This window comes from Sciurus carolinensis, chromosome 1 (assembly GCF_902686445.1).
Source record: "Sciurus carolinensis chromosome 1, mSciCar1.2, whole genome shotgun sequence".
In the NCBI taxonomy this organism is placed as follows: Eukaryota; Metazoa; Chordata; class Mammalia; order Rodentia; family Sciuridae; genus Sciurus; species Sciurus carolinensis.
Window position 1 is genome coordinate 198,257,816 of NC_062213.1, and position 110,860 is coordinate 198,368,675.

The 110,860-nt window shown below is 44.9% G+C and overlaps 3 protein-coding genes and 1 non-coding gene across 9 annotated transcripts; 2 read left to right on the forward strand and 2 right to left on the reverse strand.

The window, feature by feature from the left end:
* Positions 1–322: 322 nt before the first annotated feature.
* On the reverse strand, positions 323–40,241 carry LOC124976925 (protein DDI1 homolog 2). Of its 3 annotated transcripts, none has more exons than XM_047540007.1 (9): positions 39,889–40,241; positions 30,900–31,029; positions 27,499–27,735; positions 25,663–25,789; positions 22,930–23,057; positions 19,106–19,234; positions 11,906–12,009; positions 9,629–9,818; positions 323–4,193 (listed from the first exon to the last, which is right to left on the reverse strand). In XM_047540007.1, the coding sequence occupies exons 1-9, from the start codon at positions 40,024–40,026 to the stop codon at positions 2,329–2,331; spliced, it is 3,048 nt and encodes a 1,015-aa protein (XP_047395963.1). In that variant the 5' UTR covers positions 40,027–40,241; the 3' UTR covers positions 323–2,328. The 3 variants fall into 3 exon arrangements, with proteins under 3 accessions (XP_047395963.1, XP_047395970.1, XP_047395978.1); XM_047540022.1 differs by lacking the exon at positions 323–4,193 and adding an exon at positions 7,143–7,202; XM_047540014.1 differs by lacking the exons at positions 11,906–12,009; positions 19,106–19,234; positions 22,930–23,057; ... (2 more) ...; positions 30,900–31,029; positions 39,889–40,241 and adding an exon at positions 7,143–7,202 and having other exon boundaries at positions 9,629–9,767.
* LOC124969024 (U6 spliceosomal RNA) lies at positions 15,481–15,588 on the forward strand. The gene has a single exon (XR_007105912.1). It is a non-coding gene; the product is annotated as a U6 spliceosomal RNA (small nuclear RNA).
* Positions 40,242–60,841: 20,600 nt separating the features above from the next.
* Positions 60,842–80,004, forward strand: Agmat (agmatinase). Of its 3 annotated transcripts, none has more exons than XM_047540057.1 (7): positions 60,842–61,225; positions 62,721–62,923; positions 65,030–65,078; positions 66,319–66,514; positions 67,092–67,271; positions 68,769–68,853; positions 79,705–80,004. In XM_047540057.1, the coding sequence occupies exons 1-7, from the start codon at positions 60,921–60,923 to the stop codon at positions 79,863–79,865; spliced, it is 1,179 nt and encodes a 392-aa protein (XP_047396013.1). In that variant the 5' UTR covers positions 60,842–60,920; the 3' UTR covers positions 79,866–80,004. The 3 variants fall into 3 exon arrangements, with proteins under 3 accessions (XP_047396013.1, XP_047396032.1, XP_047396022.1); XM_047540076.1 differs by lacking the exon at positions 79,705–80,004 and adding an exon at positions 71,314–71,872 and having other exon boundaries at positions 60,843–61,225; XM_047540066.1 differs by lacking the exon at positions 79,705–80,004 and adding an exon at positions 70,599–71,282 and having other exon boundaries at positions 60,847–61,225.
* Positions 71,503–108,274, reverse strand: Dnajc16 (DnaJ heat shock protein family (Hsp40) member C16). 2 transcript variants are annotated; one of them, XM_047540035.1, is made up of 15 exons: positions 108,181–108,274; positions 106,236–106,420; positions 102,041–102,107; positions 99,921–100,257; positions 89,847–90,031; positions 87,706–87,810; positions 86,612–86,770; positions 82,638–82,768; positions 80,523–80,706; positions 79,446–79,628; positions 79,229–79,305; positions 77,942–78,022; positions 77,577–77,675; positions 75,791–75,961; positions 71,503–75,054 (listed from the first exon to the last, which is right to left on the reverse strand). In XM_047540035.1, exons 2-15 carry the CDS (start codon positions 106,400–106,402, stop codon positions 74,655–74,657), a joined length of 2,346 nt encoding a protein of 781 aa, XP_047395991.1. In that variant the 5' UTR covers positions 106,403–106,420; positions 108,181–108,274; the 3' UTR covers positions 71,503–74,654. The 2 variants fall into 2 exon arrangements, with proteins under 2 accessions (XP_047395991.1, XP_047396002.1); XM_047540046.1 differs by lacking the exon at positions 106,236–106,420.
* Positions 108,275–110,860: the final 2,586 nt, after the last annotated feature.

Sequence of the window (110,860 nt, forward strand, 5' to 3'; positions counted from 1 at the left end):
TTGAAAGAAAATGACAAAAGGGACTAGGGTATTTGGCAAGTGGGTTAAGCTCATTCATAGTATTCCTAACAAGAATAACTGTACAACCATAGGTCTATTTGATTTTCTCCTAAAAATAAATATACATACATAAAAAACTACTGTGGTGAAATCTTTCCCAGACTGATATTACATACCCCACTTGGGACTAATTCCTGAATATCCGTGTTGTAAAAACCCAGGGACCATGGCTCACAAAGAGAGCTGTGAGCCCACGTTCCCAGAGGCCTTTGGAGGAGGCTACTATCATCGATAAACTCCCCACCCTCCCACCCTGTGGCCCCAAGATCGGTAAGCCTGAAACACTCCCAGACCACTCCCCATAAAGCAGAAAGGGGCCCGTGGCATGCTGCCAGAGTCCACCTCGCTCGTAGCACCAACTTCTTCACCACACTCCCAGCTCCAAGAGCCGGCAGACAGAGCCTCTCTGCAGTTCCCAGTGCATCTCACGTCTTTGGTGTGGGGCAGGCAAAGGGTCGACAACATGCGACTGTCTACAGGAACACCTTACAGCTGGCTGACCTGCTGTTCAGAGTGCCCTCTGCAGAGCAGTAAACCATGGCTCCTTCAGCCAACCTTCCCTAACTTCAGAAAGGATCGTGACTGTGACTTGCTGTCCCCTTGCTGAAGTCTCTAAGCACACATACGAACATAGAAAAAAGAAACTGGGATGGGGAGACGGAAATGCTTCTAAGCACCCCTAAATTAAAGTTCCAATCAAAAGCTCCTGAGATATGAGCCTCCATTTTGGTTGTGCTCAATGACTTGAATCCTAATGGAAAGAACGAGCTTCGGAGAGTTAGATTTTAGACAAAATCATTTAACACGAAGATCAAAAATCACTCCTTTGAAAGTTTCTGGTTCAAACAAGTTGCAAACTATAACCTGGGTCAGAATTATCATTCTCCAAATTATTTCCAAGAAAACCAAGATTTCAGATTCCTGCTAGGTCCTAGGAGAACAGTTTATTTTCCAGGAAAGTTACCTAAAACCTATCCAGTAGGATTATTGCACAGTGGGGCCCACAGGACAATGACTTCCAAGGGCGAGTCTTTACATTAAAAAAGGCCACAATAAATACATCTATATATTATGCCCCACTCTAACTTGACATGGTAAACACAAATATAAGTCTTGCTTAAAAAGAAACTCCTGAGGAAAGAAAGGGATGGAAAACTCTACCAAGGCCACTTGGGTCAGAAACTACAATTACTATTTTCACTGCCACAAAGGACACTCAAACAGACCGACCGTTCTAAGCACCAAGATGAACCGAGACAAGGTGTCTATCACACTTCAGTGTCATGCTCAGATCACAGCCCAAAGTGAGCTTTTAACTTCCCAGAATTTAGAAATGAAGCAAGTTGCTGGCAACCAACTTGTTGGCAGATTCTGCCTTCTTCATCAGTCATTAAGGGCTGAGATGCCGGGTGTGTGGGGGGGCGGGGCTCGCAAACCCAATCTCTATTAAGTTCCAGTGTTTATCTATTCACTCAGTCCTTGACATTTACAAAGGGAGCTATGACTGGGTCCCTCTTCCTTCCCTTTTTGAATCTGGGTAGCACCATGTTTCACACTAATGTTGATCCCCCACCACAACCCATCCCACGTCATAAGGATACCTGGCAAGCGACTCACGCCGCAGCCTGTGATGTGCAAAGCAGTCCAAGCTGCAAACCCTCCTGCTCACCCTATTAAAATGTCAAAGCCTGAGTAACAATGAAAACAGAGTGCCCTAAAGATGTCACTGAATTATCTTTCAGCTTCCTATTATCATTGGTTAATCATGACACACAGAAACTGGGTGTAATTCCCAACACCAAACTGTGTGGTCAAGTTTCTACACTGACGACTGAGTCAACAAGCCAGACCCTGCCTACAGCCCAGCCTCGGCATGAAGCCTGGCTGTCTCCAGCTGCTAGGGTGGTAGGAGTTCTCATGGCTTCTGCTTTTCAAAGCATTCACTCTCATTCTAAAATGGTATGCTATACACAAAACCTCCATTTTATTCCAGAATACATCATCTTAATGAGAATAAAAAGCTTTTGTATGCACATTCTGCCAATACATTTAAAAAGGCCCAAATTTTAACAAGTAATAGACAAATTCATCAGACAAGAGATCATAAATTACTTTGGCCGAAAAAAATCTTTAAAAAAAAAAAAAAAAAAAAAAAAAATCTGGCTCAACATTCTGCTTGCAGGTTCTGCATGTACGGTATACAAGGTGAGTGTGGGTGTAGGAGCTGCTGTTAGGGGAATGGAGTACGGTCTAGCCCACCTTCCAGAGTTATGTAGGAACTACAATGTTCTTTGCTAGCAAAACAAGAAGTGCAAGGTCTGCATTTCCACCAACTCGATGCAGAGCCCCGAGTGCCTCCTGCAGAGTAAAGCCGGCACGTAGAATCCGGTCAATATCTGTGGCAGGAAAGACTAATGGTGGAAGAATGGAGGGACTTGATGGATGGCTGGTAAGTGGTTCCAACTCGAGAAATGGCCTTGTAGCTTCTGGGCAGACATTTTCTCTGGTTTCAGGTCTGGCTGTTATTGGATTCCGTACACCCTGATCCAAGTCTTTAACCAATATGAAACTGAATGGCAAAGACTTAGTTTGCTCAGAAGTCTGACTGAGTGCATCCTCCTCACCTGCTACAAGTTTGGATGAAATTTCTACACCTGAGGTGCAGTGTAACTGATTAGATGATTCAGCTGAGGTTATAGTGACACAGCTGCTCTTGCTTCCTGACTCCTTAGATTTGGGGACACGTTCCTTGTCAGCCAACAGGCCATCATCTGGACCCCCGGAGTTAGTATTTCCTACACCTTCTATTCCAGTTTCAGGGGCAGTGCCCACATTTTCTGTCTCCACGGATACAGACCTGGCCTGATAAAGGGAGGCTTGTCCACACTCTTCACTGTGGCTCAGATGCTCAATTTGGGTCCATCTTTCAGAAAAGCCCTTAATACCTGTTTGGCCCTTGGCTCCTTTTTCTGATTGACAGCTAACTTCTTCAGATGTACTTTCTGAAGCTGGCTTATTACTAATGACTAAAAGTTCATGAAGCTCTTTCAAGGCTGCTGTTATAGATGAACAAGACTCTTCTGCTGACTCCACAGAGGGTTCGCAACTGCCACAGAGACTCAGAGAGGGGGAGAAGTTGCCATATTCATTATTTGTCCCAGACCTTTCACCACTGCTTTCAGGGGGCTGAGAATCTTGAGTGGAAACAGAATCATTCAAGCTTTCGGGTGAGGGGTCGCGCTCTGAGGTCCCCACCTGCACCAGGGGGCAACCTGAGGGGAGGGCGCAGGCACCAATGCTCTTGGTGCTGGCCTTCTGCCTGCCTGCTGAACTGAGCACAGCCACTAGGGACGGCTCCCCTACATCTATGTCCATCATGGTTTCTGAATCTGAGCAGCCAAAGCATCCTGAAGGTAGAAAACTTTCTTTTGCACTAGTAAGATCAACACTCTGCTGTAGCCCATCTCCTTTCATTGTAGCTTCCAAATTGGTTTGTTGGTCCTGTTGCCTCTCTTTGGGGTGTTCAAGAAGGTCCCCCATGTCACAAAGATGTACTTGGTCACGTGGAGCATCCTGCTGTACAACTTCATGCGGTTCATCCTCTGGATCTTCATGAGGCTGAATGCTACTAAGTTGACTCAGGTTCTGATTTTCTGGAGGCCAACACATTTCACCTACAGCCACCTGTGGTTCATGCATCCTCGTAGCTGTGACAGATAAACTAGATTCCTGTCTTGTGTGGAGAGAAAATTTGAGGACCTGGGTGCTTCTTTCAGCAGATTTCTCCAGACTACCTGCAACAATTGCTTCTTCAGATGAATTATGCAAAGGCATGGCTGGACACTGGTCTGCAGAGGAAGCAGGACCAGAAAGATCCTGCAGAGGAAGATATTCTTTTTTTTGGGAGTTTATCTGGAATTCAGCTGAAGCTTTCAAAGCCTTCACAGCTTTAGGTTTGATGCTATCTGGGTCACTGGGCTTGGTAGGGCAGACCAAAGCAGAGACAGAGCGAGCAAGACTCGTAGGATTGCCAATATCAGGACTCCGTCCTGAAGAAGGGGCTGGATGGTTCCATCCATCTGAAGTTGATAAGGATGACATTCCCAGTGAGGTAGATTCTTTACCACTTTTATCTGTAACAAAGGGGAAAGCAATAAGATTAATTAGCAGATAAGAAAGGTTACTAAATTATCAGAGGATACAAATCTAAACAGGAAAATAAAATTGGGACCCTAAACTTGGAATTCTCTTATACTCTTAAGACATGATTTAAAAAATACAAGGATCTCTCTCACCACAGTAGACAATTAAACATTACAGTAATCAGAGCAAAAAGTATGCATGCTCTTAACAAAATATACATATTTCAGTATGATAGTTTATGTACTATTGATTCTCATTCACATAATGGCCAGGTCAATGCTTAGGTTTAAAGGACACTTACTTTACTTTATTCCAGTTAGTCTGGAATTCTAGAATCATCAAGAATGTTCTCTCCACCACTTGCCCTAAAATTGCCTGGATACTTGTTAAGCATGCAAACTCTGAGGTACCATCCTTGAAGCAGACCCAAGAATCTATGTTTTCAATAAGCTCCCCAGGTGATTCCTTTTTTGTTTTGTTTCGTTTTGGGGGGGAGGTGGGGAATGGGTGTACTGGGAATTGAACTCAGGGGCATTTGACCACTGAGTCACAACCCTAGCCCTCTTTTGTATTTTACTTAGAGACAGGGTTTCACTGAGTTGCTTTTTGCTAAGGCTGGCTTTGAACTCGCAATCCTCCTGCCTCAGCCTCCTGAACCACTGGGATTATAGGCATGTACCACCATACCTGGACCCCCCACCCCCAAGTGATTCTTAAGTATATCACGGATCTCATGGATCCTTACACTAGAATGATTCTCAGATTGACACAGTTTTTGATTCAAATGCGAACACTAAAGTTACAAACCAGAAGTCTAAACCAGGTATACTTGAAACGGATCAGGAATTATAGATAGGAAGCAGAATTTATGTAATGCTTGGAGGCCTCCAGAAGACAAAAAGCAAATGTTCTATTTTATTTCCAGCCACACTCCCCCAAATCATGGTAAAACTGTGGAGCATCTGAGACCAAAAGTAAAGACCAGACATTAAATCCCAATTATTATCCTAAGAAATATTGCAACTTTAAAAGGATCATCAGTTATCACATTAACAGAGTACAACTCAATTAAGAACACCGAAGTACATTAAGGACAGAAAATTATGCACGGAGAGCAGTATAGGGAGAGCATAACAATTTTTCTATAGGCAATGACTATCTAGATTCACTGTAATTTACTCAAGTAAGACATGGGCTTAAACGCTCAAGACAGATATCCTAACACTATTAAACATTAGTTCAAACTCCATTGATGTGGATCCAGTTAAAAGCTGACCTCTGTGCACACACTGTAGGATCTGTAGTTAAATGTCTAAGAGCTGCTAATAAGGCTGGTCACAATATATTCTATCTGGTTAGATGCAATTCAAATGATTTGGGCTGAATGTTAGCATGTAACGTGGGAGCTAAACAAGGCAGCCACGATTCAAACAGCTTTGAGTCATTCCAAACACTGGTTAACAAGAGACCATAAAGCACTGTGTCAGGAAGGTATTTACTTTTTATAAAACAATCTTACCTTATTTACAGTAGTAAGCAGGAAAATATGTCTCAGTGTAAACTATATCATTACAATCTAGGAAGTTATTACTTTTATGAATCTAACCCCAAGGCTGACTCTGGAAGAAGTTCCATTTTGTACTAATGCTAACAGGAAAAAGTGTATTGTATGGGGGCTGGGGAGGTGGCAGAGCATTTGCCTAGCATGAGCGAGTCCCTGGATTTGACCCCCTGCACCACACATACACACAAATGCACTGTAATGAAATACCCGTATCAGCAACAGAGAAAGGGATTATAAAGGCCTGGTATGCCAGTTTTATAACCATGTGAGGTGAAGGTGAAAACAGCCTCAAGGAATTTTATACTGACCATGAGAGTAGCATACAATCCCCTCCTGTAGCTGAATTGTCAGTTTCACTGGCCTAAGTGCTAACTGTAGCAGAGGGATGGGTCAGTACTGCAGGATGATTAGGAGAAGAGGACAAGGAAAACGGATATTAAGAACAATTAAATTATGATGATTTTTATCCTGTTCTTAAAAGGGGGGGGGAAAGAGAAGGAAATAAAATGCTACAAATCTAATTACAACCAGCCTGTAAATCCTCAGAAAAGAAAATCCTCAGGAATTGTTTATTCTATCACAAGGAAATAGAAATGGCCTGTTATTATCTCTGTGACCCTGGACAAGTCACCTGGCTTAAGGGTCCATTTCTTTTTCAAGAGAATGAAAATATCTGCATTCTATAACTCCAGGTGATTCATGTGCAGTATTATGAAAAAAAGAACTTTCAGTTTCTCAGGGGAAAGAGACTCATGAGCTCCATAAAAACGGACATTTACAAAGAAAAAGTCCTTTTGTTAATATTGTCAAATCAATATGTATATGTATATGTGTACCTGTGTGTGTGTGAGTGTGTGTATATATATATATAGATTGATTGATTGATTTTTTGGTGGTACTGGGGATTGAACCCAGGGTCACTCTACCACTAAGCCACATTCCCAGCCCTTTTTAATTTTGAGACAGGGTCTTGCTAAGTTGCTGAGGCTGGCCTCAAACCTGTGATCCTCCTGTCTCAGCCTCCTCAGTAGATGGAATCTTAGATGTGTGCCAATGACTGGTCGTCAAATCAATATTCTTGATTTGATTTTCACAGTAGTCACATGTGCTAGGTACAATGGACATGTTTTCCTGAGACTTTTCCCCCCTGCCCTTGGATTGGTCTAGCAGTTGATGAAATTTTAAATAAGAATATACACTTACATATGTATGTATGCCACATACATACAAATGTGCATACAGACCAGTTGTAAACAGATCAAACAGGGTGAAATGGTGAATAGCAGAAGCTAACTTGCCAAACTGTCATAGTACAGAGACTTTCAGATCATAGATGTCAACTGGATGGAAGGCTTAGCATGGCGTCTATAAATACCTGGTCTGGGCCCACTCCAGCTGCAGCACACACACCACATGCATCATGGCTTCTGACGCTCTGTTTGGATTAGGAAACAGACAAGCAAACTTGGGTTAGCAACACAAGCTACACAGCATGCAGGGTTATAGTCTCCACTCCTTGGCCATCTTGAGATCAGGAACAAGCACAGTCAAAGTTGGGGAACATTTCCAAAGTGTGGGCATCCAAAGATTCGCTGGCTGCTTCAATTCTCTCGCAACATGTAAAGCCAATGTGTCGACTTCAAGATACTTTAATTGAACTTGTAAAGAAATCAATTTTACACATCTACATATAGAGAACCTCAGCAAATGTGAGATAGGAGAAAAAAGTAGATCAATTAGATGGAACCACATGATAAGAAAATCATCTCAGGGAATAAAGGTCAGTGTACATGTGTAAAAATCACTTTCCAAATTTCTTAGCTGAGATTCATTTCTAGAAGAAAACAAACCAAACCTGATTAAATTCTATCCTGACTTATCTTCTTTACTTTTAATCGGTTTTTAGAAAACATCAGATATAGCTCCCATTCTACATTATTTTTCAATTCCTGGAAAAGACAAGCGGACTTTGAGGTAAAGCATCCGTCAAAGAAACGGCTCTACCAAAATATTCCCACCAAGAATTTTGATTTTTTTTTCCCCCGATTCAGGGGATCAAACCCAGGGGTGTTTAACCACTGAGCCACATACCCAGATCTTTTTTGTGTTTCATTTAGAGACATGGTCTTACTAAATTGATTAGGGCTTTGCTAAATTGCTGAGGCTGTCTTTGAACTTGCAAACCCCCTATCAACCTCCTGAGCTACTGGGATGATAGGCATGTGCCATCAGGCCTGGCCAGAATTTTGATTTTGATGATACTGGAAACTCAGATGTCTAAACAAATAGAACCTGATGCTGCAGAGTTATTTCACTAATTAAACATTAGAAAAATCAGCACAAAAAGTGATATGCATAAAAAGCCACTTCCCTTTAATCTTTTAAAACTGGTATATCCCCTTTACTGAGTCTAAAAATATCTGTAATATCTACTTTAATCCTCTAAACTTTTTTTTTATTAGAATAAGGTAATTACCAGAGACAATAACTATTATTTGAAGGTTAGAAAACACATGGTACTATCACTAAGTTGACAAATTACCAGCCAAAATGGTTAAGTATGTATGTCAAATTCACTCAAGCTTACAATGCTGAATGGAAGAATAAAATGATGGCTGACTGTTGAAAATTCTCCCCTTCCTTCCAAATATTTACATTGCAACGACACTACTTTATAGGTAAAACTGGGCCAGACTCAGAACAAGGCCAGCTTGGACAATTCTATCAGCTACCCATGTTCATTCTAGAGGATAAAGCCTGGACACTGGAATGTTCTGCAGTAAAATGTGGCACAACCTACTTAAAGTTCATTATCTCATCCATGGGAGAAAGCTATCCCCTGAACCGGTAACTCGAGTGGATTTTCCTGTACTAGAAAAAGCGATGTGTGAGATTAGTCAAACTGACAAATAATTCTGGCTCAAGACTTTAAAATAGGGGTTGGGGCTATAGCTCAGTGGTAGAGCGCTTGCCTAGCATGTGCAAGGCACTGAGTTCGATCCTCAGCACTACATAAAAATAAATAAATAAAATATAGGACAATCAACAACTACAAAAACAAAAACAAAAACAAACCCCAAAACTTTTGAAATAACTCAAATTTGAAAGATACCTCTTCAGCTTCTAGAAAATGTGTCCCAGAGACATTGCTCTGTAATAGATGGGGATTTCAGCAAACTTGTATTGCTCCATTTTATCCAGCAGAATTGGCTCTGTCTTTAGGGTTAAACAGACTAAAATACTAGACACTGAGAAAAAAGTACAGGTAACCTGACTACAATAGTTAATATACTATTCTGTGGCCTAAAGACACAGTTGTGATCTCAGTAAGAGCACAAAATGCTACTTTTTTTTTTTTTTTTTTTTTTTTTTTTGGGTGCTGGGGATCGAACCCAGGGCCTTGTGCTTACAAGGCAAGCACTCTACCGACTGAGCTATCTCCCCAGTCCCAAAATGCTACATTTTGATGGCTGGTCAACTGTGATTCTCATTGTTGGTTCTTTTCTCTTTGGTGGCAGCATTTTCAGACTGCTTAGTCATAATGACAATGCTACTGTCCAAAATAAATGGAGCAAGGAAAGAAAATTTTTAGGGAAATACTGCTGAACTTCCAAGTGTCTGCTTACTGCTATAACTTCCTTTAGGAAAAAAAGGATGTTTTAAGAGGCCTACCAAAATGTGAGGCTGCTGTTTCTTGATCTGCTAATGTGGAGTTTCTCTTTATTGGATAAAGGGATGGGAGGGGCAGTAAGACGACAGACAAGAGCACACCTGAAACTGATGGGGAGACTGAATACAAACAGGAAAGATCTTTACCCCCACTGATAACAAGCAATTCAAGAGCTTGGCCATTCCAAATACCTGCATCCTCTGCTGATTTCTGAATGGCTTCTGCTAATTCCTGGTCTGCAATCTCTTCTGGCCGCACATCCTCTCGCCCGGCCCCATATGCCAACCGGGCACACTCTGGTAGCTCCCCCTCAGGAAGGAAGGTGGTCTGTGAGCCTGTGGTGCCGATCACCAGTACATTTTTCTTGAGGTCAATGGAACACTTAAGAGGAAGAAATGACATGACCACAATGGATAAAGCACCATGCAGAAAAAGTAATGATCCTGAATTTAAAACTCCATTCACAAAGAGCAACAATGACAGGGAGAGAGATTGCTGCAAAAAACCCCGACTTTGTCTGAAAACCATTTAAATTTTAACTTTGGTGACACTGTTAATTTAGATTTTTTTCTGTGCATTTTGAGACGGGTCTTGCTAGATTGCTCAGGCAGGCCCTGAACTCCTGGGCTCATGCAATCCTCCTGCCTTGGACTTCTCTCCATGCCTGGTTTAGAACTCTCTTTTAATATTCAGAGTTTATAGTAGGATGATTGTTACAGGATACACTTTTATATTTATTTGCCTTTAAAACAGTATCTGATCATTTCTGATTATAAATGTAACACATGCTCATGGTACAAAATTTGGAAAGATGCCAGGCACGACTAGCAGTCCCACATTTTAGAAACATACAAATGACTTTTTCTTATTGAGACCATACTATTCATAGTTTTGTACACTGCTTCTTTTACTTATTATATAAATTACAGCTTACATTCTATACCAATGGTCTCAAAAGTGATAGATGTGCAAGGTCCACTTTATAAAATATTTCTAATACACATGCCATCCTTGTCTCTGTTTTAGTTAATGTCCTGGGGATCAATACAGGGGTGCTTTATCACCGAGCCACACTCCCAGTTCTTTCAAATTTTGAAACAGGGTCTTGCTAAGTTGCCGAGGCTCACCTTGAACTTGTGATCCTCCCATCTCAGCCTCCTGAGTCAATGGGATTATAGGCATGCACCACAGTGCCTGGCCATTTCTGTTATTTTTATATCCACTTAATAGGATAGCTGCACACACATATATATATCTATAAAGTTGAAGAGTTTTAGTTTGTACTATGACTAACATAAGGGAAAGATAGTAAAAAGTTAATGAATTAGGCTTTATGTATACATATATATGTAATGTTAATTCAATGTAAATTGTTTTCTGGAGCTTTGATATGTATGATATCAAACTTGGGGCCTCACACATACTAGGTGAACACCATACCACTTAGCTGCACACCCAGCTGGAATTAAACAATTAAACATTCAAAAATAACACATGAGGTACAGCCTATAACCCCAGCAACTTGGGAAGCTAAGGCAGGAGGAACACAAGTTCAAGGCCTAGGTTGTCTTAAAAAAATAATCAAATAAAAAGGCTGGGTATGTAGCTCAGTGGTAGAAGTGGTAGAGTGCCCCTGGGTGGTTCAATCCCCATTGGGGGCGGGGTAGGGGGGAGAGATAAAAATACTGACTACTGACTACATATACAAGCCCACTATGAAAGTTTTATTACCCAGTGGACACTACGTCTTTAATCAGGGTGACATATCTTACGTTATTATGCTTTAGGCAGAAATAAAAATATGACTGTGAGTTAATATATATTAAAAAAAAAAAAAAAAAAGCTGCAAACAGGGCTGGGAGATAGCTCAGTTGGTAGAGTGCTTGCCTTGTAAGCACAAGGCCCTGGGTTCAATCCCCAGCACCACAAAAAAAAAAAAAAAAAAAAAAAAAAGCTGCAAACATTTTAATGATTATCGTTGAGCATACATTTTGGAAATTTTTTTACTTCAAACTGCAACAAGTTAAAATAAATGTATATTATATACAAAGAAAACACAACCAAACATAAAACTTGCTTTAAGTGTGCCTTGCACCTAAGACCATTGTTTCCCCCCACCTTAATATATCTTTATTTTTGAGCTGTACATATACACTTAAGAATTTGATCTTTATAGTATGACATATACTATATGTTAGGAAACAGCCAGAATCTTAAAACTCCACTAGGAAACCAAACTGCACATTATAATGTGAACACAAAAAAAGACTTAAGATTCCCAGAGATTTCACAGAGTCAAGTAATTTCTAGTGACACATCACTTCAACCTTGATACAACACAATCAACTAAGGACATTACTGAGTATGAAAATCATGCTTCTTGGTTTCTCCGTAAATAAAAACCACCAGAAACTATGTGACAACAGCCACAGAACATACAAGAAGTAGATGCAAGCAAGTTTCATTACCTGATGCCGTTTAAGCATGTCCAGTCCCAGAAGCATGTCCATGGGCTGCTCCTCAAGTATAGAGAAGGAACACGCCAGGAAATCTCCTTCGATCTGAACCTGAGCTAAAGCACAATAGAACAGGTTACTGATGTTTGCTTCATAGATCCAGGAGAACTCTGGAAATGAAATGATCATTATGTGTCTCACTTCCTGCAATCAGTCAAAGCCAAGGCACAGCAACAGTTAATTCAATAGTTGAATTAACTATGAAAATCACCTGGGTCATTTATGAAGTTGGGTGTGGTGGTGCATACCTGTAATCCCAGCAACTCAGGGTCAAGGCAGGAGGACTGTAAGTTCTAAGTCAGCATCAGCAACTTAGTGAGACCCCAAACAACTTAGCAAGACCCAGTCTCAAAATAAAAAATAAAAAGGGATAGGGATGTGGATCAGCAATCAAGCATCTGTGGATTCAATCCCCAGTACTAACAGAAAACAACAAAAAGATATTCCTCAGATCAAAAGAAAAAAAAGTTACTTTGCTATTATCAAACAGTAAGGAGAAGAGTGTATAAAATTCATGTACAGTAGAAAGCATAATAAACACCCAAGTCAGGTGTAGGGCACAACTTGGGAGGCTAAGGCAGGAGGATTGCCAAGTTTGAGGCCAGTCTCAATAATTCGGTGAGACCTTGTCTCAAATAAAATAAAATGGTCAAGGGTGCAGCTCAGTGGTACAGTGTTCACCCAGCATGTGCAAGGCCCTGGGCTCAAGTCACAGTACTGCAAAAAACTTAAAACCGAAAGTAGGAGCCCACCAATGTTTGAGATACATTCCAATCCACACACGACTCCCTTTCTCTGACTAAGTCCCCTAGAGCACTGCAGCAGCTACCAGTCACCACTTACTCATTCATCCAGCGGTTACTGGGCTTCTCCGGTGGCTCCCAGTCTCTGCTGACAAAAGCAATGGGACCACGTGTGTGTGTGTCCCCTTGTCCACCTGAGCCTCTCTCTAAGGTACATTTTTGGAAGTAAAACTCCTGGGTTCTGGGGGTGTTGTGTCAACCACACTAGGTGGGGGTGAATTATCTTCAAAAATGTTTCCAACAGAATGAAGTTTCTGCTGCTCCACATTCTCACCAATGTTTGATATTAGACTTTAAATCTTTGCTAATCTGGCAAGTGAATTTGTATTTCCTGTATTAATAATGAAGTTAAGCAAATTTTCATATAATCATTAACCACTTGGATTTCCTCTTCAAGTGGAAAGAGGGTTGATTTCCTGTTCAATTACTACCATACATTTTTTAAAAATATTTTTTTAGTTGTAAATAAATACCTTTATGATACTTATTTTTATGTGGTCCTGAGGATCAAACCCAGTGCCTCACATGTGCTAGGCAAGTGCTTTGCCTCTAAACCACAACTCCAGCCCCTACTGCCATAAATTTTTATCTCATCTTTCCTACCAAGTTGGAGAACACAGATACACAAACATCTGTATACTTGAGCACAGCCCTGGATTAGTTATGTTACTGAAGTTCTTCCTCAGGCTGTTCATTTTACTTACAGTATCCCATGCTCCTCCATACTGGGGACCGAATCCAGGGGTGCTCTACCACTGAGCCACACCGTCCAGTACTTTCATTTTTTAATTTGAAACACAGTCTAGCTAAATTGCTATGGCTGGCCTCAACCTCTGGAGTTGTTGGAATCAAATGTGTGTGCCACTGTGCCCAGCTGAAGTTCTTAATCTTTTTTTTTGTAAATACTTTACTTATTTTTATATGTGAGGATTGAACCCAGTGCCTCAAATGTGCTAGGCAAGCACTCTACTGCTGAGTCACAACCCCAGTCCTGAAGTTTGTAATCTTAACATGGCTGATTGAACATATTAAATAACTTCTTTCCTATCTTTTAAAGAACTCCTGCCCTACCAAGATAGCCTTTGTTCTCTTCCCAAACTTTGACTGCCTTTCCCATCTATGTCTTTACTCCACCTGGGCTGACGTGTGTGTGGTGTGAAGCAGGGTCCAATTTCCAATCCAGTTTTCTACATGGATGCCCAGCAGCATTTTCTGAAAAACCTTCCCTGCTCTGTAAGGACTTCGCCTAGATAGTCCTTTGACTTGATATCTAGAACAAAGAGTTATTCTAGAGTGTCTTGCCTTTCTTGCTAAGTAACAGGCCCACACAAAATTTAAAATTAGCATATACAATCTTATAAAAAAAAAAAAAAAACCCTAGGACTTTGATGGTGTTATTGTGACTCTGCAGATGACACAGACTGTGTCCTAATCCATGGGAAAGCTCTTCTATTTAGATTGTTATAAAGGTTTTCTTCATGTCTGTCATGTCAACCTGTTCATTCACAAAGACACAAGGGACTGGTACTTATTTTGTCTCCTGGGGTACCTACCAGGGGTTGAACGTAGAGGTGCTTTACCCACTGAGTCATATCCCAGCCTTTTTTTTTTTTTTTTTTTGAGGCAGGGTCTTGCTAAGTTGCTGAGGCTGGCCTTGAATGTGCGATCCTCCTGCCTCAGTCCCCAGAGTCTCTGGGATTCACTCTGTCTGGCATCTCCTATTATCATCTCACTGAAAACCATGAAACCTGAGAATTCAGCCTCTAAAGCAACCAGTCTATACCATTCCTACCCAACTCTTCAGGTCTACTGTGCTTAAAAGTGTGAGAATACAGCATTTAAGCTCTATGCTACACAAATCAATAAAGAAATATAAAGACCCTAACACACAGACCGATATAGTTCAAAAGACAGGAAGAAAGGAAAAGATGAATAGGTAGACAAGCTCTCATTTGTAATAAAAGAAAAGTAACCCCTATAAAAACTGGAACAAGCCAGGGATGCCCTCTTTCATCACTTCTATTCAACATCATCCTTGAAACCCTAGCCAGAGCAATTAGACAGACCAAAGAAATTAAAGTGATATGAATAGGAAAAGAACGCAAGCTGTCACTATTTGCCAATGACAGGATTCTATATTTAGAGGATCCAAAAAACTCCACTAGAAAACTTCTAGAATAAATGAATTCAGCAAAGTAGCAGGATATAAAATCAATATGCATAAATCTAATGCATTTCTATTCATAAGAGATGAATCCTCTGAAAGAGAAATTAGGAAAACCACTCTATTCACAATAGCCTCAAAACAAAACAAAACAAAACAAAACAAAACCAAACCTTGGGAATCAATCTAACAAAAGAGGTAAAAGACCTCTACTATGAAAACTACAGAACACTAAAAAAGAAACTGAAGAAAACCTTAGAAGATGGAAAGATATCCCATGTTCTTGGATAGGCAGAATTAATATTGTCAAAATGGCCATACTACCAAAGGTGCTATACAGATTCAATGCAATTCCAATTAAAATCTCAATGACATTTCTCATAGAAATAGAGAAAGCAATCATAAACTTCATCTGGAAGAATAAGAGTCCTCGAATAGCCAAAACAATCCTGAGCAGGAAAAGTGAAGCAGGAGGTATCATAATACCAGACCTTAAACTATACCACAGAGCAATAGTAACAAAAAAAGCATGGTATTGGCACCAAAAAGACAGGCAGACCGTGCTCGCTTCGGCAGCACATATACTAAAATTGGAACGATACAGAGAAGATTAGCATGGCCCCTGCGCAAGGATGACACGCAAAATTCGTGAAGCGTTCCATATTTAAAAAAAAAAAAAAAAAAGACAGGCAGACCAATGGTACAGAATAGAAGACACAGAGACGAACCCACATAAATACAGTTACCTCATATAAGACAAAGGAGGCAAAAACATACAATGGAGAAAAAAGATAGCCTGTTCAACAAATGGTGCTGGCAAAACTGGAAATCCATATGCAGTAAAATGAAAATAAACCTCTCTCTCTCTCCCTCCCTGCACAAAACTCAACCCAAAATGGATTAAGGACTTAGGAATTAGACCACAGACCCTGCACCAAATAGAAGACAAAGTAGGCCTGAATCTTCATCATGTTGGCTTAGGACCCAACTTCCTTCTCCAGACTCCCAAGGCACAAGAAATCAAAGCAAGACTCAATAAATGGGACGGACTCAAACTAAAAAGCTTTTTCTCAGCAAAGGATACAACCAATAACGTGAAAAGAGAACCTACAGAGAGGGAGAAAATCTTTTCCACATGCATTTCAGATAGAGCACTTCTCTCCAAAATTTATAAAGAACTTATAAAACTTTACACCAAAAATACAAAGAACCCAATCAATAAATGGGCCAAAGAACTGGACAGACACTTCACAGAAGACATATAGGCGATTAATAAATATATGAAAAAGTGTTCAACATCTCTAGTAATTAAAGAAATGCAAATTAAAACAACCCTAAGATTTCATCTTACTCTAATTAGAATGGCTATTATCAAGAACAAAAACAATAATAGATGTTGGTGTTGATGTGGGGAAAAAGGCACAATACTTTTACATTGCTGGTGGAGTTGCAAATTGGCACAGCCACTCTGGAAAGCAATATGGAAAATCCTCAGAAAACTTGGAATGGACCCACCTTTTTGACCCAGGTATCCTACTCCTGGGTTTATACCCAAAGGACTTAAAAATTAGCATACTATAGTAATGCAGGAACATCAATGTTCATAGCAGCTCAATTCACAATAGCTAGATTCTGGAACCAACCTAGATGCCCTTCAACAGAGGAATGGATAAAGAAACTATGATATAAATACTCAGTGGAATATTATTCAGACCTAAAGAATAATAATATTATGGCATTTGCAGATAAATGGATGGAATTGGAGAATAACATGCTCAGTGAAATAAGCCAATCCCAAAAAACCGAAGGCTGAGTGTTTTCCCTGGTAATGGGGATGGGGGTGGTGAGAGAAGAATGGAGGAACTTTAGATTATGTAGAGGGAAATGGGGGTGTGTGAGTGTAAAAAAAGTGGAATGAGACAGACATCATTACCCTATGTACATGTATGATTACACGAATGGTATGAATCTACATCATGTACAACCATGGAAATGAAATGATGTACTCCATTTGTGTACAATGAATCAAAATGCAGTCTGTAAAAAATAAAAAGAAAAAAAGAAAAGTAACAACAATAAGAAACCATCCCCCTCTGGCTCCCCCCCCGCCACCTCAAAAAATTTAAGGGAGAAAATGAGTCACATTTAGTAGTATAGGACATTAAGATGAATGTATGATCAGTGTCAGGTGAACTAAACTAGTACAAGTTAGTGATATAAAGAGCCTTAAGGCATTCATAACTTTTTTTTTTGGTACCAGGGATTGAACCCAGGGGCACTTAGCCACAACTCCATCACTTTTTGGTTTTTAGAGACAAGGTCTTGCTAAGTTGCGTACGGCCCCACTAAGTTGCTGAGGCTGGCTTTGAACTCACTATCCTCAGCCTCCTGAGTCGCTGGGATTACAGGCATGCACCAACATGCCCCACTTCACATTCATAACTTTTTTTTTTTTTTTTGCGGAGCTGGGGATTGAACCCAGGCCCTTGTGCTTGCAATCTACCAACTGAGCTACATCCCCAGCCCACACTCATAACTTCTGACTTGGTAGTTTCACTTACAGGAATTTAGACTAAGGAAAAAAAAAAAAAAAACTCAAAATGTGCATGAAAGTCTACTGTCATGTCATACTGACAAAATATTGGGGCAGGGGTATATCCTAAAAACTGATCATTTAGCCCATAATGGAAAGCTATGCACTTATTTGAATGATGCCCATGAAATTTACAGTGACACTGGCAAAACGTTAGGTTACTTTTTCTTAAAGCTGAGCATAGCTGGATGTGATGGCACACACTTGTGTTCTCAGCAACTTGGGAGGCTGAGGCAGGAGGATGGCAAGTTCAAAGCCAGCCTCAGCAACTTAGTGAGACCCTGTCTCAAAATAAAACAAAAAGAGCTGGGGATGAGGCTTAATGGTTAGGCTCCCCTGGATTCAATCCCTGGTACCACCCTCCCTACCCAAAAAAGTTAAGCATAAAACTGTATGCGTTATATAACCACCTTTTCCAGGAGCAGAGGGGAGGAAGATAGGGCTGGAAAAAGAGTACCAGCATGTACAAGCCCCCTAGCTCAGCTCAGTCCCCAGCACCTCATAAACCAAAACAACTTTGAAACTGGAAAGCAGATGACAGTGAAGAAAAGTGACCCAGTTTATATATCAGATCGATAAGGTTTAGGAACCGTCAAAGGCAGCTCTGCTAACAGGAGTAGAGGTGGCAGAAGGAGAAGATGGACCAAGTATGGACAGCTACAGTCAGCTCTTGGGGTCCCTCCTGTACTCTGCCAGGCTGGGACCTTTCATTCTACTAGCTGACTCGGGTGTATCTCCTGAAGAGGCCAAACAGACTCTCTTGGCCGAGGCAGGCACAGAGGAGAGTCAAAACTAAACACCTGACTGAAAACCAGGAGGGTGAGAGAAAGCCACACTGACTTTCTGATTCACTTTCAGACCTCCCTTCAGTTAAGATCACAAGTCCCGTGGCTGCCCACCCAAGCAACCCTTCACATGGCCTGGAATGTCCCCAGAACTGAAGGACTCAAGTTTCCAGATTAAAAAGTTCATCAAGTACCCAGTACAGGAGATGGACAGCCATACGCAAGCATATCAAAAGACTCAGGTCAAGAGAAGGTCTACAAGCTGCAAAAAGAAAGATGTACCAAGAGCATCCAGCTCCCTTCAACCACACCGACGACGTCTCCAAACTGTGAAGGAAGGACTGCAGTGGGGCTCTGAGGTTCAGCATCTCTGAGCTCCATCCCCAGTACAAAAAAGAAAGGAAAGACGGAAGTGGTTGTGCATGGTGCCACATGGTGGCACATGTCTGGCACAGCTACTTGGGAAGCTGAGGCAGGAGGATCTCAAGCTCAAGACCAGGTTCAGCAACTTGTTGAGACCCTGTCTCCAAAAAGAAAAAAAGAAAAAGTAAAAAAGAGAGAAATCAGCCAAAGTAAAGGGGGAAATACCTCTGAGGAGCATGAAAGCAGGAAACACGAGTGTGTAGACCAGTTTTCTTTTTGAAACCAAGGAAAACATGTACATGTATATCTTGGTAGAACACAGGATTTAGAGGAATTAAAGCTTGCTGAACCCAATGTACCCACAAGAAAGACAATCCGTCCAAAACTTTAAAATCCACCATTCCACATCTACAAAAGACAAACTCCCAGGCAGCTTTCGCTCACCTAGATGTACCCTTCCAATAATCTTCTGGGTGCCCACTCCTTTGGCAATCCCTGCCCACCGGCGGTCCACCAGTCTCATTATATTACACCTCTCTGCACAAGCCTGGCTCATTATGGTCATCTGGGCACCTGGAAGGAGAGAACAACGTCAAATAATAAAAACAAAATCCACGTTGTGGCAAGACTCACAATACAGCATTATGAACAAGGCAGAAGAAGAATTAGGTCATTTGCAGGAAAAATGAATAAGATTTGAAAGCATGAATTTAGGCAAAATAAGCCCAAGTCAGAAAGTCAAGGGTCATGTTTTTCTCATATATGGAAGCTAGAAAGGAAAAAGGAAAAGAAACAATCTTATGAAAATCAAAGACAGACCAGTAGAGGAAAGGAACCAGAGGGAGAGAGGGAGGAGGAGAAGGGGAAGCACTGGAGAACAATACTGACCCAATTATACTGTCACAGCACGTGTATGCACAAGCGTGTAACACTGAATCCCACTATTAGGTCGGACTGTAGTGCACCAGTTAAAAAATAGGGGCGGGCAGGGGCGGGGGGGGCAGAAAACAAGCATATGCCAAGGCTCTTGTCTCTGTAATATCCCTCCATCTAGCAGGTGCCCTGCCTGTTAAATTCAGTTCCACAGTGGAATCTGAAACACGCGGTGTGGAAGCGCGACTTTGGCACAATGAGTAGTTAGTGGCAATAAGTAATTAAATGATATTTTAAAACTTTATCAATAGAGGGCTGGGGTTGTGGCTCAGTGGTAGAGTGTTTGCCTACTAGTACGTGTGAAACACTGGGTTCGAATTTCAGCACTGCATGTAAATAAATAAATGAAATAAAGGTCCATCAACAATAAAAATACTTTAAAAACAAACAAAACTTTATCAAGAGAAAGCTAAAATTACCTGGAAAGGACCTCCTAAAAGTTCAAACTATGACTACTATGCCTACAGACAGCAATGATAAACAACACTGAGAACAGTTTTCATGGAGTCTCTCTTTTTATTCTGGTGGCACTGGGGATTGAACCCAGGGGCACTCAAACACTGAGCCACATCTACAGCCCTTTTAATTTTTTATTTTGAGACAGGGTCTTGCTAAATTGTTGAAGCTGGCCTTGCACTTGAGATCCTCCTGTATCAGCCTTGCAAGTTTCTGGGATTACAGTGTGCACCAGCATGCCTGCTTCATGTAGTATTTCTAAGCATTTTGTCACATTATTTTTACTTCAAATGTTGGCACACTAAAGCTCATCAATTAAAAAACACATCCTAAAGTTGAGGATACAGTTCAGGGATACAGTGCCTGCCTAGCATGCAAGGTCCTAGGTTTGATCTCTACTACCACAACCAAACCAAACCAAACCAAACCAAACCAAACCACAACAACAAAACACTAACCCCCAAAACTATAGTATCCCAAGAAATTAGAAGTGAACTCCTCACACTTTGGGCCAATAATCAGGCCTTCTTCCCATTAAAAGCCGAGGCCATTTAGGGTATCTTCTTCCACACGTACAGGTATTCAGCTGAAGTCACATAAAGGACAGAACTTTCCTAATTTTCACCGACAGTCCTAACATCTTCCAGTTCCACATTCCTACGTGTTGGACATTTCTATCTCAGAGCCAAAAGGTATAAAACTTTTTTCTCCTCAAATAATTTTTACTTTGGATTTCTTTCTCTTTGCAATGAAATCATTTCCTTGCAATCCTAAAACCTGGGCAGAACTCACTGTTGATTCCTCCCATGATACCTCTGCTCTCAAATTGTCCCAAATCTATAAATAAGTTTTATTTCTGACTTCCCCTTTCTAACCACGGCTATTAACCAGCTCACACCCTCTCCTCTAGCAAGTGGACAACCTCTCTGGACCCACTCTGTGGATGTGTAGTGCAAGCAAGGCAACAGTTATGACCCTTAGGGGCACAGATTCTCCAGATCTGTCTCTGCCTTCTGCTTTCCTGAACTATCACCTCCTTCAAATCCCTCATTCCTTCTCCACCAGTTTAACAGTCCTCAAGGGTTTTTGCTCTGTGTGGGACTGTCAAAGCACACCCCAGCGCTGCTGTCCAAGCCCTGCGTTGCTACTCCCAGGCTGTCAGGAGCAGGAACGTGCTCCCTTTGCCTCCTGCTCCTTTGGGCCCCTCCAAGGTCCAGCTCAAGACCCACCTTCCCTAAGAAACTCTGCCTCTCATTCAATTCCAGCACATCCTGTTCATCTCACTCATATTGAATCCAACACCTTGCAAGCACTGAAAGCTCTTGGCATCTGAGGAAGGAAATATTCAACAAACAAGACCTAGAAATAGTCAAGGAAAAGGGATTTTGAGAAGGCGCTCCTGTTTCTCCTTCCCTCCTCACCTTACTTCCAATTGTTACTGATAAAATGAATCTAAGCATGCCAAGGTGAAGGAGCCCTGTTCCTTGCTCTCCTGCCTCTTCCCAAGACTCAGCTTAAATATCCTCTCTTGGGGAATATGCTCTGCACACTCCAGTCAGATGAGAATGTGATCTTTATGCCCACCCAACACTCAGCTGGCTTGGCACAGTGGTGAAGAGTTCTGGCAATGAGCAGACCTGGGCATGAATCACACTCTACCACGCAAAACTCTGCATGCCTTCACCTCTCCCAGTTTCCTTTCTGAAAATCAGGAACACAACTCAACTCTTGGGATGGTCTGAAGATGAAAGAAAATGGACTACGATGGTATTCATGGAACAGCTGGTATGGTGCTTGGCAGAGCACGGGCTGAGTGGCAGAACAGGTTCCCACGTTTGTCTCTCGCACTCACACCGGAGCCCTCCAAATTCCAGTTAGTAAGTCTCATCACTGAGCACTCTGCACAAGGCGCTTCATCTCTAAAACTGAAGCATTAGATTTACTTAGGTCTGTAATCCCAGTGGCTTGGGAAGCTGAGGGAGGAGGATTTCAAGTTCAAAGTCAGCAACTTAGCAAGACTAAGCAATTCAACAGGACCCTGTCTCTAAACAAACTTTGAAAAAGGGCTGGGGATGTGGCTCAGTGGTTAAGTACTCCAGGGTTCAATCCCTAGTACCAAAAAAACAAAAACAAAACAAACCTTTTCCCAGCAATGTTTGTATCTCATGACACAAACTCATGACAACAGCTAGAGCAAAGTATGTGCTCAGGGTCTGTGGTGAACAAGGAGGATGCTCATCTGAGCAGGGGTTTCTCTGTTCCAGGACACACCCTGTCCTACAGCTAGAGTCAAACACGGGAACCAATACCCCCAGGCCCTCGGTCACAGCCCCTGGGCAGTCACAGTGGGCTCATATTGAAAAGCAGAGCCACCACTGAGAGAAGAGGCGCCAGTTACCACATAAACTACCTGCAGCCTGAAGTGGCAAGCTCCCCCTCCCGCCTGGCTGCTAAGTTCCGCGAGGACAGTAACCGTGTCCCATTTGGCCTGGTAATCCTCACAGCTCCTGGCCTAGTGCTGGCACATATCCAGGTTGAAATATTTTTGACCTATACCCTACATAGCTCCTCCTTGCAGCTCCTCATCCTAAATCTATTACTCCCAATTTCTTATAAAAGTGCCAGAGAAAATTTGGGATGCTAAGAAAGAGGAGGCAGGAAGACAAAGGAGACATTACAAAATAGAAAACTGGTTAAGAAGCAATTTAAGAAATAAATAAAACCACTACCAACAAAAAGACTGGCAAGGGAAATAACCCTCAAGCTTGTTAATTAGCAGTCCAAAGGACTACGGATGTCTGGGTAAACACTAGAGTGTCCCTTCTCCCAGGTCAGATCAGGACGTGGGGGCACCGAGATACGAAAGATGGAGACATCACCTGAGTCGACAAAGGCTTTCACAGGATGTCCATTCACTTTGCAGTTAATATAGAGCATCACTACTTGGCCAAAGCTTTCCGGAGCCTCTTCCATAGCTATCGTCATGTTTTCCTCAATGTTCTGTTGCCTGTAACAAACCAAAACCAGGCGCACTAAAGCACTATTTCCGGGAAGAGAAATCTGTTTCACAGTCACAATATCAACAACAGATTTGTACATATCTTCTGCACTAGCCGGAGCAGCTGAGTCATGGGATAGAAACTGGTGCTCTATCCTACAAAAGGTGGTTTAGTAGGAGGTGATGAGATCTGCAGCGGGCAGAAAATCTAAAGGCAGAAAAATTACCCTCATGTAAAACAATCATGCTTAAAAGTAGGAGGGTATGCCCTTTTTTATCCTGTACAACGTTAGTATTTCATAAAGGCTCCAATTTCCACAGAGGACTTACTGGGTAGTGAATATACTCCCCGGGTCCAGCCCATTAACATATCTGCACTGAACACACAGGCACTTCAACTGCCTGGGCTGCACTGACCGTGTTACCTTCAAGAACGGGTTTTCTATCTGTAAAATGAAGATAATGATAATTTCCTCCCGTTACAGGTGGCTGAGAAGTGTGAAGCACCTAGTGGTGGAAAAGTAGAGGCTCAAAAATACATCTACCTACTGCTTAAAACTACACCTATCACAGGTTCACTGGGTTCATCAAATCATTTCTTTAAAAATTCAGCGTATCTAATTCTTACACAAGAAAAGCTTGTAAAAGGGAGTCGCAGTGTCATCATTCCCAACTTCCTCCTACAAGTACTACCAAATGTCACCAGGTCAGCAGCTGCACAACTTACCTGAAGGAACAACAGGGTCCAAGATGGGGGTAAACTATACTGTCAACCACGGGCGCCACACGGCAGCCTAGTATCAGTTGGTTAACATATTTCTATGGGAACACAGCAGCACCATGCATTCCACATGCTGTCCCACCAGCTATGACTGCTTTTGTACGGCAGGAGCAGAGCTAAGTCTGAGCAACAGAGATCATATGGCCTACAAAACCTAAAATATTTATAATCTGGAAAAGTCTGCAGACCCTTGCTCTAATCTTCAGTGCCTGTTCGTTCATTCTGTAATAATACTCTAGCTCACGCCAGCTGACTACTTAATCAGTCATTCTGTAATAAAATATTAAACTTCCCAGAAAGTCAAAGGTACCCTTGTTTAATTTAGTTAGGCAAATATGAAGGCTCAGTGTACACACGCCCTATGTGACATGCCAGATAATACTTTAATAAGCATTTTATATAATTACATAGATTTTTATCCTATTGTACATCATTCAGTTTAGAAATAACCTAAAATTAATTATGTACCCTGATCCTGCCTTGACTCCAAGTCAATCAAGTTTCAATGAAATATCCTCTGAAATAACTCCAGTTACTTTGGCTATTCTGGGTTCTGTATGTGAAGAGTTCTTCAGAGGCACAAGATTTTCTCTTTTAAAGAATGGATGCATTACTCAGTTTCCTCTACCCCACCCCGGGAAGGAAACATGAGCCATATGGACATGCTCCATTTCACTTCTGTTCTTCAACAGCTCGGTATTATAACTTGCTTATGACGCCTTCCTCTTGCTTCCTGGGCTAAACACAACTATTCTTGACAAGTCAGGACTCCCTTATAGCTTCAGTGCAGTATCTTCTACACTGCTCTCTCTCTGGGTAGATTTGCTAGTGATATATTTCTCAAAGATGTTCACCGTATCTCATACAATTAACAGGAATCAACAAGAACATGAGTGACTAGCTCAGGGTTGTCAATTGATTTTGGCACACAATTCACATTTCTTTGATTTCAAGTGTAAAGAACAAATGAAAAAAGCATTATTTGATTTCCAATGAAACCAATTTAGACCTCATTTAAGTGATCAGAGATAATAAACTAGCCCATAAAAGCCCCTATCCTACACAGTCTAACTGGAGTATTGGCTCAGTTATGTTGTTCCTACTAACACTAAAACATCTATAATTAGTAACAAAAACTACACTGGTGGGGAGGATCTGCTGTTCTTCTATCCAAATAGCACCTTACTTGTGCCTAGTGATGTGGCCAAGGCTTGCACTAGCAGACTGTACTTGCTTAGGCTCCACTCCTGAGGATTCTGATTCATCAGAAGGGCCCATGCATCTGCATTTTTAAAAGCTACTTGCATGCTTCAATGCAGCCCTAGGCAAGGACCACTGCATCACAGAAACTGGAGCTGGAAGTGAGTCTGGCCATCAGCTTATTTGGCCAGCAGCAGAACAGCAAAAGGAAGACAGACAGGACTACAAGGCCCTACTTGTGCAGAGCTGTCTCTCCAATCCAATCATCTTTAAGCCCTGAATTTAATCAGGACACACACAACACGTCTAAGGAAAGGAATCAAATCAGCCTCTGTAATCAGCCTAGCTGTCTCGCCAGATGGGGTTTCTGCTCAGTCCTGGGGTCACCTACCTGGAGCTGAATCTACCTGTGTCTGCTACTCAGGGTGTCTTTGTAACATTTCTTGGGAGAAATGAAAAGTCATTAAGTTAAGACACCTGGACCTTTGTAACGCTGGATCAAAATGGGAGGAAAACAGGAGAATAACCTGAATGACTGAGGTTATTATCTTGAAGCTACCTCCAAGCAAATGTCCTGCAGTGTGGGAAACTCAGATGCTCTGAGGCTTGCTCTTAAGGTGAACAGACCATTACCTTATATCTTCTTCTATCTTTGCCTGAGCTTCAAGATCAAAGGGGTCAGCAGAAAAGAGACGAATTCTTTCTTGTTCTCTCCGGGCTCGGTCCTGCTGCTGCTCTACTAGAACCCTGGAAAATTTCTCTTAAAAAATAAGGGAGAAAAATCTTAAGCTCCACTTTGTTCACATTATTTACCAGTAATTTTCCATACCAATTTTTTTCTTTGAGTGGTACTGGGAATCAGACTGAGGCAGGGTTGATCTACCACTTAGCTATATCCCCAGTCATGTAAGACAGAGACTTGCTGAATTGCCCATGGGGGTCCTGAACTTATGATCCTTCTGTCTCAGCCTCTGATGCAGCTGGAATTACAGGTGTGCATCACCACATCTGGCTCACAATTACTCAAAATTTGACTGTAAAAGAGATGTGGATAAGATGCCCAAAATTATTCGAAATGAGCATTTGCCTTCTAGTTTCTAAGGCAGCACTGTTCCTTCATTTAAATTTGGTACAAAGAAACAGTACTTTCAGATGTGTGATTGCAGTCACCTGCAACCCAGTGACTCAGGAAGCTGAAGCAGAAGAATCTCAAGTCATAGTCAACTTCAACAACTTAGACGCTATCTCAAAATAGAAATAAAAAAATAAAGAACTGGGAACATGGCTCAGTGGTAGAGTACCTAGGGTTCGATCCCTAGTACTGTTTAAAAAAAAAAAAAAAAAAAAAAAGGACAGAAACAGTATTATCAAAAATCTTTCATGCTTGTAAGAAGTTACCCATTGTGTGTTGTTTCTATTCAGATAAAAACTTTGCCATTAGTAAGGAATGACTATCTGAATGGCGCATAAGTGTCTCCAAGCCTCCCCTGCCCACTGTCCTCATTATCCTATTACATAGGAAAAAACCAGAGCACCCAATAATCCCCTTTCTCCTATTCTATCTTCATTTCCTTTGTAACTCTGTGCCTTAAACCAGATAAATGAAGTGCAAACCAATGTTAGTCCACCAGTATTTTGTGTGTCCTGATGGGAAAAAGGAAAATTAGCAAAGAGAAAACACTGCTTGCTACTACAAGATGTAAGTATTTTGCTATTTCTTAAATGGTGGTGCATGAAATGTGTAAATTTAAATGTGCAATCACCATAGTCTCCGGCAATTAGATATGATGGCAAAAGAAATTAAAGAGACCAAGGTCATGGTCATCTGAACTACTGGTACACACAATATGGACAGATCAAAGAATTCAGAGAAGTAAAAGGCTAACACAAAGGACCATACACACTATGATTACATATACAGAAAGTTCAAAAATATGCAAAACCAACCTATAATGAGTATCTATCCATTGCAGCCTCTGGGGGAGGAAACTGACTATAAAAGAAACAATGGAGCTTTCAGGGGTGAAAGACATGTTCTGTATCACTGGGGTTGCATGAGCTTGTCAAAATACAATGAGTTAAATACTTAAAATCTGTGTATTTCTCTGTAGGTAAATACCACCTCAACTGAAAAATAATCAATTAAGGAAGGAGTTATTAACTGTCTGTTATGGTGTCCTGAACTAGAAGTATTCCAGCTGGGATCAGCTGACTTGCTGGAGATCTTGAAGATCTAATCAAGCACGTCAAAATATTAGAACCTGACTAACCTGCTGTTAAAAACAAGAAAGAAAAGTAGAGACCAGTTCAGATAGATTTCAGTTCTAGAATCCTGTCACTATTACCAATTCACCCAACCCTAACACCAGCACTAATCTACTTCTCACACACAAATCACCAATATGTTCAACCAATCACGGGCTGCGACACAACCACTTCACCTCAAACCCTCCACACAGTTAAGCTTACCAAGATCTCCACTGAGCAGAGCTTCCGCCAGGGGCGGATTGCGCTCCTTCAGCAAGGACAGCTCGTGTGGGTTGGCCAGCAGCATGTCTCGGAGCAGGGCTGGGTTGTCCAAGCCCTGAGGAGACGATGCTATTTCTCCAGGAGATGAGTGGGGCTGCTGTGCTCCTTGAGGCAGGCGCTGCCGGGGGCTCGATGTGCCAGGCACGGCTATACTACTAAAGTCTATCCGGGGTAGGTCTGTTCGGAGAAGGAGAGGAGGGGGAAAAAAAAAAAAAAAAAAAAAAATCAATCAATCATGTTTACTCAAATGACTCCATAAAAACAAGTGCTGAAAGGAAACAGCAGAACACACACTCCAACATGGGATGCAATGGCCAATGGCAATGGTACACACTAATAGCTTCCCCTTGTTCTTTCTAACGTGGAATTTCACTAAGAATGAATCAACAGGAAATTAACAGAAAGGAGAGCAGGGAACAGCAGTAAACAGAAATTTAGGGTTTATAAATATCCCAGATTAGATTATCCAATTTTTACTATGTTTCTAGAAAATGAAAGCTAGTCTCAAAAAAATATAATTTCATAATTCTGGATGTGGGTCTTAAGAAAAATCCTAGTCTGGTGTAACATATGCTTCAAAGAGTTCTGCCACTTGAGGTGGAACACTACACATTTCAAGTAAACAGTATAAATACTAGATGCTAAATTCTGCAAGTCTGTGCTAAACCCATTGATTTGGAAAAGTCCCTTCACCCCATGCTGGAAATTGAACCCAAGAACACTCTACCACTGAGCAACATACCAACCCCCCCACCTTTTTTTTTGGTGCTAAGTCTCCCTAGGTTTCAAGGCTGGCCTTGAACTTGCAATCCTCCTGCCTTAAGCCTCCTGAGTCACTGGGATTACAGGCCTGAGCCACTATGCCCAGTGGAAAAGTTCTCAATGGTTCTTTAATTTATAATTTCATCTGTACACCACCATTAACTCTACTCATACCCCTGATGCTGGTGGAAATAATTACTGTATAGGAAAGAAAAACTGAAGAAAAAGGACTGCACAGGCTCTTGTTGCTGGGTCCACAAAAAGTTACAGGTTTAGAGGCTACAATTCCCAGGTGCTACGCTCTGGGCTGAGCTGACTATAAATTATTATCAAAAAGAAAGTACAGGAGCCCTACTCCTTACACAAAAGACGTACACACTGCACAAATGTCCAGAGTAAATAAGTACATAGAGATAAAAAGAAAGCAGACTTGTGGAGTGTCAGGGAATACAGAAGACTGCACATAGGCACAGGTGATAAAAACGAACTGCAAATAGTTGTGGTGATAGTTGCACAACTCTGCGAATATACTACAAACCACTGAACTGTATCCTTCACATGGGTGGATAATGTGGTATATGAATTCTATCTTAATAAAGCCATCATTAAAAAAAAAAAGAAAAAGGAAAAAGCAGAGCTAGAATGAGGCAACAAGTCTGAGTGAATCTACACTGTTCAACATGATTATCTTTCTTTCTTTTAAATTCTCAGAAAATTGCTGAAGCTGGCCTGGAACTTGCAATCTTCCTGCCTTGGCCTCCTAAGTCACTGAGATGACAAGTAATTGTCACTACATCTGGCTGCCCCCAAAATATATTTAATGGTCAAACTCGTCCAAAGTCTAGGACTATTCCCAAGACTTTTGGACCTCAAGTCCAAAACAGGACAGCTTAAACTCAGGACTAAGATTTTGTTCTCATGGTGTGGGTTTTACAAGCTACTGTGTTCAAACAGAGTTCAAGTGGTGCACAAGGGGCAGGGGTGGGGGGAGGGAGAGGGAGGGAGGGAGGGAGGGAGGAAGCAGGTGAGGGAAAGGGGGGGAGAAGGAGAGAGAGGGAGGAGAGAGAGAGAAGAGAGAAGAGAGAAGAGAGAAGAGAGGAGAGAGGAGAGAGGAGGAGAGAGGAGAGAGAGAGAAACAACCAGCCAGTAAAACAAACAGCATGATCTCTGTGAGGTCACTAATCTACACCAACTACAAAACATATGGACAGGACTTCTTGGCAGATCAAGAAATTTTATCTCGACCCTGTTACACATTATCTTGAGAGTTCACTCCAAAAATTATTCTAAAAAAACCTGTTTACTCATTTTATAAACCAGATCCCTCCCATTAACATCCTACTGATGGTCTTATCCAAGGGGAACAGCATGGGGGTGGGGGAGATTAAAAGAAAAAAAAAAAAAAAAAAAAAAAACAGTGACTCTCCAGTACTAACACCTCACCAAATTACCAAAAGAAGATTTGGTTTTATTGACTGGCATATTTGAACCACTACTCTTTGTAAAGTTTAGCAGTTGCCCCAAGGGACTAATGCAATCCAGATCTGAAGAAGTCAGTGCTTAATTGTCTTATACAGCTCCTGTTTCAGGCTGAATGGAAGCACTGTGTTCCAAGCTGAGTCTCATCACCCAAGACACCTATCATCTGTTACCAGACTTTAAAGCCAGGTGACCTGCAGGTTGACACTGTTTAGAAAACTGTGTCAGAATATGGCAGAGTGGAAAAAAACAGTACATCACAAGTAGTTCGACATCAGGACCTAATAAACATTTTGTGGATTATGAACCCCTTTGAGTATCTAAGGAAAGCTATGGGATCTTCTCAAGATCCAATGAATGTACAGGCCGACACCCATGTAATTCTGCATATTATTTCAGGGACACAGAAATCTCCTAAATCTAAATGCAGACAGCCAAGACAGGAAACAATTTCTTTTTACATGATTAACATCGTTGGTAGGGAAAACCAGAACTTGGTGGTTCAACTGCTTAAAGTTTACCAGTCTGATATAATGGAAAAAGCACCAAGTTTTAATTCCTGTGCCTTTTGCTTACTAGCTAGATAAAATCTGAGCTTCATCTGTCAATGACAATTGTAAAGAGAGATCTCTTCCCTCACAACCAAGTTTTAAGACAGCACATGAACTATGGACGCAAGCGCTAGCTGTAAGAAGCCTCACAAAGGTGGCACACTGCTAGCCAGACGCAAAGCAGCAAGAGAGCCAGAATGACAGGCTTATATAGTCCCAAGTCTTTCCCCAGGATAAAGGTTATGTTATGGGGTCATCGTCACTGATAACAGAAGCTAACATTTACCGAAGGTTTGCTATCTTCCCAAAGGCTTCCCACGTGTTAATTTCACTTCAGTTCTAGGAGCTGAAGTTAATTATGGCACCTTTCTCAGAGAACAGGAAGCCAATTTAGAGAAGTCAAATAACGTCCAAGGTTATACAGAGGCAAAGTCAGGATCTGTACCCTAGCAGTGTGACTCCACAGTGAAGCCCAAACTCAGAACTACTACACTCTGCTATCTGCTGATGCTCACGCGAGGGGATGCTAGACATGAGGTGGCGTCTTACTTGGGAATTGCACTGAAGGCCGAGGGTCTGCATTCTCCTTCTGTCGCAAAATCACAACGTCCCCATCTTTCAAGCCATAAGACGCCAATGATCTGTGGTTGTCTGTGAGAGGCCTTTCAGCATAGACAATCTACAACAAGAAAAGATGTAACAGCATAAAGCACTGAGAAGCAGCACGGTGCCAGGCAGGGGCCACACTTCCCACTCAGCCCTCTGACGGACTGATTCCCACCGACCCAGGAGGAAATCCAAAGTCCCTCCTGCCCCTAGCACACCCTGGGCAGTCTGGCCCCGGCTTCCCCGTGACCTCACTTCACCTCACACCTCCACTACTGTTCCTCAACAGGGTCCACTGCCCCTTGGGGCCGTGACACTTACTCCTCTCTACCTGAAGAATGATTTTTCTCACGTCACTTTTTTCGGTCTTGAATAAAATATGACATCTACAGAGCTCTTCCCTAGGACCTTATTTAAAATGGACCCTGACACAGGCTGGGGGTCTAGTTAAGTAGTAGATGCTTGCCTAGCATGTGTAAGCACCACAATAAATGAATTAAAAAAAATAAAATATTACTGTCACTGAATGTACTATTAAAGTGCTTTTTTATTGTCTTTCTGCTCCACTAAAATGCAAGCTACTTGAGGATAAAGACTTTGTTTCATTTACCATGTCAAAAATGCTTAGAACAGGTCTGTTATATAACTGATGTTCAAATATTTGTTGAATTAAAAGATGAATTTATGAAAATAGTGGACATAATTTTAAATTTAATTCTGAGCAGGGAGAAAATTGGAATGATGTATTCTTGGTATGCTAACCACAGTACTATTAAATAATAAGCACATTTTTTAAGTGAGTTTGTACACTGCCAGGTGTAAAAAGTTCCCAAATGCTGTTTTCTTGCATTCTTTCTTCTCTTACCAGACCCAAAGTTTTATTATCATTCTTCAGTTTATAAGGGGAAAATAAAAGTGAAAAGAAATTCAAAAAGAGAACAATTCAGCATAGGTGGAAAAAAAGGTAGAAGATGTACTACTAATAAAAATATTTTTTTATGATGTATAAATCAACATTCAAACATTGAGGCAAAGGCAACAGGGTGTAGCGGTACAGGCCAGGAGGTTGAAGCCGAGGGATTTTAAGTTCTAGGCCAACCTGAGCAACATAGCAGGACTCGTGTCAAAATAAAGTTAAAAAGGGCTGGGGATGTAGCTCAGTAGTAAAGCACTTGTCTAGCACACACAAGGCTCTGGGTTCAGTCCTCAACACTACAAACAAAACAAAATCTTGAAAGCACAAAACATGTTGTGAAAGGAAAAAAATGGACACAAAAGTGTTCAATAATTTTACCATAAGGGAAAATAAAACCTGTCCTACATTATGATATACTCTGAAGAGGCATTCAGAATAAACCGGGACTTTTTGAAAGACTTTCTCCTTAAATATCCACTTTACATTGGCCCACATGCAAACTGAGAAATTTAAGTTCTTCCCTGGCTCTGCCAATAATTGAGGGGCCTGCCACTCAAGCTGGTACAGGCCTCACATTTCCCCATTTGTCAAGCACACAGCTGAGGCTAGATAATCATTACAGCTGTCTGTTCACGTCTTTCTGCTACACTATCATTCTACAATGCTCCCTCACCTGTTCCCAAAGCTCTCCTCATAAAGTTACCTGGCACAGAAACTAAAGATACAGCATTTACGCCATGTACAAGGTACACCCCTGTAAATTCCAGAGGCTCAGGAGGCTGAGGCAGGAGGATTGTGAGTTCAAAGTTAGCCTCAGCAAAAGGAAGGTACTAAGCAACTCAGTGAGACCCGGTCTCTAGGGATGTGGCTCAGTGATTGAGTGCCCCTGAGTTCAATGTCCAGTACCCAAAAAAAGTATATGAGGAGATATGTGATCAATCTCCCGAGCAGACACATTCTCACTCTACTGGTAACAGAAAATTGATTTCTTTAAAAGAGAAACCAAACTCAGGAAGGTTGGAAAGACTGCAGGGCTGAGGGTATAGCTCAGTGGGCTTGCCTAGCAAGCATGTGACCCTTGTTTCCATTCCCAACACTGGGGAAAAAAAAAAAAGACATTGGAATTACAAAAATATTCCTTCATCACAGGCTGTGTGGCATGGTAATGGGACACAAGTCGAAAGCTGTCCCATGGACGTCTCCTTCACTCCTGCCTGGGAATATCAGCCACAGTATATAAGATCTGGTGCCCACCCCACTGGGCCGTCCATGCAATCCTGTTGGACATATTACATGAACAGCCAAATTAAAACAGGAACCAGCTGTTACTGAGTGAACCTTTACCAAGCTAGCAGCAAGCCAGGTCCTCAGTCTCCCACTTTATCTTCATATCCTCTCATATGGGTCTCACAATCATCTTATGAAGTAGGCATTATTTATCCCATTTTATGGACCAGGACACAGATAGAGGCCATATGGCTATTAGAAGTGAACTGAAAGAAGTGTGTATGGAGGCTCACACCTGTAATGCCAGCAACTCAAGAGGCTGGCAGGAGGATTCCAAGTTTGAAGCTAACCTCAGTAAGTAACTTAGGCACTAAGATTCTACCTTTAAAAAAAAAAAATGGTGTGTGAGTCTGGAAACGTAGCTCAGGAGTGAAGAACCCCTACCAAAAGAAAAAAGAACAGTGAACTAAGACTGGAATCACATCAGCTTGACATTAAAGCCCATTCTCTTCTCTAGTACCATGCAACTTCCCCAAACAACCCCAAAGTGAGCTGGAGAATTACCTGGGAGGCTTTAGCAAGGTCTACTAAGCCATCCATCACCACTAAGGATCTATACCCTCCAGAGGATTGAAACACTGCCCTTGCCCAGAATACTAGGGCCAAGTGTGGTGGAGCACGCCTGTGATCCCAGCAACTCAGGAGGCTGAGGCAGGAGGATCCCAAGTTTGAGGCCAGTCTGTGCAACTTGGCCAGACCCTCTATCAAAATAAAAAGGATGGTGGATGTAGTTCAGTGGTAAAGTGCCCTTGGGTTCAGTCCCCAGTATCAAAATAAACTCACATGCACACACTAGGGTTGGGGATGCAGCTCCGTGGCAGAGCACTTGCTAGCATACCAAGGAGATGGTTTTGATACCCTGCACCTGGCAGGGAAGGGGGCAGACACCGCCACTCTGGACTCCCATTTTACAGAGGTCAACATGGTTCCATTGCTGCTTAGTTGCCACAATACTTCCTCAGCAGATGGCACCATTTTTTTTTTTTTTTAAGGAAAGCAGCATGATCTAACAATGAAAATGTAAGGTCCAGACAGATGCTAATATGGAGTGTGTAATGATCCATGGAGTGTTTCTAACTCCCCCAATTTCCTAGAAATAGGAGATGAGAACCCAGGGGAAGGACAAACATCCCTTACAGACAAAGCAGCAGGTGTGCTTCATTTAGACTAAATACAAGAATAAGACAAACAAGTTTAGTTGATATTATAATTGCAACAATGAACCTATTTGTTTTTGTTAAAATAGGCTTAGAAGGTCCAGGGATGAGGATCAGTGGTAGAGTGCTTGCTTCCACTGTATGAGGCCCTAGGTTCAATACCCAGTCCTGCCAAAATAAAATAAGCTTGAGTACAAGAAAACCAATTATTTTGTAGTGTGAGTACTAAAGCAAACCTGTGATTCTCTAATTTAACAAGTATATCTATTAGATCAATGGTTTAAAATCTCTACCAGCCAAACAAAAGGAGCACCAATGATGACAGGCTTCCCATCATGCATTTCACCCAACTCAAAAAGCTGCACTGCTGAAGACTCCAGTTGTGCCAGTTGTAAGAACATACCACAGGGGCTGGGGAGATAGCTCAGTTGGTAGAGTACCTGCCTCACAAGCACAAGGCTCTGGGTTCAATCCCCAGCACCGCAAAAAAAAAAAAAAAAAAAAAAAAAAAAAAGAACCACAGTCACTTTATTAGGTCTAAATCTGCAGAAATGGCACAACTGCTAGTACTTACTCTAGAGAAGGCACCCTAGAGACTGAATTCTAATCTTAACATTTAACAACAGGTTAATTAATACAACTCCAAACTTTTAATCATGAGGCCAATGTTTTCTGGTCTTTTTTTTTTTTTTTTTTTTTTTGGCAGGACTGGTATTGAACCCAGGAGTACTTTATTTTTTTTTATTTTTTTTATTTTTTTTTGTGGTGCTGGGGATTTGAACACAGGGCCTTGTGCTTGCAAGGCAAGCACTCTACCAACTGAGCTATATCTCCAGCCCCCCAGGAGTACTTTATGACTGAGCTATATCCCAATCATTTTTATTTTGAGACAGGGTCTTGCTAACATGTTGAAGCTGGCCACCGACTTGGATAGCCTCAACTGACTGCGTAGATAGCATTAGAGGCGTATGCCACCACAACTATTTTCTGGTCTCTGAACTAAAGCCTTCAATTAATAGAAATCTTAACAATACTTTTCCTGAGCCATGAACTGGCTACAAAATCCTTAGAATTATATCTGGTGGCACCATACTACTCCTACTACCACATGCCCACTATATGCCATATTCTACCTCATGTAACTAACAGCTTGATTTTTTTCAACCCTTCTTAGGAGGCAATTTGGCAAGTTACTAAAAGTCTTTCAAAAAGTTTTATGACTAGCCCGAAGCAATGGTGCACACCTGTGGCTTGGGAGACTGAGGCAGGAGGATTGCGAGTTCAAAGCCAGCCTTGGCAAAAGTGAGGCACTAAGCAACTCAGTGAGACCCCGTCTCTAAATAAAATACAAAACAGGGCTGGGGATGTGGCTCAGTGGTCAAGTGCCCGAGTTCAATCCCCGGTGCCCCCCACCCAAAACTTTTATGCCTTTGATCTGGCCACTTGAGTATCTAACAATTTATTCTGAGAAAATAATCAGAAATGGGGGACAAAGCCTTAAGCATATGGACGTTATTCATAACTGCTTCCAATTTTTCCCAATTCAAGAATAAATTACACTACACTTATATAATGGTGTATTATGCAGCTATTAAGAATTAAATTTGGCCCAGCATAGTGGTACATGCCTGTTATCCCAGTAACTCTGGAGGCTTAGGCAGGAGGAGCACCAAGTCTGAGATCAGCCTCAGCAACTGAGCAAGACCCTGCCTTAAAAAAAAAAAAAGTGGGGCTGGGGTTGTGGCTCAGAGGTAGAGAGCGCGCTTGCCTGGCATGTGTGAGGTACTGGGTTCAATCTTCAGCACCACATAAAAATAAATAAGTAAAGGTCCATTGACAACTAAAAACCAAATAAATAAAATAAAAGGGCTGGGGATATAGCTTAGTGACAGAAGGTTCAATCCCCAGTACAGAAAAATTGTAATGATAAATCTGAAGAATTTGAAATATTACGGGAAAATGCTGACAATGTGGTGCTGATTGAAGAAAGTAATATAAGAAATTATTTTACAGCTTAGGATCCATCATGTTTAAAAGACCCATTAACTACAAAAGTAAAAAAGCTAAGGAAGAAAATACATTGAAAAGTAAACTGTATTCTCTTGGGTTATGATGTAATAAGTGACCATGTTCTTCTTTATCTTTTTCTATGTGTCATAAGTTTCCTAAACTGTATTTATCAGAAAAAAAAAAAAAAATGAAAATTACCTGAGAAAATAAACATGCTCAAACCAGCTACAATAGAAATTTTCAGTTCCACTGATTTAAAACAGTGTTTCATAAACTAAGAATCATGCTGGATAGAGCAGGGCTTCCAGGATCATAGCTACTGCTATTACCTGGCATTTAAGTAAGCCTGAGGGTCCTTCCATTCTGTACATGCCACCTACAGAGGCAAATTATAATAATGTTTCAAAAATACCAAGACACTAATTTAAAGTGAAGCTAAATTCTGATAATTGTTTGAAGTTCACCCAGCCAAGTCTGCATCAAAGCATCAAACGGAGCCCTGACTGGTTTCCAAGCCCACACTTGTACTGAGAGGGAACATGCCCAGCTTTAATCACATGCACAAGTGGAGATGGTTTCTATTCTAAATTTGTTATTGCATTGTAACTACTATAATCAGACTAGAGCTGTTAAAAATTAACATCATATATGCATATGTTTATGCACAACTGATACTGATATCAAAGACTGAATTGTAAACCAAGGATGTCCAATGTGGGGCAGGCATGCACAATTCTTCAAGGATATGGAAAGAAAATAAAAATACCAGAATTTTCATTTCCATTTTAGGTCATCCTTCCTTGAGTTCTATTCTGTGACTGTTCAATGTACATAAGACTATTTCGTGTATATTATGCAACCGATGTGCAAAGAATACCACATATGCATACATAATAAGGCATATGATATAGAATATTGTTGTACAATATAGAATATTATACACAGTGCATAAAATGTTAGTTTACATATTATATACATAACAAGGAATATGTTCTGAAACATTTTACTGATAGGGATATTTGGACAAAAATGGCTGGAGACTAGTGGTCTGAACACATAGTGGCAGGTAAGAATGGCCAGAAACATCAAAAAGAGAAGGGGGGGGGGGGGGAGTCCTTAAATAAAACGGAGTCAGGCATGGGAGCAAAGAAAGAAATGAGAACAGGGGCCTGGTCATGACTGCCCACACCTGTAATGCCAGTGACTAAGGAGACTAAGGCAGGAGGATCACAAGTCCACAGCCAGTCTCAGAAACTGAGAAATAAACATAAAAGGGCTGGGGATGTGGCCCAGTGGTTGGTTTAGCACCCCTGGGTTCAATCCCTGGTACAAAGAGAGAGAGGGACTATGAGAATATGGAGACAGGTAAACAGACTAGAAAGGGAGAAGACACCCTGGGAGGTAAATGGCAGAGGTGGGGTGGGTTCAAACCAGTGAAGAGCATTTGTGGGGAAAACTATAACCATGTTTACTTTTATGATTTGACTAAAGGAAATGACTCAAGTGTCTAAGGTGGATCCTGTTCCTGCCTGATGGGCAAGCCAGTGAAAGAAAACCCACCACCAGACATCTTAAAATAGATACTATGTTGTCAGGTTACAATGGAGCCAAGAGCACAAACTTGAAAAACAGGGACTGTTTACAGTTATTTAATACAGGCTTAACACTAGCTGGAGCCCAGGGATTCTATATGCTAATTTGGTTTGGGAAGAAAGTAAATGCAAAAAATCTAAAAATGTGAGGAAGAATTTGAGTTGACTTAATTGTTCAACTAGTAAGGAATTCCTATATTTCCAAATCGGCAGAGAACAGTGTCTGCCTTGATCATACAATTGTCTTTCGACATGACACCTTTTTAAATTTACTTAAAATTTCTGTTACAGCCATCTCAAAAAGTGCAGTGGGCTGGAAATTCACCTTAGTGGTAAAGTTTCCCTACCATGAGTAAGGTCCTGGTTTCATCCCTACCACTAGCCCACTCCTCCCCAAAAAAGTGCAGTGAAAACAATCTTAATCTCTCCTTTCCCAAAACCTAACAAAATAAATTTACACCATACACACACATTTTACTTCCCAATCAGGGTAACATAACAACTAGAGAAAAGAACAACTTAAAAAAACCACCTTCAAAAACTGAAGAGTTGATTTTTCCAATTTGCCCTCTCTTTAAACTGTCTTTGCCTGGTTCTTCACATGAGGGATGCATTGACAGGAACTGGATTCTGAGTTTTTGCAGATTAACTTTTCACAGAAGTTGGGGTGGGGGTGCAAAATGTTTTACTAAAGTCTTTGTAGCACTTGCCAGATTTAAATGACACCTTGGGTGGGCCCTGAAATAAATTTGTTCTGAACAGATTTATGCCAGGTTCTAAAGTTCATATTGTGTAAAGGAAAGGTATCCTACTTCTGAACAAAATATTGACACATTTGTTTACCATAAGACAGGGTACTACTACAAGCTGTAGTTGGGCAACAGTTTTTGGAACTATTTCATAACAGCAGTGGGAAATCAAGATTTACATTCTGGGGCCTTGGAAGACTTCTATTATGTTTCCTAATGTTTAGAATATGCCCTCCAAGTTCCACTTTATCAAGTCGGAATCCCAGTGTTTCCCTTGAAGGCTTCAGGAGTTTGTGTCATCTATTATGTTTGATAGACTAGTGGCAGTCCCAAAGCATTTTGAGCAAAAATTCCTTTGCATATTTTAAAACGTAAAAGGAGCTGAACTCCTTTCCAGAAGCAGGATAGGGAAATGAAACTAAGTCTCACTGGGAGGATCCCAGGACATTTTCAAGCTAATATCCTTATAAAGCACCGAGCTTTGAACTGACCCAAACTCAGCTGTGACCTGGAAGGAGAGATTTTTGGCTTACTACCAAAGAAGAACGCAGAAAACAAACGACCTGAGTTGAACCAAGGATTACCTTTTAAAAAACAATTTAACTGGGAAACGCATGCGGTAGTGGGGGGAAAGCATTTGCAAAGACCTCAAAACGAGGTTGTGCGAGTCTTAAACTTTTTTTTGCCTTCCCTAAGGTGCAAAATCAGTATATTTAAAAGCAAACTGCGTATACTTAAGCAGGAACCCGCACGCCACCCCGCCAAAAAAAAAAAAAAAAAAAAGATGAAAAAGTCTACCAGCCATCTATCCAAACTGGTATTTCTGGTTGGGGAAGCAGGCTGTATGAACCCTGCTTGCAATCCCCAGGAGGGCTGCTGCTTGGGTCCACGGCGACATCCCAAACTCGGGGTTAAAAGGGAGGAAGGGACTAAGGAGCCAGAAGGTGAGGAAGGCTGCCCGGGAGTCCACGTGCCCCTCACGCTGCAGCGGGTGCGTCCGCGGCCGGGACCTCCCTTCCTTCTCCCGGCCCCCACCCCACCCCACGCCCCGGAGCCCAGCGGGCAGCTACAGATTCCGGCACCCTCCCGGCTGCGGGGGCGAACTGGGCACGGCCGTCCCCGCTTCCCCACCCAGTCCTTCCCCAGCAGCGAGGGGAGCGCGCGAGGCCCCGAGGCGGGGAGGGCCAGCCCCGGGGCCGTCCGGCTCGCTGCCCGGTGTACCTGGCTCTCGGCGGCGGGGATGCCGGACTCGAGCTCGCACAGCGCGCGGAAGTTGTGCAGCTCGAAGTCAGCGTCGACCTGGAGGGAAAAGGTCACCTCGGAGAGGTCCCTCCGCACACAGTACACGGTGAGCAGCATGGCCCGGGCCCGACCCAGCTCGGCTCGGCTCGGCCCGGCCTGGGCGCGGGGCGGCGGCGGCGGGGCCTGGCTGGTGCTGCGGACGGACGGTGCGGGCTGCTCGCTCGCTCGCTCCTTCCCTCCCTCACACACGCTCAGTGACTCACTCCCTCCCGCCCTCACTAGCGAGCACGGCCGCCGCCACCCGCCTGCGAGTCCGTCTGCCTGCCGGCCTGCCTCCCACCGCTGCCGCCAAGCGCGCCGGCCGCCCGGCGCCCCGCCCCGCCGCAACCGGCTGCCGTAAAGCCCGCCTCGCCCCCTACGCCTTCGCGACGCAGCGCGGGGCGGGGCCGGGCAGGGGAGGCGCGAGGGCAGGAGAGGATTGGAGAGGGAGGAGTGGGAAGGAGGCGTGGGAGGGAAGGAGCGCGAGAAAAGGGGAGGAATGCGCCGAGGGAAACAGCTGATAGGTTGACGTCGGGAGAACTCTGCCGAGCGCTCCAGTCGGGTTCGTTCCTCCGGCAGGCGTTCCTTGAGCGCCCGCCACGTGCTGGGCGCTGGCGACACTTATGAATAAGGACACAGCCCTCGCCTTTGACTCTCTTACGGGAGGCTGCCAAACACACAGCAGTTCTGAAACACATTTTTCGAGAGAGAAATCGAGGCTCTGAGAGATCAGTTCGCTTCCTGTCGTGGTGACTGAAGGATGAAAACCTAAACCGTGACCCTGCCGGTGTGTGGAGCCCGGTTCGCTCCGGGCCCTGCCTGCCTCCCCAGCGCTGCCCGCAGCCCCGCCAAGTGCCTCCCAGCCACGCTGCTCACCCAGCTCCTCCCAGGCGCCCTCCTCTGCCTTGTGGGTGGTTCTCCCCTTGCACTCCGCCAGGGTCCTCTCTCCGGCAATGCTCAGCGCCTGGCACAGTCCCTTTATTGGGCACAGCCTAGAAGCTACTCCAATACTGGTATCTTAGTGACCTGTGTTAAGGCCGCATAGCTAATGAGTGGTAGAGGCCCAGGCGTGAGGATGAGTAAGAAAACCCAGACCGCAAGAGGAAGACAGAAGGAGTGAGATTAGCCCCTCCCTCATTCACTCCCATTCCCCGCTCCAGGTAGGGACCCCTCTTCTAGCACAGCAGGAGGGAAGGAGGACACAGGACGACTGTGGATGCAGTACGGAGTAGGTTTGGTAGCAGGACGGAGGGAATTTCCCGCTGAAGATATTGATAAAGGCAAAGTGGAGAAGCGGGGCATTGAGGAGAGTGGTCCGATCAAGCTACCATAACAGAAAGCCTGATTGTGGCGCAAATGAAAGAAAAGTGATAAAAACGACAGGGCAGGAGCTTTTCAAAATGGAGTCGGGAAGCCATCAAGGGAGAAGGGGTTAAGAATCCAGCTGCTGCCTAGGGATGTGAACTTTGGCCACCTTCACCCTTTGCAGGCATCTCAAACTGATTACATCGCGTCGTGCCTGGAGACTGCAGATCAAGAGGTTGTGGGAGTCTTGTCTTATCGGGCTCATAGCTGCTATCGTTACAGCACCTGTTCTTTCTCAATTTCAGTAGCATTTTTCTCTATAATATAGAATTTTTATCACTTTGTAGCGCTTGCCCATTTAAGGCTCCACTTTCTTTGCCTTCCTGATTTGGAACTTGTGTCTCCTGAATTGGAATTCCTAAGACTCTAAATAAACTCCTTCCTTTTACCTTTGCAACTTCTGACTTTGGGTTGACCAATACTATCACTGGCTTAAACAAATAAGGGCTTGTTTTCTCATTGGGTAGTAGACCTGACGTCAGATAGCTGCATTGGTTCGGTGGCTTAGTATATCAGGGCGAATACTCCTGCAATGCTTTTGGCTTCTCCTTGAGGGTTACAGTATGACTGGCAGCCTCTATTTTGCTTGTTCAAGACAGGGGCTTTCCCGGAAGTAACTCTACACACTTTTGCTTGCATCTTACTGGACAGAACTCTCATTACTCTTATAGGTGCAAGAGGCTAGGAAAGCGAGTGCTTTGCCTTTTCAACCTGTTTCCCCCTTTTGTAGTACAGGGGATTTAACCCAAGGCCTTTCACACGCTAGGCAAGTACTTTACCACTGAGCTCTATCCCTAACCTCTTTAGTGGACATTGTCCTGGGGAAAAGGGTTTGTGTGTACAGAGAAGATTTGAAATAACCATTGCAAGTTGAAGTAAATTGAGCAGAGAAATTACACAGGATTTCCAGGTGGTGTCAGCTGAAGTTAGAATAATGAATGATTGATTTCTCTGTTGTGTTTTTTCTAGTAGTGCCCAGGTTCCTAGCCCTGGCAGAAGTAATTTTTCCAGACAGCCACAACAATATCTCCCATCCTGGGTGTTCTTCCTGCAACATGGTGACATTCTTCCCATTCAGAGGCAAGACATGTCCCTTCATTTGGGTCATTGCAGAGTGACCCTGGCATAAGTGACAATGTGTGTGATTTCTGAGACTAATACAATTTCTCCCTAGTTCTCTTGGAACACTTGCTCTTGGAACTAGTAGTTATACTGTGAGGGAACCCAAATTACTCCATGCAGTGAGACCACCATGGAACACGTGTAGATAATCCAGGCAACAGCTCAGCTGAAGACAAAGCTGAGGAAAACCCACCAAGTCAAGTACAGGAGTTAAGACACTTTCAGATGAATCAATCCCAGCTGGTGAGTTGTCTCCAGTCTTTGAGTCTTTCTGATTGAGATTTCAAACATCATGGAGCTATCTGCTGTCTGCTCCTTCAATTTCTGACCCACAGAATTTGTGAGCATAAGAAAATGGAAATGCAAATTAAATCCACAGTGAGATGCATTAAATGCACCCTCCCATTAGGGTGACTATAATAAAGAAGGTGGATAATACAAGTGGTGGTGAGGACAGGAGGACTGGAACCCTAATACACTGCAGCTGGGAATGTGAAGTGGTGCAGCCACCTTGAGATATAGTTTGGCAGTTCCTCAAAACATTAGGTGGTGGGCGTAGGCTGGGGTGTAGCTCAGTGACGGAGCACTTGCTAGCATTCTGGAGGCCCCTCAGTTCAGTCCCAAGCACCGTAAACAAGTCAATCTGGTTCGGTGGTGCATACCTGTCATCCCAGCAACCCAGGAAGCTAAGGCAGGAAGATCACAAGTTCCAGGTCAGCCTGAAACTCAGAAAACAATACCCAGTCGTCATGTCTCAGAAACCAAGGTGGACTCTGTGTTAAAGCAGGATCCAGACCCAGGTCCTAGTCTGTGGAAGCAGGGGTATATTCTACAAGCCCTCCTACCGAGATCCACCAAGCTCCTGTGGCAGGGCCCTCTGCCAGTAGCTCTGCTCACTGGTTTAATGGCCCTGAACTCCCTCTTACCCCTTAAGAGAACCACTCTGGAGCAGAGTTCCCTCTACTCCTTACCAGTCAGCTCCTTTCCTCTTTGGACTCTGATCAATTGCCTCCTGGGATCTGACTCAGAGTGCGAACTTTCCTCTTATCACCCCATGAGATAGACTTCACACCTCTATTACCTGCAATCACTAATGGCTTGAGAAGTTTCCTGGTACTTAATTCTAAGTCAGGATGGGGTGGAGTGGGGGAGAGGTTAAGAGAAAGGAGTCTCAGAGTCTGAACTCCTGCTTTAGACCACCAAGGCTACTAAGAATGAATCCTATTAATTGCTCACTGCTGCCAGATGCAGTGATGCACACCTATAATCCCAGTGACTGGGACAGAAGGATCACAAGTTCAAGGCCAGCCTCGGTAGTTTAGGGAGACCTTCAGCATCTTAATAAAAAATAAAAATAAAAAGGGATGGCTCAGTGGTAGAGTGTCCCGGGTTCAATCCCCAGTACCTGCCCCCCAAATAAAAGAAAAATGTCTGTGGGCTCAGGTCAGATTGCCTGAAGCTGACCTTTATTACCTTTGTGTCCTTGGGCAAGAGACTATCCCCTCTCTATGTCTTGGTTTCTTAATCTGTAAAATGGAAATACTACCATACTACCTCATAGGATTCTTGTGAGGATTAAATAACTCAACACAAAGTGCTTAGAAGAGTGCTTGGAAAGAAGTCAGCATTCAGTAAATGTCAGCAATCATTTGCAAGGTGCCTGACACACAACAGTAAGGGGTTTTGTTTTGTTTTGTTTTGTTTTTTACTGGAGATTGAACTCAGGGATGCTTTACCAATGAGCCACATCCCCAGCCCTTTTGGTATTTTATTTAGAGACAGGGTCTCACTGAGTTGCTTAGCACCTCACTTTTGCTGAGGCTGGCTCTGAACTTGCAATCCTCCTGCCTCAGCCTCCAGAGCCACTGGGATTACAGGTGTGCACCATGGCACCTGACCTGTTTTTTATTTTTGAGACAGAGTCTTGCTAAGTTGCCTAGGGTGGCTCAGCCTCCTGAGTAGTTGGAACTGCAGGTGTGAGCCACTACACCCAGAAATCCCACAGCGTGTAAGCACTATGTTACACTGCTACCACTTAGGACCTCGTTTTATTCTTTTAAATACCCTCAGAGGACATTGGGTCAATCAGTTTTTGATCACTGTGACCAAACTGCTGGACATACACAACTTAAAGGTGGAAAGATTCATGTTGGCTCACAGATTCAGTCCCTTGTTGGTCAATTCATTGCTTTGGGCCTGAGATGAAGCAGAATGTTATGGCAGAAGGGTGTGGTGGAGAAAAGCTGCTCACCTCCAGACAGCAGGGAAACAGAGAGAAGGGCCTCAAGGGCATGCTCCCAAGGACTCACTCCCTCCAATGAGACTCCACTTCTGCAGTTTTTACTGCCTTCCATTAATATCATCAGATTACTAATCTGTCAATGGATTAATCCACCAGTGAGACCACTGGTGATCCAATGAAGTCCCCAAAAGTCTTGCCTCTGAACATTGCTGTGTCAGTGACCAAGCGTTCAATACAAGAGGCTTTGAGGGACATTCCAGATCCAAACTGAAATGGGCACCATCCCCATTTCATGGGTAAGGCAGCTGAGGCCTGGGCACTTGAATTAACCTACCCAAATTCCCAGAGTCAGTGAGTGGCAGACTCCTCACTCTGGAAAACACCTGTACAGGTGTAAACATCTATTCCAACCTTTTATCTAGAATACAAATGCTCTGCCTATACCTTGTGTTTGTAGCCACCTTGTTCTGCTCCCAAACCCTTTCTCACCATGGTTACCACCCAAAGCTTCTATCTTCTTCTAGGTTCTTGCCTAATTCTTTTCTAGGTGAAAGAACAAGTCAAAAAAAAAAAAAAAAAAAAAAAAAGGTATCTACACTGGTTGATTTTTAAAATGCCAATAGCAGGAACTAAATCTCAGGAACTAAGTCTTTGTGAACTTCTGTTTTTTGTTGTTGTTGCTGTTTTCTTTAGGCTAGTATATATTGTTTAAAATTTGCCCCTCACTGTCATTTCCTGGTTATGTTGCTCAAAGAAGCCTCTCTCAACACCTTATTATTTCTAGCATATTAATCGATAGCAAATAGAGATTCATTTTACTGGTTTTACCCTAATGCAGACATTTTTGTTTCTTTGGCCAGAATCACATGCATGTGTGAGGCAACACCTCCTCCCTTTCCTGCTTACCTTTCTGAAGATCTGACAGTGGTTCAGTCAGTTGTCAGGAAGTTCCTCCTTTCCAGTGTTCCTGGGCTCATTTCTTATCAAAGTATTCTGGGTAATGATGAACTTTTCTCACCTCTTGAGTTCAAGTCCCATGACTTGCTGACTCACAAGTTTGGGACTAGAAATCAATATGTAGGATTACCAGAAATCAGCCCGAGGCAAACTAGAAAATAGGCCAGAGTTTGTCCTTGCAAGCTCAACTTTGTGTCCCTTGCCTGCTCCTGAACTTTCTCACCTATTTCAGTTCTCCTGGGCTGCTCTTTCTTCACTTTCCTTTTCAAAACCTTCTCTCAAGAAAGGATCTGAACTAACACTGGGGTAGTAATGATTGCTGAAATCATGATCGCTCTTAGGTTATTTGTATTTTAATCAGGGATAAAGGTGTCAATCATAGGTTGCAAATTTCCAGGTTTCAGGGAACTTGGGGAAGGTAAATTTTCCCAAGAACCCTCTGGATTGAACAAGCCTATTTCACTTAGTGTTCCCGAGAAGGGCTTTGTTGATGTATTCTTGACACACCAAGTTCAGTACCCGCCGTGGTATTCAACTGTTCTTTTCTTCTTTCTCTTCAAGAAACATTTGATTCTTCACACACATAAAAAATCTTGGGTGCCCTTCTTGGAACAACACATCATAGTTATGGAGGAATATCAAGGTCAGGATTATAAAGAATTGGGTTTATAGGTACAAAGTGGATACAGAACATTCTGAGGGGACAACGCCAGCATTGTTGGAAGTTTTTTACACATTTGGAACACTTGTCCACTCAGTATTTGGTCCATTGAACAAGTAACAGAACCATGTTGGCATAGAACATTTATGCATATCTCCAACAATAATGAGCACTTACTACATGCTAGACATTGTCCCAGGTACTAGTAGTACAATCAGGAACCACTGTTCATTCATGTGGAACTTACATTCTAGTTGGGGTAATGGACAAAGAACATAAAAATGTGTCAGGTGGTGATTAAGTGTTATGTATCGTGGGAAAGCAATGGAGCACGCAGGTGGGTTGACAGATGGAGACTATGTGGCACAGGGTGGTCAGGGAAGGACTCCCTTACAAAGTGGCATTCAAACCAGGTGCAGTCGTTTATACCTGCAATCCAAGCAGCTCAGGAGGCTGAGGAAGGAGAATGGTAAGACCCTCAGCAATTTGGTGGGACCCTGTCTCAAAAAATAAAAAGGGCTGGGGATGTAGCTCATTGATAGGGTGCCCCTGGGTTCAGTCCCCAGTGCCGTGGATACATAAACAAATGACATTCAAGCAGGTGATTGGAGGAATAAGGCATGTGGACATCCAGGAAGATACTCAACACAGGTAAAAGTGAGCACAGAGACCTAATCCTGTTGGCCTTGTTTGAGAAACAGCGTGAAAGACAGCACTTCTGGGGTGAGTGAATTGAAAGTCGAGTGGAGGGCAAGGGTTGTGGCTCAGGGTTAGAGACTCACCTAGCATGTGAGAGGCACTGAGTTTGATCCTCAGCACCACGTAAAAATAAATTAAAAACATAGAGGTATTGTGTCCATCCACAACTAAAACAATATATTTTTTTAAAAGGCACGTGCATAGGAGTCTGTGGGATGAGACTGTGTAAGTTAACTGTAAGAACCTGACTTTTACTGACTGAACTAGGAAGTCACTGGACAGGGTTTTTTGTTTTATTTTCTGGTGCTGAGGATCAAATCCAGAGCATGCTAAGCAATGCTGTACCACTGAGCTACATCTCTAACCTTTTCTGGAGGGTTCTGAGCAGAGATGTGATATGATGTGGCTAGTGTACTAAAAAAGATCCCTTTGGGCTGGAGTGTAGCTCAGTGGTAGAGCCTGGGCTTTGCATGGGACAGGTCCTTGGTTCAGTAACAAAAAACAAAAAAACAAAAAAACAAAACAACAACAACAAAAAAAGAGAAAGTAAAAGAAACCCATGACTCCTACGTATACATAAAAATATGTACTGAGAATTTTCCGCTGGGCGCAGGAGTGCACACCTATAATCCGAGCGGCTCAGGAGGCTGAGGCAGGAGGATCGGAAGTTCGAGTTCAACCTCTGCAATTTAGCAAGACACTGTTTTTTTTTGTTTTTTTTGTTTTTTTTTTTATTGTAAACAAATGGGATACATGTTTTTTCTCTGTCTGTACATGGCGTAAAGGCATACCATTTGTGTAATCATAAATTTACATAGGGTAATGTTGTTTGATTCATTCTGCCATTTTTTTCCCTTCCCCCCCTCCCCTCCCACCCTTCCCCTCCATCTATACAGTCCTTCCCTCCTCCATTCCTGCCCCCCTCCCTAAACCCAACTCCAACCCCAACACTAACCCTTCCCACCCCCAAGACACTGTTTTAAGATAAACAATAAAAAGGGCTGGAGACGTAGCTCAGTGGAAGAGTACCCCTGGATTCAATCCCCAGTACTGAAACACCAAATACTTCTCTTGCTCCAGGTGCATCTCTCTTCTATTCAGAGCTGAGTAATCACTGTCCAATATCAGTATCGTTAACTTCCATCCCTCCTCTTGAAACGTCATACCGCCTAACATTTGCTGGCGTTGAACTGGTTGGTCAGAACTTCCTCTGTCCTAGAGGAAACTTTCCTCTGACATAATTGTCTTTTTTTGTTGTTGCTGGGGATTGGACCCAGGGGTGCTTAACCATTGAACTACATCCTCAACCCTTTCTATTTTTAAATTTTGAGACGGTGTCTCACTAAGTTACTGAGGCTGTCCTCGAACTGGAGATCCTCCTGCCTCAGCCTCCCCAGTCACCAGGACAGGCGGGCGCCCACGCGCCTGGCAGACGTTAAGGCTTATTCAGAGGAAACGCTCCCCCACGGCCACTTCAGCACAGTTTCGCGTTGCACCACGGTCGGCGCAGAAAGACCTCAATGGCCATTGCTGCTTCCTTGATCACCGCCCGGACTTCGCACTACGACAGAGCGGAAACTCCACCGCGCAGTTTCTTCAAACGGAGCTCCGCGATCTCGGTTGGTGCGAGCGCTGCGGCGCCGCCCCACGTGACCGCGGCGCCCTCTCCCAGTGGCCGCGGAGTCCGCTCACGTGATGCGCGCTGGCCAATGCCTGGCCCCGGCGAGCTTGGCGCCTGGTTGCTAGGCGACCCCGACCCCGCCCATCCTCCGCGACTGGGGAGGCTGCACTGCGAACTTCCTCGGGCTCTCGCGCCGGGAGTTTTTCAGGGGCCGCGAAAGGTTGTCGTGGCTGCCGTGGGAGTCCCGGGAGGCCGCCCCCTTTGAGGCTTGAATCCAGGCCTCCTGCATCCGCGCTCAGGCGGGCTCCGGATCCCGGAGGCTGGCCCGGCGGCCGGGGTCCACCTGGGCCGGATCGGCTCAAGAGAACGGGTCGAGCTCCACGTCCGGCAGGGACACGGCGTGGGCAGTGGCGGGCCCAAGCGCTCGGGCCTGGCAGCAGCGCCAGGCGTGGCTTCCTGCGGCTGCCTTGCTGTGCAGGTCAGGGCTCTCGCCTTGGCCGGAGGAAGTGCGCAATGGAGACTCTGTGCAGTGCTTCGATTTAACGGAATAAAGCAACGCCTGGAACCCAGGGATGCAGCTCAGCGGTAGACTGTCTGCTTAGCACGCAAAAGGCCCTGGATTCCGTCCCCAGCCCCGCAACGATAAATAAAAATGAACATAGAATTTCAGACTTCATCAGATGAGGGCAAATCTTTATTTCTTGTCTTTTAATTTATTCTTTTTAGGTAACAGGAGACTGTATTTTGACATGCATGCATGGAATATCAATTCCCATTCTTTTTTATTTTTTGGTGCTGGGGATTGAACCTAGGGCCTCGTGCTTGCAAGGCAAGCATTCTACCAACTGAGCTATCTCCCCAGCCCTCAATTCCCATTCTTGTGGTTGGACATGATGCAGAGTTTCACTGGTGTGTATCCATAAACGAATTTGGGAAAGTTACGTGAAATTCATTCTACTGTCTTTTTTATTCCCATCTTCCTTCGCTTCCCTTCATTCCCCTTTGTCTGATCCAGTGAACTTCTATTTTTCCCTTCTGCCCACACTTATTGTGTGTTAACATCTACATATCAGAGAGAACATTTGGCCTGTTTTTTTTTAATTGGCATATTTCACCTAGCAATATCCATTTACTGGCAAATGCCATAGTTTCATTCTTCTTTATGGCTGAGTAATATTCCATTGTGCACATATACCACATTTTCTTTATCCATTCAACTGTGAAAGGGCATCCAACTTCCATAGTTCCACAGTTCCATAGCTTAGCTATTGTGACTTGAGCTGCTAAAAGCATTGATATGGCTGCCGTTGCTATAGTTTGCTGATTTTAAGTTCTTTGGATATATGCTGAGAAGTGGGATAACTGGGTCAAATGATGGAAAAACCTGCATTTCTGAATACAAAGACCAAGCAGTGAAGGCTAGCATACTTTTGTTATATTTACAAAAGAAATTTCTCAAATGATATTGGAAAAATTGGATATCCAGGAACCCACACAATGATTTATAGGCTTGATGGGGTTTCATTTTTGTAAAAGTTTATGAAAACCATTATATTGAAATTGTGAAAGATTTGAATGTCCCAAGTAAGCCTTCACTTAGATAAATAACTGCGTTTTTCTTACAGTTTGTTGTGCTTGGGGTTCATTGAGTTGCTTGGATCCCTGGGGCTTTAATTTTCATTAAGTTTGGGGAAATTTTGAGGTCTCCAATTGCACATGCATTAGGCCACTTGATTTGATCCAGAATTCAATGATACTTTCTTCTCTCTGCCCTCTCTTTGTCACCCCCTGACTCTTGGTAGCTTCTATTACTGTGTTTTAGTTGTAGATGGACACAATACCTTTATTTATTTATTTTTACATGGTGCTGAGGATGGAACCCAGTGCCTCACACGTGCTAGGCAAGCTCTCTACCACTGAGCCCCAGCCCCAGCCCCTATTACTGTGTTTTTCAAGCTTACTTTTTTTTTTCCTTGTGTATGCTGGGGTCTGTTCTGGGACCTCACACATGCTAGGCAAGAGCTCTATTTCTGAGCCACATCTTAGTCAATATTACTAATTTTCGTTTGGTTTTCTTCTGTGTTTTTTTTTTTTTTTTTTTTTTTTTTTTTGTCTTGTTTTGTTTTTCCTTTTGGTGGTGGGGTTGAACAGGGACTTGCACATGCGAAGCACAGACTCTACTGATTCCCAGCGCAAATGTACAAATTTTTTTTGGCGGTGTCTTTTTTTTTGTTGTTGTTTGTTTTTTAGTTGTAGATGGACATGATACCTTATTTTATTTGTATGTGGTGCTGAGGATCAAATCCAGTGCCTCACACACACCACTGAGCCACAACCCCAGCTCCACCGGCAGTGTTTAATCTACCTTTACTCCTATCCCTTGTGGTTTTAATTTCAGACATTATAGTTTTCATCTCTAGAAGTTTAAATTTTATCTCCCATGTCTCTAACATTTGGAACTTGTGGAATATAGTTGTGGTAATCTTCAATGTCATTGATGCTAATTCCAACATCTGTGTCACTTCTGGGTCTTTCGTTTTGTTTTGTTTTTGTTTTTTGGTACCAGGAATTGAACTCAGGGATGCAGAACCTATGAACCACATCTCCGGTCCTTTTTTATATTTTATTTTGAGACAGGGCCTTGCTAAATGGCTGAGGCTGGCTTTAAACCTGTGACTCTCCTGCCTCAGCCTCCTGAGCTGCTGGAATTCCAAGCATGTGCCACCAAACCCAGGGAGTTCTGGGTTGGTTTTAATGAATTGCTTTGTCTCTGTACCATGGTTCTTATTTTAGCTCTTTTCTTACCTGGTCATTTTTTTTTTAGCTGCCAGATATTGTGAATTTTGAGTTGTTTGGTTCTGGGTATTTTTGTATTCCCATAGATCTTCTTGAGTCTTGTTCTAGGATGCCATTAAGTTACTAGGAAAATTTTTGGTTCTTTTGAGTCTTTCTTTTAAGGGTTGTTAGGCAGAACCAAAGCAATCCAAATTATTTTCCTGAGGAAGACGTTCATAAGTACTTTTCCCAATGCCCCATAAATGATGGGATTTTTCCAGTCCAGCGGGTAGTAATAGGTGTGATCACCAGACACCCTTCCCTCTAATCCTATTACACGGTTCTCCTCCTCTTCCTCCTCCTCCTCCTCCTCCTCCTCCTTTTTTTACATGGTTTTTCTTCTTCTTTTTTGCAGTGCTGGGATTGATCCCAGGGCTTCGTGCATGCCAAGCTCTCAATTTACCACTGAGCTACATCCACGTAGCTCTTTCCCAAAGCCTCAGGTAGCTTGCTTGCTTGCTTCCTTCCTCTCTTTCTTTTCTTCCTCAGGATCTTGCCATGTTGTCCAGGCAGTCCTTGAACCCCAAGGCCCAAGGGATCCTCCTGCCTCGGACTCCTGAGTAGCTGGGATTGCAGGTGTGCACCACCACGCCTGCCCAGGTAGTCTGCTGAATTCTAGAAGTGTGCCCTCTACTGGCCTGGGTGCTGCTGTCCTGGCCCCCTCCTCTCTGGTGCTCTAGCTGCCTCAGTCCCCAGGACTCTCGGCTCTGCTCAGCTCAGGGATTCCACTGACTGTCTCGGTTTTCCTTCTGTGCACGGTAGCTGGTAACTCTCAAGGCAGTGAACTGGGACAATAATAGCACTCATCTTATATGTTGTCCATTTTTCAAAGATTACTCTCCTTTGGGCCCGATGTGCAGTGGGTCTTAAAAACTTTTTTATTCTTCTTTCCTGTTTTGGTCCATCTTTGGGTTGTTCTAGGTAGAAAAGCAAATAAAGTCTCTTTCTTTGTCTCTATTGCTGGAAGTAGAAGTCCAAATAGCTTGCCCATCTGAAACACTTTGACCACCGCAGATCATTGCATATTAAAATTTCTTTTTTGTTTAGTGTCTCTTTATTTTATTTACTTATTTATGTTTTTGGTTCCGGGGATGGAATCCAGGGCCTCACATGCTAGACAAGTATTCTACCACTAAGCTACATGGCCAGTCTGTTTTTTATTTTGTTTTGAGACAGGATCTTGGTCAGCCACCCAGGCTGACCTCTAACTTGAGATTCTCCTGCCTCAGCCTCCTGAGTAGCTGGGATTGTAGGTGTGCACCACTGCACCAGGCTGAAACTTTAAAAATTAGATTATATACTGTCGAATTTATCACCAGTTCCTTCCAGGGGAAGAAAGCTGTTATCCTGCTTTCTACCCCTGACAGACATAACCAATGCCTGGCACTTGGCTCATGCCCAGTGAAAGCTGGAGTAGATGGATAAACTATTTTGAGCAAACAGCTGTTGATGAGCTTATGGTGTTTTCTTCCAACATTTGCTGATGGGCTTTTGCAATTTTCTTATTGCCTGCCAGCAGAAAAATGGAAGCCAGGCAAAATGGAAATTTCTGAGACTTGTTATTCATGTTTGTAATTATCCACAAAAATGTACCCTTTAAGGGCTGGGGCTGTAGCTCAGGGGTAGAGCATTTGCCCACCATGTGCAAAGTCCTGGATCTGACCCCAGCACCACAAAAAAACCCGATCCAATCAAAAACTGCTTCATTTTATCCTGGTGCTGTGGCGGCTACTCTGGATGCTGAGGCAGGTGGATTGCTTGAGCCCAGAAGTTCAAGGTCAGACAGGGCAACATAGCAAGACAGGTCAACAAAAAGAGCTTCAAAACAATTTTGAGAGTAGCTCTGGGAATGGTGGTCACACAAAGGTTCCTTTTGTCCCCTTCTTAGTTATTCAGCAGGTGATGAGATTCATTTTCTACCAATCGCTCTGACCTAAACCGAACAGGCAAACCATCTCCAGTTGTCCTGGTACAATGACATCATTGGCTTGGCGTTTCAATGTCTTATCAAATATAAATATTTTATAGGGTAATCAGAAGAGAAATGGAAAAGAACCAAAGTAACGCCATTTTGTTCTGACCCAGCTCCATTGTATGCTTGCTAGTAATGTTTTCCTTTCAGTCTCTTGAAGCTGTATCTATGTTGACAGTACAGTAAGACCTTCCCATGTCCCTGACGGTGGCCCTGATGTGTAACAAAAATACTCAGAAATGTATCATCAAAACAATTCTCTCATGTAATCAAAAATCTGTTTCAACAAGGCCTTTTCTGACCTACATGTGCCTCAATTGTCCTTGTGGTTTTTGTGAATTTTCCCTTTATAAACTCTTGTACTTTCAAAATTCAGGTGCTGGGAGTTCTTTGAGGAGTTAGCCTGTTCCCAGTCACTGCTTGCCTGACATGCTCACTAAAGGACCTTTTTCTCCTTTCAATTTGGCTCAAAATGCATGGTGGTTTGTAATTCTCGCACACTCCATAACAGGAAGTACAAATGAAAGTATGTCAAGTGTCAAATTCAGGAAGAAATTGAGATGTAGAAAGCAAGCCATAAAAGAGAACAAGTATTTTATGGTGCCATTGATTTTATTATACCACAGGAAACATTGTATCATACATGCTTTATTTGTGGAAGATCTCTATCTATACTGCAAGCATTCTGAACCTCCAAGCATATACAGTGATGTTTTTCTGGTTTTAATTGCTAGCACACATTGGCTTACAGATGCATTTTTGTCTAAAACACATTTTCCCCTGTGTCCCTAAGCTTTGTGCTACTTTAGAACCTCAGCTTTAAGTCACAGTCCCTTTGGTCATCAATTATTGAGTATTCAGTCTTACTAATAACTTGAGTCAGATCTATTTAGCCAGAATATATAGGTTAAAATGAATAATCATCCCTTGCGTTTGTCTAATGCCTTTCTCTCTAAGGATCAGGTTGATGGTGACCGTATGTCACCACTGGGCAGACAGGAAGGATAAGGTAGCAGTTTTCACCTTGCAGAGAAGAGTCAGTGTGGTGGTGCCTGCCTGTAATCTCAGCCACATGGAAGGCTGAGGCAGGAGGATCCCAAGTTTGAGGCCAGCTTCAGCAACTTATTGAGACCATGTCTTAAAAATAAAAAAATGGAGGGCTGGAGTTGTGGCTGTGATAGGGCACTTGCTTGGCATGTGTGAGACTCTGGGTTCGATACTCAGCACCACATATAAATAAATAAAAGACCCGTTGACAACTAAAAAAAAATTTAAAAATGGCAAGGGTTGGGGTTGCAGTGCAGTGATAGAGCACACCCGGATCTGCTCCCCAGTACTAAGAGGGGGAGTGGTACAAGCAGCAACTGAGGTCCTTACCCTGGCAGAGCGCCATCCAAAACAAACGCATCTGAGGCTGGCTGGAGCTTGTGAAAAATCTCCATGTTTTCTTCAAGAAAACTTTAAGAGTAGGATGCAAGGGCGCACACCTGTAATCCCAGGGGCTTGGGAGGCTGGGGCAGGCAGGTGGCAAGTTCGAGGCAACCTGGGCAATGTAGAGAGACCCTATCTCAGAATAAAAAATAAAAAGTTTGCCAACAAAGCAATAAAACTTCTTTTTCCTTTAAAAAAATAAATAAATAAAAATAAAAGATAAAAAGGTCTGGGGATGTGGCTCAGTGGTTAAGCACCCCTGGGTTCAGTCCCTGGTACCAAAACAACAGCAACAAAATAATTAAGGAAGGAAGGGTAAGCCTAACTCCAGCACAAGCAATAAATAAACAAAATAAAATAAAGTAATAAAAATATTTTAAAAAGAAAACTAAGTGGTGCAAAGATTATATTAAGACAGACTGTTATGTAATAAAACTCTTGCGGTCTTGGGATGAAGTCAGATGACTCAGCTCTTTTTCCGGATGGTTTAGGCGGCGTGCAGCCTTATAGGGTCTCTCCTAAAGTTACTCTGTTAACAGAATCTCAGGTGTCAGTTGAAAGGGAGACACATTAGTTGTGTCACAGCTGTGATATGAACTGGAACTGTCATCTGACTGAGTGAGGGAGAGCTCTGTCCACGGCCTGAATGCTTTCCTCTGTTAGGTGACCAAGCAGCGGTTTCCCGGGCCCTCTCCTGGCCTGACTCTGAAATTGCACGTCAGTGATGCTTTCTCCCCTTCAGGGATGGGTATTTTCTTTAGATAAATCCATGTTCTCCCCTCCCCTTTCTCTTGCCCTTGGAGCTCTTTATTTTTATTTTATTTTTCTGATACTAGGGATAGAACCCAAGGGCACTTAACACAGACCCACATTCCTTAGCCCCTTTTTATTTTATTTTTTATTTTGAGACAGGGTCTTAGTTGCTGAGTCTGGCCTCTAACCTGGATCCTCCTGCCTCAGCCTCCTGAGCCACTGAGTTTACAGACACGCACCTGCAAATGAATGGCAGGAGGCCCATTTTACACTAGAGGAATAGAAAGGGCCAATTACTTAGTGTCTGAACAAAAGTTGTGAGATTAATCAGGTTTCAGATGTTCATGGGACAAACTGATCAGAGACTGAATAACCAATCACATGATCAAATAATACACGCTACTCTCTATATTAAAAATGGTATTGTTGGCGGTAACTCCACATGAGTATGTGAACTATACCATGAAATGTCGTTGAGTGTGTATCCTTATAGGCAAAGTAAACAGATTTGAATCCCAGGCCTCACAAATGCGAGGTAAGCTTCTACCACTGATTTATATCCCCAGTCCTTCTTTGAAATTTTTTTTTTTTAGCCAGGTGTGGTGGCACATACCTGTAATTCCAGTGACTCTGGAAGTTGAAATAGGAAGATCTCAGGTTCAAGGCCAGCCTTGGCAATTTAGCAAGACCCTGTCTCAAAATAAAAAATAAAAAAGGACTGGGGATGTAGTTCAGTGGTAAAGTGCCCTTGGGTCCAATTCCCAGTACCAGCACATGCATAAATAGATAGATAAATAAATAAGTAACTTTGAGACAAGGTCTCACTGAGTTTCCCAGGCCGGCCTCACACTTACGATCCTCCTACCTCAGCCTCTTGAGTCCTGGGGATTACCAGGTATGTGCTGTCGTGCCTGGCTGGATTTGGACTCACTTTGATGTGACAGATTCTTTGCTTGGTCAAACTTTATTCAGGTTTCTGAACCTTCTTTTGGGCCTATTTGTGTGTTTCCTTACAAAATAAAGTTTTAGCAAAGAACCCTACCAAGTCAGTTTAGTAAGAACTCCATACCATGGATATCTGATCATTCTCAGTGTCTGATCAATTCCTGCAGATGAACTCTGATCACCCCGGCCTGTCTTCAGCAACCTCCTTTTAGGTCAGGTGAGCCAGGATACTCTCTACCTTTGATGTTTCCTCTTGGTCATTTTCCATTGACTGGCCCCCACACTCTGCTCTTTGGCTATAGCCACTGGCTATGTTGTATTGATTGGAGCCCAATCTCTTCCCCTCTGGAGAACCCTGTTGCTACAGTCCCCATACCCATTACAGTCTTCCTTCTCTTGCTTTAGCAAATATGGTTGAATTTTTTTCTTTAACATATGAATGTATTCCAAGTGGTATGATGTGGTTCATCCCTTAAAGGTCTCCAGTGTGGCCATGTGAGAGGTGGTAGAAACTTTAAAACGTGAGGGTGTAGTGGGAGGTAATTAGGTCATTAGGGTCACCCTAGGAAGGGAATAATGTAGTTCTGATGGGACCCAGTTAGTTCCCAAGAGAGTAGATTGTTTTAAAAAGAGCAAGACTGGCTTCTGGCTTCTTGTCCTACCACTGTGATAGCATCCCTGGTAAAGCCCTCACAAAGGACCTGACCAATGGGGCTGCCCAAGCTTGGTCTCAATCTCCAAAACTACGAGCTAAGTAGACTTTCTTATAACTAGCCAGACTCAGGCATTTTTATATGGCAAGAAAAAATGGACTAATGCACTAAACTTGATCAAAAATATCTCTTTTTTGGCTAAGGGTGTAGCTCAGTGGTACAGCACTTGCATAGCAAGTTTAAGACCCTGTGTTCAGGGATACGTTGGTTAGTTTACTCCTTTCTGCCCGTGGACGCCGCCGAGAAAGCATCGTTGAAGTCTCTGTTCCTGCTGCCATCATGTCTAAATCAGAGTCCCCTAAAGAGCCCGAACAGCTACGGAAGCTATTCATCGGAGGGCTGAGCTTTGAAACAACTGATGAGAGTCTGAGAAGCCATTTTGAGCAATAGGGAACACTCACGGACTGTGTGGTAATGAGAGACCCAAACACCAAGCGCTCCAGGGGCTTTGGGTTTGTCACTTATGCCACTGTGGAGGAAGTGGATGCAGCCATGAATGCAAGACCTCACAAGGTGGATGGAAGAGTCGTGGAACCAAAGAGAGCTGTCTCAAGAGAAGATTCTCAAAGACCAGGGGCCCACTTAACTGTGAAAAAGATCTTTGTTGGTGGCATTAAAGAAGACACTGGGGCTGGGAAGATAGCTCAGTTGGTAGAGTGCTTGCCTTGCAAACACAAAGCCCTGGGTTCGATCCCCAGCACCGCAAAAAAAAAAAAAAAAAAAAAAAAAAAAGAAGACACTGAAGAACATCATCTACGAGATTATTTTGAACAGTATGGGAAAATTGAAGATATTGAAATCATGACTGACAGAGGCAGCGGAAAGAAGAGGGGCTTTGCTTTTGTAAGACCCTGTGTTCAATACCCCCAGGACCCCAAAAAGCAAAAAAAAAAAAAAAAAAAAATGCTCTTTTTACTTAGGGTCAGGAACAAAGAAGGCAAAGGTGAGTGTTGATATGACAGGGTGAGTGGGTGTTACAGAACGCACGCAGCGGGGCATCTTGCTAGAGATGCTGCGGGGTTATTTCTGACAAGTTCCAAGTGTGGCAGAACCTTGTGTCATTCGCCAGGTCAGAGGGAATCCACAGGGGCAGCCGAAGCCTGTGTAATGTTCCCCCAACTTGTGGCTGTCAGAGTCAAGTCATCGCCTCGGAGCTGTTCTCCACAGTTCTGGAAGATCTGTTCAACGGTGTGCTCGCTCACAATGTATTTACTACTTGATTTTCACGACTTATTGTCCTTGGAGGCTGATCAAAAGGCTGCAGCTGCTGGGTGCAGTTTGCACACCTGTAATCCCAGTGGCTGTGGAGGCCAAGGCCCTAAGCAACTCAGTGAGACCCTGACTCTAAATAAAATGCAAAATAGGCCTGGGGATGTGGCTCAGTAGTCCAGTGCCCCTGAGTCCAATCCCCAGTACCCCCCCTCCCAAAGCAAAAAACCAAAACCGCAGCTGATATAGGAACTAGGGTTTAGGAGAATGGTGCCTCCCCGCCCCACCTTTTTTCTGTCGTGGCACCTAAAGAAAATGATACAGGGCCTGGAGATGCAGCTGGGAGCTAGAGCGCTTGCCCACGATGCCCAGGGCCTTGGATTTGATCACCAGCACAGCTTAAACAAAGGAGAAATTCACAACCGTTGAATTTCACATTTTTCTTTCAACAAATGTACATTTGAAATATCAAGTGATAACATTAGTGGATTTTGAATCCAAACTCTTTCATGCTGAACATCTCAAATGATGACGAAGCGCTGATTTGAAGGCAGGTGCCTTCGAGGTTGATGCTCTCGGTTTTGTACCGATATTCACTGCTCCTAGCCAACTGGCATCTGTTCTGATTGATCAATGTCTGTGCCATCTCAAATGGCACCTGAAGATAGGAGGAGGGAATTCGTGCAGTAGGGAATGACGGAAACAAGTTAGAGTCGTGGTCATCTGATGCCTGGCACATAGTGGGCACTCAACAAATATTTGTGAGACGAATGAAAGAAAAATCAGAAGAAAATGGTACATTCAGGACAAACGATATGAAAGAGACAATAGAATCTGAGTGTTTGACAATAACAGAAATTGTTGAATTTGTTCTGGAAAATGGTCAGGAATGTTCTGGAAAATGCTTAAAGGCCTCTTGCAACAATGAACTCATTATTTACTACTATAGAACTTTGTCCTGGTCCTGCAGAGTGGAGGGTGGGGTGATGTGGGGTTCCATGTGTGACCTTTGCATAAAGGTTATGATTTAATGCAAACTCGGGCCATCCCATGTCAGTTGCTAGAGATTAAAAAAAAAAAAAAAACCACTGAATGGTTCACATAATTCCATTACAAATCACTGTTTTCCTTTCCCAGTGTATCTTTCTTCTCTTTAGAAATAAAGAGGCTAGCAGATTAGTGGCCTGTTGGTTCTGTGCCCTTCCCTACAGCTGGTCCGAAGTCCTTTTCCATTTATTTATTTATTTGTCTGTGTGTGTGTGTGCGCGTGCGTGTGTGTCACTGGGGATCAAACCCAAGACTTTGTGAAAACTAGGCATATCCTCTATTGTTGAGCTATACCCCCAGCCCTCCTTTTAAAAAACAAAGTTAGCCAGGCATGGTGGCACATGCCTGTAATCCCAGCAACTTCCTAGTCTGAGGCAGGAGAATTGCAAACTCAAGGCAGGCCTCAGCAACTTAACAAGACTATGCCTCAAAATAAAAAACTAGGGGCTGGGGATATAGCTCAGTTGGTAAAGTGCTTGCCTTGCAAGCATAAGGCTGTGGGTTCGATTCCCAGCACATACACAAAGAAAACTAAAAAATCAAAAGGGCCTGGGGCTGTAATTTAGTAATAGAGTGCCCTATGTGCAATTCCCGGGAAAAAAAACTTTAAAATTAGACTCTGCTTCCTGGGGGAAATTAAAAATTAGATTCTGCTTCCTGAGAACTCCACTTTTTTTCTTTTTTTCTTGGTACTGGGGATTAAACCCAGGTGTGTTCTACCACTGAGCCACATTCCCAGCTCTTCTTATTTTTTTTACTTTTGAGACAGGGTCTTGCTAAATTGTTGAGGCTGGACTTGAACTTGGATCTTCCTACCTTGACCTCCCTAGTCCCTGGGATTACAGTTCAACATCCCACACTCAGCTCAAACATTCCTTGATACATTATTATTTAAAAAAAATTTTTTTTGTTATTGTAGATGAACAGAATGCCTTTATTTTACTTGTTTATTTTTATGTGGTGGTAAGGATTGAACCCAGTGCCTCACACATGCTACCCAAGTGCTTGCCACTGAGCTACAGTCTCAGCCCTTAATACATTATTTTTTTAAATGCATTCTCATTTCCATTGTTTAAAGAAAGACCTCTTTCCTTGAAATCTTTTGGGCTTTAAAGATGTTACGCTGGACAGGAGAAGAGCTTGCCAGAGGCCAGGTGCAGGGGGAAGCAAGGTGCACCTGGGGCAGGATCAGTGGGCTGGAGCTGGGAGCCCTGCCTGGCTCTGTTTACCAAAGGAGCCAGAGGCTGAAGTTCAGATGGAGTTGGGGGCAGAGATGCTGGTCCCCAAGGCCCCTCCCCCGCCTTTGATCCCCAGGGCGCCCTGCCCTTTGAGCCCGGGCGTCTCCGGGCCTGCCACTCTCGCCTTGTTGGCTAGTGGGACTTCTGGTGCACACCGGTCCCATGGCCTCGCGGGCTCGGGAGCGGGCGAGCGACATGCTGCGTCTGCTGACATCCTGCGGCACCCTGGGCCTGGGGTCCAGCGCGCGCGCGCGACCTGCCACCGGGCTCTGCCTCCCGGGGCGCAGCCCCCGCCGCCCGGCCTCCGATGTCCCCCGGAACCACCCTCCTAGCTCCGAGTTCGTGGCCCGGTCTGTGGGCATCTGCTCCATGATGCGCCTGCCGGTGCAGACCTCACCCGAGGGGCTGGACGCTGCCTTCGTTGGGGTGCCCCTGGACATTGGCACCTCCAACCGGCCCGGTGCGAGGTAAGGCCCCAAGCGTCAGGGCTGGGGACACGTGGCTGGGCTGCTTATGGAACATGGAAGGCGCGTGGACAGACACCTCCGCTCACCCCGGGTAGGTTAGAAGCTGGTGGCCGGCTCCAAAATGGTTTGAGCGACCTTCCATTCCCCTCCTTCCTCTACAAGCAATCCACGGGCTCAGCAGGTGGTTGGAGGGCTGGTCATCTCGGCGTCCTCCATTGGTCAGGAAGGGGTCCTGGCGCCCCATCCTGGGACCTTGCGCATGTCTTCTCCTCTCTCGACCTGTTATACAGTGGCTGGTGGCATTTTATTGGAGAATAGAAACTGACTGTCCCTCCCCCAAATCTCTAGGTATCACCAGCCTGGAAACAAAACAAAACAAAAAGAAACTCGTATTAAGGAAATTTTCTCAGGATCAAATTAGAGAAAGTAAAATCCATTTTCCTAATGATTGAGCATCAGCAGTTTCTAATTCAGTTCTTCAGATCTAACTGTATCGGTCTGAATAGTTAAAGCCTTATTTTATTTATTTAGGTACTAGGGATTGAACCCAGGGGCACTTTACCACTGAGTTACATCCCCAGCCCTTCTTAATTGTTTAGTTATTATTATCATTATGTTTTTTTAATTTTTGAAATAATCTTGCTAAATTGCCAAGGCTGGTTTTGAACTTGTGATCCATCTGCCTCATTCCCTTGGGTCACTGGGATTACAGGTGTGGACCACAGGCCCAGCTCCAAAGCCATCATTTATTAAATGTCTATTAAATGTAAGGCACTTTGCATAGATTACCTCATTTAATTCTTAGAATGGCAATGTGAAGTAAATACCATTATTCTGTGGATTTGGAAACTGAGACTCAGGGAGATTAAAGTATTATCTGATATCATTTAATAAATGGTGATGAGTGGGCCTCTAACTCTGCCCTTGTTTATTTGCAGTAGCTAGAGGTGCTCTACCACTGAGATACATCTCCATCCCTTTTACCTTTTTTTTTTTGAGACAGGGTCTTGTTAGATTGCCTAGGCTGACCTTGGACTTGCAATCCTCCTACCTCAGCCTCCCAAATTGCTGGGATTAAAGGTGTGTGTCACCATGCCCAGCAAATCTATGCCTTTAAATCTCTTCAACCTAGGGCTGGGAGATAGAGAGCTTACTTAGCATGCCCAAGGCCCTGTGTTTGATTCCCAGTACTACAGAAAAGGAGAAAAAATATGTATCCCCTAGGTCGGTGGTTCTCAGTGGGGGTGGTTTTGCACCCAGGGGACATCTGGCAATGCCTAGAGGGATTTTGCTTGTCACAACTCAGGGGAGGAAGTGCTACTAACATCTAGTGGGTACAGGCCAGAGAAACTGGTAAACATCTCACAAGGCAAAAACCCACAGAAGAGACTCATGGTCCCCAAAGGTCAGTGACATGAGACTGCAAAGCACTGGCCTAGGCAGAGAGAGCCTTCGTACCTTGGCGTGTGGCTGAGAGGTGATTCTTTTCCTCCAGATTTGGACCTCGTCGTATCCGGGAAGAATCTGTGATGCTGCGGACTGTCAACCCTAGCACCGGGGCCCTGCCCTTCCAGTGCCTCACAGTAGCAGACCTGGGCGATGTGAATGTCAATCTTTACAACCTTCAGGACAGCTGCCGGCTAATTCGAGAAGCCTATCAGAAAATCGTAGCTTCTGGTTGTGTTCCTCTGACCTTGGGTAAGCGTCTGTCTGCAGGGCGAGTGTAATTCTCTGGGCTCATTTATCATTGGCTCCTGTACGGCTCCTTCTCCGAGGGCAGCCACGGCCAAGATGGCAACAGTGGGAAAGGGGACATTCTAATTCATTTATTTCACTCCCTGGGGACAGGATCCTGAAAATTTTGGAGGAGCATGGCTGATAGGGCTGGTAGCCTAGGGGGAGGCCAGAGAGGTACCTGGGTGTAGAATTTGAAGGGTGCCAAAAAAGTCAGCAGTCAAAATCAACCCAGCAGGATAAGTATCACTGATTTTTACCACTGGCTCCAGCATGACTGAGAACAGCATGGTTACTGATCTCATCTTTATTTTTATATTCTGTTCATCACAGATTTTTTTTTTTTTTTTTTTTTTTTTGCTTTTTATTGATTTATTTTTTAGTTAGGGATGGACTGAGGACCTTGCCAATGCGAGGCAAGCAAGCAGTCTACCACTGAGCTCTATCTGCAGCCCTGCACTGATTTTGATTTTCGACAGTACTGTTCAGCCTGGCCTGGTGGTGCACACTTATAATTTGGGAGGCTTGAGGCAGGAGGATTGCATGTTTGAGGCCAGCCTCAGCAATTTAATGAGACCCTTTCTCAAAATTAAAAATAAAGACTGGGGGTGTAGCTCAGTGGTAGAGCACCCCTGGTTTCAATCCTCAGTGTAAAAACAAAGAAACAAGCAAACAAACAAACAAACAAATCTATGTTAAAAGAGGATTGCTCTTGGTTACTAAGTGCTCTGGTTTCCTTTAAATGTCAGACTCCAGCTATGTCTCACCATCCCAGGCCTGGGGAAGGCTGCCCGTAGAGGCTCCCTGTGACTTTCCAAGGATTTCAAAGACATCGTTCATAATTACAGAGGGGAGAAATGCAAAGGTCAGGATCCTCATCAATCCATCAGTCCATAGGGTCACTTTCCCCTCACCCTCCTCCACTCTCACTTCTTTCTTCTCTGATTTGCAAATAGTTAAAACGATACAGAACTTTTTCTAAATATGCCAATTGAATTTTGCCAAATGGGAGCTCCTAGCCTGCCCAGCATGGTGATAGAGAGAGTGGCTTCTAGGTGGATGGTTTGAAGTCTCAGCTCAACACCTCTCACTAGCTGTGTTACCGTATACTCTGCTTGGTGTTTCATTTCCTCTGTAAAATGGGCATAATAATAACGCCTACCCCATTGTATTGTGGAAGGAGTATATAATGAATGGGGCATATAAAATGCCCCTCATAGCTGGGCATAATGTGCATACCTGTAATCTCAGCGACTCAGAAGGCTGAGGCAGGAGGGTTGGAAGTTTGAGGACAGCTTCAGCAATTTAGCGAGGCCCTAAGTCACTTAGTCAGACTCTGTCTCAAAATAAAAAGGCTGTGGATGTGGCTCAGTGGTAGAGCACTTGCCTAGCATGTAAGAGGTTGTAGGCTCGACCTCTAATACCACAAATGAATAAATAAAATGCTCAGAATCATGCCTGGCTTATTTTAAGTTTCAATAAATGTTAGCTGTTGATTACTAATAATTATGATAGTAAATAAGGTGGGGAGGAAAGATGGTGGACTGAGACAGACATCATTACCCTATGCACATGTGTGATTACAGGAATGGTGTGAATCTACATTGTGTACAACCATAGAAACAAAGTTGTACCCCATTTGTTGTACAATGAATCAAAATGCCATCTGTAAAAATAAAAAATTAAAAGAATAATTATCAATGGTAATACTTTCCTAGGCCTGCACCACCCAAAAGGGTAGCCATTAGCCACATGTTAAGTTAAAATTAAATAAAATATGCAGTTCCTCAGCCACCATATTGGCTGGTACAGACAGAACTTTTCCATCATCACAGGAAGTTCTCTTGGACAGTGTTCTTGGGAATTACTTGTAAGCCTTAATTCATCTAATTTTCTCTTTTCAGTGACACTGAAATCTCAGGCATCCCTCGACTGACCAAGATCGCTCTTTGGCTGTGTTTACAGATCTCTAGTTCAGTTGAAAGGGTGGCAGAATTTGGTAAACTCAGGATTGTTGCACGTGATGATCTTATTCATGTTCCAAACGTTTCTCCATTTTACTCTTTGCAGGTGGAGATCACACAATCACGTATCCCATATTGCAAGCACTGGCAAAAAAGTAAGTCCCAAATGGCTTGGCCAAGTCAGGTTTCAAGATTCAGGAGCTAAGGAGCAGTGGTTTGCTGTTAGGTGGTATTGGGTGTCTGCTGTGGGCTCAAGTTATTGGGGGTGACAGGAAATTCCCAACTGACTGACTTCTGGGATCAAAATGAAGGCTGTGCTCCAGGTGTCTCTGTCAGTCACGAGCTGGAAGCCAAGACGACTTATTATTAACACTCAGACCCCTCCCTTGCCCCAGATCCGCTCTGGTATGCGCGCTCTGCATTCTCAACGGGCCTGTTTTGGGAAGACGAGCCCCTGGTGAAATACACAACCCCAGTTAACTTCGGGTTCTGTTTTGCTTCAAGGGTCAAATATGAACTATGACGAGCACAGAGTGAAGGGTCCCTGTTTGCTCCCACAAGGGCCCCGTTCCCGGGCAGTGGTTTTCAGGAACAAAGTCTACCAGGGACTGACCAGCGTGGGCAACTTAGTTGGAGGAAGAGACAGAAGGGCTGAGACTGTGGGTGGCAGCTCCAGAATTAGCTCTGGGGAAGGGCACACGGGCAGCTTTGCGGTTGGAGGTAGGTGGAGAGAGATCTTGTCTCCAAGCTGCACCTGCCTCCCACTGATTTGGGTTGCACCTTCATTTGGGGTGACCCCCAGGGGTTGCTGGCGTTCTGGAGAAGAGCCGGTCGCAGCTCCTTGTTGGTGCCACAGTTGGAAAATGCGTGGCTCTGGTTGGTCTAGCCTGCAGCTGAGCTCACTGTTGTCCTCCCTGTCCCCTTTATAATTTTGGTACTGGAGGTTGAAACCAGAGTGGTTACCATTGGACCACATCCCCAGCCTTTTTACTTTTTCATTTTCAATCAGGGTCTCGCTGACTTACTTAGGGTCTCACTAAGTGGCCAAGGCTGGCCTTGAACTTGCAGTCCCCCTGCCCCGCCTCTGCAGTTGCTCGGATTACAACTGGCACCCTGCCTAGCCCCCCCAGACCTCTCTAAGTGCCTCAGTCCCTGGTGGGAGACACTGGGTGGCAGCTTAATCGCTGTCTCTTTCTGTTCAGCTTCTGTCTCTGTTTACTGCTGCTCGGAGATGCTAAGTGATCTGAAGACAGAAACTGGTTGGCAGGCAGGCGGTTGATGCCAAGTCTCTCCTCTGTGGCCCTGAACTGTGGCACCAAGTCTTGGTGACCTTAAGGGTGGCTGTGCTGGGCCCCACAGGGATGCTTGGCCTCTGAGCTGCCCCGTTGTCCTCAGACATGGCCCCGTGGGGCTGCTGCATGTGGATGCCCACCTGGACACAGCCGACAAGGCCCTGGGGGAGAAGCTCTACCACGGGACACCCTTCCGGCGGTGTGTGGAAGAGGGGCTCCTGGATTGTAAGCGGGTGGTGCAGATTGGCATCCGGGGCTCTTCCATGACCTTGGATCCCTACAGATACAACAGGAACCAGGTGACAGACTGAATGCCTGACAGCCCTGCTCCCTGCTCTCCATTGCCTACCATGTGGCCACAGTGGGTCCAAACCAGGGCTTTGCCAATCAGGTTCAGAAGGTGGGGACAAAAGGCTGATTTGCTTCAAGAGGGTCATGTGGCAAAGAGGAGTGAGGATGTAAACAAGGCAGAGGAGGCCTGTTTGGGGGCTGGGGAGGCCAGAGGAAACCAACCAACCTGTCAGAAAAGAGGGGAGGGGTTCTAACCCAAGGCAGGGACCTTACTTACTACTAGGTAGAATGGCTCTGGGACAACACAGGATAAGATCCAAGTGGGAAGGCCCCACCCCTTGCTGTTAGGGCATGCCAAGGCCAGTGTCCTGAACAGAACCATCCAGAAGGGGCTCATGTGAGCAGCCAAGCTTCTCCCTGCCCACTGCCTGCTGCTCAGCTTTGACCCTGCTCCCTTCCCTCCTCGCCTGTCAAGTGGGGACAGCAGTTCCTCCACATGGAGACTGAGGGTCAGATGTGACATGTCCATGAAGAACTGAGCATGGAGCTGACCTTGACCTCCAGCTCTTCCATGGCTCCCTTCAGGGCTTCCGGGTGGTCTTGGCTGAAGACTGCTGGATGAAGTCGCTGGTTCCTCTGATGGCGGAGGTCAGGCAGCAGGTGGGAGGCAAACCGCTCTACATCAGCTTTGATATTGACGCCTTGGATCCTGCCTATGCCCCGGGGACAGGGACACCTGAAATTGCTGGTCTCACCCCTAGTCAGGTAAGGAGGCGCCCCCAGGGAAGATTCCTGGGCATGGAGAGACTTGACACCCCATTCTCCTAGGACTTGTAGTCTTTAGTAACCAGGAGAGGGTCTTACGGTCGCTGGAATTGAACCCAGGGACACTTTGCCACTGAGCCACATCCCTCGTCCTTTTTATTTTTTGAGACTGGGCCTCACTAAGTTGCACAGGCTGGCCTTGAAATTGCCGCCCTCCTGCCTCCACCTCCCAAGTAGGAGGGATTCCAGGTGTGCACCGCTGCACCCTGGCCATGGTGCTCTTGGAATTCAGCAGGCGGAGGGGTGGCTGAAGTGAAACCCTCACTCTGCGGATCCTCCTTCTGGGCTTCCTGCCTGCAGGATGGAACCCTCTCCACAGCCAGCTTCCTACCCGCCCTCCCTTGTCCTCTCCTTGGGCCACATCTCACTACCTGGGTTTCCCAGCATGCCGTCCCTCCACTCTTTCCCTGGGCCTGGGACGCTCTTCCTCTCCTCCCGAGCTTGGCCGAGGCCTAGGAATGTTCCCACATTTCCCCCCACTGTTCTATCGTTTAATTTTGAGGAATATTATCCTAAACCAAAAACATTACTAATAAAATCATAGGTCTGGGCTGGGGTTGTGGCTCAGTGGCAGAGCGCGTGCCTAACGTGTGAGGCCCTAGGTTCAATTCTCAGCACCGCATATAAATAAATGAATAAAACAGAGGTCTATCAACATCTAAAAAAAATTTTAAAAATTTTCAAAAAAGTTTTTTAGAATGTCCAATATTTTAAAATGTCTTCTGTAACATTCCACTCAGAAGATTGAAAACCACGAAGTTCTTCTCAGAGGACGAGTGCAAGCAGAAGGAGATATTGCATGGCCGTACTGCATAGCTCGGTCCTCAGTTTCCCCCTAGATCCTTTTCATTTTTTGTGGACCTGGGGATTGAACCCAGGGCACTCTACCATTGAGCTACCTGCTCAGCCCTTTTCATCTGGAGACAGTTCTAACTAAAATTGCCCACCACGACCTAACACTTGTGATCCTCCTGTCTCAGCCTTCCAAGTAGCTGGGATTACAGGTGTGCACCACTGTGCCCAGCCCAAGACGCTAGGTGACTTTTCAGTAGCTGCCACGTAATGTTCTGTGAGCTCTCTTGTCGATGTGAGTGGTAAAATGTTTCCCCCTTTCGGAAGCCTTGTCCCTCCTCTCCAAGCTGGTACTTGTGCTTTTTCTATTCTGGGCTTGCTTTTCTCGAAGCCCTTCATACATGACACTGAACAGATTGGCCTGTCTCCATCATCACTGTGAATTGCTCAGGAGCAGGGACTGTGCACTAGTTATTTTTATCTCTGGGAGGCCCACTGGTGTGGCTGCAGTTGAAAAATGTTTATCAAGGGAAGCAGGAATTCTGAGGGTGGGCCTGTGTCAGGAGCAACCCACGGAATCCTCACCAGTCGTTTTTCATCGTTAATGGTTACTAGTGTGGACAACTTGGTTTTAATCTTGGACAGGCTCTGGAGATCATCCGGGGCTGTCAGGGCCTGAACGTCGTGGGCTGTGATCTTGTGGAAGTCTCTCCGCTGTACGATCTCTCTGGTGAGTAAGCAGAAAGACTGATCCGTGGGCAGCTGGTGGTTTATGTTTTATTTGGCATGGGGGATTGAACCCAGGGATGCGCTACCACTGAGCTGCATTCCCTCACCCCCCACCTTTTTAAAATTTTTTTTGAGAAAAATGAAAAGGTTTATTGCTTTGCTAGCAAAGGAGAAACACAGGGGACTCCTGTCCTAGAGGCTGTGATTCTGCCCATCAGCAGGAACAAGGGCCTTTTAAAGAGGTGACTCAAAGGCTACACTCTGCACATTCTCTGTTGAAGGTGACATTTGCTTGTTAAATTGAGAGACAGTCATTTCTGAGATCTTCTGGGACCGTCCCCAAAGACTGGATTCCTTTGTTCCTATGGTGGGTGTGTACTCCAGAACACAAATCTGCCGAAAACGGGGAAGAAAGGTGATCCTGTTTCCTCTGAGATTAGGGAGGAGCAGGAAGAGGAAGAGAAAGAAACGTGTCCATTTTAAGACTAAGTTGCAGTGGTAGAGGAGCAAGGGCTACATTCAAAGTGGACTACTGAAAAATTTCCCCACTGTCTGTGTCTACATTCCATTTTTATGGAAAAATGGACGATGACATATCCAAGCTGCTTCCTGCTGAAAGAGGGCGAAGTTGGGAGAAGTAACCCAGAGTCCTTGTTCTCTACCAGGTGGGGCACCTCACCACCTGTTTGAGACAGGGTCTCATTAAATTGCCCAGGCTGGCCTTGAATTTATGAACCTTCTGCCTCTGCCTCCCAAGTAGCTGAGATTAGAGGTGTGAACCACCACCTCTGGCTGGTAGTTTGAATTTGATTAATCTAGTTAACAGTAGAAAATAGATAGGACTCCCTGTATAACTTGGAGAATCTGCTGAATGTGTCTGACAGGGAAGAAAATATAAACATGAGCATTAACCCCAAGAGAACCCGGAGGTGTCCAGGTGTTAATCGTTTACCCACTGGTCGGTAGACGATGGAATGGCACGATTCTATCCTCCTTTGATAAGTTTTTTTCTTTTTTTTGGTGGTGCTGGGGATCAAACATCAGGGCCTCACGCTTGCCAGGCAAATGCTTTACCACTGAGCCACATCCCTGGCCCTGAAAAGTAAATTCTTTTTTTTTTTTTTTTTTTTTTTTGCGGTGCTGGGGATTGAACCCAGGGCCTTGTGCTTGCGAGAAAAGTAAATTCTTAAAGTTTAGTGGTTCTTCTCCCAGGTGCCGGGGATTAGAACCCGGGTCCGTGCACACGCTCGGCGAGCGCTCTCCAGGATGAGCTATTCGCCCACTAAAAGTAAATTCTTAAAGCATAATGTTTACATACAGTGAGATGTTGGCTAGTTAAGATTTTCAAAGCAGGTGCCATCCTAATAAATTTAATTTCTTGTCATTTTCTCTTTTGGTGCTGGGGATTAAACTCAGGTCCTCGTGTGTGCAAGGCATGTGCTGTACCACTGAGCTACATGGGCCAGTAATTTTGATTTGGAAAAGCTTACAGAGTTAGGTCTGTTAGGCTCAGAGAGTAGATATAATAAATATAGTCCATGCCATTATTATGCATTTTTCTTTGGGGGAAAAGGATGTCAATGTAAACCAAGAACTGTCTGAATTTTCAAATACTACTTCCATGTGTTGCTTGAGGGGTGCAGAGTGCCAAGGGAAGCCTGCTCAGGGCGGGCTGGGGGGATGGGCAGCAGGGAGGGTGGCCTGTGCCCCGCTCACCTGGCTTTCACTCTTCCGACTTTGTCCTAGGGAACACGGCCCTCCTGGCAGCTAACCTGCTGTTTGAGATGCTGTGTGTTCTCCCCAAAGTGACAACTGCCTGAACCTTGTCTCTTCAAGACAAAACTGACGGGCGTGGTTGACAACTTCTCAGGAACTTATGAGCAAGCAGTCTGAGTACTGAAAAGTGTACGCCAGTAAAGCTTCCTGCTCAGTGTCATGGTGGCTGTAAAACAAGGACATTCAGAATTCTAACCCAAACGCATTTCTAAGGGTCTGAATCAACCTTAAAAACTGAAGTACTTAACACTACTTAGATTTTTTTTTTTTTTTTTTTTTTTGATGAAAGATGGAGGAGGAGGAGGGGAAGTGGATGGAGAATTTCACTCAAGGTGAATTCTCAATCTAAAAATGATGGAATGAATAAAAAAATTACAAAATAATATTGTACAAATATTCCACATTTTATACCATCTTCCTTTAAATAGCGCTCCTCTGAGCAGCTTAAGGCTGCTTCTTGGCTTATTTATATACAGTGCTGGTGACTGAACTCAGGGCTTTGCTTGTGCCAGGCCAGTGCTCTAGCACGGAGCCACGTTCCCAGCTACAGCATCTTGGTTTTAGGCCCACTGAAACATAAATATTTGAAGAAAATCAACATGCAGATCCTAATAAAGAAATGTCCTCAGAAGCCCAGGTAACATGGGCTGAGCCCTTGATGGATATTCTTCTCCTCTCTCTACAGGACTCAGTTTTGCATTATTTACTCTAAGCTGATGCATCCTACTTGGTAGTAGTTCCTGAAATCTGTAGCTAAGCTGTGCTGATCATACGCATGTGCTGAGAGGCGAGTTCAAGTTCGTTGATACTGCGTCAGGGATCAGATGATCATCTGGCAGTTCAAGAGCTACCCACAGTCATCACACATTAAAATAGTTTATTTGTTTCCAATCTGTAATATTCTTAAAACAAAATAACATCAGCTTCAGTGCCTGTTCACAATACAAAAAAACAGAACTAAAACAAAAACAAAGAAAAAAACAAAACAAAACCCGGAAAACCCTAAAACATAAAAAAGACACAATTTGCCAAATAAGTTATTTGTTCCTAAGGGTATCAAAAGTGCAAAATAGTCACCTTCTTCTTGGATCTGTCTCCCAAGGACCATCATCTTTATGAACAAACTCAACAGGTTCAGCAGCTGCCACACTGTATGTGTTTTCAAGAGACATGTCAGATACATGAACATGAACTACACTGGATGCTTTGCACGTTTCTTTTCTTTATTTTGCAGTGCTGGGATTGTAGGCAGGTGCTGTACCACCGAGCCACACCACAGCCCCTGCATCAGCTATTTAGGAATTCTAGATTAAAGGAAAACAAACCCAAAGGAAACAGGCTGGGTGTTCCCTTCCAATTCCTATTCCCAAACAAAGCAAATCACTTAACAGTAGTTCCCATGTCCTGGTACACAAGGAAAACACTTAGCACTAATGGCAGCAGCAAACTGATTAGGATAAGTAAAAGGCTAGCAGGTGAAGAGGCTGTGAATTAGGAGTTTGACCTATTTGAAAACCACAACCCAGCTCTCTTGGGAGACCAGGATGTCTTCCAGGTAGGGCAGCCCTGCTGGCTGAGATGGCAGGGCCAACAACCTCAGTGTTAGACCAATACCTGAGCAATAAGAAAAGCATCTCGGAGATGGGTGTGTTCTAAAGACTTGTTTCAGGCTAGTTTTCATTCCTTCTACCAAATGTGATGCAGTCTGTACAGACCAGACACACCCACCTCGTAGAACATCAGTGTTGATATTCGAAGATGAGGGCATGAAACCCAGACTGGGTTCTGTGATTACATACATCAGAATGAGACGTGGTGGCACTGGCTGAATGTGACAATGGCTTATACATTTGACACAAAATAAAATTCATGGAAACAACATTCAGGAGGAAAGGCTTGCATGGTTAAGGATAAAGTTCAATCTAAAATAAAAGCTCCCTAATATCCTCTTGGGAACACATCTACTGGCTCCTAACAGAGCTGCAGAATTTTTGGACTGAAACATTTGCCAGGAATATTGTCCATTCCATCCCCATTTTTCTTTCCTAGTGCAAATGGAAGGTGCAGCGGTCTGTAGGTGCTCTTCATTTTAATGGTACAAAAAGAAAAAATCTGGGGAGTTTTTGGTTTTCAGAAAGTAACGTCAGAATTTTCATTAGTACCAGGAATTAAAAGTAAAAATCTACCACTGAACCAAAACACTACTCACATGAGCAACAAGGCCATAAAAAAATCCAGAAAACGACAGGGCGTGGTGGTGCACACCTGTAATCCCAGCAGCTCAGGAGCCTGAGGCAGGAGGATTGAAGAGTTCAAAGCCAGCCTCAGCAATTTCGTGAGGTCCTGTCTCAAAATAAAAAGGGCTGGGGATGTGGCTCAGTGGTAAAGTGTCCCTGGGTTCAATCCCTAGTATCAAAACAAAACCAAACCCCAGAAAATAATTTTGAGGCCTGGTGTATTAAAGAGCTAAAGAATTCCTTGGGCCAGGTGCCATGAGATACGGATTCCAGAGTAAGCATCCACTTCCAAAGGATCGTGTGGAAGAATGAAGCCTGGCAGTGATTTCTTTATTTTAAAATAAAGCTATATATAGACTGACTCCATGAAACTATGAATTCCTGGGCTCATATAATTTATTATTTACCACTGTAGCTCAATGTTTAAATTACTCAGGATCCAAGTGGCTTAGTGTAAAGCAGTTATGAGTAAAGAAACACTAACTTAGTAAATGACCCGTCCCTGATCTTGCCCTTCACTCTACAAAAGGGCATTTGCTTTGACAGAAAGACCACTCCTGGAAGTTGCCCAAGTCCCCTGGTGGTCTGGCCCTAAAATCAAAGAGCACGCCCTCGAGGGGCCCAGAGCCCCTGCAGAGTGCGTGGCAAACCCGGAGCTGACGACGGGCCAGGCCCTGACCCAGCGGAGCGGGGCGAGTGGAACAGCCGAGCCGAGACACCGAAGCACAGCCAGAGGCGGGAGGCAGGCTGCTTGTGAAATGGGTCTGGAGTCCATCTCGGCCCGCCTGTCACAGAAGACGACTTGAAGACATGGCATTTTTTGGGTAACAATGTTCAAAATACAACTGTCGAGGGTTTAAGGTCCTTGATACAAAGACGTGTCCTGCGTGTCACTAGAGGATGCCAAGGGAGTGAAGAGCTTCCTCCCGACTCTGGCAGGCAGGGTAATTTGTTGTCAGTGTGACATCTACTGGCTTTATAGCAGCTATCTACGTTCAGAGAACAAGATCACAGTTATGGCTCCCACTACCCATACCCTAAACGCGACAGGCAGAAAGGCGTCTGAGAAGGTACAGGTCAACGGCTCAAAGTCACTTCCGAGCTCCCGCTGGGCAGACTCCTCTCCGGGCTCCGGGGCCACTGCTCACCAAGGCCCCTGCCCTTCGCTGCCCAGACCTCCCTTCCCCTGGCTGGGGAGGAAAACCAAACTCCTATGCAGAGACCCCACCAGACCCTTTCCTTTCAAAGCCCCGCCTGGCAAAGTGCCATGGGACACCCCCAGACACACTCCTCGCTACCGACTCCCAGAACCGCCGCTGCTGTGAGACTGCTTGGCACCAGGCCTCGTGGGCAGGTGGGGAGCATGCGCCTCGGCGGAAGCTCAGCAGGGCCGCGGGGGCCTGAGGGTGTGCGGGGGCAAGTGAGCGGACTCGGGGCCAGGCTCCTGAGGTTCTGTCTGGGTGCCGCTGTTTCTCAGTGAGGGGCCAGGAAGGGCAGGTGGTGTGAGCCCGGGACAGGGACAACAAAGAAGAGGGAACGAGCAGTCTGGTTAAACAGTGCGGCATTCAACTGAAGACAAAAAACCCAGGGGGAAGTATTTTGATCTAGAGAATTCAAACCTGCAGTGTCTCACTCCTAGGTGAGAACAGGAAGGAGGAGAGTCTTCCAGCCATGGTTCTAGAAGAGTCATCTAAAATCTATACTGTGTCCGTTGTGATTGTTTGAGTCCTGAAAAATACCTGTTCCTGGGCGTGTTAAAAGTCGGAGGAGTTCACACCTTTTTGAAGCCTCAGTCTAGCTCGGGCCAGGACGGGATGTAGAACCTCTGCAGGGACCCTTCCAACAGGCGCTCCATCCACAGGGACAACTTGCTCAGCTTCCCCTTGATGGGCCGGGGTCCCAGGCCACAGGAGGGTCTCCCCCGAGACTCGCCCAGGGGGAGGGAGGGGTCAAGGTCACCGCAGGACCCCAGGGCCTCCTCCTCTTCCACTGTTTTTTGGGGCTTGAAGAGGCAGAAGTATTTCTTGTGGCCATTCAGGGCCAGGACATAGCCCGTATAGTCCCGCTCCAGGAAGTGCTTGTCATACTGGTTTGGGATTGGGGCTGCATCTTGAGCAAATTCTAGTAAGTATTCCAGCCACTCTCTGTGTTTGTCCAGACTCAGGAAGGAGAAGTGCAGGCAGCTGGTGCTGTGGGAGGAACAGGAGGACTCAGGGCGCGGCCGACACTCAGTCACGGGCAAGGACACCCCAGTCAGACTGGAGAGGACAGGAAAAGCCGGGGTCCAGACACAGGAAGGAGGACTTCTGTGGAGCCCGAGGGCCTGTGACAGCCGCACAGCTCCACTGACCCACCCCCAGCCCTTGCTGGCTCAGTGACCGGCAGGGACAGCCAGTTTTCTGAGGGGTCAGGGAGCAGCACTGATTTCAACTCTGTTCAAAACAGATCGTGGAAATCAAGCGGGGAGAGAGGCCCCCGCATGGCCTCTCTTGAAGAGAGGTGGGGCTGGGAGGGGCGCCAAGACCTCACCGCAGGGATTGGGCCCGCAGCCACGGAGGAGAGGGTGCAGCCGTCCCAGGGCCCTCACCCGGAGGACCACCCTTCTTCCTCCTCTCTCCCCTTGCCTTCCACACCCACCAGACTCCTTGAAAGAGGTGGAAACTGACAACCCCTCAGGGGACATGGAAACTGAGGACTCGACCCTTTCGCACCTGCCCACCAAAAGTGTCTCACAGACTCCTCCCGGATGTGGCCCTGCTAAGCCCCATGCAACACAGGCCCTGTTGTAGCCAGTAGCCACTTTCCTCTTAAAAACGTGCCCCTCTGCTGCTTCACAAAGCACGGCTGGTCCGTGGAGCTCTCGCTCCGACTCTTTCTTTCCGGGCCCCCTCTCCTTTGCTTTCGCTCCTCCCACCGTGCACTTACCCAGTGAACGAGTAGACCTCCAGAGCAAATTTCTGCAGCAGGCTGGTCTTGGTGGAATTGGACAGGATGAGGACCACGTTCATGTGGCCCGGCCTCAGGCGTACCAAGTTGCTGGTGTACGTTACGTCTGTGAGTTCCGTGACCTCCACGAAGCCTTTTTTAGGAATCTTGCTGTGGGCAAATATGGAGAAAGTAAGATTTACCAGGACAGCTGATGCCACTACTTTGAAACAGAACAAGTGGAGTGATGTGCTGTGTTTTTTTTTTTTTTTTTTTTTGGGGGTACCAGGGAATGAACCCGGGGTGCTTAACTACTGAGCCACACCCCAGCCCCCTTTTTCCAGTTTTTCTTTTGAGACAGGGTCTCACCGAGTTGCTTAGGGCCTCACTTAAGTGCTGAGGCTGGCTTTGAACTTGCGATCCTCCTGCCTCAGCCTCCTGAGCTGCTGGGATTACAGGCGTGCGCCACTGTGACTGACTGACAGGCTGGGTTCTAACAATGTTTCATGATGACGCTGACTCGCTGGTGGGACAAGCCCCTGCTGCGGTAGGCAGCCCTGGGCCACAGCAGCCCTTCTCCGGAGGCTGAGGGACAGCACTAAGGGGGCAGCCACTGGTCTGCTTTGTTGCAGAGACCCAGGTCCCTCAGTGTTGGTGGTGTGCTCCTGACAGAGCAGTCATCAACAGTCACGAACCACGGCGACATGCCACGCTGCTTCTGGGTCGTCTGCCACCTTCTTGGTAGTGAGTGTGTGTTCTGCAGTGCTGGGGATGGAACCCCAGGCCTCCCATGTGCTAGGCAAGCACCCTACCACTGAGCTACATCCGTGGTCCTCTTTACATTTTGAGACAGGGTCATGCTAAGTTGCTTAGGTCCTTACTAGGTTGCTGTGGCTGGCCTCAAACCTGTGATCCTCCTGCCTCAGCCTCCTCAATGACTGGGATTGCAGGTGTGCGCCACTGTACCTGGCCTGACGTGCTTTTTCACTTCCCACCTTCGTTATTAAATCTGAGCCTGAGAAAGCAAAGTCCCAGGGCAGACAGTAAGTAGGTCCTGCATCCAGATGCCTAGTAGGGCTTAGTGACACTGGCCAGCACGTGCCTTTCCCTGGATAGGTTGAGTGTCCTCTGTCTGAAATGCTTGGGACACAAGCACATTTGGGACACAAAAAGCATTTCAGATTTTTCCACGTTTTAAAATATTTCCATACTTATAATGAGACGCCTGGGGCTAGCACCAAAATCTACTTTTTTTTTTTTTTTTTTTGTGGTACTAGGGATTGAACCTAGAGGTGCTTTACTTCTGAGTTACATCCCCAGTCCTTTATAATTTTTATTTTGAGACAGGGTTTCACTAAGTTGCTGAAGTTGGCCTTGAGCTTGGGACCCTCCTGCCTCAGCCTCCCAGGTAGTTGGGATTACAGGTGTGCACCACTGTGCCTAGTTACACCCAAATCCAAACACAGAATTAATTTATGTTTTGTGTACACCTTATACACATAGCCCAGAGGTAACTTCACGCTATGTGTTTGGTGTACTGGCATTTTGACTGTGACTCCTCATATGGATCAGGTGTGGAACTTTCTACTTGTGGTGTTAAGTTGGGGCTAAAAAAATTCAGACTGTGGAATGTTCCCGATTCTGGGTCTTGCACTGGGGCGCTCAACCTGTCTTCCCATCTCACACCCGGGCGTGAAGCCAGCTCCGCTACACACTGCGCATCCTGACACTGCTCGGTGGTCTGCGGGGCGGGTGCCGAGGGCGGCGGAGGTGGCGCGAGAGAAACCTGCTGCTGTCCTTGGTGAAGCTCGGCTCGGCCTTCCCGACCTTCTCGGGGACTTCCTCTTTATCTGGCGGGTGGGACTCTCGCTCGTCATTTGAGTCACTAAAGAATGAAAAGGGGTATTGTGTGCATGAATGAATTGTAGGAACGACTCCCAACATTATGCATAACTACAACGCACCAGTAATAAATATGGGGAGAAACGATGAAAAGGAAATTTTTTTTTTTTTTTTTTGCGGTGCCGGGGATTGAACCCAGGGCCTTGGGCTTGCGAGGCAGGCACTCTACCAGCTGAGCTATGCCCCCAGCCCGAAAAGGCATTTTTATGAAAAAAGAGCACACAAGTTGTGAGCAGCCTCCACACTCACCTGAAGGCCTGGACGATGACAGTGCCGAAGAGGATGAAGAGGGCAGAGAAGATGAGGGACAGGAGGGGCATCATCTCCCGCCTGGAACCAAGAGCACGGCTGGGTCAGTGCCCGCTGGCTGGGCTCGAGTGTCCTCTCAGTTCTCAGGAGAAACCCACCCAACCAGGGGCTGTCGTTCCAGAGTAGGGGGGAGGTGGTCCTGAGTCCCGGCTCAGACGGCCTGTTCCGAGGTCTGACTGGTGACTCAGTCCCACAGGCTGTGCTTAGGAAACTCTGGAAACGACAGGCTAATAAAGGATTTAAGTTGTAAACATGGAATACCTTTCTGATGCTGAGGTACCAATGATTAAGAGTCTGTGGCATGCTCTCAGTTTTATTGTGTGTGTGTGTGCGTGCGCGTGTGTGTGAACAGAATAATCCAAATGTGGTCAAGGTGGGGCAGGGAGGGGATGAAGGCTTTTCGAGATCCCTCCAGGGCTGCTGCTCTAAAACTCCATCTGCTCACACACCCACCAAAGGCCTGCCACCTTTCAGGGCCATGCTGAGTATCAGGAATCAGAAGCATGAATTCAGTGGCTCTGTCCTTCTGGAGAAAAGGGCACAACTTCCTAAGTCATGGAGGGGCAGGGTGGGACGTCCCATCTGCGCCCACTCCGCTGCTCCATCTGTCCACGTGCACAGTGGCCTCCATGGGCCAGGCCTGTGCTGAGCACCAGAGGCCCCAGGAGGCAGCTCTGCTCTCTGGCAGGGCAGTGGGTGATCCCAACCCTCGGGAAGGGTGATCAGCAAATTAAAAAAAAAAACTGAAGTCGCCGACATAAAGCAGGGGAATAGTTGTAAACGTTCTTCCACCTGCTATAGCAAGGGTGCCCTGAAATCAAAGTAGGCCGGGTGTGGTGGTGCACCCCGTGATCCCAGAGACTCAGCAGGCTGAGGCAACTTAGCGAGACCCTGTCTCAAAATAAAATGAGAGGGCTGGGGTTGTGGCTCAGTGGTAGAGCAGTTGCTTAGCATGTATGAGGCACTGGGTTCAAGTCTCAGCACCACAGATAAATAGATGAATAAATAAAGATCTATCAACATCTAAAAAAAGAAAAAATAAAATAAAATGAGAAAGACTTTGGATGTAGCTCAGTGGTATAGTGCCCCTGGGTGCAGTCCACAGTTCTGCAACTAAAAAAAAAAAAAAATAATAATTCAAGGGAAGATGAGCTCTTTCAAAAAAAAAAAAAATGGGTGACCCTGGTGTCAGCAGAGGAAGGGCACCGACCCCAGCATCGTTCCTACCAGTTGCTATGGAATATGCTGTCCCAGCAGTCAGCCAGGTAGTCGGATGCAGAGTACAGCCACCGGAGGAGAAAGAACTGTTGAGAGAAAACGGACACGGTCAGGATGGACCAGAGGAGGGTCCCCCACCACAGCCCTGAGCTGTTGGGACACTCTGCTCTTAGCAGGACTTAGTCACCGGCCCTGGCAGCCCACCCTCCCCGGTGATGACGCTCACGGGAGCAAGTTCGTCCATCAAGTCGGGAAGCACAGCCTCAGAGGACAGAAGAGCTGGATCCTTCCGCAGTTGGTCGAGATGACTCAAAAGAACGAATTTGTCACTCTCACTCCCAGTCCAGGGGTCTCCCAGGGTTTTATACACCACCCTTCCTGCTGTGTTACGTCTCTCTAAAATAGACACCTGGGAGAAAAGGAAAGAAAAGCCTTCAGAAGTCTCACAAGCTTCATAAGTTACAGTTGTTTGTTTTTATTTGCAGGGAGGATGGCAAAAGTCTTAAGAAGTCATCAACAGGCTCGAAAAAGCACAAATGTTGAAGAATCTAAAATACTTGCAAGAGATCGATTGAAACCTTTCTCACAAAAGGAGTCATTGTTTTTTGAGATGGGTGTCTCCTTAGGCTGCCCAGGCTGGCTGTGAACTCCGAGGTGCACGCCAACCTCCGAGCTCAGTCTCTCTTAAGAATTGTTTGCATGGTGAATTTTCAAAGCTTTTGTCAAAAGTTAAAGCTCCCCCCCACAATTAACTTTGTTCTATAATTTTAATAAAGGAGACCTTAGTTTTTAAGAAAAAATGTCCATGATTATCAATATGAGGACAAAGTCAGAGAAGATTTTTTTTTTGTAGTGCAAGGGATGGAACCCAGGGCCTCCCTCACACTAGGTAAGTGCTAGCCGCCCCTCCAAGAGAAGAACTTCATGCTTCTGGAGGAGAGGGAAAAAGGAGACACCATTAAGATGACGTGAAAGAGGCGGAAGGAGGGGGATCTCCAGGGATCTCCAGGTGTGTAAGCCTGGCACCTTGGATCCTGCGAGATCAGACCTGGGAAGCCTGCTGAGGTGGGCCGAGGCACCTCAGTGTTCACTCATAGGACAGGTGCTTTCTGTGGAGGCCGGAGGCTGACCTCTAGGAAGTGAAATGGCCACGTGGAAGACTGCTGTCAGAGTAGCCTTTCGAAACAGGCCCTGCAAGTCTCTAGATTTATGGAATCGAATTCAGCGTCCCCCAGAAAGAAGGAAACAGAATCAAGGGCAGCGCTTGCGGAGGGGCCGGGTGGGGAGGGAGTGCACAGCTCACCGCTGACTTCCCCTGAAACGCCTCGCCGTCTGGCAGCAGCGTGCTGGCAAACTCCTGCTGCCGCCCACTGTGGACGTGCACAAACCGCACAGTGTCCTGCGTGTTTGCCAGGGCAAAGGACAGGAAGGCCTCGAAGGGTCTGCTCAACTTGGGAGCCTCGGCGGTCAGCAGGACCACACAGTACCTGCACAAGAACGAGAGAGAAGACCATAACCCATTCCTGGGCAGGGCCAGAACCTGCAGTCCGTGGTGGAGGGTAGGAGGAGGGGCCTGCTTTACAGGTGTACACAGTTTAGAGTGTACTCAGGAGAGCTGCCACCTCTTTTTTAAACTTAACTTTATTTTTGTGGTACTGGGGATTGAAAGTGGTATGCTCCACCACTGAGCTACATCCTGGTCCTTTTTGTTCTCTATACTGAGACGGGGCCTTGCTAGGTTGCCCAGGGTGGACTTGAACTGGTAACTCTTCTGCCTCAGTCTCCCAAGGAGCCGGGATCACAGGCTCACATCGCCGTGCCCAGCCTGAGAGCTGACATCTCCGAGAAGAGAGTTTCAAGTCTGTAATGACCTGTTCCTTTTCCAGACCGATCATGTTCTGCCCAAATCTGACTCCATGACATCTAGGAATTTCTTTTAGGCAATGGTGACTCCATCCTTCATGCCGAAGGTCCTTTCAGGGAAGCCATCTGTCCTAGTTCTATTACCAAGGGTTAGACTAGTTGAATCGATCTTAGGACAGAACTTTTGCAAGGTTCCGTGTAAGCCTAGTCGTTGATTCTCCCGAACAGTGACTGAGACCTGCTACACGCCAGGTAAGACAGACGACTTCCTGCCCCAGAGCTCATGTTCCAGTGGGGAGGACAGACAACACACAAACAGCGGGAACAAGTTAACAACCAGCGCACTGGGAAAAATGAGGAGAAAGGGATCCAGAGAGGCGTAGGTCATAGATTGGTGAGGGAAATGGCACCTGAGAGGGTAACATTCATGCCGAGGCCTGGGGGAAGTGTGCCAAGAGAGGAAAGGAGGCCAGACATCCCAGGCACAGAGAACCACAGCACGGAGACCCCAAGGTGGAGAGCGATGGGACTGGATTTGGGTTTTTAAGATCACTGACTGGTGTGTGGACAACTGGCTGGAGGGGAGGACAGAAGGGGAGCAGAGACTAGGCAGGAGGCCACCATGGGAGACGCTGGTGCCTGCCGCAGGGTGGCCACGGTAGAGCAGTCAGGAGCGTGTGAGTTTGGATAAATTGTATGTAAACAGCAATCCTTATAGTTCAGGACACGCTTTTTAAAAATCCAATTAATGTCTTTTTTTTTTTTTTTTTTTTTTTTTTTACTTTTTTCTTTTAGACTATAAAGGAGTTGGAAAAGTCTGAAAAAACAGGGGAATTATTTATTTATTTATTTATTTTTACGGTGCTGGGGATTGAATCCAGGGCCTTGTGCTTGCAAGGCAAGCACTCTACCAACTGAGCTATTTCCCCAGCCCTGGAATTTTTTATTTTAAACAATATTTTCAAATAATATGATCAAAGGTATCTAGATACCTTCTACAGATGAAATAACCCTAAATTTAAAATCCTACTGATTCATCAATCTCAAAAAGGTGTAAGAGACATTTCCCTGCATTTCCAGACTTTTTAGATTTTCTAGAATCTGGAATGTGATTATATTCTAATACAATCTGTGATATTCTAATCACATTCCACATTCTTTACTGGAATCACTGGCTGATTACTATAGCATTCCCTCTGCCCCCACCTTCCCCATGACTTAACTGTTGTCCAGACCTCCAGAGACCCACCCTGCATGGCATGCTGTAGTAGGGAGAGTGACTGTCATTCTCATGCTTCACTAAGGGACCCTGCCTCCCCGACACCTGCTAATGTAGGCTCGTCTCTCAGGTTCCAGCTAAGGTGTTCGATCTCGGCATGCTCTGCCCCCAAGGCCAGGCTGGCATGACTCCAAATTTGGTCCTAAGGTACCCTGGATAAATACACCCAGCATCCCAGCTGCTAATTAACAGCGAAGACTAGATCCTGTCACCGGATGGGTGCTTGGTTTCCCTGCAGTAAATGCAAATGACCAGTGAAGCCTCAGCCTCCCTTACTTCCTCTGTCGGTGAGACCGTTTCACCGGGCAGAGCTCATGGAACAACTTCTGGCTGGTGAGCCTGGTGGCCAACAGGTACTTGTTCTGGGTGATGAAGTCTTCGATGACCTGCTTCTTCAGACCTCGAGCCTGGGGGGGAAACAAGAAGCAAGTGGGTTCAGTTTTCTCACTGCAAGCAGGCTTTATTCACGAGCCTAATATGAACACAGTGACCTGGCTAACGTAATAAAACCAAGGAAGGACGGACCTGTTTGAGCAAATGAATGCGGTGACCTAGAGCAACCGTGCAGGGTGGGAGGAATGATGTCGCCCTTCAGGTCAAAGGAAAAGTCAAGAGCTCTTGCACAGAGAACTTCTGTATATTGTTTCGTGCTGACAATTTAGTCAGTCACTTTGAATTTTAGGCAAATATATTTCCATTCAGGATCTGTAGCAAGCTGGACAATTACAAATGAACTCCCAAGTAACAATATTATTTCACATAAAAGACAGACCATGCCTGCACACCTGTAATCCCAGCTTGGCAGGTTGAGGCAGGAGGATCTCAAGTTCAAAGCCAGCCTCAGCAACTTAGCAAGGCCCTAAGCAACTCAGTGAAACTCTGTCTCGAAATAAAAACAAAAAGGGTTGGGGATGTGGCTCAGTGGCTAAGTGCTCCTGGGTTGGATCCCTGATACCAAAAAAAAAAAAAAAAAAAAAAAAAAATCATATGAGGACTGTTTTATACATTTCAAAGGACTGAAATCATAGCAGGTTCACTGAACACAATGTGATTAACTAAACCTTAATAGAAGACTCGGGTGTGTTCAGGGTGGTATGCACAGAATAAAACTTCAAATGAATATAAGTCAGAAATGCAAGCATCTATTTTTATGTTTGGAAATTAAGAAACACACTTTGAATAAGCCATTGACCTAAGAAGCAGGCTATCAGATATTAGAATATGTTTAGCATTTGAACAACCAAGAAAAATACTATTTATCAAAATTACTACTTGGGAGGTTGAGGCAGGAAGATGGCTTGAGCCCAGGAGTTCAAAGTCAGTGCAGGATCTAACAAATGTGAAACAAAGCATAAGAAAGAATCCACAGCATTCATGGTAAAGCTCAGTCACTAAGGAATGGAGGGTACTTCTTTTCTATTTTTTGGTACCGGGGATTGAACTCAGGGGCACTGGACCACTGAGTCACATCCCCAGTCCTATTTTTTATTTTATTTAGAGACAGGGTCTCACTGAGTTGCTTAGCGCTTTGCTTTTGCTGAGGCTGGCTTTGAACTCTTGGTTCTCCTGCAGCCTCCTAAGTCACTGGGATTACAGGCACACGCCACTGCACTTGGACAGAGGGAACTTCTTGAATCTGATAAAGGCATCCCTGAAAAGCCCTCTGAAAAGTACTCATTGGCGGGGCTGGGGAGATAGCTCAGTCAGTAGAGTGCTTGCCTTGTAAGCACAAGGCCCTGGGTTTGATCCCCAGCACCTAAAAAAAAAAAAAAAAAAGTACTCACTGGGGAACAGCCGAAAGCCCTCCCTCAGCTTTGAGCTCAAACAAGGACACCCCTCCTGTCGTTCCACTTCTCCCCTAGAGCTCAGCGGAAGGCAGAGGTGGAAAAGAAAGAAAATGGGTGGAAGCAGCAGCAAAGTGTCACTCATCTCAGATGGTAGCTGTGTACTCAGTAAACCCCAAAGATGACACAGATCAATTACGGAAACCAGAAGAGTTTGGCAAGGGTGATGGATGATGCAGACTCAATATTTAAAAATCAACTGTATGCTTTATGCCAGCAAACAGAAAATGGAATAAAAAAGATTCCTTTCTAGTAGTATGAAAATGAGGTGCCTAGAAATAAGCTGAGAAAAAAATTTCTTTAGAAGGAAAATTACAACACCTTATGGAGACATACACAAACTACCTAAGCAAATAGAACAGTCATCATGTTTGCAGGCTGGAAGGCTCAGATTTGTAAAGGCGTCTAACTGATTAAAAGAATCAGTACAAACTCCCCAAACTGATTCTGTCCAAACTGATTTAAAGAATCAGTACACTCTCAAAACCCCAGATTATTTTTTTTTTGCTTTGTTTGTTTTGACATAACTCAATGGATAGAATTTTAAAAATATATATCTAAAAGTACAAAGGACTAAAAATAGCCAAGATACTTTTGAAAGATAAAAAAAAAAAAAAACCCAAAAAACCTCCCCCAGATGCCAAAACAAAGTGAGAGGATATGATTCTCAAATCTACTTCCACATTTGTCCTGCCTCTGACCAGAATGTTTTTTTTTGTGTGTGAGAGATATTAAACCAGGGAAACTATCACTAAGCTACATCCCCAGTTCTTTCTAAAATTTCATAACTTTTTTGTTTTGGGGGCATTGGGGATTGAACCTCAGGTGCTCTATCACTGAGCCACATCTCCAGCACTTTCTAGTTTATTTTTAGACAGGGTCTTGCTGAGTTGCCAAGGCTGGCCTTGAACTTGTGATCCTCCTGCCTCAACCTCTAGGGTCACTGGGATTACAGGTGTGCAAAGCTTATTTGACTCAAATCCCGCCATGGATGTGAGGGCAATCTGGCTGCAACATCTGCCATCCCACCAACGGTCAGGGCTGAAACTCCACTCACCACAAATAACACAGCTGGAAAAGGGAGGGTTGTTTTTGGGTAACTGTGGCTATTCTTTGCTACATCAAAACTCAATAAATAGTAGTTTCTTAAGGGTGAGTTGCTGTGTTGATACAATAAACTCTGGATAGTTTAGATTCATCAGTTACCTTTTGCTTAGAATGGATATTTTTTCATCTTCTAGTTTGTAACCCATGATTCTGAAATATCGTGAGCTGGCCATTTGGAACATTCATTCACTGACCTTCAGTACTGGCTGACATGGTTAATTATACCTCCTGAAAAAATCAATTTCATCAGGAAGTGTCGAGGAGTTGCCAACAGGTCAATGAAAATTTTTTGAACTTCTAATTTTCTCGGAAGTCTGAATTTCATCACTGGCAACAGACACCATCAGCTGTTTTCTCAAAGTGCCAACCTCACTGCCCTCGTTTTTGCAAAAATGTTTATTGAAGACCTGAGTCTAAATAACCATAGTTGTCTGTCATTTATGCTTTTAATTCAAAACTTCCGAGTCGAGTACCTGTCCACAAGACCGCCTTTGAACTGCTGTACGCAGCAGCAGGGCTGTGCGCATGCTTCCTGTTACATCACGCAGAAGACTAAACGTAACCAGATGTGGACCAGAGTCTAGGTGCTTCACCAGACTCAGGGGCAATGCGGTTTCTGTCTGTTTCCGTGAGGCCTGGAGTGAAGCACACAGTGGTGACGGGCAGCCTGGTGCTCCGCCCTGCTCCCACACAGGTGCTGGCAGCTTCAACCCCTGCTGTGTTTGCACCAACCTCAGTGCAAACGTCATCACAGTGAAGAAGGTAAATTACGTCTTAGTCTTGGTGTTGTCATGAGGACAGCTTTGGTCTCACAGATGTCCTCTTAAAGGGTCTTTGGCACTCCCAGGGCTGTGAGCCACATTCTGAAACTGCTGTCCTGTTGAACCCAGGTGCAGCAGGGTAATGATACTCATGGCAACACCGCTCCTCAAAGCCCGCAAGTGGCCTTCGACAGAAGAATGAATCAGTAAATTATAATGTGGCCAAAAATGCAATATAGCAATGAAAGCCTAATACTTAAGAGTATAGGCAACAACCGGCGCTACTAGTGTGACACTAGTGTGCAATTATTTTAATAATGGGGATTGAATGCAGGGGTGGCTTTACCTCTGAGTTACAGCCCCAGCCATTTTTTTTTTTTTTTTTTTTTTTTTTTTGAGACAGGGTCTTGCTAAGCTGTGGAGGCTGGCCTTGAATTTGCGATCCTCCTGCCTTAGCTTCCTGAGTCACTGGGATTACAGGTGTGGCGAGGCGCAGCTAAACGTGAAGGCCATCTTGAACATGGTGATTCTCACGTACCTGGATCATGTCAGCAGGCTTGTTTATGTGCTCTTTGAAGATCAGGATGGTGGGGGCGTACACGTTGATGTTGTACTGCCTGGTCATCTCCTCTGCCCCTCTCAAACCGACATATACATATCCAAACGACAGATAATCTTTGTATGCAAAAGCAGTCAACTGTGAGAGCATAATAGAGAAGAAGAAAATGAAATTCATAACATGCCCCCCAAGGTACACATGAAGTGTCCTGTTCACATCAGTGGGTGGAGATGCACCCCCCACCAGGTCTCTTACATCCTCCCACACCTCCAGAATTCCATGGCGCTCCAGCATAACAGTGTGCCAATAAAGGTAAGCACAGCTATTTTTTTCCACAGATGAAGTAAAATAATCATTTTATTCAGATCTGTACTAGATCCAAGGCTGGAATGTTTCGGAAAACATGTCAGAAGGCAATGACTGTGGCAATGGTCACTCAGATCACAGTGATGACAAGAGGTGGCCTGGAAGTGTATACGGGGCGTCACAGAGGGCAGGTCCGCGGCTTCGGTGGGGACTGCACTCCAGGTCACCGTGAGACCAGGGCAGGCTGCATGGCCACGTGAACCTCCACATCTTGGTCTCTGGGGAATGGATAACATTCCCAACACTAGACTCTTCTGGGAGCCGGGGTCCTCAGTAGCAGCACCACGAGGTGCTGGACATGCACTGTGAAGAGATGTTGCTGGTCTTCACACATTTCTCACGCAACTAGCCAGCAGAGGCTGAGCGTGCCTTGTCTGAAAGGCCTGGGGCCAGAGTGGTTGGGATGTTTTTCAGATTTTGGAATATTAAAATATGCATGATGAGGTGGGGGGGCAAGCCTTGACACATCTGATTTGTCCCCTATCTACCTGATACACATGGCCTGATGGTAATTTCAAATAGTATTTTTAGTACTGCGCTGCGTTTGCACAGGGACCCATCATGCGAGGTCAGACAGGGACCCATCACGTGAGGTCAGAAGTGAAGTGGACTTCACCTGTACTTACAAGAAAGCCAGGTTGTAAGTTCCAACCCAGAGATTACTTTCCACCTAAAACATGAGGACTTCTTGCCAGGACATAAAGTACCTTGTACAGCAGCGGCACAACAGGGCCCTGGTCGAACAGGAGGACGTGAGGCTTATTCTCTTGCTGCCAGCCAGAGAGGAATCTGACGTAATTTTTATTTGTAACCTTAAATTGAAAAGAGAATGTCAGTTTCAATATTCAATTAGCAACTTTATTATACTCCAGTCACAAGATAAATAAAAAGGCCAGATGTGTACAAGATTGTGAAACATGGCAAGTGCAGACCACGTTTTTCTTCCCCCTTGTACTGCAGAGTGAACCTGGGGTGCTCAACCCTAAGCAACACCCTCAGCTCTTCCATTTTTTATTTTGAGACTGGATCTCGCTAAGTTGCCCTGGCTGGCCTCAAACTTCTGATCCTCAGCCTCAGTCTCTGGGGTTGCTGGGATTATGGGCATGCACCCCTGCACCCAGCTGGTTCTTGCTTAATTGTAGAATGCACTTTTTCCCCCCCTGGTGGTGGGGATTGAACCAGGGTCTCATGCATGCTAATGAGCAAGCCTGTGCTCTGCTACTGGCCCCTGAGAGTGCACTTCTTGATCTAGTAAGCCAAAGGTATCTGATACTTGCCCTTATTTATTTATTTTGGGGGTGGGTACCAGGGATTGGACTCAGGGGCACTCAACTGTGAGCCACATCCCCAGTTCTGTTTTGTATTTATTCAGAGACAGGGTCTCACTGAGTTGCTTAGTGCCTCGCTTTTGCTGAAACTGGCTTTGAACTCACAATCCTCCTACCTCAGCCTCCCGAGCTGCTGGGATTACAGGTGTGCACCACCAGGCCTGGCTGATACTTGCCATTTTTAAATGGCGTAAATAAAAATAAGGTAGCCCATCCCACTGCATATCACGTAATTTCATTTAGAAATTTCACATCTGAATTATTACCTTTTTCATTTATGTCTTAAAATAGTCCAACTGAGAGAACAAATTACAAACATCAGTTACATTTCTAACAAGATATTTTTTCATAGTAGTTTGAAAAAGTTTCTCCAATGCTGCCTCCAGAATATCCACATAAACGCCAAATCTGCTGCGCACCATGCTGAAACTATTACAATGGTTCCATCACCTATAGGCTGAGGCCCAGGTTCCTTAAAGGGGCTGGAGGTCCCCTCGAACCCCTCACCAAGGACTTCCACAAAGCAACCTGTGTCTTCAAGCCTGGCTGCCTGCAGCTCGCTCCCTCCTTTCCTCACCTCACCAGCCAAACTCACTACAGGTACCACTTCTGTCAGGAAGCTTTTTCCAATCTTAGGACAGCTCATCCCCCTCCAGCCCGGGAGCTGCTCAGAAAGTGTCCTCAGCACTTAGTTATTCTACATCTGGCACAGAAGAGATGTCACCTCTCATCGTTTTAGGAGCCTATGACGCACTCTGACCTTTTAGGCCAACTCCAACAAACATTTCTTCTGCGGATAATGGCCCTGGCAGGACCGTTAATGAACAGTCCTCGTAAAAACATTGTGGAAATGTTTATGATTACTCTCTGGTATTGTTAAAAGAATGAATTACTTAAAACATAATAAAAGCCTTTTCCTAGTTGCTTTGCTCCCTATCATAAGATACTTGGAAAAAAATTAAGGTGCTTAAATATGCAAATCAAAAACTAGTAAGAACTCTGTGTCTGACTTCTTTAGCTCAAGTTTTCTTCACGAATTTCATCTATATTGTTGCACCATTATCAGTTTTCAGAGTTCCAAAAATACTGAGTTCATGGAATCTGGTGTTTTCTACATATATGAACATTCAATGCCTGACCAAACGTAATCTGAATATTTTCCCAAGACAAATACTTTTGCACACAGACTACTATGTGATCCAATTTTTTGTTTTGTTTTTTTTTGTTGTTGTTGACTGACTAGAAAATAGACAAGTTGGCTCAGATTCCTATAACAAGATACAATCTGGGAGATGGTTCTTAACATGAATGAATTTGTTCAGTCTCTGTACTTCATCTGTTTCAATTTTCAGTCTCCTACGGACTTCATTTAAGTGATTCATTTTAAGTGATCAATTAATACATGTCTTGCCTGGTTCGAAATGAAACTGGGGTCCAGAGCATCACAGGTAGACTTGTGGGCAGCCTGCAGCCCAGGCATCTGGTAAACCACTTCCTGCGTGTTCTTGCCAGGTACTCACCTTCTCCACCAAGTTCCCTGGAAGAAGGCTCTCTACGAACTGCCGGAGGTTCTCACGAACGACCGCATTGTGGAAGAAGGAGATTTTCCCGTTTATGATTCCTAGGATAGAGGGTGTGCTGTGTGCTCCCAGGTGGTGGGCCAGGCGTCTCTCATACCCGGCATGGACCACGCCGATCCCCACTCCTGCAAAGTATGGAAAATCTCTGTTCAGGCTTTGTGCGCCCCACGGCAGCCGGGAGAAATGCCAATAAGCACGTTTTTGGTGTGAAATTAAAACTGACCTAGTAGGAAAGAATTTCCTCCCTGTTCCTTTCCTTCCTTCCTCAGTATGGGGATTGAACCCAGGGGTGCTCTACCCCTGAGCCACATCCCCAGCCCTTTTTATTTTAAGACAGGGACTTGCTAAGTTGCCAGGGCCTCACTAAGTTGCCCAGGTTGGCCTTGCTTGTGATCCTCCCAAGGAGCTGGGATTACAGATGTGCACCACTGCCCAGCAGTGGAGAATACTGTTCTAACAGACTGGCTAGTATTTTCACTATTGAAATTCCAGCTTGGTCAGTTTTCTGCAGATCAATATGGTAATATTTAAGAAGCAGCACATCTATCTTTTACTTCTAATTTTGAGAGATCACGAGAAAATTCTTTAAATGGAAAAACAGCAATCTGTACACCATGTTCCTACGCATAACAACCTCAGTGTCCAACAACTCAGCATGATAAAAAACAAACTTACGATTTATCAATAGGATAGAAGAAAATCACAGTCCTCTAAGCCTTGGGAACATGCCTCCCTTTTATACAAAGGAAGGTATTAGTAAAATACAGCTCCTTGGAAAATTAAATTAAGATCACTTGAAAACCCACATCCCATTTGACCTTGGTTAATATTTTGGTATCTGTCATTGTTCTGTGTCTATACAGTAAACATAAAATAAAGTGGGGTCATTTGATCTTATTTTACTTAATACTTGAATAATTTCTCTGGTTCTTCCATTCAACCAATATATCTGGAAGGCTAGTCATTCTGCTGAACACTGGAGACACAGGAAAGATTAATGGCTGGGGCTGGGGTTGTAGCTTGCCTAGTATGTGTGAGGCACTGAGATCGATCCTCAGCCCTGCATAAAAATAAATAAATAAAGTAAAGGTATTGTGACCATCTACAACTAAAAAAATAAATAAAATAAAAAAGAGGTTAATGGCCAACAAGTGAACATTTTTATCTGGATGACTAATGGACTCTAGAGCTTCAAAACATAACTTCTGGTCTCCTCCCACAACTGTTCGGCCCACGCCTCTGTCATTTCAGTCGGTGGCTCCATTCCTATTACTCGGGCCACACGTCTGAGGAGACATCTTCCACTTCTCCAGTTTCTCACACCCCACTTCCAATCTGTCAGCAAGTCCTGGTGGTTCTCTCTTCAGAGTGTGGCCAGAATTCTTTTTTTTTCAATCTTCTCACTTTTATTATTCCCCTGAGTCATCCTGTCTCTTGCAGGTGGCTAAGTTAATGTCCTAAATTGTCTTTCCGTTTTGCCTGCTTTTCTCTTTTCTTTTTTGTTCTGGGGATTGCACCCAGGGGTGCTCTACCACTGAGTCACATCCCAGTGTTTACATTTTTTTAATTATTATTTTTCTTTTTTAAATAATAGCTTTATATCTACATAGTAGTTGGGTTCATCCTGACAAACTCATATGCATGGAAGCCCTTTGTTGTTTATTTTGAGACAGGGTTTTGCTAAGTTGCCCAGGCTGGCCTTGAACTTGTGATCCTTCTGTCTCTGCCCCGTGGTAGCTGGGATTACGGGCGTGGACATGCTGCCTGGCTCTGACAGTCAGTCTATTCTTAACATAGTTACTGGGTGGTTCCATCTAAATCATAAAAACAGAACACGATGCTCTTCTGTCCAAACCCTGCGAAGACTTACTCATTTTACTCAGAATAAAACCCACAATCCACAAACAGGCCAACAGAAGCCACTGTGACGTGGTTCCTGGGCCCCTCTGCCCTCGGCCTCTCCTCACGGACTGCAGCCTGCTGGGCCCGGGCCCTTCCTCCTGCCTGGGCCTGGCACTGGCTGCGCCCCTCGCTGGTGGAGCCAGCTTAGCCCCGGCTGCCTTGGCGCAGGTGTGAAGCAGCACTCCTCTCGCGCTGGCCCTGCTTGCTTCCGCTGTCACACGAATCGCTCCACACTGTGCTTTGTTTTTTGCAGTACTGGGAATTGAACCTAGAGGTGCTGTGACACCGGGCTACCTCTCCAGCCTTTTTGAGACAGGGTCTCACAAAGTTGCCCAGAACTTGAACTTGTGACCCAGCTGGCCTTGAACTCGTGACCCTGCCTCTGCCTCCCGCGCCGCGCGGGCTTACTGTCTTCTTTTGGGGTGCTGGGTGTGGCACCTGGGCCCGTGCAGGTGCTAGGCAGGAGCTCTACCCCCGCTGCCTTCTAACGTAGCGTAGCACAGGTGCCACCTTTCTCTGGTGACTATTCACCACCTGTCTTTCCTTCCAGAACAGAGGCCTCCTGAAGGCAAAAATCTTTCTCGTTCACCAAGGTAGCCCAGCGTCAGGAGAGCTGGGCAGAGCAGGGCCAGTGGAAACTGGGTCATCCCGCCACCTCGCATGTGCCTAGGGAGGCCCTGGGTTTGATGCCCAGCTCCTCAAAAAATAAAAAAAAAAAACCAAAAAAAAGAAAATGTTGCTTTTGGCTTTCACTACGTTTCCATGGGCATCTTGAAATTCTGGGGCACTTTTGTGATTCTTTCTAGGTGAGTGAATTCCCCTAGAATGGAACTCTGGGTAAACGGCAGGATCCCAAACTGAGTGCTTTGGAGTTGCTGGGCAGACTAAGTTAATCTACCTGCGGGCAGTGTGTGCCACTTGGAGTGTCCCAAGTGGAGGCGAGAGGAACCTCAGACATCACATAGTCCACTCAATTCACACAAGCACAAGAGTTAAGTGACAGCTGAGGAAACAGCAGAAGAACAGCAGGCTGTCTAGAGGCAGTTTCCGCACACCGTCTTATCACACTACCATTTAAAGCAAGATGGAACAGCGTCAGTAGAGGGAAACCCACGGAGAATTCTAGAACAGAGCGGGCACACACACCAGAGGTGGGTCTCGCTCAGACAGAAGGGATACCACCCAGGGAGGCCACGTGACCAGAGCAAAGGCTCCGGGTGGATGGGCACTCCTGAGCCTGTGTGTTAGGGGGCCTGGGACTCTGCACACATGGTCCCTGCGTACTCACAGCCCGCATGGGACGTACTGTCATCTTTAAGGGCGAGGGAAGATGCCACTGCTGGGAGGGGCAGCACTGTTCTAACAGGTGGAGACTGGCCAAAATGACTGGCAATGACCCAGGGTCTCTAAGTCACAGCGAACAAGTTTCCACTGTCTCCTGTCTTCAAATTCTCACACTCACAGCCAGAGCCTCCAAGTGCCAGGCTAGTGCTCTGCCGCCCAGCTACCTTCCCAGCCCCTTCACCTCAGGATGCTCCGTGTGTGTGTGTGTGTGTGTGTGTGTGTGTGTGTGAGATACTAGGGATTGAACACAGGTTGCTCTACCACTGAGCTACTTCAACAGCCCACTATTTGGTGGTGGTGGGTGTACCAGGGATTGGACTCAGGGGCCCTCAACCACTGAGCCACACCTCAGCCCTATTTTGTATTATATTTAGAGACAGGGTCTCCCTGAGTTGCTTAGCACCTCGCTTTTGCTGAGGCTGGCTTTGAACCTGTGATCCTCTGCCTCAGCCTCCCCAGCCTCTGGGATTACAGGTGTGTACCACTGCACCTGGCTGGGCAGCCCATTTTGTATTTTTATTTTGAGACAGGGTCTAAGTTGCTCATGTTGGCCTTGAACTTGTGATCTTCCTGTTTCAGCCTCCCGAGTGGAGTGGCTGGGATTATGGGCAACTTCGGGATTCTTCAAGCAAGGCGAGCAGGCCAACAGCAGGGGAGATCACTTACATCTACTTATCCTGGTTCAGAGGACCTGGCGAGATGACAGACAGACTGCACAGAAGCCTTGAGCGTCATTGCTTTGGTGTGTGGGGGGCTGAGATCTGGGTTTGGTCAAACCCAGAGCCTCGCAGGTGCTGGCGAGTCCTCTGCCACTTATTGTCACCTGCAGCCCTTAGTAGCAACTTTAAAAGAAAGGCAAGCACACGGGACTTCTTTCTGTGACATTGTTTTTTATGTGGACCAGTGTTTCTGGCCAATTTGCACATCTTGGGAAATTATAAAGACACTATTTTCTCCTCTTTCTGACAGCCCTCCTTTGGGCAGTGCTGAACCTTTCTGCCACGTCTGTATTTTGAGGTAACAAACTATCCTGGTGCCTCTGTGCAGCCCCACACACGTAGGGCATCCTTCAGGGAAATTCTTTCTCCTGCCTCAGCACACTTACAGCAACATTTATTTTTTCTCCACCTCTGAATATGCCTTAAGGGATGTCATGGGGCCCAGTAGAGGAATCTGCCACTGTCAAGTCTGGCTAAAAGCAAACCTACTACTAAACAAACTATGAAGATGCAAAATGGTGTGAAATAAAACCAAGAAAACAGAGCTAAAGCAAAAAAAAACCCCCAAACAAAAAAACAAACCCCCCCACACACGCACACATATATAAATATATATTTTTACCAATATGTAGGCAAATTTTTCTCCTAGATTATATGAGATCGTTACACCCAACAAATACTTGAAAGAGAAGAATTCTTCTGCTTCTTTTTATTTTTGTGTTTTGGTGCTGGGGATTGAACCCAGGGCCTTGGGCATGCAAGCCAAGCCCTACCAATGAGCTACATCCCCAGCTCCAGCTCTTCGTTTTTTGAGACAAGTTCTCACTATGTTGCCTAGTGAGAACTCAGGTGATCCTCCTGCCTCAGCCTCCCAGGTAGCTGGACTACAGGCACATACCACCAGCCCTGGCCAATTTTTTCTTTTAAAATAAGAAGTCATGGTGAATAATCACTGCACAGGTATCCAAATGGGGTCTCCCTGCAGTGGTATTTGATCAAGATGCTCAACTAGAAATCAAATATCATTTCATTTCTTTCTGCACCTCTCAGCAAGCACTAGTATCCCAGGATGTTCTCACTGTATCTCTCAAGCTTTCTGAGAGTACATACCAGGACTTCTTTCTTTCTCTCTCTTTCTCTTCCTCTCTGTCTCTCCCCTCTCTTTCTCTTTCTTTCCCTCCCTCCCTTCCTTTCCAGGGATTGAACCCAGGGACACTCAACCATTGAGCCACATCCCCAGCCCTTTTTTATATTTTATTTAGACACAGGGTCTTGCTGAGTTGCTTAGGGCCTTACTAGGTTGCTGAGGCTGGCTTTGAACTTGTGATCCTCCTGCCTCAGCCTCCTGAGGTGCTGGGATTACAGGAGTATGCCACCGTGCCCAGTGGGATTTACTTGTTTCTGAAGCAGTGTGGTGTGGTGAGGTGTCTAAGAGCGTGAGACTCCTGGGTTCGTACCCTGTAGGTAACGTCTCACAGGCATACCCGGCAGCAGTCACTGAGGCAATGGTGAATGGCCCACCATTCAGGCTGGACTGGAGTGCCATCCAGGGGACTTGTGATGCTTGCCTGCAGCCTTGGGAACATCCGCGATAGGCGGAGTTAATGACCTTTTCATTGGTTGATGCAGGAGCCTCCCCTCACATAAGCAGCTGCAGAGTCTATGTAACCAAAAGCTCGGTGCTCAATAAACGGATTTTGCTTCACCACCACCTCAAGTGAGTCCCCAGAGTCTGTGTGTAGGTGACACTTTCACCCTCAGCCCTCCAAGGTAGAAACCCCGTTCAATAATACCCCAACATTAGCGCTCATTGGAAGTGTGACCTTGAATCTATTCCTTAACCTTCTTCTGCATGTTTCCACATTCATAAAGCAGGGATAATGATAGTCTCTCCCTCACTGGGTTGCTCTGCAGATAAAGATAATCCATACAAAGCATTTAGCACAATGGAAGGTAATGAAATGCTCAATCAGTAAAATTGTTATATATTCTTCAGTGTCTAAGGTAATAATTGGCACAGAAAAACTGATGAAGGAAAAAGGTTTAAATGAGAATATAAGCTGGGCATGGAGGCACGTGACTGTGATCCCAGGGATTCAGGAGGCCGAGGCAGGAGGATCACAAGTTTGAGGCCAGTCTGGACAACTTGGTGAGAGCCTGTCTCAAAATAAAATATAGGAAAGCACCTGGGGGTGTAGCTCAGCGGTGCAGCACCCCCAGGTTCAACCCCTGCACCAAAACCCAACACGAACACAAAAACCAGAATGTGCGAGAAGTTCCCGGGTACCCCCTTCGTCTCCTTCAGCAGCATATCTTCCTGCCTTTGCAGACGTGAGGAGGGTGTTAATTCTCTGCACACTCAGTTCCTCTTCGACTAAGTGGTGCGCTCTGTGTGGCCAGGATGGCGCTGCCCACTTCCGGGCCCTCCTCCCGGGCGCAGCTGCCAACGGCGGCGGCTTTGTACCCTAGCTATTTCCACGCGGCACACTGTCCGCTCCCCTAAAGAGCCGGGCACTTCTGCTCCGGGCAGGACTGTTCTACTTCTTTCACGCCCTGCAATTTAGGTACTTTGTCATTCTGAGATGGTGTCCCAGCTTCCCCAGATCACTCAGCTAATCTCTGGGGCTGTCTGCTGCTCCTGTCCTTCAAAATAGAAATACCGTCTCAGTGACTTCCTAAGGTGTGGTGACACCTCATAGCCGGGGAACAGCCGTGGAGACCGTCCTGACCTCATCTCAACGTCACCGAACCACAACCACGTGGCACCAGCTGTCAAGAATCCTCAGCCAATCTCAATGTTGCCAAAGGGAAAACGTCCCGTACAGTTAGCTCCCGGGTCTTCCGTGCGCAGGGCGCTCAGTGGACACGAGCTGGCTTTCCTTCACAGCGAGCGCTCCGACTCCATTATTTCAAGTCACTTCTCCCCTGCCGACTGCCTCTCTGCTGCATCCCCTGCAACCGGCTAGCTCAGCGCAGAGTCCACCTGGACCCCTTTATCCTCCTCTCATGGCTCACATTCGAATGGTTCCGGGACGGTCCTGCACGTGTCCATCTCTCATCTCTTCCTGCTGCCCTGGCTCAGTCAATGGCTGCTCTCTTGCCAGGGCTGGTACACTCCCTGCCTCGATTCCCTCCTTCCGCAAATGCCCCTCAGACGGCCTCCCCAGCTGGCTTCTGGCTGCAGACTGATCAAGCTGCTCCTCTGCCACGGGCCTTTCATGCCCAGCTCCCTGGCCTGCCTTTCAGGCTCCTTCCTCCTCGGCTCCTGGCGCACTCTTCCTGCTTCCTCCTCTTTCGCCCACAGCCTCACCCGGCCACGATGCTGCGGCTGGTCCCTGGGTGCCCTGCTCCCTTGGCCATGATGCCACTCCTCACTTTCCTGCCCAGCCAGTCTCCAGCCCTCTTCAAGGCTCAGTTCAAAACAAGTTAAGAGCAGTGCTCGTAATCAATGAGCTGAAGACAGTCGGGTAAACATCAAGAGAGATTTTCAAAGGGGTTTGTAAAACAGGCACTTAAAAAAAGTTTACTCTGGTGCTGGGCACAGCCTATAATCCCAGGCATGGGAGGCCAAGGCAGGAGGATCACAAGTTTGAGGCCAGCCTCAGCAATTCAATGGGACCCTGTCTAAAAATAGAAAGGGCTGGGGATGTGGATCAGTGGTGGAATGCCCATGGGTTCAGTCCCCAGTACCACTCCTGCCACCCCTGCCCCCAAATTTACTTTGGTAAACCAGAAAACCCAGTTAATTAGAAATTCCCTAAGGCTCATTATTAGGTGCTTAGTACCTATCAGGCACTTGGCATAAGTTTTTCTCATTTAATCTTCATAACAATACTGCTGGTTTGGCATTATTGCTCCTGCTTTAGAGGTGAAGAAACCTGGGTTAGATAATTTGTCAAAAGGACACAAAGACAGTAAATGACAGGTTGAGATGTGAACACTGGTCTACCTGATCCCGAAGCCCATGGCTATAACTACTGCACTGTGCTGCCTCACACCATGTCCGTTTGCCTGGCGTGTTTAAAATGCAGTCTGGGCCCTGATCTAATTTTATTTTTTAAATATTTTTAGTTGTAGATGGACTCGATACCTTTATTTTTTTAATTTTATGTGGTGCTGAGGATCGAACCCAGTGCTGCACATGTGCTAGGCAAGAGCTGTACCCGAGCCACAGCCCAGGGCCGCCTGACCTGATTTTGGTCCTAACCGCACACTGGCTTAGTGGTTACGCTCTGCTACGGGCCAGTGTCAGCTCCTGGACTGGTTTTCGGTAGACCACGGAGCACGGCATAAGATGTCACCACCTTTGTGATGAAGAAGCTGTGTAGTTCTGTGACTGCCACCTGATCTAGACTCTCATTCATTCTCGGGCGGCCTACGGTAAACACCACCTGACTGCCTACCACACTTCAGGTGCTGCCAAACTCCGTCCCTCAGCTTCTTCCAAGGGCAGCTTCATTCAGTCTCAGGAAAGCACCTCACCAAACCTGAGGACCCACGTGCTTCCAGGCAACAGGTTCAATGCATCTCTTTTAGAATAAACGAACCAGTGATTTCTAGCAGTCTGCTCCCTCCAAAGAAATCCAAGCCTCTCAGCCCCTAGGGTTGGGTTTGTCCCTTTTCAGATACTCGAGAATTGGTCTGCTAATGCATATAAAACACACACACCAACGTAATTCAGTAATTCCAACTTTTAGGAGTGACTAAAATAAACATCATTCTTGACTCCCTAATATTTTCCTGGTACTAAGAAGTAAATATGGGGCTGGGGCTGAGTGGTGGAGCGCTTATCTAGCATATGGGAGGCACTGGGTTTGATTCTCAGCGCATTGCATATAAATAAAAGAAAGGTTCATTGACAAGTAAAAATAAAAATAAAAAAAGTAGTAAATACGGATAAAGCAGAGGTTAATCTGTACCCTACAGCCACTGGAGAGTGCTGTGGGCTGTGTTCTCCCCACACTCCTATGTTGAAGCCATCACCCATTTATGCCATCCGGCAGGGGTTGGTGTCACCCTCATGATGGGATTAGTGACCTTACAAGAAGAGATAAGAGATGTGAGATACAGCAAGATGGCCTCCCGCAGGCCAGGAAAACCCTATCACGCTGGCGCCCTCACCTTGGCCTCACCACCTCCAGAACTGCGAGACGTAAGCTTACCATCTACGCCGCCTAGACTGCGGTATTCTGTTGAGGCAGCCTGAGTTAAGAAAGAGCCTGCAGCAAGAAATTAAGTCAAACTGTGCTCATTAGGATGAGCCCTCGTCCACAATGACAGGTGTCCTTGGAGGAGGTAAAGATACACACAAAGATGCACAGAGAGACGACAGTGTGGCTACACAGTGAGAAGCTGGTCATCTGCGAGCTGAGGCGGCCACAGAAGAAACCGAACCTACTGACACTTTGGTCCGGGACGTCTAGCCTTCAGAATGGTGAGAAAATAAACCTCTTTGTTCAGGCAACCAGGCTGTGGCATTTTGTTAAGGAGCCCTAGGAAACTAACACAGCGAAATGACAAGTAGCATAGTTTCTGCAGTACCCACTGGCTTTAAAATTGATGCCCGAAGACAGGTGTGGTGGCACAGCCTGTAAACCCAGAGACTCAGGAGGCTGAGGCAGGAGGATCACAAGCTGGAGGCTGGCCTTGGCAATTCAGCAGGACTGTGTCTCAAAATAAAAATAAAAAGGGTCGGAGGAGGGTGTAGCTCAGTGGTAAAGTACCCTGGGTTCAATGCCCAGTGCCAAAACAAACAGAACCAAAAAACCCTCAATACTGAGGGCTGCTTTATCCAACCAATAATTAACTTTTCAGCTTCTTTATGTATTAAGTAGGCATCTAATGTACCTACAAAGCTTCCAGTAACGCAAAATCAAAGTGGCTTACACATTTCTCCTCTGCAAAAATAAATCCTTGGAAAGCACTGATCACCATGAACCGTGAAGAGAGATCGAGCTAACTGCTCCCGTCCCCCAGTGGACCATAAAATTCAAGAAAGATTAAAGCCACCTGGTGTATAAGTCTCCCCCAAAGGACAGAATTATCTTACCCAGTCCTTCCAGTTCTTGGACTACTTCTTTCCACACAGGCTCAATATGGATACAGCTGAAGCACCAATCGGAGGTGATCTTAATGAGGTAGGGTTTCTTGAAGCTATCTGGAACTACTTCGTTCACATAGTGGGAAAAGTGTAATAAATACTTCTCATCAATCGAGTCCCGCCGTTCAGAATTGAAAGGGAAGTGAAAGAATGATTCATCAAAATAAAAATTCTCGTGGAAATGTCGGAAGCGGTACTCCCGCTGCTGCTGCTTCTGGTAGTCCTGGCTCTCCCCAGCATCGCCGTAATGATCATAATGTGATCGCTTCTCTTCATTGGAAAGAATCTATAAAGAAAGGAAGATAAGAAATTGAAACCACGAAAAGGTTAAACCAAAGCACTTTTCTTAAGCAGCTGGAGAAGCGGGAAGAGTATAAAGGGAGAGATCTGGACATGATTAGTTACTCTAAACACCGTGGCTCAACATATGAGAAGCTTCTCTTCAAGAGAAACAGTGCAGAGAACTGGAGACCAGAGTATTTCAGTTGTTTGGACGCTGGCGCCCAAGTTGGCATGAAAGACTCGGGCTATGTGGGGAAGCCCTTCTCCAAAACAAACAACACAACCCTGGCCGCCAGGGCGCAGACTCGAGAAAACGAACTTGGTCAAAACTTAGGGACTGGAAAGTTCCCCATTGGGATCCAGGCAGGGAAAGCTGTGAACAGCAGAGCAGCCACGGAATGGAGTCCAGGGCCTTGGACTCCATTGTTAGTTGACGTTGTTTTACCTAAAAATGCCTCTGAAGTCTAGCATTCGAGAATCTGTTTCGGACGATGAGTCAACCTGAGCTAGGTGGGCTCTTGGGGAGAGAGAACGAGAGACCCTCGAGGGAGACCCGATCTGTGAGCAGGACGGGCCACGCGTGTTGCTTTAGTGAGATGAAGGACACTCCCGGGCAGGCTGCCCAGATCAACCAGAACAAAGGCATGATCGATGTCAGTGTCACCAAAGACTGCACAACGTGCCCACACCGATTTATGGCTGAACTGCTGACACAAGAAACATTCCTGAACCCCGAATATTAAATGGTTGACCCAGAACTTGATTTTCACAAAAGCTTGCCTGGGAGCCCGCACTTCCCTGCCCAGGAAAGTGCTCAACACGCTCCATCCTGGGTGCGTCACTCAGCTTCCTAGAAGGCCAGGCGCGCACGCCCTGCTCTTTGCTTGTGCGCTCCTTCCCACACATCCTGAAATTTCTCTTTTCCACCTTGTAAGTCAAGAGTCTATCTGGGCCAAGCTGAGGTTCCATTGCCCCTACGAAGGGACCTCTTTGGACCCGTCTGGTGACAAACCTATGAGTTCAGAAGCAAATACTATCAGGAAGCCAGGGAATTCTCTGTGAAGCTCATTCCAGACCAAGCTTCTTGGGATGGTATGCTGGAAGATTAATGAAAACCTAGTGTTTAAATGTATTGGTAACATTGTGTCACTGTAATAAATATAGGCAGATGGTGGTGATTTTTTTTTTTTTTTTTTGATACTGGGGACTGAACCCAGGGGCACTTAACCACTGAGCCATATTCCCGGTCCTTTTTGTTTTTTACTTTGAGACAGGGTTTTGTGAAGTTGCTTAGGGCATTGCTAAGTTGCTGAGGCTGACTTGAATGTGGGATCCTCCTACCTCAGCCTCCCAAGCCGATGGGATCACATGAGTCTTTAACATAAGTTTCTACAAAGATAACAAAGCCACATTCTGGGTAATTTTACAATTCTAATTAAAACTTTAAAATAGGTGGGACTTGGGGCTGGGGCTGTAGCTTAGCAGTTGAGCACTTGCCTCGCACGTGTGAGGCACTGGGTTAGATCCTCAGAACCACATAAAAATAAACAAACAAAATAAAGGTATTGTGTCCATCTCCAACTAATAAACATAAAAATAAAATAAAATAGGCAGGATTTTTTAAGAGCTGGTGTTCAGGCACTTATTTCAACACACTGGATGTGGCAAGTAGGTTTTCTCCACCATTATTCAGAAACTGGGTCAGGGCGTGCTTTTCAGGAAGGACATTCTAGAACTGATCACCCAAGTCAAAGAGCTAGCTGATGCACCACAGTTTGACACGGTACCTCGTAAGCCTTGCTGATCTGAATGAACTTGTCTTCTGCTCCAGGATCTTTGTTTTTGTCAGGATGCCTGAAACACAGAGAGGCAGCTAGTGAGACAAGATTTAATTTTTTACACACATTATTTAACATCCTTACATACTCAGTTCACATCAGAGGCAAATGGAGGCCATTTTGTTAGGACAGTTTCTTAAACTAAGTGGTAGAAGCAATCAGTAGCTTCACAGGACTCTATAAGTGAAATTTTGAAATAGGCGATTTTCTTTCAGTTGGGTACATTTTCAAAGTACCAGATGACATGGCACTTCTCTGAGACGCGGGATTTGTGCCTGTCTTTCCTGTTTCCTAGTGCTGCTCAAGTGGGCTCCGGCTAAATCCCTTATCCTAGGAACTGATGTTTTCTCCCAGGATGGCAACATTCCTTCGCATTAGATTGATATGGAGGCAGGTGTGTCTCGTGACAATACAGGCAGGCCTGGGACATAGCTTTTAGGTTCCACAGTAATGCAGGTTCCTAGGAGCATCTTGCTGCTAACTTTCACATTAGAACACTTTAGTTTTCATTACAACTCTGGTTGTCTATTCTGCCTTTTACCTATGAATGGATAAAGACTTTCCAAGACCATGTGTTTAAAGTTGTGAAAATATCTATAGTTCATGCAAGTTACTTTAACTCTATCAACTAAATCTTCAACATTTGCTGTTATCTACAGCTGGTAACAACTGTCTCCATCTTGAAGTTGGGTATTACTCTATGATCCTTTTGTGTTTATACTAATTTCAGCTTTGGGGCTTTTAAACTCCCAGGAAGTTGGGACTAGATTTATGTCCATGCGCCCCACCAAGACCTAAATCTGTGTTTTGTATAGATTGATTTTTCAACATTCATTTTATTAAGAGACCCTGTATAACAAAAGTCTTCATGTAACCACCTCTGCTAACCTCTACTGTCTCCCCCAGCAAAAGTTCTAGAAAGAAAATAATTCACAGGAAAGCAAATGACTACTAAAAACATACCATGTGTCTTGGAAAAATAAAATCTACAATTTGACTAACTTATTCTGGTCTCTCTAAAAACAAGGAAACTTCAAAATAGTGGACTCTTGAATGTGGACATCATTCCTCCTTCACCATTTAATCCTTGCTATGGATGTCAGTGGGGGAAAAAAATCCTGGCTAGGAATAATGAAATCAGCATGACTTAAAGAAGGAGAAGGTGGCTCCAAAGCATGGTTCTGAATGACAAAAACAACAAAAACAACAACAAAAAAAACAAAGTCTTTCCAATATTCAAATTTAGGCTAAAGGTTGAGTAGATAAAATTATGCAGTCATACAAATGAGTTAATGTAAAGAGCTTGGGGGAGAGGGGTAGAAAGGGATTTTTCGGGAGACTGAAGCAGAGTCTCATAGGCAGCTGGGTTAGGGAACATGGATCCTGCCACAGGATGGTCAAGGCTCAAGAACCAAGGAGAGCGCAAGACAGCATCAGCTTAGAAAGAGCATTTTGCTAAATGTGGGAAGATACCGCAAAGTTGAAATCATTTAGAAAAGGGTAAGTTGAGCCCTACCAAAGTATCCTCCAATGCTGTTTTCAATGAATATGAAATTATCTCATGAGCTGTAATATGATATGCAACCTTTATATTCCAATGAAGAAAATACTGTGCATGGTACCTCTTGGCTATTCAGTGACCACCAAAGGAAAAAAGCAAAGAGAAAAATATAACAAAGAAGGAGACGATATAATTTACCATGCAGTTGGCTGAACCATGTCTTACCAATTTGTTTTTGTTGGGGTAGAAGGACATTTTTATTTTGCTATTATGGATGACAAATGAAAAGTATCTAGGAGAAAACTTAATTATTGTGAGAGAAATACTGTTTTACTGAGAGGAAAAAGGCAATTTCAAGTGGTTTCACCAAACAAGGGAAGATTCCTGTGAAGTCCAAGAAGCATTTAATACATCACTTAGTAAAATATGATCTAACAACTGCTCCTCCCTGCCACAGTTCATTCTGAAAGGTCAAACTGGGAAACAGATTTTTTCAGTGTACATGAAATCTTATGAAACTACTATGAAGTGAAACGGAAACTATTCCAAGTGATAAAACGTTGCCATGGCCAAAGCAGCAGAAAATAACAGTTCAGTAGAGATATAAAAGTAAAATAAAATTTTAGATTTTCTCTAGATGACACTATATATTTCTAAGGTGATGAATTACTCCTTGAGAGAATCTAATTACAGAAGAGAAGTATATGACTCATTTAATTAATATCATAACACCCCTTTCAGCTCTGGAAGACAGATTTTAAAAAGTCAAAGCTGTACAACTGAATAGGCCCCACAGCCCCAAGCCATCTTTCCTGCTCTGAAGTACTGTCCCAGGCTACGCCCTGTCCAAGTGTGTGCTGTCACCTTGTGGATTAACTGCTGGCTTATATATTTTGCCTTAAACACTAAGAAGCAAGAGTTTGAAATGCGATTAGAGCAAAGTGTGTGTGTGTGTGTGTGTGTGTATTTATGTATATAATTTTTTTTTTTTTGTACTTGGAATTGAGCTCAGAGACACTTTACCACTGAGCCACATCCCCAGCCCTTTTATTTTTTGAGTCTCATTAAATTACTTAGGGCCTTGCTAAATTGTTGAGGCTGGCCTCGAAGTTGTGATCCTGTCTCAGCCTCTAGAGCCACTATGGTTACAGGTGTGTGCACCTGCAACTGGTTCAAAGTTTATATTTTAAACTACCTTTTACCTTAATTGCAACTAGGCCAGTCGAAGACATATCTGCTTAATGAAGAAGAAGGTGCCACGCAGAGTCAGGCACAGTCACCCACACGTGGCAGCTTGGCTCATGCCTGGCTTCCTGCTCTCCTTCAGCTTCTTCCTCACCCCACACTAACCTGCTCATGCTTACTTGGGTACAGATGGGCAAATGATCAAAAGCAAAAAACCTCCAAAAGCAAAACAACCCCCCAAAAAACTAATGGCACGGAGGTCAAACCAGGGAACTCAGAGGTAACACACCTTTACCAACCCTGAGCCTTGATTTTCTCATCTGTACAACAGGGCCAAGGATATCTTCTTTCAAAGGTTAATTATAAGGTTTCAATGAAATAAGATGCATAAAACCTGAACGCTAGTATGCAGTAGGTGCTCAATGACAACACCTATTACACACTTTCCTTCACTGCTTATGGGCTGTTTCAACCTGTGTTCTTTCTATCCTTCTTTCTGCTGCTTCCCCAATAGCTACATAATCCAACAATTCTTCTGTGGCATGGCCAAAGTTTTGGTGGGAAAACCAATGGTGTCTGTCCAAAATGAGTTTTAGATTTACTGTTATTCTGCCAACAATAGAAAAGATTGATCTTACTAAAAAAATTTTTTAACAGTTATATACGCAGTTCCTGAATATTATTTTTTAAATTGAAGGCAAAAAGCTCTTACGCTGAACATTTTTGTGAGTATGTACTGTGGATTAAACTCAGGGGTCCTTTATGGCTGAGCTACAACCCCAGCCCTTTTTACTTTTTATTTTGAGACAGGCCTGGCTAAGTTGTTCAGGGCCTCGCCAAGTTGTTGAGGCTGGCTTGAACGTGTAATCCCCCTGCTTCAGCCTCCAGAGTTGCTGGGATTATAGGCGTGCATCACTGTGCCTGGCCCTAAATTGTTTACTAAAGCTTAAAAATTAATAATTTGGGGCTGGGGAGGTAGCTGAGTGGTAGAACAATTTCCTAGCATGTGTGAGGGGCCCTGGGTTGAATTCTTTAGCACTTTGATTTTTTAAGAGAACATGATATACGGAGTTCCTGTCAGATATTATACTCATAAAGAATTAGTTTATGAATAGCATATCATGGGAAGGTTAGCTTATTCATTGTTGATTACACTGTTTAAAAAAATTAAAGTTTCTTCATACTTTAGTTTAACACTAACTATGCTAATAGCACTAAGGCAAGTCTTTAAGTCAAAGCATTCCTAAAAGGGAATTTCATAGTAAATATAATCTTGAATCTTATCACTGAAAATTATAGTACATAAATGTTAGTTCTACATAAATATTCTAGACAAATATGTATATATAAATTGAACACAGAAACAGAGACAAATATAAGCTAACTATGATTGCAGCTTCCATCCCTTGCTGAGACTTCTTAGCTTATATTAAACTTCCATTTCTTTGTTTCACCTACCATTCCCGGGCGAGCTTCTTATAAGCCTTTTTAATATCAGCCTGACTGGCTGTTCGGCTGACCCCTAGGACTCTGTATGGGTCAAAATCCAACGCAGACAGAATTTGCAGGATCAGAACCAGAACTATCAAGAACTGCCAGGAAATGCTCAATTTTTTCACTTCCATTTCTCTTCCTTTCCAGAGCTGAAATGATTGAAGAGGCAGTAAGTTTCAGTGGTAGAAACCTGGAAAGTCTTGCTTTTTAGGTAAAGGTATAAGATATATAGATGAAAAACAAAATAAACAAAAGCTATTTTGCAGGAAACACGTCAAGCTGTTTGACCGTATCGTTTAAAATCAACAATCTCACTACCACTTTTGAATATCACAATTAAGAACTACTATAGATGAAAAGATGAGTGATAAGAATTTAATAGCAGCTCTCCAGAATCCTTGGATTAGAAAAGCTTTAGGAATGACTGAAAATGAGTGAGATGAAGAAATAATAAGTGAAAATGCGAAAACCTAAGTAGGATAATCAGGGCAACTACATCTCAAATACATAATTTCATCTCTCCTGACAGATATCTTAAAATATGTGGCTTAAGATGACTTCACTGACAATGTTAAATAAACTCATGAAGTCACAAGATTTACCATGTGCTAAACTACAGAATGAAATCGCCGTGGAGTTGTTGGACTTTCAGTAAGTACAAGGAGAAAAGCGAAATACTCTAAGCAAGACTTAGTAGGCCTCAATTCCATTTTTTTCTCACCGAGTCCATCCGAATCAGAAAAAAGTCAAACTTCTCTTTAATTTAATCATTACCAATTCAGTCATTATAAATGGACACTTCAGATGAGAAAAAGCGGTTGATATTTAGTTTTCTAGGTAAAGGAGAAATAATGGCAAAGATTGAAGACTAGGCATGGTCTTAAACTGTTTTAAGCGCCACCTGTGGTCAGTGTAGTGATTGAGTTCATTGTAAGTTTTGGAATAATCCTGGAGGGTTAATGAGCAAGGTAGGGTGGTATCACAGACATTCACACCCCAAGATTATGATCTTTGTTATAACATACAATGCTTTCTCCACGGGTCACGTTCGTCTTGACTTCTCATAAACTACTTGTTAAGGTTCAAATGTGTAATGTGACACTTCACTCAAAAGGGGCGAAGTTAACAGCAGTGAATTTTTGATAAGTGGAAGACTAACGCTGCCTGGGAGGCCTCGCAAAATTGATTCATCTGCTGACCAATGCTTAGAATTGCATGCAAGGCGAATAAAATCCTAAAGCAGCTTCTTCCTAAGACAACCTGTTCCATTCTGTCCTAAAGCAAAAACAAGAACGTGAAGGCGATGTGGTTACTGGGTAAGCACTTGGGTTTGGGAAGCGGACTCCACCGTCCTCCCTGGGACGGGTTATCGAAACTTGCTAAGCCTCAGTGTCCTTACTCATAAAATGGGAATGGATAACACCCCCTGGAAGGATCGCCACGGGGACTAAAGGTGTGTAAAGGACCGAGCGGGGTCGACAGAGGCAGTGCTGCACTGCCTTATTCAACTGTGTCAGTCCGGTCCCTTCGGTTAGAGGTGCGGGGCGGGGGTTGTGAAGTTCTTGGCGGACAGTCTCGAGCTCCACGGTGCCGGCCTCAGGGCAGGGAGCCACCTGCCCAACAGGTAGGCTGCCCGCCCTCGGTGCAGCATCCCCGGGACCAGCCGGCGGCTCCCGGGGACACGCTCTAGGGCTCAGCCGGGCCTCGAGCTCCCGCCGCAGGTCGCGACCTTCCAGGAGGCGGCCCCCTCCCCCGCCGCCCCCGAGAGCCCTGGGCTGGGCCCTGTCGGCTCCCGGTTCCCCCCGGGCCCAGCGGGGACCCGGGACGAGAGGGAACTGACGGGAGATCCCTGAGCCTGCCCGGCCCCGCCGCGTCCGCGGCTCCGCGCGTCACGCCGGGAAGGAGTTACCGGGAAAGGGCACCAGCCCAACCGGCTGCAGCGTCCGTACTCCAGCTAATCCGCCGGGCCGGGAGCTTCCCGTCCACACCAGCGCTCACCCCGGGCAGGGGAGGGGAAAGAGGCGGGGACCCGGCAGAGGGAAGGCACGTGACACTTAAAGGGTCCGTGCACCAGAGTCGCCGATTGACCCGAGGTAGAGCCTCTCCTTTGCGAATATATCTTGACCCTTGCCACCCGCCGTAGACGCATGGACCTGGCCCGGTTGCTATAGGAACGAGGCGCACTCTTTGGCTGGATCCAAAGGGTTGATCGTGACCAAAGAGACCGAGACGTGCCTCCTAGCGAGGCCAAGTCGCTATGCATTACGGGATGCCAGGAAGACCTCCCCGATTCAAGGAGGGGTTTTCCACTCCTACCAGGAGATGGCCCTCGTCTAGCAACGGTTACTAGGGTGGGGAAGCGATAGCTGGTCCCTGTTCTCTTTAACCCTATTCATAGAATCCTGGAGTGTCAGAGTTGGACGGGGCCGTAGGGATCCTTTCTAGTCTAACTCCTCCGTATGCTGAGGCCCAGAGAAGGGCAGGAACTTACCCAAGTCCTTGAGTCCAGACTCCCAGTCCTGTTCACCAGTAAGGGAGCTCCACCCTAGGATGCATGGAGGTCCAGGTGAATGAGGTAACCTTTCTCTGAACCATCAGCGGTCCCGTGCGGGTACAAAGAAAGCCTTCATATCTCCCTGCCCTGTTCTTAGTTTTCTGTCCTTTCATGTATCACTATTCGTACCTTTTATTCGTTTATATTGTTTTATGATCTGTGAAGAGTTATGGAAAACAATATTCCTATAAGACAGCTCACCAAGAAAAATGGAGGGACGGTGTGGCTTGGAAGGAGGGAGGAGAAAATTGGCCAAACATTAAAACCTCTCCCAGAGCATTCTTTCCTGATAATGGGCCCTGGGGAAAAGGGGCGGACACTGAATGCTGGGTCCTAAACCTTGACCTTCCCCCATGGCAAATTAGTCCTAAATACCAAGTGGGCCACATTTGAGTACTCATCCCTCAGGGTCTGGACTCTTATCTCCCCAGACAACAATGAATTTCAACCTTTTTATGACTACCCTCCTAAATGAAAGTTTTAACCTGTTCAACTAGCCGCTGATGGTCAAAGCTGCACGTACACAGCTTCCAAAGATTACATCGTTGTACCCTGTAAAACCAAAATCCCCTCTGTAACTGACGGCTATTTTCCCATCCGGAAAATGGGCCCTCAGTGGTGCCCGAGTCTGCGAGGGAAGAAAATCTTCTCTGAATCCGCTGAGGTCTGGTTCCCATCCTTTTGCGATTATAATCTGTCTCCCCTCTGGCATGTAAGCTCCTGAGGGCAAGGTTTTTTTTGTGGTGCTGGAGATGGAACTCAGGGCCTTAGTTATGCAAGGCTCTTTCACTGAGGTACGTCCTCAGCCCTTAAAGGATTTTATCAGTATGGTCCACCTCTATATTCTCCACGTCTGCACAGACCTTGGCACATGCAGGCTCGAATACATGTGAAATAAGTGAAAGGAAGGAGCTGTTTTGGGGTTTCTCCAGTGCTGGGGACTGAACTGAGGCTCTCAATTGCATGCTAGGCAAGCACTCTAATCATTGAATCAACCCCAGCCCCTGAGCTACCATGATCACATTTGTTAAGCCAAACTTAGAAGAATCCATTGTTTTGGACTGAGCTCTAGTACTAAACACCAACAGATCAAAATAGTCTCTCTTGCCAAAAGTCTGTCACCATGCCAAAGACAGGCAGTTTATATGACCAGAGAAATCAGGAAAGAGAGAGATAATAGCCAAATCCCCAAACAGGCCAGTTTTAGCCAACATGATAAGTCTCTGTTTTAACCTGTGCAAGGAAAATAACTTTGAAACAACCAATCTGCTTTGTTTCCTCTTTCTGCTTTCCTTATCTTTTTTCTCTACAATCAACCACCACTGCTCAGTTTATCAGAATGTTCATTCTATAGGATGAAGTGTTTCCTGATTTTTGAATCATGAAGCAAATTCAGATCTTTACATTTGTAGTTTTGTGTTCTGAAATATTCCAAGGTAGGTTCTTGGTTAAAGTGGGTAGAGTCAAGTCCAGTGTAGTGGTGCATGCTTATAGTCTAGAGACTCAGGAGGCTGTGGAGAATCTCAAGTTTGAGGCCAGGTGAACAATTTAACAACCCTGTCTCAAAATAAAAAGGGCTGGGGGTGTAGCTCAGTGGTACACCTACGTTCAATACTCAGTAGCACAGGGATAAAAGTGTGTGTAGTCGGGTTAGGGTTTGAGTTCATATCTCTGCCTGTCTTTGACTTCACTTCCCTGAGCCCCAGTGTCCACATCTGTAAATCGGGCAAAGACTTTTCCCCTGGCAGGACTTGCTGGCACAGGGATAAGTGACATAGAGCATGTAAAGTGACTAGCACAAAGGTGGCGATTTAGCAGAGGCTCAATAGAACAATTATTTTTGAAACTTGGAAATGAACGGAACAAAACTATTAGCGTTCAGAAGTCTAGATTTCTGCCAGTTTTTTTTTTTTTTTTTTCTTGATGGGAGGTGCTAGGATGGGAGGGAGAGAAGAGGGGAATGGGAGACTATAAGGTAGCCTTGGTTCAATGAGACACACGCCTTTGGAAAGCAAAGCGGTGGGATCTGAGAACC

Coding starts and splice junctions, on each gene's coding strand:
- LOC124976925 (XM_047540007.1), bottom strand. CDS start 40,026: ATGCTGCTCACCGTGTACTGTGTGCGGAGGGACCTCTCCGAGGTGACC. Junction 9,819..11,905: donor ACATGCTTAAACGGCATCAG/GTAATGAAACTT, acceptor CTTCCTCTTAAG/TGTTCCATTGACCTCAAGAA. Junction 4,194..9,628: donor GAAATCAGCAGAGGATGCAG/GTATTTGGAATG, acceptor CCTTTGTTACAG/ATAAAAGTGGTAAAGAATCT.
- Agmat (XM_047540057.1), top strand. CDS start 60,921: ATGGCCTCGCGGGCTCGGGAGCGGGCGAGCGACATGCTGCGTCTGCTG. Junction 62,924..65,029: donor TTGTGTTCCTCTGACCTTGG/GTAAGCGTCTGT, acceptor TACTCTTTGCAG/GTGGAGATCACACAATCACG. Junction 68,854..79,704: donor TCCGCTGTACGATCTCTCTG/GTGAGTAAGCAG, acceptor TTTTATTTGCAG/GGAGGATGGCAAAAGTCTTA.
- Dnajc16 (XM_047540035.1), bottom strand. CDS start 106,402: ATGGAAGTGAAAAAATTGAGCATTTCCTGGCAGTTCTTGATAGTTCTG. Junction 78,023..79,228: donor AGCATATTCCATAGCAACTG/GTAGGAACGATG, acceptor TCTTGGTTCCAG/GCGGGAGATGATGCCCCTCC. Junction 77,676..77,941: donor GTCATCGTCCAGGCCTTCAG/GTGAGTGTGGAG, acceptor TTCATTCTTTAG/TGACTCAAATGACGAGCGAG.